We start from the raw sequence: 144,179 nt of genomic DNA on the forward strand, positions 1-144,179 counted from the left end.
GCTGGACGTGGTCAAACAAGAGATGACAAGACTGAACACCGACATCTTAGCATTCAGCGAACTAAAATGGACAGGAATGGGTGAATTTAATTCAGATGACTATCAGGTATACTACTGCGGGCAAGAATCCCTCCTTCATAGTCAATAAAAGAGTAGGAAAAGCAATACTGGGATACAATCCCCAAAATGACAGAATGATCTCAGTTCAAATCCAAGGCAAACCATTAAATATCACAGTAGTCCAAGTCTATGCCCCAACCACTTGTGCTGAAGAGGATGAAATTGACCAGTTCTATGAAGCCCTACAGCAACTTATAGAATTAACACCAAAAAATGATGTCCTTATCATCATGGGGGATTGGAATGCTAAAGTAGGAAGCCAAAAGATAACTGGAATAACAGGCAAGTTTGACCTTGGAGTATAAAATGAAGCAGAATTTTGTCAAGAGAATACGATGGTCATAGCAAACACTCTTTTCCAACAACCCAAGAGACGACTCTACACATGGACATCACCAGACAGTCAACACAGAAATCAGATTGACTATGTACTCTGCAGCCAAAGATGGAGAAGCTCTATACAGTCAGTAAAAACAAGACCAGGAGCTGACTTGGCTCAGATCATGAGCTTCTCATTACAAAATTTAGGCTTAAATTGAAGAAAGTAGGGAAAAGCACTAGGCCACTCAGGTATGAGCTAAATCATATCCCTGATGAATATACAGTAGAGGTGACAAATAGATTTAAGGAATTAGATCTGATAGACAGAGTGCCTGAAGAACTATGGATGGAGGTTCACAACATTGTACAAGAGGTAGCAACTAAAACCATCCCAAAGAAAAAGAAATGCAAGAAAGCAAAATGGCTGTCTGAGGAAGCTTTGCAAATAGCTGAGGAAAGAAGGGAAGTGAAAGGCAAGGGAGAAAGAGAAAGATACACCCAATTGAATGCAGAATCCCAGAGAATAGCTAGCTATTTAAGAATGCCTTCTTAAATAAACAGTGCAAAGAAACAGAAGAAAACAATAGAATAGGGAGGACCAGAGATCTCTTCAAGAAAATTGGAGATATGAAGGGAACATTTCATGCAAAGATGGGCATGATAAAGGACCAAAATGGCAGGGATCTAACAAAGGCAGAAGAGATTAAGAAGAGGTGGCAAAATTACAGAGAAGAACTATACAAAAATGAGCTTAATGTCCCTGTTAACCATGATGGGGTGGTCACTGACCTCGAGCCAGACATCCTAAATGTGAAGTCAGATGGGCCTTAGGAAATCTGAGCAACAACAAAACTAGTGGAGGTGACATTATTCCAGCTGAGCTATTCAAAATCTTAAAAGACGATGCAGTAAAAGTGCTACACTCAATTTGCCAGCAAATTTGGAAAACTCAACAGTGACCACAGGATTTGAAAATGTTAGTTTACATTCCAATTCCAAAGAAAGACAATGCCAAAAAATGTTCAAACTATCGCACCATTGCACTCATTTCACATGCTAGTAAGGTTATGCTTAAAATCCTACAAGCTAGGCTCCAGCAGTATGTGGATTGAGAGCTACCAGAAGTACAGGCAGGATTTTGAAGAGGCAGAGGAACTAGAGATCAAATTGCCAACATATGCTGGATCATGGAGAAAGCTAGGGAGTTCCAGAAAAACTTCTACTTCTGCTTCATTGACTATGCTAAAGCCTTTGATTGTGTGGATCACAACAAATTATGGCAAGTTCTTAAAGAAATGGGAGTACAAGACCATCTTATTTGTCTCTTGAGAAACCTATATGCAGGTCAAGAAGCAACAGTGAGAACTGGACACAGAACCACTGATTGGTTCAAAATTGGGAAAGGAGTCCGGCAAGGCTATATACTGTCACCTGACTATTTAACTATATGCAGTGCACATCATGAGAAAGGTAGGGCTAGATGTATCAAAATTTGGGATTAAGATTGCCGGGAGAAATATCAACAACCTCAGATATGCAGATGATACCACTGTAATGGCAGAAAGTGAAGAGGAACTAAAGAGCCTCTTGATGCGGCTGAAGAAGGAGAGTGCAAAAGTTGGCTTGAAACTCAATATTAAGAAAACTAAAATCATGGCATCCGGCCCTCTCAATTCCTGGCAAATAGATTGGGAAGAAATGGAGGTAGTGACAGATTTTATTTTCCTGGGCTCCAAGTTCACCTCAGATGGGGACTGCAGCCAAGAAATTAAGACGCTTACTCCTGGGGAGGAAAGCTACGGCAAATCTAGACAGCATACTAAAAAGCAGAGACATCACCCTGCCAACAAAAGTGCGTATAGTCAAGGCTATGGTTTTCCCAGTTGCAATGTATGGCTGTGAAAGTTGGACCATAAGAAAGGCTGAGCGCCAAAGAACTGAGGCCTTTGAACTATGGTGTTTGAGAAGACTCCTGCAAGTCGCTTAGACTGCAAGGTGATCAAACCGGTCAGTCCTAGAGGAGATTAACCCTGATTGCTCTTTAGAAGGCCAGATCCTTAAGATGAAACTCAAATACTTTGGCCACCTAATGAGAAGGAAGGATTCACTGGAGAAGAGCCTAATACTGGGAAAGATTGAGGGCAAAAGAAGAAGGCGACAAGAAATAATGAGGTGGCTGGATGGAGTCACTGGAGCAGTAGGCATGAGCTTAAATGGACTCCAGAGGATGGTAGAGGACAGGAAGGCCTGGAGGAACATTGTCCATGGGGTCACGATGGGTCGGACATGACTTCGCAACTAACAACAACAGATTATCACCATATATGTATTGCTATTGCCTCAAAGTGCTTTCAAGCTGGAATTGGGGAGATATCCCATTCCCATCATTATTCTTCAGCAATTAGTATTTGGAGTACTTCCAACTGGGAAGTAACTAATTGCACTTAATGGACTTGTCCTGCATGAATGTTAATGTCATTCAAGTTACTGGCCCTCACTACATCTTGAGGTAATGAAGTCTATTGGGCACTGCGTGAAGTAGTTTTATCTGAGCTTCAGTAGATGATTGCCCCCTGATCCTAGTGTTTTAAGAGAGGAAAGAAAAATTTTCCGTGTCCCTTTTTTTCACATCATGTATCATGTTGTACTCCTGATGCAGCTATGTCATAAATTTGTGTTAGGATATTACAAACTTGGCATTTTTAAAAACTTTTTTTTATCCATTTCCTAAGGTTCCCCAATAGAAAATATAACTTTTTCACAGACTCAGAACTCTGATGTGACATTTTCATTGAACTATCCAATATGTTCCATAAGATCTTTTTCTAGTTAATTTCAAAAATACTGAGATGACACCAATTTGTATGTGTTGCTAGATCTCTTTGTCCCAGTTTTGATCACTTTACTTAGTTAAATTGAATTACATTTCCATGTGGATATCCATTTACCCAGTTTAGAGTAATTCTTGTGAATCCTTTCACAATGATCACCTTCTGAAAATTATCCCCAAAACTTGGCAAGCTCATTGTTCATCATTTAGTCAAGAGTCATTTATGAACAAAAAGTATTGATCCCAAAACAAATTCCTTAAGATGCACCTTTCTTACTTCCCACCACTATGAAAGTTGCTTATTTATTTCTACTGTTGTCTTTTTGATTTTTAACCAGCTAGCAAAGCATGATGGTTAAATTTACTTTTTCCATGATGAGGAACTTCATCAAAAGCTTTTTGAAAATACATGTATGTATTGATAAGTTATGTATGTATACATTGATAAATTAAATCCATTTAACCCTCTCAGAAAATTCTACATGGCACTCTCCTAAAAATGTCCCTCCTAAGGATATTTATAACAAATCAGGTACTTTATAAGACAGGAGATGCCTTATTTTATCCAAGTTATAGTCTATTGAGAGATATTTTATTACTATAACTTTTTGCAGTTTTTATTTTAAAAACTGGAATAGTGTCTCTGGGACTACAGCTATCATAGTCCCAAATCAATATGGACATTTCTGAGTATGATGGGAATTATCATATAAAAAACCTGGAAGATGTCGGGTTGGCAACAAGCAGATCTACAGAATGGGTCCTTAGCATTTTCACACTTTTTCAATCATATAATATAGGTAACAAAGAAAAACTAACAAAGCAAATAAGAAATACATATTTATGCCATGTGATAAATTAGGTGTAGACAATATGATGCCCTCCAACGATATTGGATTAGGAGCACGGTACTCTCATCTATCTTTAACATGAAAGTTCATTAAAATGCGAAAACTTTAGGTCAGCCTCTCTTAGTCCAATCATCTTCCCAGTAGGGAAAAAATAGGATGAAGCAACATGCACACTAACTTTTACACCTGCCCCAAAAGGTGAGCTAGGCATCTAATATATAAATAATACATGAATAATGGCAGTGGTATGATGGTTTTGCAGTCCAATAAACTAGAAAGAATCTGTATTGGGGAAATTCCCATTTACCTAACAACAAACTGAAAGTGTCATCCGGCTGTGGAACACAAGGTAAAATGTTTAGCCTGATTTTGGGTGCCCAACTATATCAGCTCTCACAGTTTATCTGTCCTGCATTGGCTAAATCAGGTTCACTCCCTATGGAATTTCTGTTTGGTGCTCCTTTTGGCAGCAAAGGAGTTCAGGAGGAGCTTTTATAGGACATTTATATACTGCAGTGTGCCAGACGGTCTATTCCACATTGTCACTTTCTTTTTAGTAAATGCGCAACTGTTGTGCTGCTGTTTAATGTCCATTCGTGTTACCTAGAAAAGTAATGAACTCAATGTGTAGCATGATCAGGCAGGTTTTGTCCCTTCCATCATGTGCATATTTGCCCAGAACAGGCAAGCCATGCTCTCAAAAGCAGAGAGGGGATAAGGGAAAAAAAAAAAAAAGATTGATCTGTCCATGAGTGGAATACATTAATATAATCTGAATGTGTAGTATGGCTTTCAGAGTCCGTAGGCTTGCAATATAATATTACGTAGATATAAGTAAAGCACATCCACAGTTTTCTGTAAATGTACCAGGGCCTGCGATGATCAGGCTGAAGTTGTTGACTCAAAGTCTTATGGGCAGCGTTGAATTTTCATTAACACAATACGCTCTTTTGCGTGTCAGGCTTTCCTTTTCTTAATGTTGCCTGCATTAATCCTTTATCCAGTTCCTTAAAAAAAAAAACACCACTCCCAAGATAAATATTAGTTGCTAAGAAATTTTAGTGCAGCATGACCCTTCGTTCTTTCCCCTCTGGGAAATATCTGGCAGCTTCATTGGCAGCACACGTAAAGGGTTTCTTTTCTTGGCAAAAATGACCAAATTACCTGTAGGCAAAAAGCTGCCTGGCCCTCCCATGCCACCACAATGGCCTAGGGAAACCTTTCGAGCCCAACAGAAGCTAACAGTGGCACTAAGTTGGGACTCTGCTGGACTTTGTTGAGCTGCCTCTGACTCCTGAGAATCAGGGCTAGTTTTCCTTTGGAAGTCTTGGCTGGGCTCCCTGCGGTGCTGTGCTAGACTGCTCGAATAAGATGCTTCCAGGAACGTGGCAGTTCTTGATTTGTCTTGTTCAATAAAATTCTTAACCATGGGTGACGTGTAAGTAGTATAGGCCGGCCAGCGACACACATGGATGAGATGGGACGGGATGCCAATATTCCCTGATTTCAAAGACCGATCTGGAACCCAAAAGAAAAAAGAACATTTTTGGAGAAGCATTTCAAACCCAAATTGCACCACCTCCAGAGAACAACCTGTTTCCTACAAATCAGAAGAAAGTGATTTCTTGCTGCAAAGCTAGGCAAACTTTTTGAATCAGAGGCATATCATGAATTATAAACATGGTGGCCCTTCTCCTTAGGAGGCTACCATGAGAGAGGTTTATCTGTTCACAAATCATTTTTTTTTTGCAGTAACCTTCCCCTGGATTGGGGAGGGAATGGAGATTTTACAGTATCTTTCCCCTGGAGTGGGGTGGGAATGGAGATTTTACAGTATCTTTCCCCTGCCATGCCCACCAAGCCATGCCCACAAGCCATGCCACGCCCACCAAGTCACAGCCATAGAACCGGTAGTAAAAATTTTTGAAACCCACCACTGCTCCAGACATATATGTTTCAGAGGAAGTCCCACTGAATATCTGTCTAGACATATTTAGAACCACACAGTAAAATGCACTCTATTCATAGAAGCAGTCTCACATGAGTGTGTCAAAATGTAGAGGCAGACAGGAAAGGAAGGCCAAATATTTTTAATTAGTAACAAGGTCTTTTATTACTATGAGCTCTGCTTCAATCTGGTTGGTGGACAGAACTGGACTCTGTTGGTGTAGGGGAGGATAGTGTTGTCAGTACAACACTAGCCATGTAAGTTTCAAAACCTGTCCATAGTAATAAAATGACAAAATGACAATTTGTTGCACAGCCATTTCCATTGCCAGGAAGAAGCAAAATAATGCAGCAAAGTCGTATTTTCCACTCAAACTGGCTGAAGTGGTATAGGAGTACATTAGTCAGTCCCATTGACTACTAGGCACTCTGACAGGAACACCCCCTCCCTTCAGTCCAATGTTTCCCAACCTTAGCAACTTTAAGATATGTGGACTTCAACTCCCAGAATTCCTCAGCCAGTATGTGAGGTTCACACATCTTAAAATTGCCAAGGTGGAGGCACTGCTTCAATCACCTGTTACTACCTTTCATGGCCATTTTAATTATAAACACATAAGATATATACACCAATGGAATAATGAAAAAATGGGTTTTTATCAGGAAAGGAAAATTTTGAGTGATTGTTGTGGTCCGCCAGCAGCCGGCGGACCTGGCAGTGGAGTCGGACAGTGAGGAGGCTGAGGAGGACAATAGGCCAGTCCTGGAGTCAGGGAAAGGCCCAGATGAGGGCACTGCGTCGGAGGCAGAGATGGGGCCAGGGCCATCTGGGAGCAATGCGCGGACTATGGAGCCTCCAGAGGCGGACAGGAGAGAGGCACAGGAGGAGCCTGTTCCTAGTACACACATGCGAAGAGCTGCCAGAAGGCAAGAGCAGCTGAAGAAAAAAGGACAACTCAGGAGTAAGGCCAGAAGATGATTGGCCACTCCCATAAGGCTTAAAAGAGCAGCAATGAGGAAAGCAACACTGATTCCCATGCTTCTTGTCAACGTCTCTTGAACTTTGTGGGGGTTTTGCCAAGAAAAGCCTTTGGCAGGTTGCCAAAGACATCAAAGGTTGGTGATAAGGCCGAGGGACTGGTTATTAAGAATTTTGTTTTGGACTAAGCTGAGAATGAATTAATTCTCAGCTGTTTTAATAAAATAAGTTTGTTGAGGACTGAATTGTGTTTCTTAATCACTACAAGGGCCTTGGCCACAACAGTGATGGAATAGTAAAAGGACCAACCTGCTTTAAAAAAAAAAGATCAGATAAAATTGACAATTCTACCACTTTCCTCTTTTAGTTAAAGTGTCAGGACAAATTGTAAAAAATGTAGCATTTTGTTTTGCTTTTGTCAATCCAGGTAAATTCATCAAAGTCCAGGCATGATATCAGACTGTCACTGCACACAAAGCAAAGAGAAAGACTGAAACTTGGGAAAGCATTTCTTCAGCTGATTTCATTTCCAGCTGGTTTATACATGGGAGTCCAAGAGCTTAAGACTGCTGCATGGAAAAGCTTCAGATATTTTTCTTTGATGTTGTTTCCCACACTTATAAAATTCATTTTTCCCCAGTGAAGTGATCTATTTGTGGAATTATTCAAAGGTACTCACATCCCTTTATGTTTCTGGGGATTTTTTCCCCAATAGACACTGCAAATCTTGAACTTCATTTCTGTTCTCCAGGAGTTAATTTGCTGTGCTAGTTAGCTGTAATATGAAATTGATCTTACTTCTCCTCTCTGACCCCACTCAATAGTCTGGACGAAGCAAAGCAAGATGCAGCACAGAATCATTCATGAAAACAGATTATCCTTCAAACCCTGGCTTTTTAAGCTGCTAAAGAGAAGCCTGGAAACTGTTTGATGAGTTTCACAGGGAAAGGCTAAAAGACACAGGCAGAAACAAGATAAAAAATTGAATGTGCTAATTCTAGAATCAAGAGGTTGCCTTTCCAGAAAGGGTAAGGGGAAAGTGGCAATGTAGAAGGATACAAGACATTATCTAACTCCTATGCTGGTCATTATTATTTGGCCATGTCAGTGTGGGGGAGTTCACTGGAGAAAGAAATTATGTTTGGAAGAGTTAGCAAGACACCCTCAAAACTCATACCAGCCACAGCACAGAACAGCATAGAACAACTCAAAGAAGTAATGCAAAATTGGAAGATGTGGAGAGTGCTGTCCCATAGAATCGCCAAGAGTCAGACATGACTGAATGGGTAATATAAACATCATCATGATGGTCATTGATCACAATAAGGACTGATGTGTTATCGAGCTCCAAATTTCATTCTTGTCAAAGATGCTCAAAATGTATCAACTCTAAAGGGTTGGTTTAATAAGGAAGAGGTTGAAAGCAACCTCTAGGTCACCGTTATTCCTTCCACATTGGGTTTCTTTAGAAAATGGGATTATATTAGTATAATATATATATATTCAAAATTCAAATTATAGAGCCACTAATATAATTTTATATATATATATATATGTAGGTCTTTGGTTATTCGGGTCTTGTCCCACGTAAAATTGGAAGTGTCTTGGCGACGTTTCGACGAAGTCTCATTCGTCATCTTCAGGCTGGTGTTCTCGGCTTCGTGCTTCCAGGAGCAATGTGAGATCGCAGCTGTCTCTTCCTTTTAACTGCTAGTGGGGGTGTGAGCTGATTGGGTGGGAACTTGGCTGTGTTCTGATTGGGTGGAGGAAGAGACAGCTGCGATCTCACATTGCTCCTGGAAGCACGAAGCCGAGAACACCAGCCTGAAGATGACGAATGAGACTTCGTCGAAACGTCGCCAAGACACTTCCAATTTTACGTGGGAGAAGATTTTACGTGGGAGAAGACCCGAATAACCAAAGACCTACATACAAACACCCGCGAAAACCTGAGAATATATATATATATATATATATATATATATATATATATATATATATGTATATGTATATGTATATGTATATGTATATGTATATGTATATGTATATGTATATGTATATGTATATGTATATGTATATATATATATATATATGTATATGTATATGTATATGTATATGTATATATATATATATATGTATATATATATATATGTGTGTGTATATATATGTGTATATATATATATATATATATATATATATATATATATATATATATATATATATATATATATATATATATATATATATATATATATATATATATATATATATGTCTTTTTCTTTTTCGTAGGCTTTTATGTGCATATTCTTTCTAGCCAGGTTTTACCTACATAAACTAAGTTGTTCTACAGAACCAGGGCTGCAGAACAACTTAGTTTACATAGGTAAAACCTGGCTAGAAAGAAAGAATATGCATATATATGTGTGTGTGTGTGTGTGTGTGTGTGTGTGTGTGTGTGTGTGTTTCTTTCTTTTTCGTAGGTTTTATGTGTATTTCTCTTTAGCCAGGTTCTACCTACGTAAACGTGTAAGAGGAGGGAGAGGGAAACTGTCAGGTTTTCAAGATTATGTTATAATATTCTGTAACAATGAAGTAGATTCCAGGAGCTCTTGTGCTATCTCAAAGAGCTGGCGGGGCAACTGTGCCAACTACAGAGCTGCATGATTTAAAACATTCAAATTATAGAGCCACTAATATAATTATAAAACCAAGATATTATGCAGCCCTAGTTCAGTGAAATCACAATTCACTAGTTTCTGGGCTTTTTTTCTTCTGGCAGCCAGAGATCCTTTGCTGCCCATTGGGAGACTAAGATAGATCTATTTCGGCCTTATAAGACCTCATCAGTTAGCCACGCCTTCATCTCATGTATCCTCCCTGTAAAGGTACAATATTTGTTTTTCTTTCTTTTTTGTAGGTTTTATGTGTATTTCTCTTTAGCCAGGTTCTACCTATGTAAACCAAGATATTTGGTTTATGTAGGTAGACCAATATCAAGACAAATACACATAAAACCTACGAAAACACTGACAAGGTGTTTTATCCCAAATTTTCTACACACACACACGGCAATTCTGCCAGAAGGAACACAATGAAATAAGAAATAAGAGTTCCATCCAATAGGGAAATGGAGCCACAGCAGAAAACATTTTTTTTAAAAAAACATTTCCCTAGCTTTGCAGTAGTTGACTCATTCCTGTAAAATCAATAATATGATTACGGTACAGACACAGCTTGTGCAAAACTGTTTCTCATTGTGGAAGTCTCCTAGCTTTGTGGCAGCATTAATACATTGCAGCTGAGCCAAAAATAAATAATCTCTGCATTGAATACTATTGATGTCACAGAGACATAGAAATCCAGAGCTGTTTTCAAAGTGGTTCAGAAGCCTTGTGTAGAAGCACCCTAAGACAAATTAGTTCCAGTTTTATAGAACAAAGCTCTATCCTATCACGGCCTCTTTAACATTGCACCTATAAACTCTACCACTTGGCTAACTTTCTTGTTCTTTTTTATAGTTACTACAATCAAGAAACAATTTATTTTTGTGTTACGTCCATTAGACTGATTGAGTTTACAGCACATGGCAGGAAGCCATTTAATGGGAACAAATCCTTTGAAGCAAAACTTGGCAGAGACAACTCTTGGAAAAGGTTCCCCTTTGATTGAAAAGTTTTTGTCAAATGGCTTCTCGCTGTCGGGCCAACATGAGGATGGAGAAACAAGACTAAAACAGAATTGATGTGTTAGGAAAGGAGAACAGTGGAGGGGGGGATGGGATAACATATTAAAACTGTGGTACTATACAAAATTCCAACAAGAAGCTGGCAGAGAGGCCATTTTAACATTTGTTCTGTTTAAAGATAATTTGGGTGCAAGGCATGAGATCAGTGGTGGTATTCAGGTGAACCAGTAGTGGCTGCTGTGGGAGGCTCCACCCACATGCCCAACATCATCATGTCCCATTTTTGACCCTCTGTGCATGAACTCTCACATTTGACAACTGATAGTGTAGGTAAATGAATACCACCCCTGCATGGGATGATAGTGAGAAGGGCTGGGGAACAGAGAAATGAAATGAAAGCAGTTGTCTACAATTCAAAATGTCCAGATAGTGTGTAGAACTAATAGTAAAAGCAAAGAAGGACTAAATAAAAGTAATTCTGCAGGAAAAATCTTTTGCAGATGGACATAAAAAAAAAATCTGGAAGAGCTACCATGACTGTGTCTATTTTTTTAAATTTAAAAACAGAGTATTGCTAGCTCCTTAATCCCATAATTCAACACATACTCAAAGACTGAAAGGCCCCAACCTTGTCCCTTATTTATTTTGGCATATGGTTTTCATCCTCACTCACTCTGGGCCCCCTGATTGGAAGGCTCTCCTCTTTTGGGAGACAAGGGGATGGGGGGGTGGGGGTGGCGAATGCTTTCCTTTTGGTCTGGAAGAGAGATTTTTGTATAATGCAAAAGTCTGGTCTGTGAATAGGGCTAATGGTTTTCCCTCCCACCAATATAAGTATGCGCATTTCAGTCTTTAGACATAATTCAACTAAAAACAGTATGCTGGTCCAGTAGATGTTTTCAGCGTGGTCTTATCTTATAACATAGAAAGAGAAAACTTCCTGAATAATCAAAACTTATTACAATAACACAAAAAAAGTTCATTCTGGTTAAAAGCACAGGAATGTTATAATCATTTTTATGTCATTTAAGGACCTAAGAAGTGTTCCTAAACTTCAGAAATTTTTCTGTTATAACTTAATAGCAGAGGAATGCCATCTTTTTTACAGGATGCTCTCTATTTCACCATTTTTAAAATGTTTGATCCAGACACACTACATCAACCTGAACTTATTAGACCTGATTAAAACACCATGTTTTCAGCCTTTTTCAAATTGCACTGAATAATGGTTAATTAATTTGGTTTGGGTTAATTAATTTAGTTTGCATTTAATCACAAATCAATTTAACTTTGTACGTCTTAAAGTAGAATGTGAACCACAAAACAAATTATTTTGCATTTTCCCCATTTATTGGGTTCATCAAAATGGTTTAGGCAAAATGTCCTCTGAATTTAGTGTAGCTTTCCGATATTGAAGCATTATAGGTCACATTAATAGGCTGTTGAGTTTCAAAACACTGAAGGGGAATTCTGATCAATGGAAGCGATGTGGACATATGTTAAAGGAATTGGGTGCATGAACTGTTCTTTAATTCTCACAAGAGACCAAATACATAGCTTTGGAGTAGGCACATTAGCGTGGCAACATTCTGCTCAATTAGGTTTTGATTTAAAAGGTTTGTAAATAGTCTGCATCCATTTTTTTTTAATGGCAACTTTCTGCAAAATGAAAACTTTTTCAGAGATTGGGATTTGAAGATGGGCTGGGAAAGAAGAGATGGAAAGAAGATAATCACACCATATAGATTGAAGGTGACCACATGCATGTTGTTAAGAGAGAGAAGATAAATATGCACAGTGGGTGTGTGAGTGAATGGATGTAAGTAAGAGATCAAATATACAGTGAATGGAAAGAAGATTGCAAATGCTGTAGATGGGAATGAGAAGCTGAGCATCTGCATTTGGAAGAATGGATGTGCATGGCAGTCGAATGGATGAAACCAAGTCTGTGCAATGGATGGAAGTACTCCTTGTTCCAACTTTGTTGCATTAGATTAGATCAAGTTTTTTCAGCAGTGTATTTTAAAAGCTTGGATAAATTCATGCTAGAAATCTCTGCCCACTTAACCATTACTATAGAGCAGGGCTGTCAAGCTCGTGGTCCATGGGCCAGATGAGTCATGCGCTGGCCACATCCATGCCTGGTTTAGAGAAGGGGGGAGAAGTCGTGATACATCACATGACAACGCTGTGACGACACGAGTTTGACCACCCTGCTATAGGTTAGCTATTTAACCTAATGAGTGCTTGCATTTCTTAAAAGAAATGTCAAATCACACACTTCCACACCTGTGCTCATTGTTACCAATGCTGGAGGTGACACAAAGCTGAAGTAAATGGCAGTGAGTTTTCCTGAGCAAAATCCCAGAGCTCCAGAAGCAGCTGTTTACAAGACATGTCTGTATCATACATATTGATTTTGCAGGAAGGAGCCAAGTGTTGCTCTAGTGCTGGGACCTGAAGCTGTTCTCTTTGTACAGAAAAGGAACTATAGCAAACCCCGATACTGCCAGATGTGGAGAATATTCTGCATTAGCAGGTAGTGATTTTCCCAGTCCTGCAAGCCAGAGGAGGGACATTTCAAGTGCCAAAATCTTCAGTTGCTCTACAACCATTTCCTTCTGGGCGTCTCTATATGCATATATCTATGGAAGCCTGGTGGCTCAGCAGACTGATAGCATTGTGATTAACACCAGCTGTCTGCAATTACTGTAAGTTCAAATCTCACCAGGCTCAAGGTTGACTCAGCCTTCCATCCTTTCTAAGGTAGGTAAATTGAGGACCCAGTTTGTGGGGGCAATAAGCTGACTTTGTATAAATATACAAAAGTATGAAGGCTATTGCTTAACGCATTGTAAGCCGCCCTGAGTCTCCAGAGAAGGGCGGCATATAAATCAAATTTTTTAAAAAAAGCACATCTGCTTTGGGATTAAGGAGACTGACTCCTTAACAATAGTTTGCCAATCCAACACTTCTACTGAAAAAAGCATCCATTTATGAAAATGTCCAAGAAGTTCAGGAATGTTGGGTGACTTTGACCTTAATGTTAGCTCAGTTTTAAAGTCACTAAAGGCTTTTAAGAAGAGACTGGACAGCCATTTGTCTGGAATAGTATAGGGTCTCCTGCTTGTGCAGGGGTTGGACTAGAAGACCTCCAAGTTCCCTTCCAACTCTGTTATTCTGTTCTCTTCTGTTCTGACTTCCCTGTTTCCTGTTTCCCTGGATAGGGAATATAGCTTTGTAATTTGTGAACAGACTCTGCCTGGTACTAAGACTCCTATGCTAAAGAAAGCTTTCGGGCGGAGCAAGTCGAAGAAGAAGCTTTCAGATATTTGGGGGTGGAAGAAACTGGGGGAGGGGGAAGAGCTTATTTATGTGAAATGCCAAGGCAACAAATAGTTGACATTAGGATTGCAAGCCAACTGTGGGATTGGGCTATTCCTTTCAGGCCTCACACAAAGGACCCCTTTTTTTTTTGTCCTGCCTTGGGAGACAAAAAACAGGGCAAGCCACAACAGAACCCATATTGATGGTTGGGGAAAGGCCTGTGGAATTTCTGGGGAGGATTTTGCTGGCCTACAGACACAATGGACTGTGCTTTGAGATGGCAGACTCCGTAGGATGGAAAGGCCAAGCAGTCTGCATGTGACTGAATTTGCCTTTCTAACAGCCTTCCCTGCCTGCCCCAACACATGCCCCCTCACTTAAAAATGGGGAGGGGGGGGATGAGAGTTCTTATTCTCAACAGCCAACTTACTGCTTAAGATTTCTTTGAAAGCAGCTTTCCTTGAAATGTGCCTTCAGCACTTTCGAATGGCAATGGTCAGTGTCCCCAGCCTACACAAGCAAACACATCCAGAAGATCTAAGAACACAGGAGGCAGTATGCATGTGAATGCTTCCAAACCTCAACTGTGGCTTCTCTGGATTAGTGTACCTCTTCCATCTTTCCCTGAAGGAACTGGACAACTTTTACAACCTTAAATTCAGAGAGGTCACACATGTTCTAGGATCACAGCCAAGATACTTCTTGAACCCAGTCCTGAGGTGTTTATAAAGGGTCTTTCCTTAGTCTGACAGGCCTCCTCCAGGCACTCAGTTAATCTATCTGATCATGTTAGAAATACTCTGGAAAGTTGTAGCTTCTTTGGGACTAATGAGATTAACTTTTTTGTAACTGAATTAGAATTTCAGGAATGTAAGAAGGGTTACTGAGATACAGAAGCATGGAGAATTCGACCACTCCCCCTTGACCTTCTCCTGTGTATTAATTCACTACACAAATATAACCCCTCCTCTCCATGCAGAACTTCCGAACTCCTAATCATATTGCAATAAGGAAAAAAATATATTTTGTCTAAGCTTTCAAAGCATGAACCTGGGCTGTATAAGGCATGCTAATTTTAGCCTAGGAGTGGGTAACATAGTGCCCATTAAAGTCAGTGCCCACCAAATATTCTGCACATCTGAATTTTTAAATAGTTGTTTTTTTAAAAAAAAATGATAAATGAATAAAGGTCACCCTGCAGTGCAAAGTGGATTTCTCTGACATCACATTTATTTCCAAGAATGGTTCCTGGCTTCACATTTGGCCCATGGAAATCCTGAAATAATACAAATGGTGGGTGACTGCAGATCAGGGGTGGGTTCTACTTACCTTTACTACCGGTTTGCAATGAGGCCGCACACACTTCTGTGCATGTGCAGAAGCCTCCTGATGACGTCGGGGTTGGTGGGCGGAGCCTCCAGCCAGTTTTACTACCGGTTCTATAGAACCGGTCCAAACCGGGGGCAGCCCACCACTGCGACAGATCCTGGGCTTTGGAAATCTATCTCAAAAAATGCCAAAGAAGCAAACTTACCCCTTTTGCCTTTGGGTAAAATATGTGTCTTATCATGCCACATTTCTCATGGCTATGCAAACTGGGGAAACTATTTTGTGAGATTGTTTATTTATTTATCATTTATTTATTCTTCATATTTCTTAACTGCCCAACTCTCTTGGAGAAGGCCTTTGGGCGGTGTACAATATTATCAATAAACATTAAAATCGGAATGTTTTAAAATGATAAAAACAACATTATAAAAATTTCAAAAGGTGAAGAATTCTAAGAAGGGATATTAACTGTTAATACAGGTGGGGGGGATTTTTCATGTGGCCAGCCAACCCCATGGTTGTGTGAGCCTCTGTGTCTCTCACACGAGGCTATACAAGCAAATTCTGAACCCTTTGATGAAGGCCAAAGGATCGGGGGCTTTCCTCACTTCTGTGAGTAAGATCTTCCACAAGGCAAGGGCAGTGGCAGACAAGCCCATCTTCCTAGACCCCGCCAGTCAAAATTCTTTGATTGACGGGGTTTGTAGCATACTTTCCCTGCTTGAACGAATGGGATGGGCTGATGTGATGGGGGTGAAGCCAGTTCTGTAGGTAGCCTGGTCCTATGCCATATAGGGCTTTATAGGCAATAGCCAACACTTGAATAGGACCCAGAAGGAAACTGGCACCCAGTATCAAAGGTTATATGTGCCCTTCTTTGGTTCACGTGGCCGCATTCTGCATGAGCTGAAGTTTCTGGATACTTTTCAAGGGTAGCCCCATGTAGAGTGCATTGTAATAGTCTAACTGGGAGATGACCAGGGCATGAGTGAGTGAGGACCTCTGTGTCCAGAAAGTGGCATAACTGGCACACAACACAAAGTTGGGCAAAGGCCTCCTGGCCACAGCTGCCACCTGCTTGTCAGCTATGAGTCCAAGACAGCCCCCAAGTTATGTACCGGGTTGTGCAACCCCACCCAGGACCACAGATGATAAATTCCTGGATACAGAGGGACCCTGCCACTCATGACATACTCTCAGAACCCAAATGTTCTCACCAGTTGAAAAAAATTGCCTGCCCCTAAGCCTTTCTTGAATGCCTTCTTTTGTTAGTGTAATAGATCTGCATGCTTCATTTATTGGAGATCAGAGGGCTATCTTATTCTCAGAACATTTTCACAGCACTTGGACTTGCACTTAATGGTCTCAGGAGGTGAGGCTGAATGATAGAGCAATAATTGGTTTGTGGCACGGCATATTATATTTGCCTAGAAATAAATTTATTGAACACAGTGAGCTTCCTTCTCTATGGAAACATGAAGCAATTCTGCTTTGTTTTAAAGTCATTTCCCACAGGCCTGCGTGAAAAATCTCTGCGTTTAGAACTCAGCTAATGCCACAAGAGGAACTGCTACAGGGAAAGAATGGGCTAATGGCCATTCAAAGCATTGTCAGTGGAAAAACTCCTGATCCCAAGCTTCATTTAGCCAGAATAAAATTATGAAATTAAATCTTCTACTACATAGCAAGTATAAGTTGTGTCTATATATCAACCTTTTTCGACTGTTTTTCATTGCTTTCCATTGTCAGCTGCCCTTGGAATTGCATGTGAGGTTTCATGTTGCCATGGATGTAGCACTGTTTTGTTTGTATATGTCTTAAAGCACTGATCCACCATCCTGGGCCTAAGGTTATAGGTAGGTAGAGTAAACGTTCCTTCTCCTCTTCCTTCCTTTTAGAAGTTTTGCTGAAGTTCGTTTTGTGTTAGTCGTACTTTGGCAAGACACATATGCTAATCAAAAAGTAACAGTTCAAAATCACCCTTTCCCGCTCTTCCTTTTCTTTTCTTTCCTCTTTTCTTCCCACCTGACTTGCATTGCACCTTTCCTATAAGGTGAACCTATGGCATGTGTGCCACAGGTGGCACATGGAGCAATATCAGTAGGCACATGAAGTGAACTCCGGTGAGCCTGCGCGTGCTTGCCAGCTGATTTTCAGGCTTTCTGGGCCCACTGAAAGTCAGGAAACAGGCTGTTTCTGGCCTCTGGGTAGGGGAGGCCCATTTTTGCCCTCCCCAGGCTCCTAGAAAGGCTCTGGAGCCTGGGGAGAACAAAAAATGGGCCTACTGGGCCCACCGTGCCATCACGTGCCAAAAGCGGTGGGAACACAGGGGGTCATGCACACATGCATGGGGGGGGGGCTGAATAGAATTATGGGTGTGGGCACACATGTGCACAACCCCTCCACACTTCCCCCTGCTTTTGGCACACGATGGCAAAAAGGTTAGCCATCACTGCTATATAGAATAGAATAGAATAGAATAGAATAGAATAGAATAGAATAGAATAGAATAGAATAGAATAGAATAGAACAGAATTTTTTATTGGCCGAGTGTGATTGGACACACAAGGAATTTGTCTAGGTGCATATGCTCTCAGTGTACATAAAAGAAAAGATACGTTCATCAAGAATCATAAGGTACAACACTTAATGATAGTCATAGGGTACAAATAAGCAATCAAATCATATTAGGAAACAGTCAATATAAATCGTAAGGATACAAGCAACAAAGTATACAGTCATACAGTCATAAGTGGAAGGAGATGGGTGATGGGAACGATGAGAAGATTAATAGTAGTGCAGACTTAGTAAATAGTTTGACAGTGTTGAGGGAATCATTTGTTTAGCAGAGTGATGACATTCAGGAAAAAATGTTCTTGGGTCTAGTTGTTCTGGTGTGCAGTGATCTATAGCGTCATATTCTAACAATATGCATAGAGGTGGAAGAAAATAAAAGAGTTTTCAAATCAGGAAAGTGTTTGGCAATGGCAACAAAACCAATAGATCCTTTAGAGATATCCCTGGGTTAATAAGATTACTCTTTGATTCTGAAAAAAAAAAACCTTAAAAATGGAAAGAGATTAAAAATATGTGACTGAGGTACAGGAGGGTGATAACTGAGTTAATCTGAATGTGAACAGAGCTTTTCACATTATCTGAGACTCTGTTTTATTAGGTTCCCAGAAGAGGAAAAAAATGTGTATTCATGCTCAAATGCACACACACACACACATACACACACACATACACACATTCCCTTTCAAGTGAATCTGAAGTTGGGGTGGGCAGAGAACCTGGCCAGCCTGCTTGGCTCCATCCTCTGCTTAGCATACATCACATACCAGTGAGTTATTTGATACAAGACTAGAATCTGTTACTGTGCTCAAACAGCATGTTAAGCCAGGGTTCTAAAAAGTGTAATGGACGAAAATGCATTAATCCTTCATACATACAGCTAAAGCATGATATTTGTGTTTACACATCATGCTTAGCCAACAAAAAAATATAACTAGAAAAAAAGGAAGTACATTCTAGACAAGGCGACTCTGATGACTGTTAAGAAATAGAAACGGTGAAATTTATACTGCTGAAATTTGACATGCAGTCTGATTAAAGTCGTAGCAAAATCAGTGGCTGTTTCCCGAAAACAGCTTTGTTTCCTTGACCATAGGATCCAAGCAAAAAAAAAAAAAAACCTCCTAAGAAATATTGGAAAGACAGCAACAGTTATTTTCATTCTAGGGCACAGTATTGCGGGGAGACTATTTTGATTTAACATACACAGGAGTCAGTACAGTACAAATCAACCCAGTACGGTGTGCAGACACAAAACCAGAAACTGCTTAATATGGGCAACTGGTTGTAGACTAGGCACCAGAGAAAACCAATAAAGATTTTCTGCCAGCCTCGCACCCTTTGGAGGGAATGCAAGGACACCTCTCGAGGCTCTTGAAAAGTTGTCACCCGTTTCCATAGCAAGTACGTAAGAGGGAGATCATAACGGTAGGGTCAATTGAGGATAAGGCCAATGCGTGTGCATTGTAAGCAGCACATCCACTGGTACTCCAAACCCTGTTAAAAAGAGGCCTGCTTTTCGTTGCTCCAGTGCCAAAGTGACAGAAAGAAGTGGGGTCAGCTGGGCAGAATGCTTGAAGTTAGCTTGAGCCAACAAAATAATAATACCAAACAATGGTAGCGAACTGTAGGGACGAGCGTGGCCACTATTGACGGAAATAAAAGGAGCAGGCAAGAACAACAGCAACATATTGCAAAGGGTGCAAAAGTGGTCAGCTTGTTTCTTTTGGCCCCTATCAGACAGACAAGTAGGCATTAAAGAAGTAAAGCTGTTTCCATTACTGCTTCCATGATGGGAAAGAGTTTGGGTGTTTTAAGTTTTGCCTCTCAAGCAGCTGTTGGGAGGCAAGCAGGTTACATACAGATCTGATGGTTTTACTTCCCCCCAAAAAATACCGATAGCTAAAAAAAAAAGATGCTAAAATTGTACTTGCATAAAAATGACATGATCTTGACCATTTCTAAGTGCTACTAGATATAAAACCTAAAAACAGGATTACCCAGCTGAGGCAGAAAATCTCTAGCTATTGGGTCCATAAAGAATAGAGTGTGTCCCTCTTCATCTTACAGGGCTTATAAACTATTCCAAGGCTGCTTAGAGAGAGATGATGCGACACCAGGCAGATCTGATCTGACTCAGCACAACTAGTGTTATGCTTTCACTTGCAGTGCCGCTGTTGCTATTGAAAATGAAGTGGGCGGTTGTAGGCCACAGATGATTTCTGATCGCACAACTGGTGTTTGTGGCAATAATACCAAGGTAAATAAACACAGTTGCATAGATGCAATTTTCCTGCTGTGAAGCTAAAGAAAAGCAAAAAACAAATAGGTTGTGGGAAAGCATCCCTATCAGCTTGACACCTCAAAAAAAATAATGAAATAACAATAAAAACAATTCCTCAGCTACACCTACAGAGACAAAATCAAAAGGCTGGATATAGAGAGCTGAAAAAGTGATGAGCCAGGAGGATGTGCGTCCCCTGTTTAAACCAGGCCATAAACTCTTCTCTGATTCCTGCCTGCTGCAAGTCACTTGACTTCGTCTCTAACAAAGTCTTAGAAATTCTGTAGCTTCCCCTGCATGCTGTTGGCTCAAGGGAAAAACACGGCTTTAACATTAGAACATCTCAAGATTACTTGAGCCAATATTAGTCATAGCAGGAGATGACATCACAGAGCATCGCAGGGAAAACATGTCTCCAGGACATTTTATTCCATGGTTAGGTGCAAGTGATGAAACACTCAAATGGGTTGCAAGATGATTATTTCATCTGGAAGCGAATAAAACTGTTTCTCTTGCAGGACGTTTCGAAGATATTTTCAAAGCTGGGAGAAAAATGTGTTTTGTTTGTTTTAAAAAGCCTAACTTAGACTTGAATCAGTTCTGAACTTTATTTTTCTAACGTAAGAGAGAAAGAGTATCCTTTAGAGCAGGGATGTCAAACTCAATTTCATTGAGGGCCACATCAGGGTTGTGTTTGACCTCGGGGGGGACGGGACTGGGGGGGCGTGGCCTGGGTGGGCATGGCCAGCATGACATCATTCATGTCAGGGGGGGTTGTCTGTGGTGGCCCAAGCACTCTGCCAGCAAAAACGGGCTCTCGAGCTCCATTTTCGGCAGTGACCGCATCCTGCAAGCCTCTGCCAGCAAAAACAGAACTTGGGAGGGCCGCGCACGACCCTTGCAAGCTCCATTTTCACTAGCAGAGACACTGTGGACCGGTCCTTCACTGTTTCTAGAACAGGTCAGATCTAAGCACTCCTTGGGCTGGATCCGGCCCCCGGGCCTTGAGTTTGACACCCCTAGAGCTCTAGAGACTGAGGTATGACCCAGTGATGCAGGATGGACTCAGCTGAGGCCCAAAATTGTGTGAAAACCCAAACCTATTTGGTTCTGCCACATTTGAGTTAAAAATTGGTCAAGAAGCAGCTCTAGCTTAGAGACAGATCACCTGCTTTGCATCCAGAAGAGATTATATTCAGTCCTTGGTATCTTCAGTTAAGCTTAGCAGCTAATCAGAACAAGTTCCCACCTAATATCCAAGAAAGCTGCTGCTGTCAATCAAAACCATTAATGCTATGGATTCCCTGGACAAAAAAATTCTAACTACAAACCCTTTTCCTCTGGGTCCAACCACAGTCGTGCCTAAGATAAAAGACCTCTTTCTCAGTGCCTAACTTCCCGCTGGCATTCTTCTGGAAGCCAGGACTCTAGCATCTTTCAACAGCTGCTAGCTCATTTGTTCCTGAAGAGGTCCTGGTGCTGCCTTTGCTTGCACAGATGCTCCTCCAGGTCCAGTCGACAGCAAAATCTGGAAGAAAAGTGACTGCAGTGTTTCCAATCAGCCAGCAAGAGGAAGTGCTGCAGCAGCCTGAACAAAGGCTGCTTTGTGAGCTGGGAGAACAAGCAGGGAAAACACAACATGGCATTAAGAATTATATGCTAGGCTGGCAGGATTGTTCAGAGAAGGATCAGACTGCCTTCCTCTGGGGCTCCAGTTAGAAATTCCAGCCTGGTTGTTTCTGAACCTAGCTAAGCCTGAAGACATTTGACTGCTGCTTGTCCTAAGAAAAACCTCCTGAATTCTGGAATCCAATTCATTACCCTCATGCCCAATGCCATGTGCATTCCAGGTGTCAAAAGTCTGTAAAAATGGTTTGTCATTCGTTTTCTTTTGACGTTATCTGAAAGTCAGTGGGGAGCTTGCATAAGCATTACAAGAAATGCTGCACTGGAGAAGATGGGAAGAAGGACTGTGGGTCTGGCTGTAGAGAAATGAAAGCAGGATGGCTTGATGTGTCCTGAATTCACCCACAGGGAAATGGCAGAGCCATATTGTTAGCATCGTTTGGTGGCACTATTGCAATACTTGTCTTCTATTTGTTTTAGTCTCTCTCGCTCTTCTGTGCTCTGCATCCAGAGAACCATCTCCTGTAAGGGGCATCCCTACTTCTACAACTTGATATCCTCCACTGATTAGATACCTCTGACTGCAAAGCACTGCTAATATGGTGGAAAACATAAAATACTACATCTCCAAGGCACACTTTAGAAATGAGATCCTTTTTGACACTTTCCCTTGGAGTTAGCTATAGTGGCACAGTGGTTAGAGTGCAGTACTGCAGGCTACTTCTGCTGACTGCTGGCTGCCTGCAATTTGGCAGTTCAAATCCCACCAGGCTCAAGGTTGATTCAGCCTTCCATCCTTCCGAGGTGGGTAAAATGAAGATCCAGATTGTTGGGGGCAATGTGCTGACTCTGTAAACCGCTTAGAGAGGGTTGTAAAAGCACTGTGAAGCGGTATATAAGTCTAAGTGCTATTGCTATATTGCTATTGCTAGTTAGTGTATATTTTTCCAGGCTTTATGGGGAATTCTGAGTTATAGGATAATTTGTTCAACTTGGCAAATAAATAGGAATCCTTTAGATTAGGTTTTTGTTTGTTTATTTAAAATTACTGGTAAGACCAAAGGCAGTGTGTTTCTTTCTTTGTATGTCCTCTACTGTTGCACCCCTATATTGGTGATTTCTCTTATGTTTTTAATTGATATTTATTATTACATTTATGTTCCCACCTTTACAGGTAGTCCTCGACTTACGACCACAACTGAGCCCAAAATTTCTGTTGTTAAGTGAGATATTTGTTAAGTGAATTTTTATGTCATTTCTTCCCACAGTTGTTAAATGAATCACTGCAGTTGATAAGTTAGTCACCTAGTTGTTAAGTGAATCTGGCTTCCCCATTGATTTTGCTTGTCAAAAGGTTGCAAAAGTTGATCACATGACCTTGGGACACAGTAGCGGTCTTAGTTACTAAGCATCTGAATTCTGATCACATGATCACGGGGATGCTACAAAGGTCATAAGTGTGAAAAACGGTCAGAAGTCATTTTTTTCAGTGACCTTGTAACTCTGAACAGTCCCTAGATGAACAGTTGTAAATCAAGGACTACCTGTATTTTGTGCAACTCAAGGCACTCTATATAATGTTCCTGCCTATCTTCCTGACCACAATAACTTAGGCTGACAGAGAAAATGACCAGGTGACCCAAAGTCACCCAGTTGGCTACTGTGCCTAAGGAAGGTAATCTGGGGGAATCAAGATGAGCAATCATATACCTTTTGAATGACAGGTTGACATCCATAAACAGACAATATTGATATAACTGACCAAGTGGCTGATCTGGTGCAAATGACAATGACTTGGAATATATAAACTCACCTGCAGCCAAGCTGAGCATCCTATGCCAGGGTGATGGGCATCTAGCACTTAGAGGAGTGGTGTTGCTATAATCCATTAACATACTGGACTGTTTCCAAGCCTTCACTACTTTAAAAGGTATGTGCCTCATTCTGAGCACAAGCGAAAATGGTGATTGTGTTGATGCATTAGCCACACTACTCTTCTCTTCTGGTGTAAGTGATTTTAGATGTAGTTATGATCTTGGATTACATCAATATTATACTGAGGTTACTATATATCCTCATTGGTGTCTGTCCTGGGTATGTCCATGAAATGGTACAGTATCTCCTAAAGATCAAGCAGTTTCAACAAATTCTCATCTACAAAGATGGGGACCAGATCAGATTAATAGATCTGATGGGATACTAGGAAGTTGGGGGATATATATTCTTGAACCTGATCCAGATCCCTCATTGAGATATGGAAAAAGAACATTTCTTTGGCCATGTATAATGTCCCTTTCCCACATAAAAACACATAATGCCCTATGGTATATGGAACAGTTGAGTATGAGAAAAATAAGGATAAATAATTGTCATGCAGGTCTGTGGATTAATTTGATTGCTGTATCGATATTACATTAAAAACTATGTCATGGCAATCAGGCAGGAAAAGAAACAACAGATTTCTTTTCCCCTTCTATCTGCATAGAATTATCCAATAGAACTCTTCAGGGCTATTCAAAGTGATGACACAGCTCTTGGTGGCCTCAGCAAATGCTTTGGTACCATCTAAGCTTCATTGTGAGTAGCTAGCATGATTCTTTGTGGGCAAAATTACTTGAATTCTTATCAGGTTTGATGCATGCAAACTCCAATTGAGTTTGACAGGAGCCTTCCTAATACCTTTTTCTTCCCAGAAAATAATGCACATTTGGCCAACAGAAGAGAATCAAATGAAAGGGCAAGCCTCATCAATAGTGTGATTATTGGAAACTAAAGACATAGAAGAGTTTTTACCACTCTGGAACTCAGGAATAGCTTTCAGCCCTCACAGAAGAAAGAGAATTTGTACTATCAGACTACACTTGGAATACTGCATCTAATTCTGGTCACCATGATAAAAAAGATGTTGAGACTCAAGAAAGAGTGCAGAGAAGCACAACAAAGATTAGAATCTGGAGGCTAAATCATATGATGAACAATTGAGGGAACTAGGTATGTCCAGACTAATGAAGAGAAGGACTAGGGCTGATATGATGGCAGTCTTCCAATCCCTGAGGGGCTATCCCAGAGAAAAAGAGGTTGTCCTATTCTCCAAAGCACCTGACGGCAGAACAAAAAGTAATGGGTAGAAAATCATTAAGGAGAGATCCAACCTAAAACTAAGGAGAAATTTTCTGACAACAAGAACAATGAATCAGTGGAATGACTTTCCTCCAGAAGTTGTGGATGGTCCATCACTAGAGGCTTGCAAGAAGAGATTGGATAACTATTTGTATGGAATGGTATAAAGTCTCCTGCTTGAGCAAGGTTGGACCAGAAAACCTCCAAGGTCCTCTCCAATCCTATTATTCTGTTCTGTGATGTATCTATTAATGGCAGAGCTGATGCAGCTGCACCCTGAGAAATACAGGACATGAAATTTGCTCAAAGGAGGCCATAGAGGCAGAAAGGTTTGTCCTGGAAAATTATCTATAAAAACATATAAAAAATGACAACTTCAAAGAAAGTACACCAAGATAGCATTATCACAAAAAAGATGGATCTCAAAACAATAGACAGTTGCCATGTGAAATGGATGAAGCTTTGGCATTCAGATGGAAATATATTAAGAGTTATGAGAAAAATACATCACGTTTAAGTTTAAAAAAACAAGCAAACATTTCTCCATCCTTCAAGTCATTAAAATGCCAATCCTGTCTTCTCGGGTAACATTATCACTTTGTGAGCCTTTAAGGTCTATCTTTGAAGAAAGAATTATATCTTGTAAGTTCAAAAAGGTTGCCTACCCTATAAAAAAATATTTTCTAGGGAAAAATGCTACCTGCACATGAGTTCCTTTGAGAACACTCCAGTGCCTTCTATAAGCAGAACACAACTAGACTCAATTAGTTGGCACTTCTACAAGAAGTAAAACATCTCTTGGCATCCTAAAGATCATGTCTCAGAAAACACTTAATCCACAATTCCTGTCAGCAGAAAAATGATGTTGATGTCATCCGAGCATTCTGTTACACCTTGCCCACTTAATAAAAGGAACTGTAAGCTGGCTTACATATGCATTTATCATAAGAATTAGGCCTTTCTCATAATGGAAATAATCACTAGTTCATACTGACTCCAAAATCAAGGCATCTCAAAGGAAATGCCATGCAGGATGGCAAAAGGAGGTGGAGGAGGAGGAGGAGGAGGAGGAGGAGGAGGAGGAGGAGGAGGAGGAGGATATCTCAAGTCATCAATTACAAAAAGTTGTCGAATTTCAACCCATAAATTACAAAAAGTTATATTACTTGGAGCAGCATATATATTACAACAGTACTGTATCTTCAACTAAGAAGATCCGATAGTCAAAAGTACCAGATCCAGTCAGAACTACCAGCTAGACTGTTAATAACAACAATCATAGAATATTTTATATTCATAACGTTTGCCTACATAGACTCTGAAGCCATAGTTTATCACATGTTATTTGATTATGAAAATACTATTTACTGGAAATGCTGGAAAAGATCATTTTAAAATTGTAGTTTCAATATATGAGTTTTTTTTTTTGTAAGGAGCTAAAGGACTTGTAGGTTTTGATATAGCAGGCCTATAATATAGTTCTCTGTGTGGGGTTTCTATCTAAAGATTAAATTCTCAAACCGATTCTGTATTCTTGCTGCACAGTCACTTCCCGAAGCATTAGGGCCTTGAATAAACAGCACATTTCTCCAATCCCCAGAAAAACAAATACCAGACTTTGGTTACTGCCCAAAGAAGTCTTCAGCTTCATTCATGGCCATCATCCCTATAGGTCAGCTGAGTTTTAGAAACAGAACTTATGGCTCCATTCCTAAAGTATAAAATCATGGCAAAATTCTACGTTACAAGTAAAAGCTTAATTTAACAGATGAATAGGGAAGAAAGGGTGTTTGTTAAATCTTATCATTCAGTAAATGATAACCAGGATTTTACATATCCATAAAATGACATTCAAAATGGCATTGTATAGGCATACAATAGTGAATTTGAATTTTATGCTCATGTACAATGGCATTCTGCATATATACATACTGTATATGTAAATAGATCTTGTCCATTAGATCAGAAATCTGTTAAACCAAAATCAAGCTGTTATCAATTATCCCTCTAAGCACAAAACAAATAAACAGAGAACATAGTTTTGCCTCCTGCCTGAACTCCTTACAAGAAATAAGCTCTCCTTTATAGTTCTCATCTTTCACTTTGTCTAGCACAGGGGTGTCAAACTCAAGGCCTGAGGGCTGATCTGGCCCGCAAGATGCTTAGATCTGGCCCATGGGGCTGCTCTGGAAACAGTGAACGGCCTGTGGTGCCTCTGTCAGCGAAAATGGAGCTCGGGAGGGCCTCCGTTTTCACTAGCAGAGGGTTGTAGGAGGCTGTCCCATCTGAAAACAGAGATTGGGAGCCTGTTTTTGCTGGCAGAGTGCTCCCACAGAGTGCCATCACAGGTGCCCCCAACACAAGTGATGACAAGCTGGCCATGCCCACCCTGGCCCCCTGAGATCAAACACAACCCTGATGCGACCCTCAATGAAATCAAGTTTGACACCCCTGGTCTAACAACTTGAGATGCTGGTAATCACAGTCCCATGTCTTAGTGAGAAAGCAGTAGATGTTGTTGTTTTGTTGTTTTGAATTAACCTATCCCCGTAGCTGTAAACACTGAATGGAGCTGGTGTGAAGTTCCTACTGGCCACAGGCTACAGTCCAGCTTGACTTAGAAAAATGACTGAAACTTCCTGTTCTGGCCTGATTACCTTCCAATAGAATTTGCTGACATGAACTTTTGTTCCTAAACACAGCTTAATTTTTTCAGGGTTGGCAAGTATGAACAAAACAGCTTTCAGCAGAGAGGTATTTCCAAGGATATTCCCAATTTCTCTAATTGTTCCTATTAAAACTGATGCTCTTCAAACTTCTCCTGTGCCCACTTGATAGCTCAGTGCAGGACCCTACAAGAACAATGAGTCCAGGACTATCAACCAGTTTTAGGTGGGTTTGTTTTTTTAGGAGGAAAACATACCAAAACTTTCTTGATATCTTCTGGTTGGCAAGGCATCTCCTCCAGCTACCTTAGATTGAGCTCTAAGCCTGCATTCCCTCTTCTCCATCTTGGAAACCTTAAGGGTTCAGGCTTTTGCCTCATCTCCCATTCAACCCAGGGTAAAGATACGTAACTATGTATTATGAATATATTGATTTCTTCCAAAGGCTTTATTCATATGTTAATCCAAATTACAGATAGTCAGGCTGTGGGGTACTGGAATCCCCAATGGCTTGATGTCTCCTTTCCCACTACCTCCAACCAGAATTGCCCACATAGGAAAGAGAAGAATGATCATCAAACACTGCTGTAACCCTCATCGACCCATGAGGTTCTTTCAATAGTGATACTAATGTAAAACCTAAATTTTACACTAGTATCACTGTTGAAGAAACCCCATGATAGGCTTGTTGTTATAGAAATGGCTACTTTATACTATTATGTAAAACTAAAAAGTTGAGGTTTGCTGTTATTATTTTAGTCTACTGCACCAAAGAGAGTCAGAAGTCAACATCTTTTCTTTCTTTTTCCCCTTTCCCCCCACACTTTTTCCTTCCCTTTTCCCTCACCTGCTGGTGGCCTTCTATTGCTGCACCATAGAGAGTATTTTAACTTACTGCATATCTGTGTATGATTTGCCAATTGCACAGTGGCAGATAGGACAGCACTCCAGAGGGTCAACATCATTGCCCAGAGGATCATTGGTTGCCCTCTCCCTTCTTTGGAAGAGCTTTATAGCTCCTGCTGTCTTAAGAAAGTTCAAAACATTATTAAAGATCCATCTCATCCTGGGCACCCTTTTTTTTTGAACTATTACCATCTGGCAGACAGTACAGGATAATAAAAACAAGGACAAATAGGCTGAAAAACAGCTTCTATCTCAGGGCAATAACCATACTGAATTCTACGGTATAGTGCAATATCGGGTTTTCAATTTCAATTATGTAAAGAATGTAAAGGATGTATGTTTGTGTTTTTATTTTTATAGTTATAATGTACACTCAAGATGGCATTTAATTTCATTGTACCATGCGCAATGACAATAAAGTTGACTAAACTAAACTATCTTTCCTACTATTTTCTTTTGTGTTTCTATATCTTATAGTATTAATACATAAATAAACTAAAAAAATAAAATTGAAACTGTGATACAACTGTCACTGGGAGAGGGAGAACTCTTGAGAAATTATTGGAATTGTTTTTTTTTATTTCCCAGGAAAAATTACCCACTTGATCCACATATATGGTAAAGATTTTTAAAACAACTTTGTGGCACGCTCTATTGCCAGGCCTTTTTCTGTGAATAAGTAGGGTGCCTTCTGTGACTTGCACCATAAGTTGTACAGCAGAAGAGTAGGAATAGCAAAGCCAACTATTACACCTATTTAGGTACAAGGCCACAGATCATTTTAAAGAGCTTTGCCAAGCCACCTCACTGTGCCCTACCAGCTCTCATGTTTGGTTGAAATAACAAGACAAATTTTAACAAAGTGGGAGTTGCTCATTTATACTGCTTACCCAGCCGGCAAACTGCCAAACACATCAGATCTTCAGAGAGAGGAGGAAGCTGACATCAGAGCTGGCAGCATGCTTACAGGACTTCTCCATCAGAGTGTAGTTGTAGAAACATCTGTTTGTGATGTATTTTGGGGCACAGGGCCAAGCTTTTAAGAATATACAACTTGATAGATCCCTCTTTGCCCAGAATGTCTTGTTCATCTCCTGTGGCTCAGTTCCCATTGATTCCTTGGAGATCCAGCAAATACTGTGGCAGCCATTCTGCCCAGCTCAAAGGAGTCTCTGGTAACAAGGTTCATAAAAGGAGACTGCTCTTTATGCAAACTAATGGTTTAGCTGGCTTTGAAGCACATACTCTCCCTGAAATAAGGGCAATATTTCTGCAGCCCACAGCTGCTGAGATCAAGAACTGGATTGTAGTATTATTGTAACCTCCACTACCTAGGTGGCCAAGTGCACATTTGCTGCCAGAATGAACTAACAGGGAGTTTGAACCCTTTACTCTGCAGCAGACTATACAGATTTCATCTGTGGGAATGGAAGGAAGAGAAAGAATTGTGCTTTAGGTGACACAGATATCCGCTCTGTAGTTTTGAAGGCGCCACTTGCTCTGCCTTGCAAAAAGTTCAGTCAGTCAAAGCCTTGTTCCTTCTAAATCCAGATGCAGAATGTAGTGTGTCTTCCAGGCATTTGTGAACAACAACTCCCAATAACTACAGCAAGCATTGCTCCTGAGAGATGCTGGGAGTTGGAGTTCAGAAAAAGTTTGAAAACTCTCAGCTTTTCTACCTGTGACATTCTAATGGAAAAGGCAAAGTCCATTTTGGAAATATGAAGCTGGTTCCCTTGATTGGCTTCACTCTCTGTCAAGGCTGAAGTCATCAGTAGTTAACAAATGTGAGCTAGAAGTTGAGTCATGGACAAAGAATGAAACAAAGGAGGTATTACCAAAAAATACACTGAAGCAAAGCCAGAAAGACCTTGTTGATGAAACAAGAGCCCCGCCCAACTATGAGTGTAGACCTTCCTGTCCTCAAGACTTTTGTGAATGTGGTAGATACAGTTCCTGAGAACAGTTCACTGTCAGGAAGAAGCCCAAAGCGTTAAGCACCATATAGGGCGGCTGCATAGTAATTTCCAGTGCTCTTTTCAAAAATAACAAAGGAGAAAAATACACATCAAGTTGTAGTGTTGTAATAGTGTTTTTAAGTCAGAATGGTTAGCTCACATTTGGAGTACCAGTGATTCACTAAGGAGGGGAGGCCACCAGTGGCCCAGAGATGCAAGAAGCTCAAGTCCATTCTTTGAGGGGAATGCTCAGAGCCTCATTTGACCACTATTACTGAAGATTGATGAAGCTATTTTTCATTAGGTTGAGTCAGCAAGCATAAGAAAATGGCAGTGTGAATCTTATAGAATATAATTCTTTATTGGCCAATTATGATTGGATAAACAAAGAATCTGTCTCCAGTGCATAAGCTCTTAGTGTACATACAAACTACAATCATATAGTGTAGATACAAACATAAGCTCTCTGTGTACATACGAACAACAAAGTGATAAATCATAATCGTAAATCATAAGATACAATCATAAATCATAAGATACAAACAACAAAGTGATAAATCATAGGATATCAATAGTAGAAAGATAAAGGAAAGACAAGAAGGATAATTGCAATACAGCTCTACTACATGGATAAATATCCTTATGCATAAGACAGTGCTGTGAGAATTAGGTATTTAGCAAAGTGATGGCATAGGGAAGGGGGGAAAGCTATTTTTGTGTCTAATTGCTTTGGCATGCAGCCCTATAGCAGTATCCTGAGAGGAGGACTTCAAACAGTTTATGTCCAGGATGTGAAGGATCTGTAGATATTTTCTCAATCCTCTTTCTGGCTCGTGCAGTATACAGATCCTCAATGAAAGCTTTATAATAAAGTTTTATAATAGCTTTAACATTCTTTTTCGATGTATATTAAGAAGCAAATAACCCTACCTGATTTGTTCCATTCCCACAATGCACCTCAGATTCTTTAAAAAGTGATTTTAAATATGACCTCTGGCCATAAACATTCCCTTCCCCTGGCCTAAGAGAGGACAAGTTAAAAAGTGGATTGTGAGAAAGCAGTTGGAAGAAGTGCCATAATATTCACATACCCACAGGAATTTGATTCCTCATAAAAGCCACAAAAAAAAAAAAAAAAAAAACACCCAAAACCTAGAGGCTGATTATGACTGTATTTTCCTTATGATGTTTGCATAAACCTGACTGTGATAATTTTAAGCAGGGTTATGACTTTGCTTGGCTGCAGATCCTGAGAAGGCCAAGGTCATTGCTAAAAAGAAAAGTGCCTAAGAGCTGACAGGAACAAGCAAAAGAAACTTCATTTTTATGGTGTAACTTCATCATTCTGTTAGCATTAGATGGGTGATTCTTTTTCAGTATCAGTTTAGTGCAAATCCTTACAGCCTTGGTTATAAGTATCTCACTTACCAACTGAGGGCATTCCATGTAGAGCACTTGAAAACTCTCGTTTTCCACAGGAACCCTAATAGTCAATCAATTACCCTGTGGGCACTTTTAAAATGGATGTATTGTTATTCTGAAAGAGCATGAAACCCTGGTTTAAAAATAGTTTTACGTGCATGCCATCATCAGTAGGGTTCAGTAATAGTTCCCTCCCACTGCAGTGTGTAACCATTCTCCATCCCCATTCCAATTAGATATTAAGTGTCTCTCCCACTGCAGGATGCCATCTTGTGCCCTGCACAAGGGGGATGGTTTGAGGTTCCACAGTTCAGCTAAGATATGAAGGCTAAAATCTGGAGCATTGAATTGAAATTTAGCATTGATACAAACACTAAAAACCAATGTCTCCCACTTAAACATGGAAAGACAATCATCTTGGTTATCAAAGATAGGGTAAAGATTGCATAATCATACCATAAAGATTGCAACGATTCGTCTTGACTGACTAAAAATCATTTTGCAAGAATTTATTCATGAGGTTCATCGTGGGTTTTTTTTTTTATTATTTATTTATTTATATGCCGCCCTTCTCCGGAGACTCAGGGCGGCTTACAAGGCGTTAAGCAATAGCCTTCATACTTTGTATATTTTATACAAAGTCAGCTTATTGCCCCCACAAACCGGGTCCTCATTTTACCTACCTTAGAAAGGATGGAAGGCTGAGTCAACCTTGAGCCTGGTGAGAATTGAACTCGCAGTAATTGCAGGCAGCTGGAAGCTAAATACTACCTTTAACAGTAGCATTAGTCTGCTGCGCCACTCAGGCACTAAATCTTAATCTAAAAGCATGTTAAATAATAGTGTTAGAAATGTGTTGGATTTTGATATAATTTTTGATATAATATACAGATGAAACAACAGGAAAATATGTGGTGATGAGGATTGTTCAGAATGTATAAAGGCACTTCAAATTTAGGGTGGGAAAATGAAGAAGAATGACATGCATGATGGACATGTAAAAAAGCTAGAATATTTTGGATTCCAGTACATATACTGACTCAGAGGTTTTTAAAGATTAATTTACAATTGAGTCTTTCTTTTGGAATTGAAGGATAAACAGTTTGAAAAAAAGTTAAAGAATAAAGGCCAATATACCTGTCCAAGGATAATGTTGCAGGATTCAATCTGGATCAGTCACTAGGGCCAGAGGTTCAGTCATCTGAGCTTTCACACTCGTGCTGGAGCCCATCCTCAGGGAATTCTCTCTAGCAGTATATCATAGAATTTTGTTTTTGTAGATGATAACTGTACCCACCCCCCACCCCAGCTCTGTTTTTGCTGGTAGAGGGCTACAGGAGGCCGTCATGGCCAAAAACAGAGCTTGGGAGGGCCACTTTCCATTTTCACTGGCAGAGGCACTGCAGGCTGGATCTTTGCTGTTTCTGGGACAGCCCCAGATCTAAGCACCCAGCGAGCCTTGAGTTTGACACCTCTGACCTAGAGACTTTCTGGTTTGATCTTAAATAAGCTGTAGGATTCTAGAATGAGATCAGCTAAGATCTTGGCTAAGATCTGGCTATGAATTAGCCTCAGAGGAATTTTGGTAGGAAACGAGGAAACAAGAATCCACACCCAAGTAGTTAGAAGCTGAGTATAATAATAACAACAGTAACCACAACATTGTAGTAAATTGTCACCCTACATGTCCTTTGGAACAACGATCCCCCTGAAGTTTGCGGCCATGAAAAACGTTTGGCTAGTTTACATGCTTATAAGACTTGTGTGACCCAGGTTTGATTACACCTATTTTTGCTGAGCACTTCTGACAGTGTTTGAGAAGGGAACTACATGTGCATGGCCAAGTCAGGTGGCTATGGAGAGCCTGTATGATGTAGTGCTTAAGGTACAAGGCTAGAAACCAGGAGACTATGAGTTCTAGCCCTGTTTTAGCCACAGAGCCAGCTGGGTGACTCTCTCTCTCTCTCAACATAAGGAAGCTTGGCAAGGCAGAGGCAAGCCACTTCTGAAAAATCTTGCTAAGAAAAACTGCAGAGACTTCTCCAGGCATCACCAGGAATCAACACTCAGTTGAAGGCACAAAAACAAAAACAATGGAGTAATACCTCCTATAAAAGGGCATTTACATTGGATCAAACTTCTGGCTCCATTTCTAACTCCTGTTCAGTCTGAAACCTAATACCTGTCATCTCAAGGCCAAACCATACAAAATGCCTCATTGTCAAGTAACTTTAGCCACCAAAAGTCCCAAGTACTTTGACTGCAAACATTGCCAGTAACCATACTCAAAACACATACCTGACTTGCTTCTGGTTTTTAGCTTTTACGAAGAAAAATATTCTGTTTTTGTCTTATGAATAGAGAGGAGGAGGATTGCTTTCAGGGTTCAATTATAATAAGTTGCCATCTTTATTAAAACAACCTTAGCTCATTCCAATATATGGAAATTTTTTTTAAAAAATCCTGTTGGGTACAAGAGCAGTGGTTGTCTTAAACGTAATATCAGCAGGCTTTCCTTGGTCAAGAGCTGCACATTACATGGAAAGAAGTAGCCTTAATGGTCAGGGTAACAACAATACCCATGAGGTCCAAAAAGTCAAGATGGCAACCATCTTGCAAGATCAAAACCTTGCTCCTCTCTCCCTCTTTCCCTCCCTCCCTCCCTCCCTCTCTCTATCTATCTATATATCAACTCTGAACTAAGATAAGCTACATGGTTAGATCTAGGATTTTCTAATTTAATTTTTTTCTATTTCAGTCAGACCTTTCCTTGTAATTATTAAGTCTATCTTAGGTCTTACAATTAATTCGCTCTGGGTTTCTTGTCTCAACATAGTGGGAAAACATACCACCTAGGTTTTGACAATGATCACTTCACGGTTAGATTATTGCAATGCGCTCTACATGGGGCTACCCTTAAAAAGTGTTCGGAGACTACAGTTGGTCCAGAACGCAGCCGCGAGAGCTGTCGTGGGTGCACCTAGGTACACCCACATTACACCAATTCTCCGCAAGCTGCACTGGCTCCCTATTGGTCTCCAGTCACAATTCAAGGTGTTGGTTATTACCTTTAAAGCCCTACATGGCTCAGGGCCAGGGTATCTTTGAGACCACCTTCTATCGCATAGCTCCCAGCGACCAGTAAGATCCCACAGAGTTGGTCTCCTCCGGGTCCCGTCAGTTAAACAATGCCGGCTGGTGGGCCCGCGGGGGAGGGCCTTCTCTGTGGCTGCCCCAGCTCTCTGGAACCAGTTACCTCCTGAGGTCCGGACCATCCCCACCCTATTGGCCTTATGAAAAGCGGTGAAGACCTGGCTCTTCCGGCAGGACTGGGGCCCTTGATCTCGCTGTTGCGATCTGGAGAGATCCAGCCATGAATGGTGTGAATGGGTTTTAATTGTTTTTAATGGTTTAAATTTTAATGTTTTATAGATGGTTTTTAAATGCATTGTAAACCGCCTTGAGTCTTCAGAGAAAGGCGGCATACAAGTTGAATAAATAAATAAATAAATAAATAAATAAATAAATAAATAAATAAATAAATAATGATAGGAGAGAGTTCCACACATTCCAAAACGAAGCTGTTGTTGTGCCCTGATGGGTACAACTTCGCTGCTGACATCGCCAGGATACTGATTTGGAATCCTAGACTTTCCAAAACCTTTGATTTTGCTTTACACATTTCTATTCAAATCAAAGGCCCTCCAACATTAACCCTCTATACCACCATTCTTGCTTCTTGTAGAAGCACTGTTAGTGGCTCAGACATTCATTCATCAAACTTGTATGAGCACCCATCTATCAGAAGAAACAGAAGTGCATTCATAAGAACGTACCATAGGGCAATGCAGCTGATACATCCCCTGTCCCTGACATACTACATCATCTTCCTTTCCTAAGCCAAAGCTGACATATCTGTGCTGAGACCATTCCATTGCATGGACCTGGTTCATTTTATGCTTTGTTTCTGGCTTAGCAAGAGATATACACAAACCCATTATGGCTTAGCGTTGCGTGCAAAGCAAATAACTATGAGCTGTTTAACAAATCATGCCTGAGATCTTTTATTTATTTTATTTTATTTTATTTTATTTTATTTATATGCCGCCCTTCTCCGGAGACTCAGGGCGGCTTACAATGTGCTCAGCAATACCCTTCATCCTTTTGTATATTTATACAAAGTCAGCTTATTGTCCCCACAACTGGGTCCTCAATTTACCTACCTTAGAAAGGATGGAAGGCTGAGTCAACCTTGAGCCTTGGCGAGATTCGAACCTGCAGTAATTGCAGGCAGCTGGTCTTAATAACCAGCTTAATAACAGGGTGCCTTAGACCACTGTACTACCAAGGCTCTTTAACTTAACTTAAAATAAACTCATAGGTTAGGTGACCCCCACGCTGCGGAATTCTCTCCCAGGAGACAGGCAGCTAGTCTTATCTGGACCTCCTTTTAAGCAAATATCTAAAGTCCTGTTCCCATTGACTTCTAAATATTTCTATGGGTAATTGCCATTTGTGGGTTTTTAAATGATATTTTTTCTGGAAATGGTTTACTTAAAACGGGTCATATTTAATGTATTTTCTTGGGCCTTTTTCTTTGTTTTTGCTAAAATTAAAAAATGAATTAACTACATACATTACTTGAAACAACTCTTTTCCTCTTTAGTAAATCTTGTTTAATTGGAGAAAGGAAACTATTAAATGGGAATACCAAGAATGGTTACCAACATAAAAGCATTCTGCCTTTTCTAAAATTCCTCTGTGCATGAGTCAGGACCATTGCATGATAAACACCTACTCTGGAGCTATTCCTAATCTCCTTTAAAAGGTTATTTTTCCCCCCCACTCCTTCCAATTCCTCACAGCCTTGCCAGGCAAGGGAAGTAACTTCCCAGGCCCCTAAGGCTGAGAAGGAAGATAGAGACAAAGTGCAGTAAGGACCCTCTTCTCTAGACATCCCTGCTATATGCCAGCTAGCAGAAATGATTTTTAAAGGCTTTGGCCTGAGAAAGTCCACTCAGAATTACTGTTTCTAATCAGATTTGCTTTCCCTGGCTTTCAAGATTTTTCAAAAGTTAACTTTTTGTATTTTTTCCCTTTGCCTATTAACACTGATTTCATTCAAATAAATTCTATTACCCAATGGCCTTTCTTATTCAAAATATTCTTTTGATAACTCCTCTCTTTTGCCAGTTCCTAAAGCCTGATCTCATCGGTTTTATGGCTCTAGATTGTTACTGAGAATTAACTTTCCATGTTCCTGTTTCAAACAATCAATCAATCTATGCCTATTCATCATCATCTTTCAATAATATTTTCTCCATATGGCTTAAGTGACTGAATTCTGAAGTGTATTATCCAGTCCATTGTGGCGCTTCCACATAGGGGCCTTCCACTGTTCCCAAATCATATGTGATCCCGTGGCATCTTCTCAATAATTTATTTATACATCTATAAATCAGTTCATTTATTTCTAGCTCAGCTGCATTTCATCTCAGAATTTCAAAGGCTAAAAGCCCCTGAGAACTTGTCGACAGAAACCTTCATGTCACTCACAGCAATGGTATTCTCGGCATTTCAAGATCAGAAGATTTGTTCATCAGCTTCAAATTGCTTTTGAGTGGCTGAGAACTGAAAATGGTGGCAGCTTTGAAAGACTTTTTGTCAATCAACTCAGTTTACATAATTAGTAATATGTTCTATTTTATTCCTCAGAGTATAGACCAAACACAGGTCAAAATCAAATATATATCACACTGTATGCTTGAGGATGGTGGATGACAACTAGCAATTTTGAGATCTATAACTGTCCAAGTGTTATCAATAATACCACATGCAACAGTGATAAACAGGTCAACAATCCAAAAATAAGTTTTGTTCTATTAAAAGATGAGAAATAAATAGAAGTTAATATAGCAGGGATGGGCAGTAGGGCCACAGCATTTATTCTACCATAATGGGTTTCAATACTGGATCCTCAACCCTAGCATTCAAGATGACCTTCCAGTCCGAGTGTACAGGAACTTTGGAATGCACAAATTTGGGGGGGGGGGTGTTTACAAATGCAACTTCAGTAATTTTCCATTTGTCTTCATGCTATTTATGTCAATGTTTGATTTGTAATGTTGTGGCAGAGAAAGCAGAATATGAGTGTGTGTTATACACATACCCATTCTGAGGAATGTGTTTTTATAATGCCTTTATAATAAAAGAGAAGTTAAATAGAAATTTGAAATATTAGAACATAGAACATCACCAGAGTTGGAGGTCTTGTAGTCCAACCCCTTGCTCTAGCAGGAAGACCTATACCATTACCTACACCATTTCAGACAAATGGTTGTCCAGTCTCTTCTCAAAAGACTCCAGCGATGGAGCATCCACAACTTCTGAAGGCAGGTCATTTCAACTGGTTGATTGTTTTCACTGTCAGATCCAAATCCACTTCAAGGATCAAGAAGGTGCTCTCAAGTTTAGGGGAGAGCCCAGACATCCCTCCCAACCCATTCATTCTTCAATTTTTAAAGCTGAAATTACGCTTTTGCCCATCTGCCCCTCAGCTGTCTGCTATTTTTTGTCATTGTAGTATGAAATACATTAGAGAGGACTGTCATCACCAATCAAATTTATTTCCTTTTCCTAAACCACTAAAATATATATGTACACATAAGAATACACTGCCAACCTTTATGCAAATTCAACACGCAGCATAAAAAAACAGTTCCAAGGTCCGTAGATGTGTGAGAGAAAGTAACAGAGAAAACACCAAAATCACTGTCGAGATGCAGTGCCTATTTTCCCATAAATGCTTCCCCCTCTGAGATGTAAGGGGTGGGTTAAATGGTGGAGATTGGCTGTGTAAGGCAAATACATTTACACCAGTTCATTTAAAGATCTGCTCACCCCCTTCATATAACATGCTTGATTGTGGAAACACAACCCCATTTATTTGGTTTTGGTTCAGTGGACTGGGCTAACCCAGAAAATGGGTTAATTCACTTCCACTCCAGCTGCCCTGCGATCAAATACGGAAGTCAGGCTTACCTTTTATTGTGCTTTTAAAGGGAACATCCATATCTGACTGCATCTGTGTCAGCAGGTTGAAGGTGTCCTTCTGAGAAGGCTGCAGGATATCCTTTAAGAAAATAGCCATCAGTCAGGCTTACTAATGTACAGCCAGCAGTAGGTATGTCTTCCTGTCTTTTCTGCTTCAGAGGCAAGGACTGAGGTGTGCACTTTAGAGAAAGAGTTGCTTGTTCCTGTCAGTAAACAGGGTTGCCATAGAGCTGCTGTGATGAAGCTGTGCTCAAAGCAGCTGCTCAAGGCTCAGGCTACACAATGCAGAGTTTACAGGCCACCCAACTGAATAAGGGTATTTTTCTTCATTGCCCAGGGGACGAGAAGCTGAACTATAAAGTGAGGTATCTTATGGCCATCTAATGTAAACATCAGGCTACCTTCAGTCTTGATTATCCCTGGACTGGAGGCTCCGGTGCATCTTATAAAAATAAAATGAATGTCTAGTCTTTCCTTTTCTGGAATCAATGGCTAGAAAGGAATACTACTGGCACACTCTTAAAGTGACCTTACGTTTTTCCAAGCCTCTTGTCTTTAAGCATATCCTTTTGTTTTCCTTTTAACTTAATCCAATTATTTGTTAAGGGAGCAAATAGCCATAACAAAAAAACACAAATATTTTATAACATGCTCTTTATGGAGTACTGTTAAAGACCATTTCAGTTGTCATGGTATTTCCAGACTTAAATCCAAAACATTACTGGACCTCAATCAGCCCTTGCCAGTCTGGTCTCTTCCAGATAAATTGGATAGAGTTCTACAATTTTCCAGCCAACTCCTTTAGAGGGCAACACATTATAGAAGGTTGCCCTGAGTCATCTTCAGATAAATTTCCCTGATGAATGCTACATCAGTGTTAACACTTCAGAAAATGAGAAACTGACGCAGCAGAATTTTCAGCCCAATTATTGTTCTGGAATCCACAACATTTTTTTGAAAATAAAAATGTTTGGAGGCTACAGCCAACCTAGAAATAAAAAAGACAAAGAGAGCTGGGTAAGTAACCTCATAGCTGGTCTTCTATTCAATGGATATTTTGAAATTGGTCATATTCATGAAGGCAATTTTCTTGTAAGAGGACCTATATCATGCTTCCAAAATTTTATATCTCTGGGTCTATAAGGCCCCAAAGGTTGTTCCTCAATCAATATTTTGGCCAGCTAAAGGCAGTATTAGCAATATCACTTAGACTTATATACTGCTCCATAATGCTTTACAGCACTCTTCGAGTGGTTTACAAATGTCAGCATCTTGCCCCCAACAATCTGGGTCCTCATTTTACTGATCTCAGAAGGATAGAAGACTGAATCAACCTTGAACCAGTCAGAATTGAACTCCAGGCAATGGGCAGAATTAGCCTACCATACTGCATTCTAACCACTGCTTCACCATGGCTCCTGTGGTATATATGTATATATTATATGTGACATAATGACAAGTAGTCTTAGATACAGATGCATGGGAGGTTGGTTTTGAGACATGACCACAGTCATATTCTGACCACAGCTATTTCCAGATCATACCCCCTCCCAGATTTCAGCCTTGAAAGGTTTTGCACACCTCTGATCCTGGCCTTGATGGATTTTCGGTCCAGTCATTTGAGATCATGGTATATGTGTAACCCAGTATTAATAGCCTCTTCTTCTTCCTGGATGGTGATGTACTGCAATGGATAGGTCACCTCCTTCTTTGTGTTACTGTAGTTCTCTAATTGAATATAAGATTCCCAAACAGTATAAGCAGTTTGGTCGTCTAAAGAGAAACAGACAAAATAGTAACCCAACTGTTGTTCCATGCTCGTGCTCCTGGAAGCTTCCCTGATGTAAATCAATGTGGTATTCTCCTACAGCTAACATGGCATTGTGATTGCTTGTTGGAGCTAGTATTGTGACATCAATGATGTCAGCAATCCAGTTACTATTTCCTTCCAGGAAATTTGCATCCTGCAGCTTTGCTAGTTTGGTTGTCTTCAATGCTTGTTGGGCTATAAAGATTAAAAACTAAGAACGTGTAACTGGCATAGGTAAGAGTGGATGAAGCTTGGCTTACTTAGATAAGCATACAGAAATCCATCTTGGTGGATTTCTAAAGATGAAAAGTGGAGGCAAGAAAGAATTAAAGGCCAAGAAAAATATAGTATATCTTATAGTGGATATACTAGAACCCCATCTAATACAATCAGGACTTCCCTTGACAAGGGGCATAAAATAAGTCTTGAGGATTGTACCAAGGACTGCATGTGGGCAGTGAGATATAAAACTGGTATTTGTGGTAAAAGCAGAAAATAGGCAAAGTTTATTTATTTTATTTAGTGTTTCAATTTCAAGGCCCTACAACTACATAGCAACTCTGGCTGGCTTACAAATAAAAATTAAAGAAAACAAAATAAGACAGCTAACTGAAATCAAAACTCAAAAAGCCAAGCAGACAATAACCAATCAAAGAGGCTCCATCCTCATCCTTAGACCAAGGCTTGGGAGAAATCTGAGTTAAACACTACCTACTTCTTTTTCATTAACTGATTTCCACCAATCTAACTGAAGTATTCTTTAAACCACAAGATTTACATTTAACTAGATGATTAACCGTTTGGCAAAGAGTAGCGAAGGAAGAGGCTGGAGACCAGGATTCCTGTCTAGGGTTATGTTCCGGAGATGCCTGAACCTGAAGATGTTTTGGCATACAAATTACATGCACTACTACTGAGCTATCACATTCCCCTAGAAGGGAAGAGGACTTTTAGAAAGTAAAGAAGCACTGAACAGAAGCAGGGAGTCAGTCAGTGGAGAACTAGTCAAAAACATCACAGGAGCAAATAACCCCCTGATGATCAGGATGATTAGACAGGTTAGCAAACCATGGCCAGGTAATCTGCATTGGAATGGTACCTGCCTATGTCCAGGAATATTTTCTAACTAACATTAGAGTCACTTCTTGAACTGATTAAGAAAAGAAGTGACAGTGCAGGATTTGAAGGCCAAAGTCAGACTGAAAGCTGTGTACTTTTCAAATGCATTCACTAAAAAGACTGTTTACTGTAAAGTTTGATCCTGGAGTTAAGGAATAGTACAAAACTCCAATAAACACATTTTGTTGCTGTTAGATTTGACTTGCTGTTATCAAAGTGGGCATCTTGGCTAGACATATTGTTCTCAGCAAAAATAAAGACAGTCTGTTCTAACTTCACATTTTCACTAAGATTTCTGTTACAATTCTTTGCCTAAACTCCCAAAAGAGACTGTCTAATTTAGAGTAGATTTCCAGTATATCCTGCTTTTATTTTGTACTACACAAAATGGGGCACATGATTAATTAATTTAAAACTGTCCCTCTTATAACAAACTCTAGGCTGCTCCCAATCAAAAGAAAATGGACCCTCCTCCTATTTTACCTACAACAATAACCCTGTGACCAGCCCAAGTCATCCAGCTGGCTTCCATGCAAAAGGAAGGATCAGAACTCATCATCTCTCCGCTTCGGTTTCCAGTCCAGCACTTCAATTGCTTCACTGGTTTTCAGACTACCCAATACTATCTGATACTGTACTTTTGCGGGATACAGTTTGGCAATTGATACTGCCAGCTTGGAAGAAATCTGAGAGAATACAAATTACCCTAGTTACTAGGGCCTAGTAAAAAGATTTGTGGGGAAGATTTCCCTGAAATTAAATCAAGCTGTCAAAGCAAACAACTCTTCAGTTTTGGCACCATCAGAAAAAGACCTGAAGGCTTCTGGCATCTGGCAGATTCGAATCAAGCCATCCTCTTGATAGAGTTACTGCTTATTTAGGAACTGTGTATGTGATGCTGCAGAATATTCTATTAGTGTCAAAAATAGTTGGCATGGATTAATGAGGAGAACAAGAAACCCCAAAAGCTGAGGCTACAGAATCTCTCTCAGGCCTCTGGTTGTTATTTAAGTGTAATCTAAGGTTCTTAGTCAACAACCATCCATGTGAAGAGCTCACTGCAATTATATTCAACATAATAGAATTTGCCCTCTCTGCTTACTTTTACTTTTTGCCCAGATTTCCATGACAAACTGCATCTCATCCCAAAAAGATGAACTTGCTGATATTCTTCCTTTATTAATTTCTGGGAACCTACTACTATTGTGCTACTGCTACCGCTATTATTTATTTACTTATTTCATCCACTAATATACAATGTCCATATTTTTAACTGGTTTTTCCACACATTGAGGAGGGTTAGATTAGATTATCCTTGTGGGGTGAAATAAATGAAATGTTAAAAAGTTATGATATTTATGTAGTTACTTACCAAGCACATCTAAATTATATTAAAGTAAGCAAAATATCTTTACAATCTCCAAGGCATGTCACAATTTTTGAGCAACCCTAATGTTTGGAAATTGAAAATTGGGAAAGCTGACACTCCCTAGCACTGATGCATTCCAATTCTATTCCATGGTTCATATCAAGAAAAGGGTTTCTCAACTCTCTGTCCTCAACCCTATGACAGAGAAGGAGAGAGAAGGAGAGAGAGAGAGAGAGAGAGAGAGAGAGAGAGAGAGAGAGAGAGAGAGAGAGAGAGAGAGAGAGAGAGAGAGAGAGAGAGAGAGAATGAGCATTTGAACATAGGAAGACCATGCTGAAACATCTTAGGAAGACCATGCTGAAAGCAGTTACAGAGGTTTAGGTATTGGATAAATCCACTCTCAGACACAGAAACTGACTAGCTAGTTTGGAACCAATCTGTCTTTCTCAGCTCAACTGACTTAATAGGGTTATGGGCAGGGATGGGTTCTACTTACCTTTACTACTGGTTTGTAGCGGGGCCACGTGTGCACGTGCACTTTGCTCACGCTCTTCTGCGCAAGCACAAAAGCTTCTACGCATGCGCAGAAGCGTTTTGATGATGTCGGGGTCAGTGGGCGGAGCCTCCCACAAGTTTTACTACCGGTTCTATCGAACCCGTGTGAACTGGGGGCAACTCACCACTGGTTATGGGTGAACTTGTAGTTTCCTTAGGTATAGTGTATATTAAATATTTATTTTTAAATTGTTATACTGCCCATTTCCCTTATAAGGTGACTCTGGGAAGCTTACAGTAAAAGTGGCAGAAAAATAGTTAGAATATTAAAACCTTAAAACTGCACAGATTAAGATTACAAAAAACTATACTAAAACCAGAACTAAAAGATGGATGGAATGGGGAGGAAGTCTTCTTACCCAGTCAGCCACCTTAGAGCTCCAGACCTATCAAAGCCAACCTATCAAAGCCAACCTATCAAAGCCAACCATGGAAGCTATCCTTCCATGTTTTAATATGTTTTAAGGGCAAAAGGGTGGGAGCAATTCTCACCTCCAGTGGTAGAGGGTTCCACCGGGATGGGGCCACAGTGGAAAAGGTTCCTTTCCTTGAACCCACCTGCTGGAATTCCTTAGTAGATACGATCCATAGTGGGTCTATTCCATTGGTGCGTGTGGGATGGGCTAGTCTCTCATTGGGGAGAGAAGGCTCCTCAGATAATAAAACATTAAAAATAATAAACTATCACCAACTTCAATATGCCTCCAAAGCATACTCAGAGAGGTATCGATCCCAAATTATTGTAAATATAAACATATCTTTTGTCTCCTCTGATTAATTAGATTCTCTCTTGTTCTGATAAATCAATCTTAAGGAGGAATCAGAAGGTGGGAAAGGGGAACAGGCAGGTCCTCGTTCAGGACCGGAAATGCCCAAAAGTTGCTTTAGAATAATCAAAATTCATAGCTGAGTACTAAAAGCAATCAAAATGACACATAAAGCAGTTGTCAGCTTTATCAGGTAGACCAGTCAGGAAACCCGACCAGATGAACTAATTCTACTTTATTGTATGGCTACATTAATAGAATCCTCCAATTCTAGAAGTATAATCCTCTCACCAGCTCCTTTACCACTGAGAAATTAGTGTGGATCTTTTCTGAGGCTTCTGCCCACCGATTATCCAGCTGCAGATTATGCTGTCTCTTATCTGACCATTCCCTAGGCAGCATCTCTGAGTCCAATCTCCCAAGATCTCTCCCACATACCACTACAGCATTTAGTTCCACAGAATATTTCCTCAAGTAAGATAGAAGAAAAAGCAAGCTTGGAAAACCAGCCACCCCAAATTCCTCCGTCTTCTTTTAACCTTCCACACTTGTGCAGTAGAAAAAGAAAACTGGGAGCTGCAGAAATAGGGACACTGGAAGGAATACACCTTGTTGTGGTTATTCAGGCCCTTCATCTCTCTAAATGGAGACCAGGAGGCAGTACTGGTTCATGTTTGGATGACATATGGAGCCGCAGTCATGATAAGTGCCTATAGAAGAAGGCATCACATTATCTCAATCTTAAATTCATGCACAACATAGATTTGGACATCACACTAGACTCAATCACAGTAATCATGTTCACATGAACAAGACAGCTGAGTCCACTATATTATGAAGCTGAAAAAGTCCTGGGATGTCTGTCCTGTCACTTTAATTTTAAGCCTCTTAGAGACAATTCTCTACATCCTCTAGCACACTGTATGACTAGCATCTTCATGTTTCTGTAGCATCAATTCCCAGATTTCAGGCTTTGGAAGATATCTTCTGCCAGATATACATGTAGTTTAGCAGAGTTGCAGCTGCATGGATTTACAGTGAGAAGATTTAGAGGGTTTCATGCCGGGTATTCATTTAGTCAAAGGGTGCCAATTAATTTCAGGATCAAAATCATTTCATGAGAAATCCGCATGCTGTGAATAAACCGCCCATCCATTGCTCGGATTATGAGATGCAGAGTGTCATGAAACTGAAGCGCAGCCAAATGCTCCCTTGACTTTCAACATTCCTGGAAGTGAATCAGTTTTTCCCTGTTTTTATTGCCATGAGCTCCGGACATTTGTTCCTTCCTTTGTTTTGGGTGGAGGAAAAGACAAAGAGCAAGAAAGGCAATAGAACCTGTGGTTATAAATGGCTACTTTGGGACAGGGTGGAGATACAAAGGCGGGCCAAGGTGGGGGCAGGGGCAGGAGACACTACTGTTACAGGAAGGCAAGGGTGTTCCTAGAGCTTGGCAAAGCCTATGTGACCGAGTGGTTCTGAGATCCTCAGCTCCAAGCCAGGAACTGACAGCTCAGCTCCAGCCCTTCATCCCTCTTTCCTCCTCTTGGGCAGTGTTCCTTCTCCCCAAATGCCTGCAGAGTGTAGGTCATTGGAAAGCCTCGGTGACTGCATGAATCAGACGCCTCCACATTTAGTCTTGGTGCTTCCAGAGGAAATTCCTGAATGTGAAGCACAGCAGGGAAGTTTGACTCATGCCTTCACTCGGAGCAGTTATCCCATGGAGCGGGATGCTTTGGATTCTGGGAAGGATTCCAGATGCACCTGCCTTGTTCTCAGCAAGTCTGAAATCTGGAGGGGGAAAAAAGGAAAGTTTGAAAGCTGCTTTTGTACATGTTTCCTTCGGCAAGGTACATGTCGTTCTTTTATCAAATGGTCTCACAAAGTTACCACACTCATAGTTTTCTCTCCAAAGATATGTGTCCCTTTGATTCAGTCTTGACTCTGGGCAATTGCCTGAAGTAAACTGCCTGCAATTTTCTTGGCAAGATTTCAGAAGTGGTTTGCCATTGCTTGCATCCTAGGGCTGAGAGAGAGAGGGACTGGCCCAAGGTCACCCCATTGGCTCTGTGCCCAGGGTGGAACTAGAACTCATGCCAAAATGGCTCCCCTCTCTAATGTACCCTTTCCTTTACCAGTGCTTGAGCTTGGGGCCCCAGGTGTATGATGGAGTTTGTTTCCAGATTGCATTGATTGTATTCTTTTACATTTTTTCTTGGCTGCTATACATTTTAGGAGATATTTTGTATTTGGGTTTGCTATTTGTAATACGGTTAGTCATTCAGAATTGTGTATTTTTATGAGTTTGTGATGGCTTTGTGTCTCCTTAGCTTCCCCCAAAATCTAAAATAATAGCCCTGAGATTTAGCCATCCTAGAAACAGACATGTGCATTCAACAGCATCTCTGATGAGAACAGACCCTCTTGTGTTCAGCACTCCTATCTTAAAATAGCCTCAGTTCTAAAGGTTCCAAAACTATAACCCAATAAACAGATTCCTCATCAGCCTTCGGCTATCAACAACTTCTGCTTTTGGTTTCGACATCCATCTAAATGAAGGACATGTAAGTATAATTTGGGAAGCACACTTTATTTTGGTTGCCATTGTTTGACCCCCAACATTTCAAGGTCAAATTTTATCCTCAACTTCAAACTTCAAAGATTTCAAAATGTTGCAGAGTTCATTTCAGCCTTAATTCAAGATGATGGGGGAAAATGTGGAGCAGCTGAAAGTCCACTGAGAACATCAGTGATCCATAAATTATGTTCAGGCATAGTAGCCAAAAAATGAGTTTGTAATAAATGTGCCTCTTAATATATGCAAATTGCTGTATTTATTTTCACACAGCTTGTACATCTCACAAAATTATGGAAAGGGGCTAGTAAGAGCATATATGAAATTATTCCCTGTAAATGATATAGGGTCTCCTGCTTGAGCAGGGGGTTGGACTAGAAGACCTTCAAGGTCCCTTTCAGCTCTATTCTGATTGATAGATTGAAATATAATCTCACTGCAGATCTGCTTCTGGGAGAGGGAAAGGTCATTCCCATTTCCCTGGAAAGTCCAAGCAAAGTAAGAAAAAAAGCCTCCTGTTTTAAAAACCCAATTAAAAGGAATAAGAAATATAGTCTTTCCCTCTTCAACAACTTACATTCCAGAATTGTCTTTATTCTATTTTGCGATCCTGTCTTTGGAAGAATCTCTGTATTTCTTATTTCAGTGTTTCTCAAACTTGGCAGCTTTCAGATGTGTGCACACCAACTCCCAAAATTCTCCAGTCATGCTGGGGGATTCTGGAAGTTGGAGTCCATATGTCTGAAAGCTGCTGAGAAACACTATCTTATCTTGAGCTGACACCAGAAAACAAAACAAAATGGTTTCCCAAATGAAAGGAGAAATTATAGCAGTAAGGAGAGCTGGTGAATAGAGAAGGGCTTTCAAAAACAGAGGCAAAAACTGAACAAGGGATTCAAAAGAGATGCTTTGGAAAGCGAAAAGCACTTCTCTTTGCTGTGTTAAAGCAGCCACATCCTTTGCAACTCTCACACAGCTGTTTTGACAGCTCTTTCGGATTGTCGGGATATTTGTGGAGAGTGTGTACTAAAAGGGATGTTCTTAAAGCAGTACTGTAAGCCTTGTAAAAGAAATGGTGGTTTTCACATTTCAGTATCAGGTGCTTTTTCTTCACTTAGACACTTTTTAAATTGTATTTAAAATTTAAAATGCTTTGCACAGTCCTATAGAAGACTATGGATGAGAGCATCAAAGGGTTATAAAATGGGTTTGGAAAATCTCTTCTACCTTCTTCCACTGTTCTTCAATTACTTGGTATAAATAGGAGATACTGAAATAAATATATTCCAGTGATGAGGGACTGAATTGGGTTTCAAGGGACTTTTTAAAATTGCTGCTGTTGTTCTAGGACCGTGATGGCGAATCTATGTCACGAGTGCCACAGGTGGCACGCGTAACCGTATCAGTGGGCACGCGAGCTCAGCTCCGGCAGCTGATTTTCGGGCCTTCCATGCCCACTGGAAGTTGGCAAATGGGCCATTTCCAGGGGGATGGAGAAGGCTGTTTGTGCCCTCCCCAGGCTCCAAGAAAGCATCTGGAGCCTGTGGAGGGCAAAAAACAGGTCTACTGTGCCCACTGTGCCAAAAGCGGGGGGACCCTGGGGGGTCGCATGTGCATGTGAGAGGGGTCATGGCACATTGAATTATGGGTGTGGGCACGCATGTGCACGACCCACCCACACTCTCCCTGCTTTTGGCACAAGATGGCAAAAAGGTTAGCCATCACTGTTCTAGGACAAGGGATGCAAAGTGACTACATAATGAAATCAATTTTATACATCAGTCATTAGTTTAACAGAGATGGTATGGTTGGACATTTGACAGCCCATCAATAAAATCTTCTGGATTCGGAGAAAGGGAAGATGTTTTTCAGATGCCATTTATAATTAGAAAATTCCTTCCTTGGAAGAAAATATAACACAGCCTAATTTAGCAACCATGCATATTAACATTTCACAACAAATTACATTATTCTTTGATCTTGGCTTGAAGTAATGTGGAACCCATTTATTCTGGTTGTAAGTACAGACATGTGACTTAGAACTGTGTGAATTACATTAGGAGGCTTTCTGTGATAAACTATGATTAAATCAAACCATGTTTTAGTGTAAAATACTACATAGCCACAAGTAAGCCACCTCTCATGCCCTGAGCATTCTTTTTGATCACAGAGACTTTTTCATTCTGTCCTGTTGGTGGTAGGATTGGATGAAGGCCAGGCATATAATAATAATAATAATAATAATAATAATAATAATAATAATAATAATAATAATAATAATAATAATAATAATAACAACAACTTTATTGTCATTGTACGTGTATACACAGTATACCCATACAACAAAATTCACTTAACACCCAAAGACCAGGTCCAATACACATAACAATCCCCAAACACACTCCAACCCACCACAAACCACCTCTAACATCCACACAACAGACCAAGTAATGCTGTCCAACAGCTCACTGATGGTGGCCCTTTAGTTCATTGTTCAGTGCAATTATAGCTCTATATATACCCTCTAAATCAAGGGTGGGCAGCCTATGGTTCATAGATCTCTCCCAGATCCATTGTGTAATGCCCAGAACACCATCAAAATGTTTTGTGGTGCAAAGGTTTGCATTTGACAGCCGAAATAATGTACATAACAGATGTTGTTACTCTCTGTCAGGCTTAAGCAAACCATTTCACTCACCATAAATACCTTAATGAAATCCTGTATGGAAGAAAGTCCAGTTGGATTTAGCATACAAGGCATAGGATTTCATTGTAAATGAGTATCTTATAGGTCCCTTCAGTAGACTGATACAAGGAAAAATGTAGTATTTGAGCAAAAGAAAACCACAAGTATATTCATGATATAGATTCCATACTGTTGAATTGAACATTCAGCTATGGAATTTTCATATTTATGCCACAGATAAATGGTAACAAAGCCAGAAGGATGCTTGATGAATTGGATCCTTCTGTTAATAGCTTTTTGTGTCCAATCTAGTATGTCTAGTATTTGCTCTCTAAATACTTTCACAGCACAAAATGTGTCATGGCTGAGTGAATTAAGAGTAATTCCCACAATATAGTATGTACCACATGAGACTCACATTACATTCAGAAAAAAAATATGTAATTTCTAGCACCATTCTTGCAGGACTAGAGGTTTTCATCAGATATATGAACAACATCAGAGGTTAAGAGTTGAAAATTAGAACTACATGACACTCCAATTGAGAACAAATGCTCACCAATTTTGCTCTCCCATATGCATATTTATTTCCTTCCTACAGCAGTGAAATGGTGCAAAGCTCGAGAACTCGGGTGTCAAACTCGATTGTGTCACCTGATGTATCATGATGTATTGTGATCTTTTTTGCCTTTGGGGAGCTGGGGTGGGTGTGGCCTGCATGTGACACATCCGGCCCATGGGTTACCAGTTTGACAGGCCTGCTCTAGAACATTACAGTTGAAATAATGGATGAAATTAAGTATTCTGTAGAAAAAAACCTCTGGTTTTGCACTTTTCTGAGAGGTGATGGGTAATATTCTCTACATGTGTGTTACTCACCCCACATTTTTTATTTTAAAAGATCAGCCAAACTAGATCACTAGATCTTCCTTTTGCTAGGTTCACACAACTCACTGAAATAAGCTGAAATGGAGTTGGATAATTTGTTAATACAGAGTGTTGTAAGAACTGATTCATTAAGGATATTTTGTAAACAAGAGCATCACTTTAAGCCATAATGTTGGTTTGTTTGTGGTACGTTATAGTAGCTGTGTTAACAAAACATAGCTACTATAACATACCACAAAGCACATCCCATTGTGTGAATCCATTTTCAAGAAGATCAGAAATGGCTGAATTATTGAAACTTGCCTACATTTCAGAAAACACCTCCCTGGCAGAGAATGAAGTTCTCCATTCAGTATGGAGCTATTTTTTACAAAGATGGGCAAAGCGGATGGTAGAGCTTTCCATAGACGTAGCCTTGTCTGAGTTGCAAAGCATTTATTTATTTAAACCATTTATATCGTTCCCCCAACTTATGAACGGCAACCCTGGGTAGCTAATTTAGGATTCAAGACAGAAAACAAAGTAGCCAATAAACATTTTTTAAAATCACACAGTATAACACAAGGAAGGCCAAACCGCAATCATATCAACGTTCCCTGATCCATTTCAGGAGTCTGGCCCCCAAACTCCGGGGGAAACAGGTTTTTAAAACCTTGCGAAAAGAGCAATAGCGTCAGTGCTATCTTAATCTCAGCAGGTGTGCTGTTCCAACTGTTACCGATTTCATTGCATTCCTCCTCTTGCACCAGAGTAGTAATCCTAGCAGATCAGGACTTGCTTCCAGCAATAATGTATTTGTACGCTAGTCTGTGTCTAGTGGGACTCATAGATTCTTCTGGCATTCATTCTGCAATGCAGCTCCTTGCCAGCATTTCTCTTTCCATGAACTCATGCTAGAAACATTTCCACACACCCTTCCCTTGATGCAGGGTTCAGCAGATCCAGGCAGAAGGGGGCTGTTTTTTCATTGACTGCTGCTGCTGCTGGGGAATAGAAAAGGAAAGCTTGGGGGGGGGTGTATTGTCTCTCCACCTAGCTTGTCGATCAACCACAGAGATCAGCTGAGCCCAAACACATAGCATTTTTTCCAGAAGTGAAATCTAGCAGGTTCTAACAGGTTCTGGAGAACCGGTAGTGGAAATTTTGAGTAGTTCGGAGAACCAGCAAATACCACCTCTGGCTGGCCCCCGAGTGGGGTGGGAATGGAGATTTTGCAGTATCCTTCCCCTGCCACACCCACCAAGCCACGCCCATAACATTTTGGATTTCACCCCTGATTTTTTTCCCCTAACTGGCTGTGCTTATTGTCTGAATGTGAATGAAAGCAAAGGTTTTCTTCAGCTTTCCCTGGAAGATTCTATTTTAGTGAAACAGAATAATCCCCGCCTCCATAACTGATCCATCATTCCAGTAAATGGAGGCATTTTTCTTATCTAATTCTTGTCTCACAAAATAATCTAATCCCAGTCAGAACCATTCCTATAACTCAAGGAAACAAATACTGCATTTTCCTGAAAGGCCAGGTCTCCTCTCCCACTCTGCCTCCCCCTGACATGCTTTCAACATGGATCATCTTAGTTTCATAGCAACTATAATGCAAGCAGCTTTCTTGCTATTTAACCCGGTCTTTCATATCAAAACTTAGGGTTGATGCAATAACCATATATTAAAATTAACCCCAGTGACAGGTGCACTTACTAGTAACAAGTTGAGAAGAGTTCAAAGCTCAGTTTCCAGTATCAAACATTTGGGATAGAGTGGTCTCCTTAATTTTGGATGTATTCTCTGATACTCAAACTCTAACAGCAATTCATTTAAAAACAGAAGCAAAAGACTTGTATATATATATATATATATATATATATATAAGAAAAAACAATGAATAAATAGGTGTTTCTCTCTGGGTGTGTATGCTTGTGTATGTAATTTTTATTAAAGTTTTTTTTAAAAGTAAAGGATTTTAAAAAATAATAAAAAAATAAAAGGAAAGAAAGACGGAATTAAGTACAAAGAAAAGGAAGACAACTAAGGAAACTAAATTACTTTCAACCTTCTTTTAATAGATATTTAAAAAACTCACCATCCCCACTCCCTCTTAAACTATTCCGGATATCCTAAACCCATAAATCGTTTAACCTTTTTTTCTTTTATCAAAAAATCCATAAAAGATTTCCAGATGTTCAAAACAAGTATTTCTTGCTTTTTCCCTGACTAAACTGGTCAGTTTTGTCTTTTTTGCCAAATCTGACATTTTTCATAGCCCATTGGTCCATTGTGGGAATTTCAGTGCTGAAACTGAGTCAAGTGCTCTCCATCCTTGCATGTACAGTATTATAGTGTATTGTGTGGATACCATATCCAAATTCAAGCTAAATAGCACTTTCGATACAGCAACACCTCTAATTGCATGAGAGTAAAAATGTAGATTAACAGATCAAAGCAACATACCCTAATCTGGTAATTTCCCAATCTGATGGGATTGCAGCAGAAATTCTCTCTGGTGACATGGAATTCAGCATGTCAATTCTGGAAGCAGAATTAGAAAAGACGTTGTACATCACCCATTTCCAGGAGATCTCTCTAGTGAGAAAAACATTCACATCTACATCCCATTCAGTTCAGTAAAGTTTTAAAATTATTTCCATTAGTTTATTTCTCTTATTTCTCTACTGCCAAAATCCAGAGAGACTTTTACAACAATAAAATGTTTACCAGAATAAATGCATAAAGTATATTTCAGGTTTTAAAAAATCTGCATTTCTAAACACTTGTGGTTGAGGTATACTGTAAATTACAAAATGAAACAATCCCCATGCTTTGTTTATTCAATTCAGTTTTGTTTGAATGCCTTTCTAGTGGAACATTTTTTTAAAAAAAAATGAGGAAAAAGCTTTTTTCACACAAGAGTTTTTGTCTCAAGAGGCTGTCTATTCTTCATTCTTCTTAGAAGAGAAACATAATGTGCATTTGAGTTCAAAGAATCAGGGCTACACAATGTTTGCTATTTAGAAAATGAGCATATGGGAAATACTAATTTGAAAAAGGAAAAATAACCAGGGAATCTTTATTAATTTAAGGATACTCTAATTTACCAAAAAGGAGTAAATACTTTAAAAAAGGTAGAGAATCCCATAAAGGCAAACATTTTGAAGAACCCAATTTTTCATAAGAACCAGGCATATTGATCTTTAATGATAATGCTTGTTTTAATAGTCATAATATTTAATCTAATAAATCATTCAGCCTTGCTTCAAATTGGTCCTTGCCTGCCCTTTCCTCCTCTTCCTTACTGGATAATTTCTCTCATTATCTAACTCCACGATGTCAAACATCCCAAAATTGCCATGTACATTATCACATGATCAGTTGTGGTTGTGATGGTACCACACTACCAATATCATCTTTGATTCTCTAGGAATTTATAACAATCAGAAATATTTTTAAAAAATAATATTATAATTATCTCTGTCCACTTTTTTTTTTAAAAAAAGCCTCAAAATGAATACTACCTTTTCATATTAGCTGATGACCCAACTCAATCGAAAGCACAATTGGAGAAATAGCAATAGCATTTAGACTTATATACCGCTTCACAGTATTTTACAGCCCTCTCTAAGCGGTTTACAGAGTCAGCATATTGCCCCCAACAATCTGGGTCCTCATTTTACCCACCTCGGAAGGATGGAAGGCTGAGTCAACCTTCAGCCTGGTGAGATTTGAACTGCCAAATTGCAGGCAGTCGGCAGTCAGCAGAATTAGCCTGCAATACTGTATTCTAACCACTGCGCCACTGCGGCTCAGAAAACGGGAAAAAAGCTCACCCATGACCTTATTTAGAGCAGCCCAAAGCTATTTCTTTCCTCTGCTGCAATGAATTGGAAATTAAGTCATTTTAAGAATTTATTGTCCGGACTTCAGTTTTACAGATTTGGTAACAATACTGGCCAGATGTTATAGTCAGAGGATCATCACCATGGCTCCCAATTGGTAGATTCCCCTGCTTATTTACCCCCTTAACTTGTGTTAGGAAAGAAAGGGCCAATTGTTTTCCTTTTTGTGGGCAGATCTTTGACCAGCTTGCAGTTTCAATTGATAGACTTCTTATGCAGAAGTTTATTCTTTCTCCTTTGACTTCAGATCTGATGCCAGGCAAATATCATGGTGAGAGTTCAAAAAGGTTTAACTTTCTCTTTGCTCCTTGAGCTAAAACTCATAGGACATCCGTAATTTCACCTTGAAACAAAGATTGCTCATGAATTAAAAATAAAAAAATAAAAGTTTAACTAGTCAACTGCTGAAACTGGTAAATAAAAGGCATCCAGTAGTTCACTGATCTTCTCTGACCAGTTCTCGCTTGGCCTGATCATTATTAAACTAGTTAGGTGTGAGATATGATTTATTTATTATATTTTTATTCCGCCTTTATTACTTTAGAACTGCAGAAAAAACAATTGCTGCCAGCCTGCCTTCCACTGAGGACCTGTATATTGTACAAGCCAAAAAGAGGGCTGTGAAAATATCTGCAGACCCCTTGCATCCTGGACATACACTGTTTCAACTTCACTCAAGACGACACTATAGGACATTGCATGCCAGAACAACTAGACACAAGGACAGTTTTTTTCCCCTTGCCAACACTCTGCTGAACAACTAATTCTAATTAAAGTGTGAAGCTGGCCTGACTGAGGCCATCTTTGAGCTTCAGTGTTGCCACAATGGAGATGAAGGTTAGGGTGGGGGGGAATAGAGATAGCTGGGGGTGGGTGGGTTTGTAGCCAAAACAAAATAGTTTCCTCTGGGAACCAAGGACATTCCCCCAGATGGCTGGAGAGAGGAGGAGTGAAGTTACCAAGCAACCGGACAGCACCATGATTGGACCATGTGACTGATTGTTTGGGAAAAGGGGGAAAACATTTTCTTTTAATTAGATGAAAACTGTGGGAACCGTTTTCACCAGTCTGTGCCAATATGATATATCCAATAAAACTTTTCTTTAAGAAATCTACCTGCCTTGGAGTTCTGTTTCCTATGAGTATATTACCTGGAATCCTGACATCAAGGCATATATAATATTTCTTCCTCCTTCTGTTTTCCTCACAACAACTTTGTGAAGTGGCTGAATGTCGATGCTGTAGTTTAAGAGTCACTATAAAAAGTCAAATACCAGGATTTAGAGGAAGGATAGTATAGTTTCTACACTTTGGACTTGTGATCTTTAGGTCATCTGGGGATCTGGTTCCTATAACTGTGATACCAGCATAATAAGATTTCCTTTCTAAAACTTTTCATATTTCCTTTTTCTTTGAAGATACACTGACACCATCTTTATGACCTATTTAAAGCTGGAAACTGAATGCAATTTCCTTGATTTCCATCACAGGCAAGGAAAAAGGAAGCAGGTCATCATGCATACAGCATTTGTCAAAGGCCATATGTGAGTGCTGACTCTGAGAATTGGGAAACAGAAAAGAAACAAGTGGCATTTTGCTTAGAAGACCTGTGATTTACTTTCTGGACAGAACGCAATAAATTCATCTCCAGGAAACATGATTCATTTCATGGGTGGAAATGAATTTCAAGAATTTATCTTGATAAATGGTTTGTATAAAAATACCTTCTTTAGTCACCTCCAAGCACCAGCAGGGTCTGAAAAGGAGCAAAACTCAACAACTCTTTTCTGCTTAGAAGCTTGGAATGTCCAGTTTTTGTTTTATGAACTTTATTTATTTCCTGAAGTTTTTAATTTCATTGTGAGCTGCTTGTTCACATATTCCTATAGGGACAAACAAAGTATACAAAATTCCACTTAAATCCCCTTGGGCTGATTCAGAGCCTCTCCTTTTTTATACACAGCATAAAGTTCAGCCTCAACTTAGAAATCTGAATTTCCCCATCTATTAATAGTAGAAATGATTGGAATTTTTTTCTCTCTCTCTTATAATGTTGATGACATTATCTGTAGTCCCTTATTAAGAATAATGTGCAAAAATCTTCAGAGGAATAAATGTGGGGAAGAGTCCTTTAAATTTTGACTTAAAAACGGGGAACATTGTAAGTATATGTTATCTTTCAGGAATAGGATATAGAAAGAAACAAGATAAGATCCCCTTAATTGTTCATTTTGATTTTAGAAGCGGTGAACAAAGACATTAGACAAGATAAAAATATAATGGGATTAAAAATAAAAAAAGAGATATATAAATTGAGAGCTTTTGTTCATGGCCAGATTTTGATTTTATTGGATTCCTTAAAAGGGATTGAGTTTTTGATTGAAAAACTAAATGGCTTTGTCTTATTAGCAGGTGTTAAGATTAATAAACAAAAAATAATGATCCTGGTGAAGTTCTAAATATACAAGATCAAGAAGACTTAATAAAAAAAAATCTGGCTTTAATATTGAGAAAAGATTAAATATCTGGGTGTTACTTTGACTAATCTGACTTCTATGTTATTTCAAAACATGTTAAAATATGGAATGAAGTTGAAAACGATATGTTGAAATGGGAAAAATTGCATTTGTCATTGCTGGGGAGAATTTTTGTAAACAAGATAAATGTTTTACCTAGAATGTTATTTCTATTTCAGACAATACTTAGTTTGATGACTGACTTGGAATCGGAAAATTACACACATCATTGGTTTTCCTATGCTCAGCTAATGGAAATATTTAAATTTGATAAGAACTATGGCTTTGAAAATGGGTAAGAATGAATTTGATGTGGAATTGTGTACAAATGATGATCACATTACTGCTAAGATGTGTAAACTTTTATTGAAAATGAAAACAGAGGATGAATAAATTAAAGACTGTATATAAGATGGGCAAAAAATCTTGGAAATATACCTTGGTACCAATGGAAAAATATGTGAAAAAAGAGGTTGAAATTCACTTTGAATTATAGCCTTAAAGATAATTTTAATAAAAGATATATCACTGGTATTTGACACTGGATACATTGTCAAAAATATAGAATGGAATTTCAAATATTTGTTGGAAATGTAATTAATCTGGGAGTACATTTTTTCATCTTTGGTGGACATGCAAGAAAGCCAGAAAATTGATTCAGAAAATTTAGAATCAGAACTGAAACCAAAAGTTTTTATTTTGGGTTAATGGACGAGCAGATTGAAATATCTTATGGAAACTTGCTTTTATATCTAATAACAATGACAAGATTCTATATAAATAAAACAATGGTGGAAGGACTTACAAATACCTGCATTGAAAGAATGGATGGCTAAACAGATAGAATTGCTGGAGATGGAAAAATTGAGTTTCGAATATTTAAAATTTAATAAATCTTTTTTTAAAAAAAAATCAAGTTACATTTGTACATTGCAGGGCTGGGTTGCTTTGTTATTTCAGCACTATTATAAATAGGTTCTTCCATTAAAATTTCAATATAGTCTTCCTCTCTTCCTTCCTATTAGTCTTGATCCCTATAGTGGCAGCTATAATTTGCTTAATTTTCCCTAGGTAACCTGCCAGATCCCAGCCTAAATTTTGCCTAGATTTCATAAATAGATCTATTCAGTAGGGTTTGTAAATGAGTATGTGAGCATGAAAATACTGGTGTAACTTGCCTAAATCTCCATCTGCATGTAAACAAAAGTGTGACGTAACACCTATTTTCCAATCTGACCTTCTGACACAGTATTCATCTTGTCTTCACCCCAGTAAGATCACAGTAAGCTATCCTTAGTTGTTCTATTCTTACAGTCACATTTTCCCCTGTATTGTAACATTCTCCAAGAAGTGTCTCAAGGGTATAAAGTCAATTAAGTTTCACTACCTGTTATCTTGGTAGCAAAGTCAGGTGACCTGTGGCAGGTAGGATACCAGAGATGCTTATTGGGTGTTTGAGGTTGATACAAACATGCTGCTTCCATTCACACTCTTCTGTTGTCATTCAGCAATTCTTTCCCATAACATGTGGTCACAATTTGGGGTATGAAATATCACAAAACCCAAGAAATAATATTAGTGATAGGAAATTGTTTTATTGACAAGAAAACGAAACAGATATGACTGTGTGGATACCAGGATTTAAACTTAATTTAATCAAGACTTTTAGGTTATTATTTACATGCAAATAACAGACTGGAGTAGGGGGTGATTGGCCTGAATAGTGCAGTAGTGTCAGGGTCCTCCACTCTATAGCCTTTTCTGGTTTTGCCCAAAGCTGAAAAAAATGTAATACTGAATTGATGGAAAGATGAGGAAATTCTAAATAAAAATCCTTTCTCCCAGAAGGAATTGCTAATGACTCAGTTCCCTTCTTGATTCTTTTTCTTTTTTACCCTTAATTCAATTTATGTTACAGTGTAGGAGGAGGGACATACAAAGGAAGCTGGAGATGTACAAAGGGAACAGCACATATTTATCGCACTCCACCCTACCCTATCCCAGCTGTAATTTTATGATTGTTGCCAACTCGGAAGATACGGAGGATGGAGAGGCACTAGAGTCAACCAATCTCTTTGCTAGCACAATGCCATTATGCAGTGGTTCTGAACAGATACAACAGAGGCAAGATCGCAAGCAGGAATAGGAATAGGACAATTCATATTTTTTTTGGGTGGCCTCAAGGCTAGAGTGATATCACTTTAATTCAGCAGTGTAAAAAGGCTATTAAGCTTTGAGATGAGATGCAGGCAGCTCCGAGCACTCAGATCCTGATTTAGATAATGACAACACTATATACAAATAATCATACAGCTATTGGACTGGGAGTCTTCAGAGCTTACCATAAATATTTGACTTTAGCTATGCCTGAATTTGCACATAATATAAAACAAAGCAAACAAGCCACATGGAGACTGGCAAGTGAGGAGTGAGGAGTAAGAAGTTCAGATTGGCCAAAACAGAATTTGCAGTCCCAGGCTATGAAAATTGGGAATTCTGAGTGCACATTTCCACAAACTGCAAAGCTGCATCTGTTTCTGCTGAGTTAGATGGATTTTAAAAGCAGCTCCCTGGAAGATAACCAAGCCACTCTGGGAAATGCAGAAAAAATTAGTCCCCCTTCCCAATCTTGCTGCTTGGTCTATAATGAAAAAAATCTGGTCAAATAGGACTCCAGCCTGAATTTTTTTTTAATAAGCCCTGTTAAGTAGGGAGCAGCACTCCTCCCTGAAACTGGACTCTTGGCACCTAAATGGGATTGAAAGCAGCTTGAAAGTCAAGCCAAACTGTAGGTCTCACCCTCACTTACACCCTTCTAGTCCCAATTCACTTCTTTCCACTCAACCAGTAGCTCCAAGTTATAGTTCCACGACCATTTCCTGCTTTAGCCTCCATCTCAGCAGGAATGAGCTGTCTTGGAGATGACAGAGTATAAATAAAGGCTATTTCTTTGCTTGGTATGCATTTCCTGTAACGTTCAGCAGCAAACAAGTGGGAATGGGATAGAGAACGTTAATAGAAACCGACATATATTAAGCATACACCGTTACTCTCAAAGTATCTGCACATTTGTGAATGTCCCCTTTTTTTCTGGAGCTACGACTTCCTCTGCCTCCCAGAGAAATAAAGTTAGGACTGGCATGATTGTCTTTTGACACTTCTCATATTTCAACAGGTCTCTGGAGCCATGAGTGAAAGAAGGAAAAAGTACTTTCGAAAAGTCTTTACGGTATAAAACGTCGCCATTTTCTATCTTGCTGTGCCTGCAAGTTAGAATAGAATGGAATAGAAAGAAGGAATTTGGTTCCCCCTGCTGGTAAAGATTTTAAATGGCTCTGGATCTAATGTGATAGGGAATTTACACTTTCGAAAATAAGAAGCCAAACAATAGTTTGCTTGTTTCTTCCTCAGGAAAAATCTTGGAAGAGCTCTTGGTGGAATCCAGTCTACTCTGCTTCTGATGGTAGCCTTTTCGCATGTCTGGAGATTCTCCTTCCCTTCCTCAAAAGACTGATCAAACCAATACTGTGAAGACCTGGCTTAAGCAACATTTTTACTTGAAGATGGGCTGCAGTAGGAGTTGGAAGGTCGGAAGAGTAAATCTCTAGTCCTGGTGACAGATCCAGGTTCGATCTTGCAACATTTTTACTCCCCCTCCCTTTCTTTTTCTGCTTTCCAACTACCTTAAAATGCTTTGGGAAACATGGATGCTTGTACCTGTTTTGTCGCCTTTTGGTTTTGCTGAAGATATTGGAAGCACAACCTGCTTCCTGCCATGTAGTGATATTCTGCTTACCATTTGCTGGCGACATGCAGCAACCAATACAAGGCCACTTTGCTGAGGCAGATTGAAATTTATCTAAGAGATTCTGGCAAGATCGAAGCATTTTCCATCTTATGCCAGCAATCGACCTCTCATTCACAGACAATTCACAGGGAAGAAGAATAGTCTTCAGAGATCAGTAGTCAGATTGCTCTTTCCTGTCTAAACACCAGGCTCTGCCCCTTCATGGCCATTTGTGCTGTGGGCTTCTGAAGATACCAGACATCTCGCTTTGTGGCTGTTTTATTTCTCTCTCGTGGTGTGTGTGTGTCAGAGAGGAGATGCTAATTATATGTAAGTTCAAATACAAATTTTCCTGGCAGGTAATATTGTGACATAGAATTAAAGTCTCCAGGATCCTAGTGTTCATATTGACGTGCAAGAAAAAGAAATTCTTATATCCTCAAAAGACAATTGAAAGTCATCTTCAGAAGCTTGTTTTAAATTAATATTTGTGCATTTCTCCTGACACGTTACCTTAGATCAGGGGTATCAAACCCGCGGCCTGCGGGCCGGATGCGTCACGCCCACCCCCGGTTTAGCAAAGGGGGGAAAAGTCCCAATACATCACATGACGTGATGCCACAAGTTTGACACCCCTGCCTTAGACACAATCTAGTATGCTTCATCAATAATATATGTGATGAGATTGTCATTGGTCATTTGAGGCTGCAGTGGGCAGGCCACTCCCTTCCGATTTCTTGGCATTACTGTCCTTTTTGGCTTGAAATTTAGGACTCAGTGGACACCTGGCTTCCCCTGAGGCTCCTTGCTAGTGCTTCCTGAAGCAGTTGTCAGGGCTTCCATAGCATCTTTATATACAGAGGTTTAGCCCTTTTCTGAGAAGAGTGTTGGACTTGCTTCTCTTAATGACACATTTACTATTCTTGAGAGAATACTACTTCTGTGCTGCACAGGTAGATCGCAATTTGGAAAGAGGGCCAGGGTCTGCTATGGATGTATTGCTTGTTGTCTTTCCAATGAGTGCATTGCAGATTTTCCACTGCCTCTGTTTACATGTGGCTGTACTGTTTAATAATTTTATTACTGGATGGGAAGACTGCCATTTAGTTCACTCTCATCCCATTGCCTTCTTCCAGAATTACTTACAGGAAGGTTTCCTTACTGCTCACCTTGCTATTCCTTTGCAGTACCTGTCAAGGACAGTGTTTGGTCTCCATTGATTGTTTCACCTCACACACACCCATTCACTTTTGACTGTCTATTTTTGGATACAAGGTTAGCACTGTTTCAGAAGCACAGTAAACCGGTGTTCAGAAATAGCCTGACAGACAGGTAACAAGTGCAGGGCACTTCTATGTTTGTAAGTCAAGCCATTTATGTAGTCCTGCTAGTTCTAAGCACCTGGCTACATCCATCCATCCATCCCTACCTCATCATGATTGATGGTCACTTTTTCCACTGCCAGATATAACTTTCAATAGGAAGAGAAACAAAGCCAGGGGACCCCACCAATCACTTTCCTTAACATGTCCCACATTAAACCTGCAAGGACAGCATCAGTTGCTGGTTTTTTTCCGAGTTAGAAGAGAGATCTGCAAAGAAGGCAGTGCCACTTCTGCCAACATGCTGTTCTGCCAAATTCATGCTTTTTCTCACTAATTCAAAGATAGCATTTGAATGTGGCCACCTAGCTGTGCTCTTAATTTGTTTGATCCCAAGAGAAAATAAACAGGAGTAAAGAGATAACAGGAATAATAATAATAATAATAATAATAATAATAATAATAATAATAATAATAATAATAATAATAATAATAATAATAATAATAATAATAATAATTTTATTTCTATACCGCCTTTCCCCTGAAGGACTCAGGGCGGTGTACAGCCTATTTAAAAACACAAGAAAAAACATCGATTAAAAATTTAAAATAATTAAATAAATTTGGCTCAATTTAAAACCCCACAAATTTAAAATACCCCAATTTAAAATTATTATGTTGATAGCCCAGCCTGGCGGAACAACAAGGTCTTCAGTGCACAGCGAAACACCCGGAGGTCGGAGATCTTACGTATTTCCGGGGGCAGTTCATTCCACAGGGCTGGGGCTCCCACAGAGAAGGCCTTCCCCTGGGTGTCGCCAGCCGACATAACTTGGCTGATGGCACCCTGAGGAGACCCTCTCTGTGGGAGCGAACTGGCCGGTGGGAGGCTATTGGTGGCAGAAGTCGGTCTCGAAGGTACCCGGGTCCTGTGCCATGGAGAGCTTTAAAGGTGGTGACCAACACCTTGAATCGCACCCAGAAGACCACTGGGAGTCAGTGCAGCTCGCGCAGGAGGGGTGTCACGCAGGCACGAGTTGCGCCCATAACCACCCGCGCGGCCGCATTCTGGACCAGTTGGGGCCTCTGAGTGCTCTTCAAGGGGAGCCCCATGTAGAGAGCATTACAATAGTCCAGCGGGAGGTGACAAGGGCGTGAGTGACCATGCGCAAGGCGTCCCGGTCCAGAAAGGGCTGCAACTGGCGAATCAGGCGAACCTGATAAAAGGCCCCCCTGGCCACGGCCGTCATATGCTCTTCTAAAGACAGCCGTGCATCCAGGAGGACACCCAGATTGCAAGCCCTCTCTGTGGGGGGCAAAGATTCACCCCCAATAGTCAGCCAGCTGACTATATCGGGACACCGGTAGCCACAGCTACTCGGTCTTGGACGGGTTGAGTCTGAGCCTGTTCCTCCCCATCCAGACCCGCACGGCCTCCAGGCAGCGAGACATCACATCAAGGGCATCGTTGGGGTGGTCTGGGGTGGAGATGTACAGCTGAGTATCATCAGCGTACAGATGACACTTCACCTCAAAACCACGGATGATCTCACCCAGCGGCTTCACATAAATGTTGAACAGAAGGGGCAAGAGGACCCTTCTGGAAGTTTAGAAGAAGGAAGTTTAATTTTATGCTTTTTATATTGAACATCCAACCTTGCTTATTTTGTGTGGTTTTTTTTACTTCTTAAAACTGCCAGAAGTCATTCTATTTGGGCATGCTGATTCTTGTACTCTAGTAGATTGGACAGCATCCAATGGGATTAATTGATGTAGCTTATTCCATGCTTCATTCTTCCTCAATGTTGCTGCTTCTGATGACCACATGCCTTTGAAAGCATTGCTTCTGTTTCCATTATACCAAAAGTTCATCCAAAATCCTTTTTAATGTTTACATTCCATCAGCTATCAAATTGGGTGGCAAATAAAGGCCACTGCATTCTCACATCATAATGGGATGCGTTGCTTCCCAATTGGCAAGAAAAGCAAGATTAGAAAAAGGCTATAATTAGCTGATGTTATTATTACGTGGGTGGGTTTTGTTTTTTGTTCTGAGGGAGAAAAAAAGTACTCCTGAGGAATTAAGTAAACACCACCACAACAAAAGAAAGAGAACCAAAGCCCCTCCCAACATGCATTCACAAGATTATACTATCATACTATTTACCGTATACATTTGCAAATGAATCCACCCATGGATAAACAACCCAATTTTGAGAGAATATTCTGGCACCTAAAATTCTCAGCTAATCTACAATTATCTCCAAGGTATTAAGAGCATCCAAAATCCATAGGCATATGGGGGTTTACACGTTAGGGCTCTGCAAAACAGCTGCTGGTACTCTTTTTCACATAACATAATTTATCGTCATGTTACACATTTTTGGCACACAAATTCCCCAATATTTAATCTATTCTTAAATTTAGCAGCTTCAGCCTCATCATGGAAAACATTTGCCAATCTGATATCAATTTTACCAGAAGTGCTATCAACTTAATTTATATACACCAATTCTTAAATGGAATATAAACATATTATTTATGCAGTAGTTTACAGCTGCTTAAACGCCTCAGGGTTTCAGGGTCACCTTGCCAATTTGCAGTTCCATCTCAAGAACTAGGCTCACTTAAATGAATTTAATTTGCCAATTCATTTTCAAGCACCAACTTCTCTGCCTGAGGTCAATCCAGAATTCTACATCTTCAGCAGCCAATGATAGTAGGGATTGCTTTTTTTATTTTGTAGAGGGGGAACTGTTGGCATTTCATTGAAGGCCTCCAGGGCTGTCTATCCTTCCCCGCTACAAAGGTATAAGAAAAAGCAGAAGGTTGGAAATAAACTTTTTGTTCTTCTCAGCCACCCATTTTTCAAAATCTAGGTTACATCAAGACATAAGATACAAAAATGCTAGAATATCCCCCCTCCCCCCAATACTAGACAGAATAGAGCAGGGATATCAAACTTGAGGCCGTGGGCCAGATTCAGCCAGCAGGGTGCTTAGATCTGGCCTGCAGGGCTGCCCTGGAAACAGCAAAGGACCGGCTTGTGGTGCCTATGCCAGCGAAAACGGAGCTTGGAGCTGCCAGAGGGCTGCAGAATGTTGAGCTGGCCATGCCTACTCCAGCCACGCCCATTCGGCCCCCGAGGTCAAACACAACCCTGATGCAGCCCTCAATGAAATAGTTTGACACCCCTGGAATAGAGGGTGTAATGGCTCAGTGGTTAAATACACTGAGCTTATTAGCTGGCAAGCTGTCTCAGCCTGGGTTCAAGACCAGAGCGCCGCAAAATGGGGGTGAGCCCGTTACTTGCCTCAGCTCCTGCCCACCTAGCAGTTTGAAAGCATGCAAATGCGAGTAGATAAATAGGTACCAAAATAGGTACCACTTAGGTGGCAAGGTAACAGCATTCTGTGCGCCTTAGTATATAGTTATGCTGGCCACATAACCACAGAAGTGGTGAAGTGGCTCCCTTGTTTAAGAAACAGAGATGAGCATCGTCCCCTAGAGTTAGACAGGGGAAACCTTTACCTTTACTAGATAGTATATCACAAACTGAAGAAACCGGAAAACTATACCTTCTTTTAACAGAGAATTCTCAGCACAAACTGCATTTCTTGAGAAATTAGGGAAAAGTCAAATCAATGGCCAAATTTGACCATTGTGAATTGAACAAGTAGATATATTCTGAGAACAGACTATAATAGGAATACTCTGGCAAACAGATGCCCTCTAGAAATTTCGAAATACAGCTTCTACAACGCCTTGCCATTTGCCATAGTGGCTGGGATTAATTAGGGAAAATTCCTTTATGTTAGAGAAAAATAAGCTGGAGGTTTTTACGGATCTAGTTCAGGAACTGCAGTTGTACAGACATACAGAAAGCATTTTTAAATGTTCATTTGTAGATAGCTAGCAGTAGGCATGAGCTTAAATGGACTCCAGAGGATGGTAGAGGACAGGAAGGCCTGGAGGAACGTTGTCCATGGGGTTGCAATGGGTTGGACAAGACTTCGCAACTAACAACAATCTCACCTGTATGCATACAGGATTTTTTTCTGGAAGTGAATAAAACAGCTACAAACTTTTCCTAAATGATTTAAAATTTGAAATATTTGCACACATACTGAAAAGAACCTGAATTCTCAGAGAGGAGATCCCAGTATCGCTGCTGACATTAATTTCCTAACCCTATTTTATAAAAAGAGATGGCACGACTTGCATTTTGGACATACGTGCTTCTGTTTCAGGGCTTTCCATCTGAAAAGATTGTCCCAGAACAGAAACAAGACAGCGTGTGGGGATTTTGACAGAAGAATGAGGCTGTCTGGATGCTTCATCAAATAACTGCACTGAGGGAAACATATATTGCATATTAAGATGTCCATCTAGAAACAACCAGAATGAAAAATGCTACCCATAATTAGTGGGAAATGTAGTGAACCATCAGGGAAGGCAATAGTTTGTGTACAGGAAACACAAATGCATACTAATCTTGAAAAATTTCCAAAAGTAAGAATTATAGCAAAGCAACAATTATAGCTGAAAAGAAGCACAGCTTTGCCTTCTAATTTACAAGTAAGAAAGGCAATTTAAACAAAACTGCTCATTTTGCAATGCCTTTATATACTTTCCAGGTGCAATTATCTTTGGAATACTATGAACTTCAACTTAAAAGACTTGAACATTGGGCGCTATCTAACAAAATGAAATTCAACAGTGAAAAAAGCAAGGTTCTACATTTAGGGAAGAAAAACAAAATGCACAGGTAGAGTTTATGTGGTAATTAATAAGTGGAACAACTTCCCTGCAGAAGTTGTGAATGCTCCAATACTGGAAATTTTTAAGATGTTGGATAACCATTTCTCTGAAGTGGTGTAGGTTTCCTACCTGGGCAGGGGGTTGGACTAGAAGACCTCCAAGGTCCCTTCCAAATCTGTTGTTCTGTTCTGTTCTGTTCTGTTCTGTTCTGTTCTGTTCTATTCTATTCTATTCTATTCTATTCTATTCTATTCTATTCTATTCTATTCTATTCTATTCTATTCTATTCTATTCTATTCTATTCTATTCTATTCTATTCTATTCTATTCTAATGTGCCAAGCCCCAGACTCTCTGATAAAAGGATTATTGCAGAAATAGTGAAGGTGCAGAAAATGATTGTGGGTCTGGAACAGTTTACTTAAGAGGAAAGGAAGGTGACAATGTTCAAGGGTTTTACATAGAAAAAAAAAAGGTAAGGCAGGAGGTAATAAGAAAAAATTCAACTCAAACTTGACTTGGTGACTTCATGGATACAATACGTCCACATAGTTGTCCTTGCAACAAATGGAAGCAGAAATTCAAAATACTGTTTGTTGTTATTGTTGATATCCTAATGTAGCCCATATATCTATTATTCCCTTGTAAGTAAAAATCAGATCTCATTTGGCTTATTTTTTGGAGATCAACCAGATTAGCTGTGAAGAAGACATAATTACAGTGTAAATTTAGACATGCAGACTTTCAGGTTTTTTTCCTTTAATATAAAAATTGATTCATTCCATAAATCTAAAATGTGGAAGAATCGTAACAGAAAAAAGCATTCTACAAACATCTATGCAATATATTAGCATATAATACAGCTGGAAAGTTAATTAACTTTAAAAAGCAACTGGATAGATTTATACAGAATAAGGTTATCAATGGCTGATAAGATATGCATTTATTATGTTAAACAAAGGCAGTCTGCTCCCTAAACCCAGGTTTGGCTGAAATCTCACCATCATTTGATGGACATTTGCTTGGCATCTGATGGGCAAGTTCGGAATATAGGATGATAGTTTATTTGTTTATTAAATTTATATACACCCATCTAGCTAGTTCAGCATGGTCCTTCACGTCTTACAACTATTGGGGAATTTGCCAGTAATTTTGTGCTATGTGAAAACTGTTGCTGGGAAAGGTCCAGCAATGAAAAGTTCTTTGATTTTATTAGATGACTTTGTATAAAAGAAATTATGTTAAACTTTAGAAATGCAAAGACCAGAAAGATTGATGAGTGAAAAGATATGATAGGAAATATAAGCAGCAAAAAAAATAAAATAAAAAATGCAAAACTGGGAGATTCTCAAGAATAGCAGCTTGTGTACGTTGTTAAGGTGATATGATTCACACCCATGGAGGCACAACACCAATTTATTCTCTCAGTTAAATGGGTGAAAGGTTTTCCTAGAAAATATTACATTTGCAGTGGTATGAATATTGTTTTTATATTCAATCTGTTGTGACTCTTTTCAGGTAATAATAAAATTATTAGAATAGTTATTGAAAAATGAATTTGCAATCTTGCAATCATTTACACTAGAGTTCACTGTTTGGGTAACCGAGGCTACTGAATACATCACTGAGGAATGCCAGCAACCAAAATGCACAACTAGATGGCTGCAGTGTCCAGCTAAGGAGATAAAGCTCAAGTTGATTCACAAAATTATTAATAATGCACTTAAAAAAAACTTGTGCATCTCTGAAACTACTGCAGCCACTTTCCCAGAGAATGCAGTTGTGAAAAATGGAAATGGGCAGAGCTCAAAAAGGCAAGGGAAACAAAGACAAAGAGGAAGGACTATATGAGAGTAGATTCAAGACATAAGCTTATTAATCGACATAAAACTCACTACAGTGTATCACCCAAGACACATGATATTGGCACACTAAATCAAACCCATTCAGAATCTCTCAGCTTTAAAAAAATATATTTCTTTGGAAAACAGGTTAATTTGAAAGGTCAAACAAACATGCACAATGCAAAACAGAGATTTTAAATATATTATTTCTGTATTCCAAGAACCTTCACTTTTCATATCTGAATATGAACATTAACTATCAGCATTCATATAGAACTTGCCAATCGCTTTTCCTTTTAAAAATGAACAATAAACCACCATTAGGCTTATATTGTTTGCTTATAATCAATACTTTTTTCCTAAGCTTAACTTATAAACTTCTGAACAGTAACTGTAACACAGCTTTAACTCCTGTTTAAGCATTTTGAGAAATATACAAATTGATCATGTTTGAAATGAAGAATTGGATATCCACCCAGTAAACAGCAGGAACTCAATAAACTTTAATTCCGATTTTGAAAAGCAACCCAACTACCTGTAGCACACCGTGACAAGCTAGCCCTGTGCATAGGACTCACTCAAAGAAGTGAGTTTGCAGAAATCTACCACATTCTTAGTAGAGCCTAAATTCACTGAAGCTTTGCTTACATTTGCAAAGAAATACTTGCAGATAGGCTAAATCAGTGGTCCACAACTTTTGCAGCTTGGCAGCCTGGCTGGGGGAAGAAGGGGAGAGGGGAACTGGCCCACACAAGTTGTAGGTCAATGCACATGTGCCTGCAGCTTGACTTGTGCAAGTTGAGCTGCACACACATGTGCACGTGTGCCAGCCCACTGCTCACATGGCCTGGTTCCAAATAAGTCACGGCCCAGTAGTGGGCCACGACCTGGGGATTGGGTACTCCTGACCTAAATCATTCCAGTGGATTACCTGGGCTGATTTTTCTAGTAACATGAGCCGCCTAAATAGCTCAATCTCTTATTTCACCAGTTCTGAAGTTGCTTGTTCGAGTTCATTATGAATTGGCACTAGCAATTTCAGAACAGTTCTTCTATAATATCAGTAACTTGTTAAGTGGCACAAAGGGGCACACTCAAATCCTTCCTCTCTCTATAGGATGCTATGAATTGAGATCTACATCCTTGTAGGCTACTATAGTTGTAGCCTGAAAATTCTCTTTTACTCAGATAGTAAGCTGAAGGGAACTTGCCCTTGCTTCTCAGGAAATCTCAATATTCAAGAAGGTTCAGATCAAAACCAAACAAAACAGGAAAGTTATTTTTTGCAGATCAACAGGCATCAGTGTTTTTCTATTCTGATTGTGAAATTGGAACCCTTAGTTCTTCCTCTCAATTCCTGATCTTTAGCTGAAATTATCTAATTGTTCAAATTATCCAATTGAGATCTAAAATACTTGCTTAAAAATACCTGATCTCGCAATAATATAGACATTAAGTCATCTAGTTACATTCCATAGTTCTCACATGAGGAAAGGTTGCTCAAGCCCTTATCATGAGACTTCTTGAACAAGCTGGATTTGAAACAGCAAAAATATTTGACTGCAAAGTTCTTGGGGACAATTCTGGCTATTTCAGGAATGCAACGTTATAAATAGTCACAGATGTCATCACTATTTTTTTTAACCTACTTCTAAGTGGAGAATTAATTAATTAAAGAGTCCAGCAGTCAGTTGAGTCAAGAAGAGTTCTGTAAAATCTAAGTTGTAAGAAATGGTAACAATTAACACTTCTATGAGATATTTAATTACAAAAATCCATACACAGATTATAAATTTCCTGTACAGAGCCCAAGAAATAGGGGTGTCTTTCCCCCTCCATTCTCCATAAGGACTGAAAATGGCAGGTAATGTTTCTTCATGAACTTCAAGATACTGCTTGGTCGTCCTTGGGCGTGGCCTGTAAAAGAAAAGTAAATAGCATTAGATTAGGACTCTATTGACTATACTTAAACTCTTTGAAAAATCGTGTTGTAGGCTGCACTTGCCACAATTCTGGAAAAAAATATTCTCTGTACCACTTTCTGTGGGCAGACACAATGACTGGAGCTTTGCCTAGAAAAGGCTATCATCAAAGCACCTGTAGAGTTTTTTCAAGGAAAGAATACTGCCTAAACAGAAGATGGTTATTAAAATCACGAGGATCGTGTAAGCCAGGGGTCCCCAACCCCTTGGCCGCAATCCACTACCAGACCATGATCCGTCTAGAACTGGGCTGCAGAAGCGGCGGCAAGCACGCATGCAACTCCATTTGCGTGTGCAGCAAGCTTGCATGCTGCTTGCGCAAATGGAGCTGCGCAATCCCCTGCCGCTCACACCGAACCATCCCCTCTTCCCCCTCCGCTGCTCCACCAAGCCAGAAAAGTTAGAGACCGATGGTATAAGCTTCAGACCCTCAAAGTCAGATTTCTCAAAGATAAGTCATATGTATTCAAATTAACAGGAGACAGCATTCTGAAAGCTTATGTGACATATTTCCTCAACAGGCCAAGGCAGAGCTATAATACATACAACTGAAACAAGCACCCATCTCAGCTGTAACAGAACCTGTACAGGCCAGTGTTGGATCCTGAATTCTTACAAAAGAATTTTGCCTACAAAAAGTAGCAAAATCAGGAAATGCAAAGTTTGGGAGAGGCAATGCTGGGAGAGGAGAACAATAGTTGCATAAATAAAATTCCGACATACCTGCCGCAGGAACTGCCTTCCCAAGTAGAAAGTTGCTGCGCTGGTCAGATTCTTCCTGCTACCCACTTTGCACCGAATATAGCCGTAAAGATTAGCTCCTTGCAATGCTACACCCATAATTACTACTGCCTATAAAAGGAGAGGAAGATATGTGAGAGAAGCAAGGCCTCACTGTGCCCCAAGAATGAGCTTAGCAGGAAACAACTGAATATTTTACTCACCAGCCACTTAACTTTGAAAGAAAACAGGGCACTGAAGGCAAAAATCACCCAGAGTAAAGGACATGTGATTAATCCTAGCCAGAAGATTCTGGACTCTGCTTCCGAAATAGCTTTCCTCCCCTGAGCAGATACCTAAAAATGAACAGTAGTAGTATTTTACTTACACTGTACTTTATTTTTTTAATTAACATAAAGCAACATTACAAAAAGATTACTTTAGTTAAATACTGAACAATCTCAGTGATGATAATACAGCTTCTGAAGCAGCAGAATCTAATTACAGTATTCTTTAAAGAAATCATGCAATAGAAGGCTTTATATCTTTGGAGTTGTATATTTCTTCAGAGTGGAAAAAGAATGAAGTACCCTTTCATCAAAAAGGGGTATCAAGGGAGACAGCCCTTCCTTGACCAACCCAGCACCAGATTACAAAGCTTCAGCTATCCCTGTCACCTTGTGTTCTGCAGGCCCTGCCATGCCCAGCTGGCCTTCACTGTCTTACTCCCACTGCCAACAAGACATGTCTGGCATGGCTCTATGTGAGGCAGCCTCTGGCTTCAACAGGCCTTTCTCCCAATGCTGCTCATGATTTGAAGAATGGCCTTGGGAAAAGGCCTCTCACAATCAGCAGCTGCCTCACACAGGGCAGACCTCATCAGCAGTGGAAGATGGTGAAGGTGAATGTGGCAGAGGAATCTGGCCACAGTTTAGCGCTTGAGATGGCTCTGGACTGAAGTAGAGGCCCACACTCACCAGTGGTGCTGGCTGGCTGTCACTTCCGAAGGCCCCAAGCCACTACTTCAATCCCAGCATTGCTGCTTCTGCCAATAAGTTTCGTTGTGCAGGAGCCAAAAGGGCAGAGATTCCCCTGCAGTCATAAATGCAGGTAGGGTATTGCCAAGTAACTGAATTCTGATCATGTAACCATAACTTCAGGAACTGGGCCTAAGTACCAGTCATTCTCAAATACTTTGGCCACCTAATGAGAAGGAAGGACTCACTGGAGAAGAGCTTAATGCTGGGAAAGATTGAAGGCAAAAGAAAAAAGGGACGACAGAGAACAAGGTGGCTGGATGGAATCACTGAAGCAATAGGCGTGAGCTTAAATGGACTCCAGAGGATGGTAGAGGACAGGAAAACCTGGAGGAACATTGTCCATGGAGTCACGATGGATCGGACACAACTTTGCAACTAACAACAACAAACCAGTCGTTCATCATCACTGTAACTTCAGTTGCTGAAACAAATGGTTGTAAAGTGAGAACTACCTGTAAAGAACAGTAAATATCATTGCTTAAACAAGTCTTCACGTGATGAAGACCAAAGGGGATCAAATATTTGAAAACTAACTGTAGTCTGTGTCAGCATGTCAGGAACCAGACAATGCAAGAACTACAGTGACTCATCTTTATTGCTGTAGTATGTAGTAACAGAATCCTGGAAAGCCTGACAGTTTCTCTCTCCCTGTTATAGTCAAAATGAGTTTCTTCCTCACTCCCTTCTATATTTCCTAGCTAAGATGATGTTTTTGTAATGACTGTTGCATATTCTTCTTCAAGTTTATCTTCATATTCCTGTTCAAGCCTGTAAGATGTATAAACTGAGAACCTACCCTCAAACTCACATTAAAGGGAACATTTCATTTGTATTGGCCTGATGTATCTAAATATTTTCATGATTTAAGTTTGAAAAAAAGATTCTCAGTGTGCCTAAAAACTGCTGCTTGTGTTTTCGTTCTTTAAAGTAACTAACAGTTACTGTACAGGAACTCTAAAATATATTGCTTGTATGATTACACAATTTGATCTTAGCTCATTCAATCGTAATTCTTTAAAATAAGTTCAATAGTTTCATATCATTTATCTCACTGCAAATGAACATATTCTGTACATCTTTGTAGCCTAGCCTCCAAATCAGAGGGTAAAGCAGATTTCAAATGCACACAACTACTAACCCCAATAATTGTGCTGTGATTTGTGTGTAGTGACCTTGTATCCAATTCTGTAATTAAAAGTGCTTTAAGCTGTAGAGTACGCCATTCACAGTCATTCCCTCAGCAACAGGGGAGATATTTACCTTCCTGGCTTCAAAAACCCAGTGACTTTTGCCATCATCATCAACCTGATTCCACCATCGGAGGCCAACCATCAACCTTCCTGTGACATTCTGGAGAGAGTTAAATACAGCATGGAAGTGCTTTCTGCAACAGCAATCATACATTTTGCTAAATAAGCTTCCCCAAATGCCTCCACTGTTTTATTCACAGAACTCTAATGAAACAAGAATCTCATTCCTGTTGTGCTGTTCAACATTATGACCACGGGCACCTATTAGAGTCACAGTTCTAAGTGAGCTATCAATTGCTCAACTTGCACTAGTATGCCCCTGGGCAATATTCTCGGCAATCCTATTAAGTTTACTGCAAATAGTTGCTTGGCAAGCAAAGTTATAATTTCACTAGTGACATGGAGACATGTTGTTACAAAGTCTCTTAGACCACTATCATGAATATAGGTTATACGCCTTCTGGTTATTTCAAATGCCACAAGAATAGTTTGCCATATGTCTTCCTGCCCAAATAACTCTGGAATGTTTATAACAAGTGCCTGCTTGAAAGATATAAAGCAATTACATGATAGAAGTGCTTTTTTCAAACATTCAAACATATTTGTAATATTATCAGGCATAAAAGTGCAATAACACATATTTAACAATGTGAATACTCCTACCTCACTTTGACATGCTCTCTAAAATACATTATAACAATGACAGCATGGCCAAGGAATAGAACTGGCGTCTACTTTGTACAAGGGAAAGAGGCTGTTTTGTTCAATATCTGTAATAATGATGAGTCCTAAGCAAGCAAATGGACAAATAACACTATTTTTCAATTGGAACATATACTGTACCCCCTTAAGCCCTTGTTATCACATAATCATGCTGTGTTAATTTCACTCTGAATTTAATATATAAATGCACACAACTTCTTCCTACAATGAAAAGTTCTTTCTTTTTCTTCTTTTTATGTTTTTGGCTCCATTCTGAATTCCATGAATGCAAAAGAACCATGCATGTTTTCCACAGGATTTCCATCCTCCCAGCTCAAAAACTCTGTAGTAACGTATTATGCTTCTATAAAGGTTAGGAGAATAAATTTAAAAAATGCTGTCTCCTTTGGTGGCAGAAACATCCCATAAACAGAACTCTTGATAAAGTAATGTTCCAATGAAAACATTAATTAAAATCCACAAAAAGTAGTTATAAAGTATCATAGAGAGCAAGCCTTCTGCATGTATATAGGATGGTAAAATGTCTACAATTAGAATAAAGGATAGAAATAGTCACCTGGTTATATTGAATGCAAATGCAAACTTCCTTATATGTCAAGATGGAAATCACATTCTACACATGTTCTGATATAATTTTAGTAAAACAGCTCAAAGCACCAAAGAGCACCCTCCCCCAGCTCATTACTTTGATCTCTGTATTTGACAAGCAGAAAGAAAAGCAAACTAAATGAAATCACAATTAGTATTTGAAATTTGATTTAACAGTACTGTTCCCTACACTACCAATTTCTCTGATAACTTTTTCGAATATCAACATCTTACAAAATGACTTACCTTCACTGCCCAAAAGTCACATGACAGTAGTAAGATGATTGTCACCATACAGGCAATATAGCTGTTGCTTAACAATTCACAAAGTAAGTACACAATTACTGCACTGACCCGGAAGAACAAGTGGAAAAAAGAAGCTATAGGGTGTCTGTAAAAGACAAAGGAAGAAAATAATTTGGTTATCAAATTTCAGTGTTTAATCTGGCCAAATCAAGGTTTAGAATTTATGCTATTATTCCAATTTCATAAATGCAGCAATATTCTTATTAGCATTACTATATTATTATGATTGGTCACACAGTCAGCCAAGTGTTTAGACTGGATTTGGAATTTTTGTCCATCTATTGAGTTCTTCCCAAGGACCTGAGTTAGATAGATGTTGTTTAATAGTATTAAAAGTATTAAATATGAACAAACAAATTCTTTAACTTGAAACACCATACTCCACAACATCATTTCCTTGCAAATGTCTGATGAAGGTAAGGAGATAATATTGCAGTTCATTCTATGTAAGTCTCCTAGATACGACAACGAAAGCAGAATCTATGCCGATATTAATGAAAATATTTTCAACCTATACACCTACACAGGATTTCACCTGTGTTTACTAAACCAAACTATATTTGCAGCTTCTTAGAAGAATTAGGCCATGCCAGAACTTTTTTTCTCCAACCATCGCCCCAAAAGCCTGTTAAGACATAGCAGCCTCTTTCTTCCAGACTTACTTTATTTTTGATTTCTTGGACTTTCTGGACATTTCATCTTCTCCATCAAAAAGTGAAACATCTTCCGTCTCATCATTACTATCCTAAAGAGAAACAGATTTTAAAAATGGGATTCTTTTTTTAAAAAAATCTATACCATTGTGCAACAATTCAACAAAAAACTCCAACCTATGCTATTGTGATAAAACTATGGGTGCCTGGAGGTGAGGGTAAGGGGGAGCAGATGATAAAACAAGCATTGTGACACAAGCTCCATAGCAGAACACCACTATGATTCTCACAGGGAAATGCCAGATTCTGTGGTACTTCAAGATGGAACTTACAAAATTACTGAGACATGAGGAACCAGTATTTTGGTATAGTGATATACAATTTCACTTGGCAAAACTCTGATTAAAATAATAGCAACAGAATCTAAGTTTTTTATTTTAAAACTCTATAGCAAAACATGGATCTATTTCCTGTTTAGTTAATTAATGTCATTATAAAAAGGAATGCAATTGATTAAACAAAAATGTTTTCTTTTATTAAGAGTTGTTATTCTACATTAAACTAGAAAATATTTCATAGGCCCTTCAACAAGTAGTTTGCTACAGCAAGTTTTCAGGAATGCATACATTCTTAAAACTGATACCATGTAATGTTAAAAAGGAGATGGCTAACTAACTACGCTGGAAACCATGTTTAATTATTTGCTACTTGAAGCCAATAGCAACTTTCTACAGGACCTTTGATAAAACATGTATACTAACTAGTCATCCTCAGTGACAATATTTTTAGGGGAAAAAAAATAAAATCTGGATATTGGATTTGTTATCCATTTCTTATGGATAAATTATGTTCAATCAACATAATTATTTCAGTCAAAGAAAGTTTAAAGAAGTAGGGATCAAACAATAGCACTATAAAGAAAACATCAATTTTAATGATTTTCTATGAATGCGTGTATAGCATTTTAGCATACCATTATTAATAAGCTAAAAACACTTAAAACCTGAGCTAAGAATAACCTAAAATAAAAGGTAAATCATGGCATTGTTTAATGCTAAAACTATATCCCTGATGAAAACCAAATAATAGGAATCTGAAAACATTATCTGATACCATTGTTCATTATTGTTGAGAATTATTGTTCATAATTCAGAATCATTGAGAATTATTGTTCATAATTCTCTGATGTTAGTAAAAGTTTACATTTAGAGCCGTCAGGTAACAACAATAGGATACTTGTATCCCTTCAAGTATTTGAGAATCTCTAGCCTCAGTTAGCACCCCAATTAACTTTCTTTCATTTCAACCTACCCTGCAGGGTAGTTGCTGCAGGGAAAATTAGAAGGGAGTTCCAAGTTCATTGCTTTGAGTTTTTTGAGTGAAGGGAGGATTAAAGCTCAAATATTTCTATTTCCTCACTAATGAATTATAAACCTACAGGGCCATCCACCCAATTTTGAAGAAATATAAACCCATACTTATTACTGATCTTTCAAACTGTGGGATGACTCTAAAAGACATTATAAATCATAAGTGGGAAATATACGTAGTCACATAACTACTAAATAAAACTACTCTAAACTTAATGTCATGTATTCCAATTCACAGGCATGTAATACTACAGCCAACCTGCTGTTTGTGCAATATCTTAAGGCCACCTTACTATATTTAAGTTAAAAATGATCAGTGGGTACCAGAATCTTTAAGAGTTAGCTATATGCTGCCGCCTTGCCGACCTCGGATTTTCGCACCCTGCAAATCCTAGTCTTCATAATTTGCTAGAGTTCATCAGAGGATTTTATTTCGACAATTATACACAGTTTCATTCCAATTATACCCACATTTTGATCCCCTGGGAGCCTTAGAAACGCAACTCCCTCACCCCAAATTAAAAGCAATATACAAAAGCATTTAATAGTTGGGGACGGGGAGAAAGAAATGCTTTGCGGGCAGTAAGCCCGGACATCACAGGAGAAGGAAGGAGGATGAGGGGCAAAAGCCAAGCTGGTCTTCCCCTCTTCTAACAAAGCAGCTACAACTTGGGCAGCTTGGGATGGGCTTCATCGCGATGGACTCATTTCCCGCAGCCACGACCTTGGCTTGGAAGTCCTCTACCAGGTCCTCTTCCAGCTCACCTCCCTCTCCAATATTAAAAAGTCCCTTCAGTCCCGATGTGAGTTACCCACTCAGCGTCCCTGGCCCGCGCTAGGAAATAATAGCCCCTGAGCTCCCACCTGCCGCAACATCGCTTCCGCCTTCTGCCACGTCACAACCAACTCCCCCAAGCAAAGCCGTCTACGTCATCAACATGCGACGGACGCCAGGCTATGCGGTAACGCCTCCAAGTCCAATAGAAAGCCGTCAAGCGTTGACTGATAGGTGTAGAACGCTCGTCTCCGTTGGCGATTAGGTTATCTCTATTCCGAGTACGAGAGGCTTCTCTAAGCAATGTTTCTCAGCCTTATCGGTTTTAAGATGCTGGGACTTTTAACTGTCGCAGCACCATGCAGGTCGTTGCTAAGGTTGATAAACACTGCTCCAGATTGACTCTCTAGGCAGGGGTCCCCAAACTTGGCAGCTTTAAGACGTGTGGACTTCAACTCCCAGAATTGCTGGGTGGAGAATTCTGGGAGTTGAAGTCCACACGTCTTAAAGCCGCCAAGTTTGAAGACCTCCGCTCTAGAGAAGTCAGGGTTTTAACAGGGATAAGATGGGGAAATGTAACGTGGCCCTCAAAATGAAACATGTTGCAATTAATTATTATATTCTTTAAGCTCTTAAGCTTTAAAAATGGGGCTGTCGGCGCAGTGATTAGCTTTAATGTAGATTATGTTAGTTCAGCGCTATGCAGCTTTACCCACCTCAGGAGGATGGAAAGCTGAGTCAACCTTCAGCCTGGTGAGATTTGAACTGCCAAATTGCAGGCAGCCAGCAGAAATAGCCAGTACTGCACTCTAACCACTGCACTACCACGGCTCCTAATATCTCCTGAACAATCAGTTAATGGAGATGAATAATCTGTAAAGCAAAGGGATAGAGGTCTACGGAGATTCTCAGTCATCCAGGTCATGATTGTCTCAAAGGTGCTTTTTCAAGTTTCTTGTAACTACTGGTGGGGTCTCTTTAGAGTTTCATATATAGCATTGATCTTCAGAAGATTGTTCACCTTGGCCTTTTACTAATCTGTGTTCAGGATGAGTGTGCATCTTCCTTTATCAGCTGGCAGGATGGTGATGATTGGGTGTCTTCCTAGAGATGTCACTGCTCTCCTTTCTTGAATTGTGAGGTTGGAAGGGGGTGTTTTTGTCTTGACAAAGGGACAGATGTTCTCAAAAACAGTTTTTCTTTAAGATTTTCCAGGGGTGAATGTCTGTCTGTCTATCTCCCACCCACCCCACCACCCCATTAAGGCTAGGCCAGGAGTTTGGCTTCTATGTATCCGAAGGAACCAGCGATTGTGCAGATGGAAGAGCAGCATGAAATTTTACTTACTTATCAAGGCTTTGCATCATTCCATAATTAGGCCTGTAGCTGTATCAGTCTGGCAGCTGAGCCCATTTATTTCTGGATTCATCCTAACACTGCACTTTTTTGAGGAATGTGTGCCTTTGAGTCAGTCTTCACTCCTGACAACTGCCTGGATAAGTCCCTGCAATTTTCCTGGAAACGGGTTGCTCCTTAAATATTGCAATAAAGGTTGTTTCCATTACACTCTGAAGCTCTGTACAATCTCCGGGCTGGTCATTTCCTGATTGGCAGCAACTTTTTCTTCTTAAACTAACCTCCCTCCCTTCCCTGCGGATGCATAGGATTTGTAGTAGCATGCCAAGACTCGATTTCATCAGTATTTTAAATACAACCAAATATACAGATTTAGGAACTTTGCAGTTCTCCTCTTTTTTTTTCTTTTCTTTCTTTTTTTTTTTTGCTGCAAAGCACCAATGAAAGCACTGAACATGATTTAACAATATGGGAGGAGGGCTCTGCTGAAATCAACTTGGCTATATTTAGAGTGCTAGATGGCCCCTATAATCTTCAAGGACATTGGCAGATATAACAACCTATTTTTGTCTTTTTCTGTAATAATCTTATTCCATATTTTAGCGCCTAACCATTTATCTTCTGTGTAAAAAAGCTGAGAAATGGATGACTCTTTCTGTGAAAGATCTGAGTTATGATGCAAAATAAAAACCATTGTTTTGTCATAACAATACAATAGTGAATGCTAAGTATTTGAACTTATTTTTTTCTAACAATCTGTGTTCTAAGGAAGTATGTAGAAGAGTAGAAGACCTATCAGCTACAGCCTATTGGCAAAATAAAAGTTGTTTTTTTACAGGACATCCCACTATGATGCCTATGAATGATACTTTTGTGCATACTATCTACCGCAGGGATGTCAAACTCACATTGTCATGGCGGTGTCACATGATGTAGCGGGACTTTTTCCCCCTTCGTTAAAGCAGGCGTGGATGTGGCATGACGCACCTGGCCCATAGGCCGGGAGTTTGACAGCCCTGATCTACTGCATACACATGAAACATGAGAAAATAAATTTGCCTTTAAATATTTACTATTAATAATTATATGGTTCAAAAAATAATGTAACTCTTCCCTGCTATATATTTTTTTGTCCATGGCTGCTCTTAAATAGTTCGCTTCATTCTTCCAAAACATGATCTTAACACTCTTAAGCAAAAGGGATAAATATTGGAAAAAACAGGAAGATTAAAATATATTATGATGATTTTGATTATGTATAAGATGCATAAGATGTGACCTGGTCAACATTCTGTTCATAAAATATGTACGATGAAAAGAATTTTTTTTTAATAAAACTTGTCTTTAAAAAAAGCATTCTTAAGCATAATTTGCAAGCAAAATCCCTGAATTTGAATTGTTATTTGAAGTTTTGAGGAATGTAGCCAAATTAAACTACATGCGAGGAACAGAACCATAGGCTATAGAGATAGCTGATCTGATGCAGTTAAGATGGGATTCAATCTTTCCTGCCAAGAGCCCCACCCAATTTTTGAATGTGTACCTAATTTTTGATTGCATGCATGCCTCAAAGGGGCAAAGTTTTGACAAATGCAGCAAGAGCCTGCAGATGCTCCCGTTTTTTTCATAATAACTTCCCCCTCCCCTCAGGTATCAGGCTAACAAAAAGGTATTGCTGATTTTGTTGCTCCCACGGAACTTTTTATGTGAAGAGAAGGGTCACTTGCTGCAATTTTCTGTCTAGGAGCATGTATAATACTTCTACCCACCTGTGTCATTTGTGCAAATTATAAATAAAAGCATTTGATTTCATCTCTGTTCTATTTTGCAGCTAAGAACAAAGTCTGTAAAACAATGACTTACTCTATAAGAAAGTATGGTACAAAACAAACACTAATTTCAAATTTTGAAAAATATGTTCTAAACATAATTTTGATAACTTTTATAACTACACAGTGAAACAGTTACACTAAGATATCGGCTAAGTAAGACACCTCAGGATTGCACACATAATTTATGAAGCAAAATTTATAAAAGGTATTATTATCTTGTTAATAAACATTCATGAACAGAACAGGAACTTTAATAAAATACAAATGTTGCAAACTGGAATTATTTTAGGAAAGGGAGGAAAACTTTTCATTTTTGAAAACAAAGGTCGTCTAATTTTTTGATATGGTACAGTTTGTCACAGTCTCCCAAAAGAGGGAAATAGGACAAAGTTTCAGATCAGAGGAAATCAACAGTACCTGGGCTGGAATTTTGCATTTGTTTTCCAGGGTTTGTCAGCTGTATTCAAGAAGCTAGCCTCAAATGAAAACATTATCTCCAAGTTCAGGAGCAGCAGCTCTGCCCTCCTTAGTGAAGTCATCTATGGGAAGACCTTTAATTTTCCTCACCCAAGCATTTTTACACACCTTTTCTCTATTTGCAATAACTTTTGTTTTGCTTGCCTGATACTCTGCAATCTTAGCTTCTTCATATTCTTTCATTTGTTGTGTAGTAAGAAGTTGGAACCCAGTATTATAACGATAAGGATTTGCATTAAGGGCATAAAAATATTTTCTGCGCCGTGAAGTTACATTGGTATCAGGTTGGGCAATCTTCATTCGTGGTATTTTGATGGATTCAGCTGAAGTTGTAATGCCACCAATGATATTACTCTTAGCAACAGCTGGAGATGAGATGTTAAAATAAGCTTTTCTTCTTGACAAGCTGCTGCAAGACTTGGAACGTGTGATAGAGGGGGGAGGAATGAAGGATTTCACAGCACTCCCAAGCAAAGAATTCTTTGTGTTGAGCTGTAGCATTTTGGTTTCATAAGGTGAGGAAATCTTTTCCATACCTAAAGTGACACCAACAGCCTTTAGTTGTTTCACTTGGGCTGCTAGATCTATTGCCTTGTACTTTGAACTTTGAGAAGTTAGAGTTGATTTAGACAGTGATTTCTTGGGCTGAACAGGTTCCCAAGCATCTTTAATGTTCACGTTGTATGCCATATTGGCACTGACATCATCCTGTTGATAGGCATGGTGTACTGTACTGACAGTGAGGAGTATCTGATCATTAGATATGGGACCAATAGGATGCCTCTTCTTTAGGTGATTTAACAAAGCCTTGGTATTCTGGCCAAATAAAGAAGTGGGTGGAGCTTCTGGTACTAATTCCTCACCTGTTTTAAAAAAGAAAAAAGAGAAAGGAGTTTAAAGCCTAAAATATTACCTACTGACATCAGAACAGAAGAGGACAGAACTTGAAGACAGAAAGCAGGGGCAACTCAGTAGAAGGCGCTCAACCTGGTCTTCAAAAACTGACATTAAAAAATACGTATAGAATTAGAAAAACCAGAAGCTTTATTGAAAAACCGAGGAAACTGTTTGATTTATTAATTTAATGAACTTATGGATCATCTTAATCACAAAGGATTATAAGATTTAAAAGCATCTGATAATGATAATAAAAAAGTAAACACCGAAACCATCAACAGTAATAACCAATGGCAGGAAGAACAAAAATAAAACCCAATTACAATTATAAGACAGGGATTCAACATCAGGGAACAAGTCATAACTCACCCTGTCCCAGGCTCTATTGAGTGGCTGTATTTGGGCTGATATTTGCCAAAGCAATGCACGGCTACAGAATTATATACAGTAAGCAAAAAATTCTGATATTTAAAAAACAGGAAATGCAAGGAATATGTTGCACTGAATTCATCCAATCCAATGTTCCAATACTTCTCTAACTCTTAACAGTTTCCCCAAATATCTATTTTTTTTGGGATGGTGGTGGTGGTAATGCTTTGCAAATCATAATTGTAATCAATGACCACTTACCTACAGTAAGCTTATTGAATATGGTGAAGCTTATTTCTAACTGAGCATACATTAGATCAGTGATGGCAAACCTTTTGGGCTTGGCCTGACAAAAATCTGGAAAATGCCTGACTTGATTCTGCTGATACGTCATATCCCATACCCAAACAAAAGAGAAACAATTCTCTATCTCCCCTCCATCTAGGCTTACCTTGAACAATGACACTTGACGCAGCACAAAGACTGGGTCTGAAGTCAAGGCCTGGGCTTTGACTTCAACCCTAGCATCACCACTGCTATTGAAAAAGAAAACCTTGCCCCATGTCCCAAGCCTGTGAGTCATGGGCCAGCACTCCCACAGAGCTACCATGAGCTTCTTACCTTCAGTATTTTCTTTCTGTTGACAGCCTACTTGAGGCTGCTCTGAGTTGCCAAGGGCCTTCATTCTTGAAGTGGCTTCAGAGAAAGCTCTTCCGCATCCTCTGCAGCCATTCTTGCATGACCTCTGCAGCCTCAAAAATCGCACAAGTATGGGGCAATGCTTTCAAGAATAGTTGTTGAATAATGGTGAATACTGGCATGTCACCCAAAATATGATGTGTCATCTCTGACATGTATGTCCTAGGTTCTCCCTCACTGCATTAGATCATGGTGAAAGTCCACCATTTCATTTGTAAAGTATGAACTTGCCAATGCCTTCTTTTTTTCTAAGATTCTTCTACCTCCCTATCTGCTCAATTTAGATTAGTTGTTCATCAAATTCCCAAGGCTATCAGTAAAAGCAGTACTAATTGATATTAACATCATACTGCACTGATGCTAAGATAAACTGCCGTGCAACAAGCATTTTAAACTAATTTGGTTTGGTCTTTTATGCAGTGGTCAATAATAGTACCTAGGTGGCAGTTGATGGTTTGTCTGAAGCCTGAATTCTATTTTATGTATGACATAACATAATAATACATAATAGATTACTCTAAACGCCAGTCAGATTTTTGTCTTTGGTAATGGTAGAAAGCTTTAAGCTTTGTGGAAACCAGGCAGACATTTAACGGGGCTCTTGATTTCTTTTGTGGTTTTTTTAAAAGTGTATTTATATTCACTTTTAAATACAATACGTACTTCTTGTGCCAAATTCTGTCTTTAGCATTGTAAATAAGAATATTAGATAGAATAGAATAACAGAGTTGGAAGGCACCTTGCAGGTCTTTTAGTCCAACTTCCTGCTTAGGCAGGAAACCCTATATCATTTCAGACAAAGGGTTATCCAACCTCTTCTTAAAAACTTCCAGTGTTGGAGCATTTGCAACTTCTGGAGGCAAGTTGTTCCACTGATTAATTGTTCTAACTGTCAGGAAATTTCTCCTTAGTTCTAGGTTGCTTCTCTCTATGATTAGTTTCTACCCATTGCTTCTTGTCCTGCCCTCAGGTGCTTTGGAGAATAGCTTGACTCCCTCTTCTTTGTGGCAGCCCCTGAGATATTGGAACACTGCTATCATGTCACCCTTAGTCCTTCTTTTCATCAAACATATTGAATTTCTTATATTCACAGTTGCTACAAAGGCAATAAAAAGATCTGTTTGGTACATAGCTCAAACCCATATCATTTTATTTATAATTCTAAAAGTTTTCTTTTCATTCCTATTATGAGATCCTGGGTGCAGGGAAGGCTTGAATATCCATTTGGACTGAATGGTTTGTTTGGCATTGAATGGGGACAGCGCACATCTACATGGAGGGGAATGGAGAGAAAGCATAGGCACAGAGATAGACGAAGGTAAGGCTACAGCAGAAGGGCCTAATGAATGGAATGAAGGCAGGGCCGGATTTTCCTATAGGCTAACTAGGCTTCAGCCTAGGGCCTCAAGATCAAGAGGGGCCTACACAGTGGTGGGATTCTGGGGGTTCTAGAGGGTTCGGGCGAACCCTTTGTTAAATTGCTGGCTCGCCCACCCCTAGCCTCCCACCCGCGCGGCACCAGCCTACCGTAGCCAGGGGTAGCAATTGTGACTCTTTTACAACCTGTGGACTTCAACTTCCAGAATTCCTGAGACAGCTTGGCTGTCTCAGGAATTCTGGGAGTTGAAGGCCACAGGTTGTAAAAGAGCCACAATTGCCCACCCCTTCCCTAGCCTGAGTTCCGCTGCCTGGGATCCACGTGGGCTGCCACGTGGTTCCCCACCGGCTCTGGACGCAAAAGAGCAGGATGGAGAAAGCAGCTTCCACGCCTTCACTCACCCTCACTCTCTGCTCTGTTGGATCGCCGGCCGTTCGCTTACCCCGCCCACTCCCCATCTATTGCTGCCTCCGATGGCTAGAGGAAAAAAAACCTTCAAATTCTTGCCGCGGGGCTTCAAAGGGCCGCCCTAGAGCCAATGGTGCAGCCGAACCCTTTGTTAAATTGCTGGCTTGCCCCGCCCCTCCGCACCACTATTTATTGCCAATAAATAGTGGTGGGCGAGGGGCAGGGGAGCCAGCAATTTAACAAAGGGTTCGGTGCTTTTTTTTGTAATTTTATTGGCCCACGGAGCTTCAGCATAGGCTAATTGGCCTCCCGGCTCTCAGCTGATTTGTCTCAGCTGTTTTGCTCAGGGCTCTACTGCTTTCTTGCAAAGAGTGCTGATTTTTTTTCCCCTAGCTTTGCTGAGAAACGAAACTGAAACTGCTTTGCTGTTGCTGCAAGGTTGGAAAATTAGGCAGGCAGAATTCTTTTCTTTTTCCTCACCAAAAAAGGTAGGTGAAAACGATGGGAAATTTAGGGAAAAAGAGGAGAGTTCAGGATTTTAAAACACAAAAGAAAAAAAGCTCTATTTAACTAGGGAATTGTAATAATTGAGATACTATTAATTGTATATTTCTGAAAGCAGAAATGGTTAAGTTGTGGTTTGGAAGAATATATGGGGGATATTATTTGGTTTATTATTATTGGTAAATATAATTAATTGATTTGTAAGAAATTGGATTGCATGGAAATAATTGGAATATTCATGTTCATATTGATTAATATACAAAAAAGGTAGTTATATAACTAATTGATTTATATTAAAATGTTGAATTTATATTAAACAACTAATATTACATAATTAACCAATGTGAGGATGGATATAAAAATAGATGACAATGGGAAGGGGTATAATATAGAATAGAAGGGAAAAATTGAATTTGATTAAGATTAGAGATGAGGATGAAGGGTAATATTGGTTTTTTACAAAAATAGATGAGGAATAAATATGGCAAAAAGGAAATATAGAAATTGTAAATTTAATTGAAATGACTAAACACTGTTTAAATTTGTGAACCGGCCAAATACTCTGTTCAAAGAAAATACATTGTATGTTTGTATGTGTCTTTCTAATTATTGTTATTTATTCATATTTGTTCCCTTTTATTCTTTAAAGTTTAACAATTCATTCTTTATCTTAATATCTTTATATTTGTTTGGGGTTGGCTTTCTTCCCTTTCATCTTTTTTATTGTACAGCAATCTTTCTCCTCAAACCTACCACCTCTCTCTTTTCTTTCCTTCTTACTTTCTCTTCCTCCCCCTCTTCTTCTCCTCCCTACTTCCTCTTCCTTTCTCCTTCTCCTCCTCTCTTCCTCCCTCTCTTACCCTCACTCCTACTCTAATTTCCCTTCCCTTCCTTCATCCCTCTCTATTGCTGTATCCTTTTATGCATATGGACTACTCAGAGGGCTGAAAAAGCTATTTCTGACTGGTCCTCGCACTTTTGACCAGTCCTCGAACTTACGACTGTCCTCACATTTTACGTTTTTGCCCTATCTTGTCACCATGGTGAAGAGAAGTAGTTGTGAAATGAGTGACATGGTTGTTAAGAAAGCTGCACGGGCATAAATGTGAGGATGGTCATAAGTGTGAGGACCGGTCAAAAGTGCGAGGCCCAGTCAGAAATGACTTTTTTCAGCCCTCTGAGTAGTCCCTATGCACATAGCCACGCCCACCCAGTCACATGATTGCCAAGCCACACCCCCAACTAAGCCATGCCCACAGAACCTGTTGTTAAAAAAATTGAATCCCACCACTGGTGAAAGGGCCTCATAAGTGGAATAGCCTAGGGCCTCTTTTCATCTAAATCCGGCCCTGAATGAAGGGAGGAATAAAATTACCTTCCACATCTTTTAGCCATCATTTGCTTTCTATTTTAAGGGAGAGAATTCAAAAAGGAAACAATCTGGTTATAGGAAGATGTGGGGTGAAAAGAGTTATCCTAAAAGGTTTTGATGAATGCCTCCAATTTCCACCTGCAAGACCAAAGACGATGCTTAATACCCCCTGCTTCTTTAAGAGTATTTTCTATCATTAGCTGAATAATTAATAACTTTGGCTTTGTATACTCAGGAATCCTAGCTTATAGCAGTGTTGGCGAACCTTTTCGGCACCGAGTGCCGAAACGGGAGCACGTGCACACAGGGGAGCACTGGAAACTGGAAGAGCAGTTCCCCAGCACGCATGCATGTGCTGGGAAGCTAAGCTTCTGGTTTCTGATGCGCATGCGCATGCAAAGATTGGCTGGCCAGCAAGCATGCACGTGCCGGAAACCAGAAGCTCAGCTTCCCAGCGTACACATGTGCACTAGGGAGCTGCTCTCCTGGTTTCTGGCACTCCCGCGTATGCAAAGACCAGCTGGCCAGCGCGCATGTGTGCGCTGGAACCCAGAAGAGCAACGGGTGATGGCTGGCGTGCCAGGAGAGATGGCTCTGCGTGCCCCTTCTGGCATGCATGCCGTAGGTTCGTCATCACGGTTCTGGCATAAAAATATACGGAGCAGAACAGTCATTTTTTCTAGTTGCCTTTGATTTGAGGAAATCAGATAAGTCTCGCAGACTTCAAGCCAATTTTCCATTTTTATTTCCTCCCAATTCTTTCTTTCTTTTTTTTTAAAAATAGAATACCCTACTTTGGTAAGAAATTGGGAGATCATGATAGTTTACCTATTTTTTTGTAATTTTCTTTAGTTTTGCCTATAAATTAAAAATGCAATTTATTCTGTTAAGGTATTAATCAGTAGCCTAAAGGTGGATATCAGTAACCGTTATAACTTTTAAAAATAATACCCAAAAATTCTTTACCAGAAGTAATTTTCATTATTGTTGAAGACTGATGTCCCTCTAAGGTTTGATGGGCAAGTTCAGAGAGTCTTTGCTGTTGGTATGGATCCAGGACCGTGGCTCTCTTACCCTCCCTCTTTCGGGGTAAAGGAGTCTTCACAATTTCATAAACGAGGGCTAGAAGAGAATGGCATGGTTAGCAGTCCAAAATGTGATGCAACAGAATGCCGTGGAATGATTCTAATTAAATATGGCCTCATAAAGTTAGAGGGTTAATTCCACAATGGGATTTTGTAGAGCAATGAGACTACACTCAATGCATATTTGTGTGCATAAAGATCCTCAATATGGCAAGTTTTGAAAAAAATATCAAATACCTTGGGAGAAAAGCTTACCAGACCTTTTCAGTCTTGAAAGAAATGTGAAAAGATAATTCATGGTGTTTGCAGATGAAACTTTTATCTTACAATTATTATTTTCTATTATTCTATCTTATTGATCTGAAGAAAAGACTTCCTGTTGACCAAGCCATCCATCACCATCTGTTCACTCTGACAAAATTGTTGGCAGAAGGGATTCTTCTTGCCAATTTGATATACAGTAGATACATAGATACAGTATACAATTATACCTGCACAAATGTATATACCTGGGACACCTTTGGATAATCTTGTGGCATGCTGGGAAATATAATAGGAAAGTACTGTGTCATCAGCTTCTCTGTATAGCTTCCAATTTTTCTTTCTGGCTCTTTTCTCCCGCACCGATTTTGTATATGGAGGCAGCTTTATTTGGGCTGGTACGTCATGAAATTTGCTTATGACTGCTTGGTTAGGTATTTTATCAGAAAGCTGATTATGATCCCATTCTACGTCTTCGAACTGGAACAAGACCACACTTCCTTCTGCGTTGATCAACAATCTAGAGAAGAAATTGGATGAGTGGGAAAATATTATGAAATCTGTCCACTGATTTAAGAAAATGATTTGTAATGATGTGGTTTCAGGTTGCTGACACAACTGTTCTTCCTTGCAATTAGGGCCCCCAAATTCTATTATTTAAAATCAGAAGATCAACAATAATAACAATCATTGGAAGGGGAGGTTAGTCACTGCAAAATGAAAGGAAGGTCTTTTTTTCCTCCCCTTTTCTTCCCTGTCACAATCTGAATGAAAAATATTCCTCAAAAACTGTTTTTGCATGGTCAAGGACATTTCCAGTACTTTCTTTCCAGTACTAATAGCTTTGGATGATTTTTCAAGGAATTAAATAGGAATTAATTTATAGCTTACCTTTTCATAAATTGTCTTCTAAGGCAGCTATAAAAATGAGTATATAATACCAGATTGCTATGTGAGTCACTGCTAACACAATAACAGTAACAGAAAACATATCACCTTGGTAGACTCAGGCTTGTCTAAGTAAAAAGACTTTGATATCAAAGGCTATCAAGTAATCAGTTAATTCTCTAATCAGGGAAATCTTTTTTTTTAATTAAAATTGTTAATGAGGACATTATTACAGATTAAAAACAATACAAATTTAAAGAAAAGAATAGGAAATAAAAGAGGAAATAACAAAAAAGAAAAAAAGATATAAAGAAACAGCTTCTAATTTTCTTTATAGCTATCGTAAATATATTGATATTTACATTTCAGTTCAGCATTAATATTTAAATTCCTTGTATCATTGTGTATATTTTAATCCTATTTTTCCAACATTTTTACAAGTCCATCAGGCATAATAAAATGACAATTCACATTTACCATATTTCCAATATAAGTTTAGCACCTTTATACATTCCAGAAAGCTTTCCTGATGTATCAACACAGCATTTTACAAACATTCTTTTTTAAATTGTAACATAATGTGAAGTTCAGTCCTTTCAACCACATATTTTCCCACTGATCCATCTGTATATTATAATTGAAGTACTTAGCCTATTTTATCATACACTTGTTCTCCTCCTGTTTCAAATTTTAGTAAAACACATATATTTTAGCAACTAGCTGGATACCCGTGCTTTGCTACGAAACTATGTGATGGGGCTTGATAAATTGACACTTACAGCTTGACAATTGAGTAGTTACAATCAGCCTCTCCTCTCCCCTTCTCTCCCTCAGCCTTGCCCACAGAACCCTCCCCTATCCTATCCCCTTCCCTCCCTCAGCCTTGCCCCACAGAACCCTCCCCTATCCTATCCCCTGGTTGCTGCTGTGAAAGTAAAATTTTGTATTTGGAACAGATTTCTTTTCAGGTGGGGAGGGGGAGTAGAACTCCTTAGCATCAGAGCATGGAACAGATTTCTTTTCAGGTGGTGAGTAGAACTCCTTAGGATCAGAGGGCTGTTTGGAAAGTGAAACAGTATTTGCTTTGTGAGCAAGAAGGAGACACAAAGGAGCCTGGCTGTGGCTTAGCTTAAGTGTTCTGTATTAAAGCTGCTTCCTGCTGTGAAAGTAAAACTGAAACTCCTCTCCTCTGCTTGTGTTTTGCATTTGGAACAGATTTCTTTTCAGGTAGGGAGGGGGAGTAGAACTCCTCAGCAGCAGAGCATGTTAATAATAATATAGGAAATACAAATGCTCTGATGGTCATTTCGAAAAATCCTTTCTTAGTGAGCACCTAGAAGCCAAGAGGAACATACATGACAAATTTCAAGTATGTAGGCTTTACGGTTCTGGAGATTTTGTGATTATGGCATGAGTGGTTTTTGCGTATGTATGTATGTATGTATGTATGTATGTATGTATGTATGTATGTATGTATGTATGTATCTTGTTTTAATAACTCTCAATAGGTTAACCATTTCTGTCTGCTATTTCACAAAATGAATTTTCAGGCACAGCCTGAATTGTATCTATCCCATTTGTATGTATTCCATATCCGCAATAAGCACTTCTAATGTAATGATTTTTAAAATATACATTAACCTTAAATTTATCAGATTATCAAAAATCATGCTATCCGTATCTCAGGTTGTGCTCTTTCAGTTCTAACATTCTCTTATTTTTCAGGAACATCCATTCTTTCATTCAAACCAAACAGTAGGCTGCAAAGTGCAATTTCAGATCAGGCCATCCCAGTTCTCCTCGCTCTTTTGCATCCTGAGTAAGTCTTTGTTTATTTCTTCCCATATAAACCTAACTATATCATTTTGTCATTGCTTAAATGGAACATCAGTTGTCAAAATTGGTATTGTTTGATACAAAAAAACATCACTCTAGGCAATACATTCATTTTTATCCCAATGACAATTTTCCCCATGTTAACATATCCTTCTTGAATTCTTTCTTGAAATCTTAGTATAATTAGTTTGAAATAACATATACTGGTAATTCATTTTATTTTTTTCTCAATCTGAAAATCTCAATCTCGGTTTTTATCATTCTTTTTGCTCTCCTTTTTGTTAGCATCTTCATTTTATCATTATTAACTTTAAAATCCTGTTATCACAACAAAATAGTTTAATTTTTCATTAATAATTAAACTAGCCTATTCATAGCAAAGCAATAGCACTTAGACTTATATACCACTTCATAGTGCTTTTACAGCCCTCTCTAAGCGGTTTACATATTGCCGCCAACAATCTGGGCCCTCATTTTACCTACCTCGGAAGGATGGAAGGTTGAGTTAACCTTGAGCCTGGTGAGATTTGATCTGCCAAACTGCTGGCAGACAGTGATCATCAGAAGTAGCCTGAAGTAATGTACTCTAACCACTGCATCACCACTGCTCATATTAATAATTAGTGTAATACTGCTACACTATCATGGCAGCTGTCTAAGGAATGTACATTGTCAATTCTGTTAGAGGAAGCGTTATATTTTTAATTTATTTTGGAATACATTATGATTTTCTTCCTCTTTATCTCAAAAAAAAAAAACAGTCAAGAGAAAACAATTGAGAAAACAATACAATGAAGGCAGGATTCAAGAATTTAGAAATCTACCACTTTTTCTTTGAAAATAATAGCTATTGAAGGGAACAATGTTTAGCTATATTTGAAATTCCGTAAAAAGTATTGTGGAAGCAGAAAAACCCAAATTGTCCTTCAATTTTACATGAGAAGACTGAACTCTGGAACTTTTTATAGAAGGAAACAATAAATAAAAGATTCCTCAAAGGCCTCAGTTTAAGTTACATTGATTTGTTTTCTTTAGTTATTTTGTTTGAAAGTGTACATGGAAGGTCAATGCATCATTAATAGCCAGACTTTAAAAATATGTACCTCAGAAGTAACACTCGTCAATTTTAACTAAACTTACTTTTAAGTATCAATAATTCAAGACTATGTTGTTCGGGGCAGGTTGGATTCATAGCATTTCCATATATCTTTTCTTTCATTGCCATTATTATTATTGAATTAGGAAATAAGAACTTTTAACATACCTGTTTTCTAAAATACAGAAGGACACCACTGGGTCACCTCTGCTGTTTCCTCTCATAACCCTCAGACATATTCCAGAGAAGAAGTTAAATATACGTATCTTCCCATCAGCACAGCCACTGATGACTCTGAGATAAACAAAGGCCAGCGACAGAACCTCCCTGTAAACAAGATCAGCATTGAAAAACAAATGGTTGTTTTTTTAATAAAGTTGATACATTATATTATTTTAAAGCAAATTTTAATGCAGTAATGTTTATTTAATATGCTTAAAATTATCAACACTTGTTTAAAAAGCTTATAGTATTGACAGGAAGAAAAAATAAAGCTTCTTTCAGCATCACCATCTATCTATCACCATTTAGAACGTAAGTATTAGGTTAGGATTAATTTTTCATCCAAAGTTGAGTATAATTTTTTTTACTTAGATGTGGTACAGAGACAGAATAAACTCTATGATAAAACAGATGCAAAATTTCAGATTATGTTCTGAAATGGTTCCCTTATTTGATGAAGGAGAAAGCTATACAGCACAGACTTACAAAACTGATGTCAGCCCTATTAGATAGACTAGATCATAAAATTAACTTCACAGAATGGCTAAAGCTACTTTTATTGAGATTGGCCATAATAACAGAATCTTCCAAGTCTGACTGTTCTAATTCCCTAATTCACTGAGATAAGGGTCTATGTGAGCCACTTCCAAATGTTATTGGATGTTCTGGACTTTTAAAAAATGTTTTAATACCTTTTGCCTAGGCAACAAAACACTAATATCTCTGACAGTGTCATCTACCTTATTTTGTACAATGTGAACAGCTAAACATTCATAACCCCTTAGGTGCCATCTATAATTCTGGTCTGCCTAGAGTCTGTCGGGAGTCCAAATCTAATCTTTCAGGTTCATCCTTGTTTTTGTTTCTTCTTTATGAATTAAAAAATATTCAAAATCACCTGTCCTCACAAATCATTCTAAGAAGAAAAACTGATTGTACTACTGCACTAAGAAAGCAATTGCTAGAGAAAAATTTGGAATGTCTAGAGTGAAAAAATAACTACCAAAATAAACTGAATCTCTTAAATGAAAGCATTCGTTGTATATTATATGGGCTAAATAGGGAGCTACCTGAATTAGGAATTTATATTGGTTTCAGTCCTGTGTACCAGTGGCATCTTATTCTAAATGCTAACAACGAAAGAAGCAATAAATCAGAGTAGGGAGGAAATGTGATGCGGAGAAAAGATTATTGCACCATTTTGCTGAAGCAAAGTGATGATAGATTAAAAGAAATATTATCTCCTTCCAATTAGTTATCAATGACCTGTTCCAAGTGCGAAGTGGAAGGCAGGTAGATTCTAGTCAATGGTCTCCCAGCTTGATTGGTAAGCTTTAAAATCCAAAATGTATTTTATATTAAAAAGACTTACTTGGGATGTCTGAAAGCCATTAGGCATCGCTTGTGTTTTCCCACCATGCTCCATGCCAAAATGTATCCATCACTGCTTCCTGTCACAAGATGCCATTCATCAAATGACAAACATTTTATAGCACCTCGGTGACCTTCTAAAACCTGTAAAAGGAGGAGGAGGAAGAGAGGGGGAAGGCTTCTCTTTGTGTACTTTTTATATAGTTTCAGGCAGGGGTGAAATTCAGCAGGTTCTGACAGGTTCTGGAGAAATTTTGAATAGTTCGGAGAACCAGCAAATACCACCTCTGGCTGGCCCCAGAGTGGGGTGGAAATGGGGATTTTGCAGTATCTTTCCTCTGCCATGCCCACCAAGCCACGCTATGTCCACCAAGCCACGCCCACAGAACTGGTAGTAAAAAAAATTGAATTTCATCACTGGTTTCAGGCATTCTCTGATTGTGGCTGATTGTTTACTTTGCCAGTAAATATTGAAGCTAAAAGTGTGAAAGGCTTTCCATAGATTTCTTTTGCTAACCCCCCACCCCAAATATCACTAAGGCTAGCCTCTTTATTGGATTACAAAATAACCAATGTAGTATTGTTTTTTCATGCTCAGAAGTATACTGCATAACAAGCATTTCTAAAGCTTTGAATGATTACTATTTATTGTGTGTAAAATGTTTATCTGATATTCCCTGTACAAAATAAAAAGATGTTAGATGTAAGATCCAGTAACAAACCCTTAAACTGGAATAATAGAGTATGAATCACTGTTTCTCAACCTTGGCAATTTTAAAATATATGGACTTTAACTCCCAGAATTCCCAAGCCAGCAAGTTGCCAAGGTTGGTGTACACTAGTATAAGTGTCTCTATCCCATCATGATATATTTCAGATACAGAGTTAATAAAAAATATCCCCAGCAGATGTCTCACGAAGTGAGTTACACATGCTTATTCCCACAGTAGATGTTCCACATAAAATGGATTACATTTGAGTAGAACAAGCATTGCTAAAGAACAATGAGCCTTTTGGGTAGGCATATTGAACACTGACTTTGCTAGAAAAAAAAATAAAGAAGGTAAAGTAATACTTTTTATTTCTCTTTGAGCCGGCCTTTCAGTTGCTCTGATACAAGCATGAAATTCTGCTTTTTTTCTCCTTAAATATCTTTTTTTGTTTGTAAACCTAACATTTATGTTAAGATTCCAAGATGAAACTTAAAAATCTTTTGTTGGTGATAATCAGCTCACCAAATTTTTATTTATTTGGGGGGAAATTTGTTTGCTTGCTTGAAAACTTTTCTTGTATAAGAAGAAATCCTAGAGTATCATGGGAATCTCAAAACTCTACAAACAAGATCCCAAGATTATTTCCAAATTAGTGATTTATACCATGTTATAGGACTATCCTGCCAGCTTTGTGATAAATAACAGTAATGAAGACCACTTTAAAGGGGACTGAATATGATTTAAATTACTAGTGGAGAATTGATACAGGGCTGAGACCAATCTCTCCTGGGCATATCTAATTTATAACATGATGCCTAAGTGAACTTTGCATTGAAATATATTTTAAGAACTTTCTGTTTCTTCTGGTACTCCTGTCAGCTTGTAGGTACAATTGCACTGTTGGTTACTTACCTGAGTTTAAATGTGAAAGAAATTGGGCCAGACTCTTTTGGAAGATTCATACCTTGATTAATACATATGACTCAGCATGCCAAACTTTCACGAGGCCCTTGTCACAGGAACTCACGATATGAACCTCATTCATTTTAGCAGCCCAAACAAAAGCTTTGTGTGTGAAAGTTTTAACACATCGCCCAGTTTTCATGTCCCACACTGTAAGAAACACAAGAAGATGTAGTAATTTCTTAGCATGTTGCTCATCCTGTTTACTCAGAAGTTGAGTTTCAATGCATTTAATGCAACTCAGTCAAAGATAGAAAAGCATCAGTGAGACTTGTCTGGGAGGTTATACATCAGAAATGGGTAAACAACGCATTTAGCAGAGGGGTCTGCTTTATCTATATTCACTTAATTTTGTTTTATCTTTTTGAAAAATGCACTGCTACATTCCTTATACTGTGTTAAACCTTTGTAAGTAAGTGGTCCAGAATATGATGTCCAAGTTGGCAGGAAGCAGAAGTAGCCTGCACTAATGCATTCTAACCATTGCGCCACCACGGCTGAAAAATGAACCAAGTAGGATTTTTAAGCAAGGGAAATATGGCCCCACTGACTTTTGGAGTGTTGTTCTCAGCATGGTACGTCAAGCCTAGTGCAGCCCTTGGGCTGAGAACATGCTTCTGTTTTATGTTGGAAAAAGTCATGGTTGGCTCATTATCAGGCGAGTCTTCTTTTATCATACAATTTACTAGTGTTCTTACTTTACCAACTTTAGCATTTTAGTTGAAGTCCTTGATTTTTTTCCCCTACTTCTCTAAGAGGGATTAAATCTAATATTCACATTTTGCTGTGCAGTCTTTGGATCCAGACACAAATCTAGTCTTGCACACATCCAAGCAAGTGATATTCCCTTTATGGCCCAGAAAAATCTTCACACAGGTCCCTTTTCTGATGTTCCACATTCTAAAAAAGAATTCAAGAGAATGGTAAACGAACACCATACAAACAGGAACAGAAAAAGCTAGAATAAAACTGGAATAAAACAAGCTGGTCTTCATTGTTGCTGCATCACCATTCAATCCCCCCAAAATGGAAACTAACTCCTGAAAAAGGCAGATTAAACTGTCCTGGGATAAAGAAAGGGCATTAAAAGCACTCACCTGATACTGAGATCATAGCTGCCACTCAGGAGGAATCCTCTGTCTTCATGGAGATACAAGGATCTGATACTACCAGCATGTCCAAATAAGACAGGAGGGACACTTTTAATCTTCTCGATATCTAGAAAGCGGACTTTTCGATCTAAAGAACCAAAGGCCAATAACTTTCCAGCAGTGCTATGAATCACTCGGTTGGAATCCAGACTGAAGTAGAAAGCAAACATTAAATTAGGACCCTGATTTACTTTAACAGGCATACTGTAATTTCTACATTCCCCTTTCCTTGTTTCCACTGGTGGGGTCCAAAATAACCAAAACTTACTGTTTCCAGGCAAAGATGCTTCCACGAGCTTGGAAGGCTAGTTCTTCCATGTGCTGTGAAGTTATATGTTTCAACAATTCTTATGGGTGAATTGGTGAGATGTACTGTATCCTGATTCAGGTTTCAGCCACATACACACATGTGGTTTCTTGGGCGTTTATCAGTTTTACTTTCAGGCAGCAGAGTTAACAATGTAGCAAGGAATATCAAGCAAAGCAATTTTGTTTTCAAAGAGGAGTGTGCAAGTTAGTTCATGTTTCAAAGGACATGATGGCTCAATGGTTCAATGCTGAGCTTGTCAGCTGGAAAGCTGACAGCCTGGGTTCAAGATCCGAGGGCCAGGCAACAGGGTGAGCTCTCATTACTTGCCCCAACACCTGCAAACCTAGCAGTTCAAAAGCATGCAAATGTGAGTAGATAAATAGGTACCACTTCAGTGGGAAGGTAACAGCATTCCGTGTACCTTGGTGTATAGTGTTGCTGGTCATATGACCAGGGAAATGTCTTCAAATAATGCTGGCTCTCTTAGTTAAAAAACAGAGATAAGCACCACTCCCTAGAGTCAGACATGACTGGACAGAGAAAACCTTTACCGTCACCTTTTCAAGAGCCAGGTCAAAGTTGTCAGCTAGTCTAAGTACAGTAGTTTAAGGACTTAAGGTCCAAGAGTAGAATTCCTACATGGGAGTCATACAGGAGACAGATGTTGTTTCCAGCAAGGAGAACAGAGGCAAAGCAAGTCTCTTATAAAGGCAGCAGCCAGATATCACTAATTAGAATGTTTATTCCCTTGGCAAGTCACCTAATAGACTTTCTCTGTTCTGTTTTCCCTTCTACTCATCCAGAACCTGGGTCCATGACAAGATGAATGAGAAATGGATGAGGATAAATATATTCTATCTTAGACACATACCTATTTATTAGAATACGAACATTGTAGCCACTGCAGAAGACATTCCTTTCTTCTAATTTGACAGAGTCTGTCTCCTGGCCATGATATGCTTTCTGCATGTATTCAGTCTCTTCACTTTGACTTGTAGTTTGCTGCTGGTCATAATCCTTCAAGCAAAGCAAACAGTGACAGTGACAGATGATGAGAAAGGAAAAGCAAATAGCATACATAGAAATATGTGACTTCCTACTTAAGCTGGCAGAAGTGCTGGATTTCTTTCTCTCCCCAAATCTTCTCCTCCTTAGCATCATAATCGGAACAAAGGGTATATATACTTTGGAAAGAGAAACAGTACAGTTGAGGGCAGTGGTGGGAGTCAAATTTTTTTTACTACCGGTTCTGTGGGCGTGGCTTGGTGGGCGTGGCTTGTGGGGATGGCAGGGGAAGGATATTGTAAAATCTTCATTCCCTCTCCACTCCAGGGGAAGGTTACTGCAAAATCCCCATTCCCTCCCAATCAGTTGGAACTCAGGAGGCAGAGAATAGATGGGGACGGGGCCAGTCAGAGGTGGTATTTACCGGTTCTCCGAACTACTCAAAATTTCCACTACCGGTTCTCCAGAACTGGTCAGAACCTGCTGAAACCCACTTCTGGTTGAGGACAGCAAAGCTCCACCTTTCTATGTTTGATAGTTTCCATTTGCCACATAGCAGTGAGAAATTATCATCAAAATGCCTTGAGACTAACGTGCTGGACTCATTCATGAAGGTTTCTGGACAATAGTCCAGAAGTAATTTGCCACTAAAATCTGCCAGGATTTGGTTTTCTGATTTAATCTGCAGCCTTAGAATTCCTTGGTGGTCTCTCATGCAAGTAAAAATTAAATTTATCCATCCTTAGCTCCCAAGCCCAGGCACAATCAACTAGGCTCTGCCACCCATACATAATAACTATGTAAAATCCTGGAATTCCCCCATCAGTCAGTTCATGGAATTCCAAGAAGGAAAAGCATCCACAATCTACCTTGAATTGCTTCTTAGTTTTGGTTAGGATTATATCGCCATTTGTTGTTATGCGAGGAATAGCAACCTTTACTATTCTGGCATAGGTGGAAACTGCTCCTTTAGGACATAAGCCCTGCAACAGATAGCAAAATTGCAAATTCATAATACTGCACAGGATACAGTTCCCTAAATAAATATGTTCCTGAAAAGGTAAATCCAAAATGCTACAAAAATACAGTAAACATTTCTTTGTGGAAGATGGCTTTGCTCAATCTACTGCATTTAATGGTGCAGGGAGATTTTGGCACTGATATCGTTTTGAAACAAGCCATCTAATTCAGAGCAAGAAAACAAGCAGTTGGAGAGTAAGGTATAATTGTGGCCTCATCAAGTTTTCCACGTCACATTTACTGTAAGAGAGATAGGCAGATTCAGTTGGAATAATGGCAGATGACTGGCAATAAAATGGAGCCCTCTGCCACACTTGAAGGGAGTATAGTAAGAGAACCTTTTTTTCCTTGGCTCTTGCTTTTTGGAACATCATACCCTCCAATGTAAAATCCACACCAGGGGTGAAATCTTCCCTACCGGTTCGGAAGTGCGCACGCACCATCGTCACATCCTATTTTTGACCCTCTGTGCATGCACATAAGGCTTTGAACATGCGCAGAGGGTTAAAACCAGGAAGTAACGACGTCTGGGCTGCCGCTGTTACCGGTTCTCCAAATCACACGCCACCGGCACTCCTGGCTCATGTGGGCCGGACAGAACTGGCAGGATTTCACCACTGATCCACACCCTCCCTTTTGACCTTCCATAAGGATCTGAAGACCTGACTCTCCAGCTGGCCCAGACCTCCAATGGGGATGCACCATTCTAGAGGTGGTTATTGGATTAATTCTGACTGGCTCAAGGTTGATTTAGCCTTCCATCCTTCCACCGGTCGGTAAAATAAGGACCCAGATTGTTGGGGGCAATATGCTGATGCTGCAAACCACTTAGAGAGAGCTGTAAAACATTATGAAGCAGTATATAAGTTTAAGTACTATTGCTGTTGCTATGTTTTCTTTATTATTTTAATGTGTGGTAGTTTTAATGTTTGTAAACCACCCAGAGTCATTTTTGGACAAGATGGACACCTCATAAATTTAATAAATAAATAAATAAAATTAGATGGGGGAGACCTGATTGTTGCCTGAGCTAGTTGCTTTACTCTGCCAAATGGTAAAACCAGCCCTGCAATCACAATTTCCAGTGTTAATCGGAGGAAGAAAACACCCTGCTAGAGAATAAAATCATTGTAAATTCCTTTTTATGACCCTATAATCCCTTAATTCGGGGCAGAGTCGGGGCAACTGGGTGGAGCTGAGCGTTTATAAGACCCTACAATGCAAATCTTTCATTGGGAATGAATATAATGTTCATATGAATGGAAAGTCATTGAAGATTTGCTAGATATAAACCCATTAAGTTAGACAGATGTATTCCAGGGGAATACTCTTCCAGGTGTTAAGATGATCAGCTGTCAAGCTTAAAAGTTGCCTTCTCAGATGCATCTTGGAGGAAGAAGAAGACAATAGTGCTAAATGGAAAGGAAGCTCTCTGGACACTTAAAGCTAAAATCCTGCTCTTTTATGAGGTAATCACAAGGAAGGAATTTTCTCCATGCATGTCAATGCTTCGATAAGAGGAAATGAATCTACTACACATACCTGAAAAAATGAAATCTGACTTCGGTGGGCATAATTTGCTATTACGTCACATTTAAGTTGTTTGACCAAAAAGTTCCAGTGTGGACTTACAGAGGCACATCGTGCTAAGGTTTTCATGTCTAACATTCCTGGAAAATCCGAAAGGAAAACATATTGATTTTGACCAAAATTACTATTTCTTTTTTTTCCCCATCAGTTATGGGCCCCATCAGCTCAGTTGAAGAGCAGGGTAGCAACTGAGATTGCCAGTTTGTTCCTTGATTACAATGAATTAAAAATGGTGTGATTATAGTAAAAGCAGAATCCTCCCAGATTTATTGAGGTTGTTGAGGTTGTTAATAAAGGAATTAGCTTATTAAGGAAGCAGCAAAATGTGTTCTTGGGATCTCTGAGACTTTAGAGCAGGGGTGTCAAACCCAAGGCCCATGAGCCAGATCTGGCTCGTGGGGTACTTACATCTACCCTGCGCGGTGCCCTGGAAAGAACAAAGGAACAGTGCCTCTCCCAGCAAAAATGGAGCTTGGGAGGGCCACAAGCAGCCCTTGCGAGCTCTGTTTTCACTGGCAGAGAATTGCAGGAGGCCATTACGGCTGGAAACGGAGCTTGGGAGCCTGTTTTGGCTGGCAGAGCACTCAGGCCGCCACCGGCGCCCCTGATATGAGTGACGTCGAGCTGGCCCTGCCTTCCCCGGCCCCACCCACCCTGGCCCCCAGAGGTAAAACACAACCCTGATGCAGCCCTCAATGAAATCGAGTTTGACACCCCTGCTTTAGAGCCATAATAATGAAAACAAAACTGAGATAAACACAATAGACTTCAGATTCTAAATTGAAGACTGATTTCATCTGCTATCAACAGTTTTAAAACAACAAATGCAACCAGTAAAACTAACCATCACTCTTAAAAGCCTGAACACTTTCTCAGACTCAGTAGGCGATGGTTCTTGATGTTAGAATATTTTAGGGCTTCCATCAAGGAAGGACTTTAAAGCCATTGCTGAATAGCTGGGCACATACTGTAAATAATTCCTAAACCTCCATGTAGCTTGGATTATTTTCATTTTGGCAAACCTTGTTCCTATATCTTATCTTTGGCCTGTTAATCTCTCTTACCATTCTCCTATGTTGTCAATATAGCCCTTTTAGATCTCTGGATCTGGGAGAAATGCTGGCCAGTTCACTCCTTGCTTTTCCCTCTCCAAGTCACCTTTGATTGCTTTGTTTATCTACTTGCATACATGTTAACTTCTGAGGAACATGGGACATTTATAACTTATTCAGCACTGTTGCAGTCAGCTAGGAAGCTGGGTTGATTGAATGGGCTGCTGCAAGGAAAGCATCCCAAACTGGGGGTGGGGGGAGGATGGCTATTGAAGAGAAGCCCTAGAAAGGTTGAAGAGATATAAGATCCTTACTCAAAATGGACTTTGATAAATGGATAGGCAGATACCGGATGAAATCTCTGGATTTGTTGGGGGATTGTTGAGGAGAAGCAGGTGGAGTGGTTGGGTGCAAAGTCAGTACTGCAAAATAATTAGTCTCATTTTCCAGTTCATACAGTGCTTTTTTGAAGATATTGTCTGATTGTTTGGACCAAATCTTTTGTACACGGATATTACCTGTGGTAAGGAAGGAAAAAAAAAAAAACAAGGTACAAGTTATAATGTGTAGGGGCAATAAGGCATTAATGAACCTAAATGCAAAACCTGAGTGATTCATAGATGAACTACTGGATTCCACATTGTTTACCAGGTGCAATAGAGAAAAGTGACATAGGCCTACCACTCTTAGAAGAGAGGTTGAGGAGGCGAGCAAATTAGAACCCTGTTAACCTTCTTCCAATAAACCATTATTTTTTCAATCTTGACAATTTTAAGATGCATGGATTTCTACTCCCAGAATTCCCCAGCCAACCTTCCAGCCCTCAACCAGTCCACATATCTGAAATTACCAAGTTTGAAAAAAAAAAACTGCAATAAGTATCACAATCTACTTGTTGTGTCAGATGCACAGAGGCACTTCTGGGTTGAAAAAGGATTAGCTGGTGATATCATCATTGCTGATGCATACCAATTGGGGACTCCTTTCATGTCCCCGAAGGTGTGGAAGTGAAGGACAGGAGCTCACCCTGCTCCATGGCAGCACTCGAGTCTCAAACAAAAGCTTGTTGCTTGTCAAGACAGTGTCCTAACCATGCAAGCCACTATGCTCCTCATAAGCTATCCAAATCCATAGTATTTGTCACCTTACTTGCTAATGCTTATTATCATTATATGTCAAATCTATGTTAAGGGAATGTGAGAGGTGTTTCTGGGGAGAAATATGCTGCATAATTCATTTCCTCTGCACAGGCTTCACCTGTACATGTGCAGTAATCAGCCATTGTGGGAACAAGTTATATACAGGTCTTCAATCTAATCTAAAATAAAATTTATATTTCCTTATGGGAAACTCATGCTGACAAATAGAACATATCCAGAAGTGGGCATAGATTGACCATACTGCACTGGGCATTTTCATTTTCATTTATTCAATGAAAATAATAGTGTTGTTATCCATATAAATGTGTTGACATGAAGAAAATTGCATGTTAAAAATGACTTACATTATCTATTGTATATACCTGTGATGGCGAACCTATGGTACGCGTGCCACAGGTGGCATGTGGAGCCATATCTGTGGGCACACGAGCATTGCCCTAGTTCAGCTCCAGCGCACATGTGTGCGCCAGCCGCCTGATTTTCGGACCTTCCGGGCCCACCGGAAGTCGGAAAAAAGGCTGTTTCTGGCCTCTGGAGAGCCTCGGGGGGGAGGGAGGCCATTTTTGCCCTCCCCAGGCTCCAAGAAAGCTTCTGGAGCCTGGGGAGAGCGAAAAATAGGCCTACCGGGCCCACTGTGCCATCATGTGCCAAAAGTGGGGGAAGTGCGGGGGGGTCACACGCACAAATGCGGAAGGGGCGGGGCACATTGAATTGCCCCGCCCCCATGCGATCCCCCCACACGACCTCCGCTTTTGGCATGCGACAGCAAAAAGGTTAGCCATCACTGGTATATACTATACAGTACATAAAAATCAAACCATACCAAACACGCTGCTTGCTTTTGAAAGAAACTGGGCTTCAGCCATTTGGGAAGGTGTAGCAGATTTCACAGGGAGAAGAGGACGCATGTCAGATTTGCTTCGCCTTAAATAGTCTTCTTCTGTCATAGATTGAAAGATGAAAATAATTGAGCAAGAACAAAAGGAAAGTGAAAGCATAACAATTTCACAAAAATATGGCTCCAGATGAGAAGACAAGAGGAACCAACTTCTTGTGCTTCAGCTCTTCCATTGAGATTTGGGCATTTAGTAAAAGCAATACCACTTAGGCTTATATACCACTCCATAATGCTTTACAGCACTTTAATAGGAAAAAATAATCTGATACCATTCCACACCCAACTTTCAGTCCCAGACAGCATGTCAGGCACAAGGAATGAGAATGACATCGTAAAAAGTTGCTTCTTTATTGTTGCTTACTTATTTACAAGAATCTCCCTAGACTAGTTGCGTTCTCTTGAGAACAGCCAGATAAAGGCTTCTAGTTGTGATTGGACATGTGGCAGTAAATGGAAATAAGGTTGAGCTCATCACAGAACAGTCTGGCAGAAGTTCCACTCACAGGAGTTTGAACAAACAAGTACTTTCTTTCGTTTACTCCCCTTGATCTCACAATATTTCTGAGCTCAAAATTATATCCACAAGATTATACATGTTTGGAACAGTGCATATGCATGACAGGATGCATATTTTGAGGAAAAAAAGTTATATTTGGTGTATACCTTAAGGAATGCTGAATATTAGACAAAATATGGAAATAAAATTGTGAAAATAATATGTTTTATTTATTCATTTATTTTTTCAAATTTATATTACCGCCCATCTCACCAAACAAGTCACTCTGGGTAGCATAAACAAATGTATTTTACTGTGGGATCCTTGACACTCTCTGAATTTGGCTGTTTTCTTGTAGACATTTCATTACCCAACAGCAACCTCAGAGAGCACCAAGGACCCCATAGTTCAACCTGAGCTGCAAATATTCTCTTCAAAATGTATTGCACATTATTTATGAAACTCAGCAGTAGACAACTATGAACAGCCTCCCTCTAGGAAATCCAGGTGGCACCCTCCCTCCCAGTATTTAGGAAGGTGATAAGAATGAAGTTCTGGAGAGCTTGGAAGGATTAGAAGTTATCAATAGGAGATCCCTGTTAGTATAATTTTGATCATTCAGCACAGAATAAAAGGCTGTAATGTTAGGAAAGATGGAAGGAAAAAGATGAAGAGAACTAGCAACAAGATGGATGGACTCAGTTCCAGTGCAATGGATTCATTGTTGGGAGATTTGAAAGAACAGGTTGGGGATATATACTGATGAATAAAATATATCTATGTGGTCGCTAGGAGTAAAAAATGACTTGATGGCACACAATTTTATTTTTTGTATTGTGTTTTATGCTTTGCAGTCTATCATCAGGAATCTAGTGGGAGTGTGGTGTTATAAAAATTAAGAATATAAATTATTACAGGTAACTACAATCCACACTATAATTTATTTTCTGAATATCAATTTATGCTGCACTCACATTATATATATATGTGTGTGTATATATATATATATATATATATATATATATATATATATATATATATATATATATATATATATATATATATATATATATATATATATATATATATATATATATATAATGTGAATTATAGCAGGGGTGAAATCCAAAATTTTTCCCTACTGGGAAAAGCTATTGGACATGGCTTGGTGGGCGTGGCAGGGGAAGGATATTGCAAAAATCTCCATTCCTACCCCACCCCACCCCAGGCGAAGGATACTGCAAAATCTCCATTCCCTCCCCACTCCTGGGGGAAGGATATTGCAAAATCTTCATTCCCACCTCACCCCAGGGGAAGGATACTGCAAAATCTCCATTCCCTCCCCACTCCTGGGGGAAGGATATTGCAAAAATCTCCATTCCCACCCCACTCTAGGGCCAGCCAGAGGTGGTATTTGCCGGTTCTCCAAACTATTCAAAATTTCCGCTACCGGTTCTCCAGAACCTGTTAGAACCTGCTGGATTTCACCCCTGTATTATAGGTATGATATATAGCAATGCTGCAAGCTAACTGTTGATCATTAGATATTTTGAGTGATGAAAATGGGATAATGCTTCATTCTTTATTTCTTTATTGGATTTTAATCCCATCTTTATTATTTTTATAAATAGTTCAAGGCAGCAACCATACCTAATAGTCTTTCCTTCTCCTATTTTCCCTGCAATAACAACCCGGTGAGGTGAGCCCAGAGAGAGTGACTGACCCAAAGTCATCTTTTAGGCTTGCAGCTGCAGCCTAAAGCAGGACTAGAACTCAGTCTCCCAGTTTTCAGCCTGATGCTTTAACTACTAGACCTGATGGTGGAACATCAACAACTAAAACACTGGCCGTCCCGTCGTCCCTCCCCCCCCCACCTCGCTGGATGCCCAAAATAGCTCCTGCAGTTCTGGCAAATAGTGAAATTTACCTTTTTCCGCGTTTTCAGACATGGCATTCTCGTATTCAGTTAAGAGGATACGGATCAGAGTAGCAGCCATCAGCAACAACTGTGAGTCGCACATTTGGAGCAAGAGAAGTATGTAGTTTGCTTTGGTCCAGAAACAGGCGCCTACGAACCATCTCCAAAGATCCGCCATGGATTGCGCCAGTTTCTGGGGATCCATTGCCCGATCCAGAGCAGAAGAGGCTCTGAAAGTGGAGCTGACGCAGGAACGGGAATAGGTAAAATCCTTGGTATCGATAGCCTGTAGGAGGTTCCATGAGTATTTCAGGAGGTCGTGGCTTTCGAATCGGTTGATGATCCCCAGCACGAACGACCTCTGAGTTGCTTGGCTGGCACGCACAAACCACTCTCGGGTGGAAAAAATCTTCCAGGACAAGATGCAGGATTTGCAGCGATAGCAAACCGGAACCAAGTCTGTTTCCTTCTCACATCTTAGATCAGGGGTATACTTTAATTTATATTCTAGAATATCTGGCTCATCCAACGTAACTGAAGATGTCTTCATGACAGCAATCTCTGATTCACGAAGGAAGTCAATAGGTGGAGCAACGGGTAAAATGCAACCAGCCTCCTAAATCTCCCCTTGCCTAACTCTAATTCTACGCCAAGCAGCAGCAACAATCCAAAACTGTCAATACGAGTCCCGGCTAGTTTCTGTTGGTGGAACGCTTTTTTTAAAAAAACTCCTAGGAAACCCAGTCGCTACCGTAATTCTCCTAAAATGTGCCTGAGTGGATACTTTTGCAGTAAGCATACCATGTAAATTCCATTGGAGGAAGCGCATCAACCAATTAATAGAAAGCAGGAAATGGGATTAAACGACGACCAGCTTCAGAATTTAACACCGTCATATTATCTGTTAAATATTTACTATCTGTTAAATGTCAGATAGATGTTGAAGATCGAAAAGATGGCTGTTAGATAACTGGGATTAATGTTATCTTGGAAATCCTAAAATCCTAGGTGGAGAAGTCTTGAAAGCCAGTAGTATACATTGATTCATTTTCTATAAATGAACAAAAGGGAGTTATTTTTTCTCCCTCTGTCACATTCATTTCATGTCGTTTCTAGGGCAAATCAGAAACAAAACAGAATTGTCTCAGACTTAGGATTTGATGGTGCCAACGATTCAAGATGCAGCCATTAAAATTATATGAATTAAAAAGCAACTTTGTCCTCCCTGCCGCCGCCGCCCCCCCCCTTTAAATGGGAGAAAGACCATTTAAAAGAGTACAGTAAATAAAGAAATTTCCCTTTGGAGAATCTGACTGGCAGCAAGTAGTGGCTGAATAAGGGGAAGACTTCCTCCTTGGAATTGACATAGTTTCGATCAGGTACTGAGAAACAGGTCATACTACACCCCAACAGTTTGTAGTACTGAGCTTGCTGTAGTGTCTTTCTTTCCAAATTCTTAATCCTACATTTTTCTTACTCCCTGCTTTATTTTACACAATGAGCCTCTCAATATTTTAACCCGGTTTCTCTTTTGCTTCCCTTTCTTCCTCTTAAAGATCCCAGCAATTAATTAATTGGGGATCTGCTCTCTCCCATAAATTGACTGTCACTTTTGATCTGACATCTCATGGATTTATATCAATTTGGAATAGATTAATTTGGAACAGATGGTAAAATATGCTCTCATACAGGTGTATTCTAATTTAAAAACTCTGGCACAACGTATCTGGTACCAATTTATTAAATACACTATTAAAATGTTGTGATTGGAGGGGGAGAGCACAAATAAAGTTCAACCAGAAGTCCATCCATCACTAGAATGTCAGTTTTTCACCTCTGACATCATTCAGAAAACAATGGGTCACATTTAAGACTCTCAAATAACAGTCAAAGATTAACATGTTATGACTTCATCTTGTCTATGATGCATTTTCTGCTTTAACTTTCCCCTGCACATCTATTATGTCTCTGAATGCTTTTAAGAATAAGCATTGCTCTATATTTATATGGCACCTAATAAAATTATGATTATGGTTTATTCCAACTATTTATTAGTTTTTCATATAAATAATTCACAATTAGTCTCTCAGAGATGAGTCCTTTTTATTAATCATTTCCAGTGGGGGGGAAACTACACATTTCTGTTTAAAATGTTCATCTTAGTATGAATTCAGCTTCACCCCTTTTGAGATTTTTTTTTCTTTAGTCACCAGGTTATAAAAACCTATGAAGTCGTTTGAAAAACTGTAGGTGTAGCTTTAGACATTTCTGCTATGTCTAAGGTTGAAGAGATACCTGTAAATTTAATTTTGTTCATACATTTCAGTTAAATAAACAAGCACAATGAGCATTCAGGTCAAAAACTTTTATTTGTTTTAGATAATAGTAAGAAGCTACCTCAGATTACATTGAAATCATTTTACTGAAATCAATACAAGTTATATTACATATGATTCAAATTATGAAACTGTGATTCTGTACTATGGTGGCTATGTACTTCAACAGAGACAAGAAAGCATTGATTAGATTTTGGTTACCAGTGTCACTAAAATGCTTTCATAAAAGGCTGCCAAATGGCATTTTTAATGACATATTTTTTAAAATAATTCTTCAATGTTAACTATTTTTCATTTATTTTAATTACATTCAAATTAAATAAATCTTATTTTTTGGCATGGCTTCAGTCTAAAATTGGGGTTATGGTCCTATCATACCAATAAAAGGTTAAAAGCAATCTTTAGCTTGAAAACGTTTGTGCTTTTGTGAATCAGATTCTCTGGATGAAATCAAAATTCAAACATCAGTAGAAGTAATAGTAATGTGATATTTGATGGTGATGGTGATATTTGTAGTAGAACAGTCATTTACTGAAATATATTTCAAATGCTTTTACTTTTCAGCACTCATTCATTTCTGAAACTTTGAACACAATATTAGAAATTTAGGGCTGGGATGGAGGAAAAAAATATTTTTGAGACAATTGCTAATTTATATTTTACATCTGATAGCCCGAAGATACCGATGCTTCCCATTCTCTCTACAGCCCATAAACAAGTTTTCCAAATCTATATCTTTAGGGTCCATAGTCAATTCAAAAGTGAAGTTCTGGAGCAGACTGGTAAATGATATGAAGATTTCCATATTAGCCAGTGACTCTCCTGGACATACTCTCTTCCCTGTAAAAAGGAAAAAAAAGAAGATAAATAGACGGAGGGAGTGTTGGCTATGTTAGCCATTTTGAGATATTTCTAAAAATTACAAAGGGGGGATGAAAATAAACAAACAAATTAATTATCCACTGTCTTTATGCTACCTAGAAAGTAAGGCTTCATCTCAGATTAACAGATCTACAAGAAAGACCAAATAAAGAATATAAAAGTGACATGGCAAGGCAAAGTATTACATGGCCAGTACATTTTTTTTTAAAAAAAAGAATAGCTGGCAAAGCAAGTAACAAGACTTAACAATGACTAACAGCAGAAAAATTGAAGAAAGAGACTAATTCTGATTGCATACTATATATGGATATATAATGCCTGCTACGCAAGAATTGAGAAGATAGCACAGACAGTAAATGCCAGCTCTATAAAGAAGCTGAAGAAACAGTAGACCCCCTAGTTATCTGCTGCAAGAAGATCACATTCTGTTCATGGAGTAACAGAATAGACTGACTACAAACAGTGGCATGACAAAGTAGCAACAATGGTGCATTGGAAGATCAGCAAAAAATACCATTTATCTGCAAGCAAGAATTGGTGGGACCATAAAACAGACGAAGTAATAGAAAATGAAGACACTAAATTGCTTTGGGACTTTAGAATTCAAACAGATAGGTACCTGCCACATAACACTCAAGAGGTGGCCATTATTGATAAGAAAGACAAAAAAAAGTCTTGATAATAGATGTAGCAGTACCTTGAGACAGCGGAATAGAAGAGAAAGATCTGGAGAAAATCACAAAATATGAAGACTGCAAATAGAACTAGAAAGTCTTGTAGCAAAAGAAAGTAAAAACTGTAACAATGGTAATAGGCACCTTAGGTGCAATCCCAAAATAACTAGAGCACCATTTGAACACCGTTGGCATTGAGAAAATCATCATCAGTCAATTGCAAAAGGCAGCTTTACTTGGAACAGCTTACATCCTGCAATGATGTCTTTAACATCATCAGACAAGAACATCTGCATATCCAAGGTCCTTGGAAGGAATGAATAAGTGGACAAGAATGTCAAATTCAGTCTAAATATCTGACTGACTGTGCAACCAACCATGATAATTAAAAAAAAACACAAACATTTTTAACAGGCAAGACCTAACAATATTACCCAGATAACTACCCTATAGACCTATATGACTTACATTCACGTTGGCAGAGAAAATTGTGCCATGGAGATGACATAATCAGGTTTCCTGAATCTTCCTGGAATCATAAAATTAAGGAAGAGTGGAAGGGGTTGCTACATATCAAGAGTACAGCACTGGGAAGAGGCTCTAACTCTCTGCCTCAATTTCTCCACCCTACACTAGGTGGAGCCTCTCCTCCCTGTTCTTCTCTTCATGGAGTAACAAAAACTAAGAGTAAGAAATAAGGAACTAGAAGCAAATCATGGAAGTTTGTTTTTATATGACAACTGCAGCAAGACTATTATAAACCCACAATTGGAAACATTACCCGCAATGGAGGAATGGTTGGTGAAGATGATATGGAACTAGCAGAGATGGCTAAATTAATTTATTTGATTAGAAAAAAGACAATAGCTACATTTATGAGCCACGGTGGTGCAGTGATTAGAATGAAGTACTGCAGGCTACTTCTGCAAAAGGCTGACTGCAATTTGGCAGGTCAAATCTCACCAGGCTCAAGGTTGACTCAGCCTTCCATCCTCCTGAGGTTGGTATAATGAGGACCCAAATTGTTGGGGGCAATATGCTGACTCCGTAAACTGCTTAGAGAGGGCTGTAAAACACTGTGAAACGGTATATAAGTCTAAGTGCTATTCCTATTGCTATTTATGGTTGTATGAAAACCTCTTATAGTCTTTTTGCATGAAAGAAAGAAAAAATGATTTATGGTTTCAATTATTAGGGAAAAAATGGATAACAGAAAAAAGTGAGGTTTTTTTCCCCAATTTTTAAGGAGATAACTTTGTAATCGTTCTTGTATATGCTGCAAAAGAAATTGGAAGCTTTTTAAAAATTTGTTTTCATTCTTTTTTCTGCACTTTTGTTTTTCTTCTTTCTTCTTTCTTTTTTTTTTCTTTTTAGGCTGTATTAGTTTTTTTATGTTATCTTTAAAACTGTTAATAAATGCTTTTATTTACAAAAAAGAAAAAAGAAATGGGCAAAGGAAACAGAATCAGGAAAACTAAAAAGAAGAAAATATTAATCTCCCCCAGTGCTTTGGTCCTATCATGGTCTGTATTTATCTCCTTGCTCTACTTGTGGCTTTTCAAGAAAAAAGAAGAAGAAGAAAATTTTTTCTTCTTTTCAAGAAGAAAAAAAATCATCCTTCAATGGGGGAGTTGATTAGCGGTCACTATATATCTTCTGGTTCTAAAAAGTTCAAAAATTTTCCTTCATGATTGAATCAGATTCTCTCAGTGATTTTGCCATTTACCTATTCATGTTCTGGGCAGGCTCTTCTTGAAACTAATACAGATAGTGGCAAAGGCAGGCAGGAAGAACAGCGCCCATCAGTATAGGTGAAGTAACAGTTCAGCAGCCTTACAGGTAACTGACCAACTTTGAAGACCCAGGATCACTAAATTAGCCATTACCCCTCTATTACCTGCAGAGAAAGGAAAATAGGCATCCTTCTTTTGGAATTCACCATTCTTATCCAAGAAATGAGCTGGGTCAAACGTCCTAGGATTTTCCCAGCAGAGAGGATCAAAATGCACTGAAGTCCACAATGGAAGAACAGTTGTTCCCTTTAAGGAGACAAGAAGATATAAAGAGCAAAGGTGGGTTTTTTTCCATATAAAGAAACAGGCTGCTTTTAATTCTTTCAAAAATGTGAATTCTTGGAAGATTAAAAAAATAAAACATTGATGCAATTTACAAGGTTTCTCCATACCTGGTGTTGACCACTGCATATTCACATGTTTAAAACCTTACAGAAAATTATATTAGTTGTATTAAGAACATAACAAGACTGAATTGTCTTCTATGTTTCACAAACATAATCTACATTTATCCCAATTTGCATTATTAAACTTCACAACTTTCAGATTATTGATGGAATTCAGAGTAATTGCTAAATTCTGAAGCATCACTGTTGTGATCTAAGTTACCAAAACAAATCTAGTCAAAAGTTGGAGTGATGGTATTAAAAACTCTTGAGAAATTTAAAGTTAACTACTGAAGATTTAATTTGTTTTCTTCATCAGAAAAAAAACTTATTTTGAATTATTTTAGAAATGGCCCCAATTGTGTTAATACTGTGCTGCCTTGGTACAACAGCAACATTATAATTTAGTGTCTTGGATAAATTTCTGTATGGTGTTCTTTATCCAGAGTGAGGTTGGGGGATTAAAACATCCCAAACCAATACAGAAGGCCAGGACAGAGACAATGGATGCCTACTTAGCCCATTACAGTTGCTCACTGATAATGTGATACTCAACTTTCACCATTCTCTGGCAGACCTTTCTTTCAGTTTGGTTTTTCCTGCAGACATTTCATTATCAGAATAATAATATCATCAGCACTCCGAAGTGGAGAAATTAATTGGTTGCTGTTTATAGCATTCTGTGGATCTGGGGATATTTTTTTCCCTTGACTGTTCTTATTTATTTGAGTGGTTAAAGGGTGTGTAATGGGGAGGATGTACTCAGGGCTGCTGCCTCTTGCTTTCATCTTTATTGTTCCTTTAGAATGATTTATCAATTAAGTTTATTACTATATTATCTGATGATAGTTCATTTTTCAAGTTTTGAAAAATGGAAAAAAAATTCCAAACTTCTAAGAATTCTGTTGCATTCTGAATCCTGTTCTGATCTAAGACATCTAAAATTTCTCAGCTGAAATTGTGGTTGAACTTGCCTGTTTGTTGTGAAATTAAAGAACTTTTGTCATATCTTCTAACAGACAACTGAGATTGAGATGTCCAATTTGCATGTGTTGAAGTGAGCTATTGCTATATCCCATTAGTATGCAGCTATATTTAACTATGGCATTTTATACAGTGACAGTAAAAATGATAACCCCATTGAGAAGTTTGAAACTTTTAAAAAAATATATGGATACCAAAAGAGAGTTTTCATTAGAAATCAAACACATAGGAACTAGTGCTTCAGGAAGGTGCTTCTTTTAACAGAGGAGTTTCTGAAGCATTGTTTTATCATTTTTATCTTCCGTTGAATTGTGTCTAATTCTCTGAAATTTTGAGGACAAGTCCCTGCAGCTTTCTTGGCAACGGTTTTCAAAAGTGGCTTGCTATTGCCTCCTTCCTAGAGCTGAGAGAAAGTGGCCGGCCCAAAGTCACCCAGCTGGTTTCCCAGTTTCTAGTCTGCTGTTTTAACCACTAGATCACCCTAGTTCTCTAATATTACTTATATTCATACTATGTTCTTCTTATAATATTTATAGCTTCCAATATATGACATAAATGTTTCGTTATTATATTATTTTACAACATCAAACTATATAGAAAAATATTTTTATTGTATATAAAATTTTAACTATATTTTAAAGATGATATTTTAAATGGGGTTTTAGCAAAATTGTTGAGGGAGGGAAAGCTACTATGGTAGGACTATATTTTTCCATACTCATTTCCATTCTTTGTATGTATCTTCTCTCAAAATTAATTACCTGTTTTAAAAACTGGAAAACTTGCCTAAAATTATCATTTATATGGGAAACAAATTATTAAAAATGCCTGCAGATATGAAAATGAACAACAGACTCAGTACTCCAACAAAATATTACTTTTCTTCTATCAGGAAGACAGAATTTTAGAATCCAATAGAGGCAAGCTAAATTCATTAATTCATCATTTTTACTGATAGTTTTGCATTCTTTTTCCATTCTGGGAGAAGATTTCCATAATTATATTATGAATAAAAGTTTAACAAGAAAAGCATCCTTTCTAAACATCCTTAGCTCCTTGGTGGAAGAAGAAAAGAATTTTTCCCTTCCCTCTGACATGTGTGAGGGAAAAGTTCTTCCAGCCATTTCCCTTAGATGGAGCCAAGAAATGGAATAGGAGAAGAGTCACGAAGCCCACCCAGGAATAAAAGACTTTTATAGAACAGGCCTAAAACTAAACTAAAAAGATTTAAAAAATCAGACTGAAATCTATAAAATCATTTTCTACAGGCAGTGATCATGGGAATAAAGAGGATTTAAGACAAAAGAGAAATAGAGATCAGAAATAAACAAATATATAGGAGATACAGAATAGAAAGATATGAAGAGATAATGAAACTGGATTTTAAAGAATTTATTGTCAAAAGCCTATAGAGAATAATTTTACCTCACATGGTTGTCGCTGTGGGGAAAATAGGAGGAGGAAGGTATGTTGGATATGTTCGCTGCCTTGAGATTTTATTGACCCCTTGCTGGGGTTGCTTCTTCCTGAATTGCTTTTCTCTGCCTTGTCCCACTTCCCTAAGAAGTGCCAATCCTTTAATAAACTAAACAAGTTAACAACCTCAGATCTGGACCTTAATTAGTTTATTAGAACCCTCTGGTTACATCTACTGCTAGAAACTGACCAGACTTTAATCAGTTTCACACTGAGGGTTTTTATTGTTCTAAATGAACCATTGATCAGAAAATGAATTTTTACTACTGTTTATTACTGTCGTATTTTGAGTGGTTGCTATCAAGGCAGTTGCTAAATAAAGACTACCTCTGATAATATGATATTGATTTCTAAACAGTTGAAGGCATTTATTATCTATAATTCTTTTTTGGTATCTTTTTTGATATCTAATGATATCAGAACAAATATAGCTTAAATATTTAAGAATTAGAAGAGAAACCATTTACTGGAAAACTATTGTGACCTTTCCTTCCAGCCATTAAAGTGTTTGGAGGAAAAAGCAGATGCAACATTTGAGAAGGGAGCTGATCAGCAGATAAAAACAGATCATGTTGAAGAGCAAGTCCTGCAGCTAAGGGTTATGCATGTAAATGACCTCTGTCTTGCAGTTTTACTAAGGAAATACTTAAAATGACAGATGATGCTTAAAAAGTACAACTTTTAACCCTGAAATATTTATCTGATTATAAATCCTATCATGATTAAATCAACCTCCTCCAACCTATCTGGTATGAATTATGGCCACAGTTAAACATTGCCGTCATCATGGATTGTGAGGGTGTCAGGTTGGAGAAGTCCAAACTAAATTGAAAGCACTCACTTTTTGCTTTCTCTCTCAACATTAATAATATGTAAATTGTAAATAACATGATATGTTCAGAACAGCAAAGTATTTTTAATAATATTTGAAAATAGGTAGCAGGAATGGGTTCTACTTACCTTTACTACCTGTTCACATCATGCCCGTGCTTCTGTGCATGCGCAGATCTACTTTGATGACGTCCAGGTCAGTGGGTGGAGCCTCCCGCCGGTTTTACTACCAATTCTTGTGAACCAGTCCGAACCGGGGGCAACCCACCACTGATGGGTAGGCATTTGAGGAAAGAAAACTCAGAACCAGGAGAAGGACTTCAGAAATGATCAACAGGTTATTCTTCACGCTGCCTATTGGAATGAATAGAGAGACTACAATTCATTCATTACAAAAGATATGGAAGATTTGCTGATCCACTTGGGTAGCATATTACTTGTGGATAAGTTAGAAGTATTTCTTTGAAAACTCACGTTTTAAATTAGGTGGCTTTGTTAAAGAAACTGAACAACATAGAAGCCTAAGTAAGCAAGAAAATATAAATAGTCCTCAATATGACCATAACGGAGCCTGTCTGTTATAGTAACATGTCATAATGGCCATTAAGTGAAGCATCTCATTTAATTTAACCCCCTCATCCCTGCTCTCCCCAGTGCAGTCATCAAACAAATGTACAGATTATTAAATGGAGCATGGGGTGCTTCATTTATTTTATTTATTTATTTGATTTGATTTGATTTATATGCCGCCCTATCTCCGCAGGACTCAGGGCGGCTCACAACAATCAAATATCTGAATTTTTCATGGATGGGGGAGGCCCTTGCAGGACTAGCATAGGCCCAGGGCCACCTACCCCGGCCCTTCCAAGGCCTCAATTCTCACCAGACATCCTAAATTCTGCTTCTAACCCCTGGAGGCCCCACAGACCTTTTACAACTCCCCACCAGGTACCTCTGGGTCTTAGGCAGTGGTGGGATTCAGCCAGTTCACACCACTTCGGGAGAACCGGTTGTTAACTTTCTGAGCAGTTTGGTGAACTGGTTGTTGGAAGAAATCATTAGGGCAGAGAACCGGTTGTTAAATTATTTGAATCTCACCACTGCCTTGATTGGGAGGAGGGGGGAGGGGTTCTGCACCAGCTGTAATTTTGGGTACAAGTCTTAGGTCCCTTCTTCAGCATTGTCAGAATTTCAAACAGTTGCTAAATGGATGATTGCAAATCAAGGGCTACCTGTCATCTTTTAAAATAAAAATGAACAAAGTAACATTTTAAAGTAAGGGAAATATGGCCCCACTGACTTTTGGAGTGTGGTTCTCAACACGATACATCAAACCTACTGTAGCTCTTAGGCTATGTACTTGCCTCTGATTTATGTAGGAAAATCTGATATCAGAGAACATTATTCTTTCAGATGACATTTTCTCCTTCTTCTGACTCCCTCTGTGAGAGTGATGTGTGTGTGTGTTTGTGTGTGTCATGTTTTATGATGGTTGAAAGTATTTTACAGGCCATAAACTCTTCTTTTCAAACTCTGTCATAACTTTGAACTGTCACTAAATGACCAGTCATAAATCAAGGATTAACTTTATATTATATGGCGCCTAAAAATTATCATTATGGGTGTTTCCAATTATTTACTGTTTTTTTCATATAATTAATTCATAATTGGATTCCCAGAGTGGTGCCTTTTCATTAATTTAATCATTTTTGATTTAGCAGGTACTACCTTCTGCTTCTTTCTGTTAAAAATGATAATCTTATTATAAATTCAGCTTTATTTATTTCAGATTTTTTCCCCTTAGGCGCTGGATATAAAATCCTGTGATTTTCTTTGAAACGCTATAGGTGTAATTTTTGAAGTTGCTAATGCATCCAATTTTCAAGTGATACCTGTAAGTATCCCTTTAAGTTAACCATTCATATTTTTGGTTAAATAAACAGACAAAAATGTTTATCTGTTTTAGATAATAGTAAGAAACTACCCTCAGGTTACTTTGAAATGATACATCAATGAAAATTTTATTACATGGGAATCAAAATATGAAACTGATTCTATACAATGCTGTCTACATAATATAACAGAGACAAGGAAGCATTGATTTGAATTTCGTTATCGGAGTCACTGAAAATATTTTTGAAAAAGCTGCCAAATTGTTTTTTTAATTACATATTTTTAAAAGATTCTTAAATGTTGAGCTTTAATTAATTTTATTTTAATTTCATTAGTATGAAATAAATCTTAGGTTTCATCCTTGTTCTATCCAATCTAAAATTGAGATTGAAGGGCTGTTATACCACTGAAAGATCAAAAACAATAGTTAGCCTGAAAAAGTTTATTCATTTATGAATCAAACTCTCTAGATGAAATCAAAATTCAAAGATCTGTAAAAGCAATAGTAATGATGCTGATGCTGATATTTGTACAGGACCAGTCACTTATTGTATATTTTTTAAAAATTTTATTTATTTATTTAAAAATACAAAGAGAAAACGAGTAACAACAAAACATACAAAACATTTAAACAAAGAATTCGAATATACATTTTGTCAAAGTTATCGCAACTGTAATATATGTTCTTATTTGTGTTTTGACTCCTCCTTGTTTGGTCTTTCTCTTATATCTATCTTTATAGTTCACTGTTAGCCTGCGTTAGTGATTTATGTTTCTGTTTCTATAACTCCAATTACTCCCTAGTCTTTTTCCCTTTTCTATTTTCCAACCAAGTGTACCACTTTTCCCATACTAGATAGTAATCGTATTCCTCTTTATCTTGTAGTTCCTTTGTGAGTCTGTCCATTTCTGCACATTCCATGATTTTATTAATTACTCTATCTTCTGTTGGTGTGTCACTACTCTTCCAATTTTGTGCAAAGATTATTCATACTGCTATTGTTATATTAAGGTATACAAATACAGAGATGAAAAACTGATGCAAACTAAGAATATAAAAAGAAAAAAAGAAAAATAATACTTGCACAGAAAAAAATGAAAAGAAAAATAAAAAATTACATAAAGAATTGACTCCCTCAAGATAAGTACAAACCAGTAATTTATCACATTCTCTAGTATTTCAGTTAAAAAAATCTCTTCATTCTATATTTCATCTCTTATCAATAAACAAATTATAAAATAGTCCTATTCAGAAAACGCCATTAAAATTTTCCACAAATAATAACCTATATACTTAATCAAATCAGTTTTATATTCCTTTTGTGCTTTTAACACAATTACACATCAGTTTCTCAAAAAAACAAAAAACAACCCAGCAAAAAAATATTTCTGTAACTTATTTGTCATCTATACTCTTTAGAGCAGGGGTGTCAAACTCATGGCCTGCAGGCCGGATGTGTTACGTGCTGGCCACACCCACCTTGGTTTAGTGAAAGGAAAAAAGTTGTGATACGTCACATGATGACGTGACGCTGTGAGTTTGACACCTCTGCTTTAGAGCCTTATTATTTGGTCCCAGTAAAAATAATGTTCATTAAGAACTACGGTACCAAAAACAATATATAGCTTAACCTTGTCAAATAAGTCCTTTTTGTATTCCTTCCATTCACTTTTAAGAACCTTGATCTTTAATCCCTTCAAATAGCGTCCTAAAAATTGGTTTAGTTTCATGAGCTGTAAGCCATAATCATCAAAAGTATGACAAATCAAGGCTTGAAGTATCTCGCTTTGCATGTAATGAGTCTATCTCATATATTAGTTTCACCTTTTAAGTTGCATTACTGAAATAAATGAACTTTTGCACGATATTCTAATTTTTCGAGTTTCACCTGTATATGTTGCAGGAAACAATTAGCAAGTTTCTACTAATTCCAGTATTTCAGTATATCTATTACCTTACAATTGGACTGGACTTTCTGGGCAAGAGGAATGTTGTGTTGTCAAGGAGAATTATTCAACAATGGATCTTGCAGAGATATTTATAACAGAGATTTATAACAAAATATTTAAAATCTAAGGAAAGGTTTCATTATTAAGAACCAAATAAGGGTATTTGATCCTGGACTCAGAGATAATGATTGAGATGATTTGTGGAAAATAAGAAATCATGTAGACTTTCTATGAGTAAATTACAATAACAGACTGTTAACAGAGTGCTTTGAACTTTAACTTTGCTGTTATTTAACCTGTTAGCTATTTTTTCTTTCATTAATGTATGACATGTCAAGCTTATAAATTTTGGGCCTGTTTTGCAAGGGAGAAGCTATTGTTGGAATAGATTTGTTAGTGTTCAACTGGGGGGGGGGAATAACATGTGTTTTTGTCCTTTGTTTTAGAAATTCACATTTTTTAAGGTTTTTATCTAATTTTGTTTTGTCTGTGTTTAATTTTTTTCTTTTGTATTTTAATCTTTAAATAAAAGAAAAAACGTTAAAAAAAAAGAAATTCTTTCACAAATTTAAGATGTTTCTTTTGTTAATCCAAGATAAGAAAGCTGTCCAAATCATTCTTCTGATTTATTATTTCTATGTCCCTTTAATTATCATGACATCAGCCAGTTTCATTTGTAAATCCAATGTAACATTGTTTTCCATATCATTCTTGTTATCTGAGATTGTTTTTGTTCTATTTTTATTTTATTCAAGTTAAAATACAAAACTCCAAATTATTTTAAAAGCAAACAAAGAAAATATACAAAACAATAGTGAAACATTAAAAAGTGCATTAAAAAGAAAAAAGACCTAAGACATATACACATACAGTATTATCCCACCAGCTGAATAATGATAATGTATTATTACATTATTAGTTTTCTACTCCTTGTAAAACAGGCACCAATATTTTTAAAACTATTAAATCTATTAGTAAATTATTAACCTGCGATCTATATATTATATTAATGACAAAATAGTTAACAAGAACAATAATAATAAAAAGGCAAGATTAAAATTGTAAAACCCTTGTTAATAAACTATTGTTGTAATCAACTCATAGAAAATTTACCATGCCATTTTATCAATCCCAAATCATCCCAAGAGTTAATATCCTTAATCAAATATCCATGTTTGTTTCTTAATATCATCTCTTATCAATTGTTGTCTGGTTAAATATAATAAATTCAATCTCCAAAGTCAGTTTATCTTTCCCAAAATATCCAGATGAAATTGTTTTCCAATTAAGTGTGATAAATCCATTCCCAATCTTTTTCATCTTCCTAGGAAAAACCAATTTATCCCTTCTTCAACTTAGTCAGGTTTCTGCTGTTGTAAAAGAATGCAGGCTTCAACTTCAGGGAGGTGTGCGCAATCAACTCAGTTCTAAGTCTGTACAGACCATATTTCTTTCCAGTAAATCTGCTGCTTTCAAATCACATTCCCTTTGTGAATCTAATTTATCCAGAGCTACATGCATCTGGATTTTTCTGCAGCCATTATCTTTTCATCAAATAATAATGGCTTTAAAAGCTTTTAAAAAAGCTTTCAACTAAGGGATTCCATGTTACCACACAGTCTCTTTTTCAGATATCAGTCACGGTTGCTTGTCTGTAGTCTGACACACTGTTGCTCTGTATAATTTAGCAATGATAGATAAGAGGAAACAGAAAATGTTGAAATGAAGAAATAGATAAAGAAGCAGGGAAGATAGTTTCTGAATATTTTGATTCAAAGTTAAAAGATTTTTTTTTAAAAAAAGCTCCAAATGTTTCCAAATTAATAAAATGCAAAAACCCTGTTTGTGAGAGTCCAATATAGATGTAAGTCAAATGAAAGCACTTTCATTATCCACGTTTCCTTATGGGAAAGCAAAAGTTATTACAAACAACAGCATAAATCAAAGGGAAAAACTGTAGTACTGAGCCTTGGTACTACAGTGGTTTAAAGCACCCTGTTATTAACACAGCTGCCTGCAATTTACTGCTGGTTCGAATCTCTCCAAGGCTCAAGGTTGACTCAGCCTTCCATCCTTTCTAAGGTAGGTTAAATGAGGACCCAGTTTGTGGGGGCAATAAGCTGACTTTGTATAAAATATACAAAAGTATGAAGGCTATTGCTTAGCGCACTGTAAGCCGCCCTGAGTCTCCGGAGAAGGGTGGCATATAAATCAAATTAAAAAAAAAAAAAAAGAGAGAGAACAAAATCCATCAGGGAGTTAAATCAGCATTCAGCCAGCCAGTCAACTTTTAAAGATAAAAAGAAATTGAAACAAAAGTTTCAAAAAGTGAAGTTAAAACTCAGTGATAGTTAAGAAAACAAATTGCCAAGAGGAAGATGGATAACCGGTAATTTTCTGACCACTGCCATAGGAAACTGGAATCTTCAAGATTCCCACTTCTAGGTGGGTACTCAGCTGTCCAAAAGCCATTTTGGGTCATTGGGCCATGGTGTTGCCATGGTTAGAATGCAGTATTGTAGGCTAATTCTTCTGACTTCCAGCAGTTTGATGATCACCGGCTCAAGGTTGACTCAGCCTTCCATCCTTCCGAGGTCAGTAAAATGAGGATCCAGGTAGTTGGGGGTAATATGCTGACTCTGTAAACTGCTTAGAGAGGGCTGTAAAGCACTGTGAAGCAATATATAAGTCTAAGTGCTAGTGCTATTCCTAAGTGTTCCCATTCAAATCCAGGGAGCAACACTCCATCTTCAGCAACAAAATCAGCAGAAAAAAGAAAAAATCCTACTGTTCAGCAACCGTCTTGGGGAGAGGCCTTGTAACTTGACATTTTAAAATCCATGTTACATCTACATACAAATTAGCCACAGTCTGTTTTATTTACTAAAAGTTGTCCTTTTCCATAATTTATTTTGAATCCCATTTTTATGATAGCAGGCATTCTTATGAGTAATTTCTGAGTGCATTGTCCCCAAATATCCTTCAATTCTCCCACAACCAAATAATACTGCTCCATTCTGAAGTAATGGTTATCTTCTTCTATAGTTATAATCTCTAGTTGTCTTGTTCCCTCTAGTCAACTATCAAATTCCTCTTTTAACATGGTGGGGTTTTTCCTAATCAAGAACACCTTCCAACAGGAAGATTTCTTACAGTTAGTTTCAAAATCTCTCTCTATATATGTTTTGGTAAAATTTTAAATAACCCACAGGAAATATTCTTATCATTGATTTCAAAACCTTATATAACTTTTTCTGCTACTTAATTCAAAACTTTCTGATACTTTTAGAACCTTAAATTTAGCAATAGAAATGTGGATGTGGGTAGGAGAAAATTGGAACAGTCATTTATTTCTGTTGCTCATTTAAATTTCACGTTTGATAGCCCGTAAGTAGCGATACTTCCCTTTCTTCCTACAGCCCGAATACAAAGCCTCTAAGTCTATCTCTTCAGGGTCTATTATAAATTCAAAAGTAAAATGTTGAAGCAGAATAGTAAAGTACAGGAAGAGTTCCATATCAGCCAACGCCTCTCCTGGACATGCTCCCTTCCTTGTATAAAAAAACCAAAGAAGATAATTAGTTAATTGTCAATTAGTTGGTCAATTCTTGAGATGGGCAGCTACACATATCAAATCAATCAATAAATACCTGATGCCTTTATGCTAGATAGAAAATAAGGCATAGTCTCACATTAGCACTGGAAAGTGAAATTCAGAATACCAAAAAGAGCACATTGTAGTCTGAGCACTGAGAAAATATCATAGCCATTCCAAAATATCTGGCTCTTTTGAAATGGCTACCATTCAATGTTTAATTTGCTTTTTAAAATAAAAAATGCCTTTAGACCATTAATCAACAACATCTGCCTATCCCAGGTTCTTGGAAAGGACTCAATAGGTAAATAAAAATGCCAAATCCAATCTAAAAATGTGGCTGACTTTGCAACAAGTCATAATAATACTGAGTTCTAGAGAGAACATACTGGCCTACAACGAAGACCAAATGAAGACTAGAAAAGAGACATAGCAAGGCAAAGTACTACATGGACAGTACATTAAAAAAAATTCAGGGAGGCAGATGAGAAGATCTTGCAATGCCTATGAGCAGATAAATTAAGGAAGTGACAGAGGGGCAAATTCTGCCTGCACAAGATGAAGCCTTAAGAACAAATGCACACAAAGCCAGAATTGAGAAGACAGCAACAAACAGCAAATGGCATCTCTGCAAACAAGCTGAAGAAACAGTGGACTACCTGGGTGGCTGCTACAAGAAGATTGCACAGATTGACTACAAATAACAGTATGACAAAGTAACAAAAATTGTGCATTAGAAGATCTGCTAGAAATCTCATTTGCCTGCAAGTAAGAGCTGATGGGACCATAAAATAGAGAAAATAATAGAAAATGAAGAAGCTAAAGTGCTCTGGGACTTTAGAATTCAAACCGACAAGCACCTACTACACAACACCCCAGACTTAACAATTGTCAATAAGAAAAACAAAAATGTCCAGATAATGGATATGGCAATACAGGTAGTCATTGACTTACAATCACAACTGAGCCCAATTTTCTGTTGTTAAGTGAGATAGTTGTTAAGTGTGATTTGCCCCCTTTTACGATCTTTCTTGCCCCAGTTGTTAAGTGAATCACTGCAATTGTTAAGTTAGTGACACAGTGAATCTGGCTTCTCCATTGGCTTTGCTTGTCAGAAAGTTGCAAAAGGTGATCACATGATCCCAGAGACAGTGCAACTGTGGTAAATATAAATCAGTTGCCAAGTGTCCGAATTTGGGTCATGTGACCTCAGGAATGCTACAATGGTTGTAAGTGTGAAAAATGATCATAAGCCACTTTTTTCAGTGCTGTTGTAACTTCAATTGGTCACTAAATGAACTGTTGTAAATCAAGGACTACCTGTACCTGGAGACAGTAAAATAGAAGAGAAAGCACTGGAGAACATAAGAAAATACAAAGACTGGCAAAAAGATATATGACTGTGGCAAAAGAAAGCAAAGATGGTACCAAAAGTAATAGGTACCTTGGGTGCAAACCCAAAATAAGTGCAGCGCAACCTGAATTACCATCAGCCCTGAGCATTTATTGGGAACAGCTTGCATATGGCGACAATACCTTTAACATCATGAAAAAACTATATCTGCCTATCCCAGTTTTTTGAGAATGACTCAGTAGTTGGATCTATTCTCTCAATGAATTGATGCACATCTTGAAACTAATGCAGATATTGGCAAGGGCAGCAGGATTCATCCAGCATCCATGAGCAGAGGTGAGGTAACAGTTCAGCAGCCTTACAGGTAACTGACCAACCTTGAAAACCCCCAATCATTAAATCAGCTATAGCCCCTCTGTTACCTGCAGAGAAAGGCAAGTAGGCATCCTTCTTTTGGAATTCACCATTCTTATCCAAGAAATGAGCTGGATGAAAATTTTCAGGATCCTCCCAGCAGAGGGGATCAAAATGCATTGAAACCAACAATGGAAGAACAGCTGTGCCCTTTAAGGAGACAAAACAATGCAGAGAGGAAAGGTGGATTTCCACACACACCCACACTCATAAAGAAATAGACTGTTCTTAATTCCTTCAAAAATGGGACTCCTTGAAAGGTGTATGCAATTTACAAGCTTTCTCCATACCTGATGTTTGCATATTACTCCTTTTCTCCAACAAAATAAAAACCTTATTTTGAATTATTTAAAAAATGCCCTCTAGTAGTGTTAATACTGTACTACCTTGGCACATTAGCACCATTTTTATTTAGAGGCTTTGATATATTTGTATATGGTGCTCTTTATCCAGAATAAGGTTGGGGGATTAAAACACCCTAAAGGATTACAGAAGACTTGAACAATGGATGCCTACTTAGCTCATTACAGTTGATCACCGATAATGTCGAATGGTGGCCTTCACCATTCTCTAGTAGACCTTCCTTTCAGCTTGGTTTTTTTCTTGCAGATATTTTATTACCAGATTAATAATGTCATCAGTGCTCCTATGGATTTGGGAAGATTTTTTTTTTTTTGCTTGATTGTTTTGCTTATTTGAGTATTATTTAAAGGGTGTGTATTTGGGAGAATGTGCTCAGAGCTGATGCCTCTTGCTTTCCCCTTTGATTGTTCCTTTTGAATGGTTTATCAATTAGGTTTATCACTCTATATCTACCGATGGCTAATTTTTCAGAACGACACATTTTGGAATTGTGTTGCATTCTGCAACCTGTCTTGATGTAAGAAGTTTATACCTTCCAAGCTGAGATTCTGGTTCAATTTATCTGTATATTGTAACCTTTAAAAAAAATTCATCATGTCTTCTGAAAGACAATTGAGAGGTCCTCTTTGCATCTGCTGAAATGAACTGTTACTATGTCCTGATATAGCTAGGAGACAATTATATCTATTCAATTATATAGCATTTTATACAATGACAGTAAAAATGATAGCACACAAGCACTGCAAATCATTGTGAGCATTGAAACGTTTTTGCAATATGTACGGATACCAAAACACATTTAATTAAAAACCAAAAAGATAGCAACTGGGGCTTCATGGAAGCCTCTTTAGGGAGGAGATTCCAAAGTATTGTTTTATTAAGCTTCTGTTCAATGATGTCCAATTCTCAGAAACTGCCTGGACAGCGTTGCAACTTTCTTTGTGAGGTTTTTTTAGAAGTGGCTTGCTATGGCCTCCTTGTTGAGAGAAAGTGACTGGCCTAAAGTTACCCATCTAGCTTTGTGTCTAAGGTAGGACTAGAATTCAGTCTCTCTGGTTTCTAACCTGATGCCTTAACCACTACACCAAACTGGCTCTATGGCTTTATGATGGATGAAACCAAATGTAAATAAAAAGCATATTCAGTACTCATACAAAATATTACTTTTACGCTATCAGGAATGGAGAATTCTAGATTCCAAAAGAGGCAAGCTAAATTAATTAACCCATCCATCATTTTTACTGATGACATTTGTGCTCCCATTTTGCATTCTGGAAGAATTATTTCCATAAATATGAATAAAAGATAAACACATAGTGCTAATTTTCTTATTAAACATCCTCAGTTGCTTGGTACAAAGAAAAAGGAATTAACTTTTGTAGTTAAGAACTTTAATTGAAATCAGTGAAGCTCAGCAGGATGGGAAATGTCTAGGACGGTTGATGACATTTGCAAATAAATAGAACATTCTGTAAAATCCAGGGGCCTAAAATAACATTCACAAAATATAAGCAGCAATTACTGCAGAAGCTTAATTGTACTGCAATTGCAGATATATATTTGTATGCAGAGAGAACCCCAGATATTGTCTGATTTTTCACACCTGAGGGATGAAATGTCCCCTGAAATTCACATCCTGAGTTGTCATACGTGGGAAGTTCTCATTAGTAATGTGTAGAACATGCAGGATCTCATGAACAAATGCATTGGTGTAGCGCAGCTTCATCCTATCCTCCATGGAGGGAGCACGGTTTGCTCCTACAATCTCATCAATTTCCTGCTGGATTTTTGCTGCAATGAATCATACTTTTTAATAACAAACAATATTTTTTTAAACCATTCCAGACCTAGATCGCACTCATCTTTATGTAGTGGATCATCAAAGATGAACTCTAGTTTCTTACTTCTCAATTTCACATCTCTTTGGGCTCATTCACCTAGCTATTTGCCCTACTTTCCTCCCACGTAGAGTTGGGAAGAAAGCATATCAACATAAAGCACATTGGGCAGGACCTTGACAGCCTCCTTTGCCCAGTCCAGGGTTGAAAGATGCAATTATGTATGATCAATATACTGATGATATTGAATCTCATCAGTACAGAATGAGAATGATTTAATCTAATGTTTTTAGTAGATGCTGAAAGGGAGGGCATCCCATAAATGAAGGGACCAGGGAATGATCTCTCCATTCATTCACCCAACCATTACTGGAAGCACTGTTGGAGAAAGGAAGTGAACTACAGTAAAATGATGCCCTGAGCCCACCTGATCAAGCTGGCTCAGAAGGATACTCAGGTTGACAATATCAAAAGCCACTGAGAGATCAAGTAACAATAATGAATGCACCACTTCCATCCCAGCTCCACCACATCTACAAGTGCAATCAAACCATAATAATCTATGAGAATAACTTTGGGAGACAGAAAGAGGAGCTGCAGCCTAGACAATGGTCAGTGGAAAGATATGTCAAAAGGGACTATCCCTAGTTCTCTGGAAAGAGAAGATGAGGAAGGGAGAAGGGCTTTCAAATTTGAAAGATTCTGTTACTGTTTGCCTTGCAATGAAGGTAGCATTAATGAACATGGCTTTTTGCTTTTTCTGTGGGCTATCTCAAAGGGATAACAAAACCTGTCTCAGAAAATACTGTATAAATAAGGAGCCATACTGTGTATAAACGGGGAGCAAAGTCCACAGATAATGATGCCTAGAGGGATAATGAAACGTCTGCATGCAAACAACCAAGATTAGAGAGTGCCAAAGGCTCCACAATTCAACTCTGAGCTACACACATTCTCCTCTATTGAGTTTCAGAGAACTGTTAGAAGAGACAAGAAGAGTATTACAGCAACAGCTGTAAAGACATCAAGGAAGGAAATAGGCATGGAAAAACAAGGAAAGTCTTGCAAAAGATCTCTGAAGAAGATTCCAACTTCAAATTAGTATCTTAAGGAAGCCTATGGACAGATAGTAACTGAATCAAAAGAAAAAAAAAGATGTAAAGAATATTCTGAAAGACTACACAGATGTCAATATCCAAGATACCTTAGAAAAGATATTCCCTACTTACAAGAATCTCAAGTAGTAGAAGATGAAGTTAGATCTACACTTATGATCATTCCAACTCAGATGGCTACAAAAGTGTCATACCTACTTAAATATGGCAAGACTCAGAAGAAAAATCGTCAACGTCTAAGAAAGCAAACCTGGAAAACAACCCAGCAGCCAACCAAGTGGAAAAGATCAAATCAAATAAAAAAGCTCTATTTCTAAATGTCAAAATATACAGTGAAAAAGGAGACTAAAATGAAATATTAAAATGACCAAATTAATAACAACAGGTAGATTGACTAGTCTCTGCATTGACAATGAAGTTATCAAGGTGGTGTATACCTTTTGACTTTTAGGATCACCTTTCAAAGAACAAGTACTCAAGAAATATGTCTGAAACAATTAGAGAAGAACAGTCTTTTCAACGGTTTTCTTATAATCAGATGAAAGAGATTTAATGTGGACAAAAGTAGAATTGTAATTGGAAAGAGGAAAACTGAATTTGAAGTAGAATTATGTACAAACGATCATACAATAGCTAAAATATATACACTGTGATTAAGATTCAGAATAGAGGATGAACAGGTTAAAGAGGGTTAGGACAACTCACAGTGGACAGGTAGGCTTGGTTGGATAATCGCAGCTGGCTCGGCATGACTAGGTCGGTGTGGCTGGGTGGACATGCTGGATGGGAGCAGAATAAGTTGCACTAGCTAACTCAACGTGGGGACAACTTGGTGTCCCACCAGCTCCTCACCTCCCCAAATTGCTGCCAGCCAAGTACACACATGTGTATGCATACACACACATACCATTCCAAGTTGGGGAACTTTTATCCACAGAGAAAGGAGAGGTCCTTCTCTTCAAAATCAGGTATGATTGGCAGGCACCACCCATGCCCACTCAGCCATGCCCACACTCACTTGGCCGCTCTGAGTTGTCCCATTCTATTTAAAGACTATATGGTGAAATAGACTGCAAATGTTGGTTATAGTATAAACATGTATATTTTGGAGAATATGTGGGAGAGTAATGTTAAATTCATATTATGTCATAATTTAAGAGACAACTTGGTATATATGACATTAATTAAGCTATTCAAAATATACAAAGAAATATCAAACCAGTGTTGGAAATGTGAGAAGAGGGAACTTTTTATCATGCATGGTGGACTTGTGAAAAAGAAAAGAAATTTTGATTGCAAATTATACAAATTTTGATTGCAAATTATGGTGCAAAAGATATTGTGGGTTAATATTATATTGAACCCAAAACTGGAAAATAATATGGAAAATGAATATGGTAAAATTATTGTATTCACAAAGATAAGAGAATAATGAAATACAGTAGAATATGGAATTCTAAAATTGATGGAGCTTGTGGAAATGGCATAGTTGACCAGTTTGCTAAGGAATAAAAACAATATAAATACTTTTAAAAGACTGGAAGCCTTAATCAATAGAGAGCCTTAGTCTTGGGGATTAAAAAGGATTAAAGAGACAAATTAAGATGATCATTATTCAATGGAAAGGTCAGAAATCATAATTCTGCTCTTCCTTTTTTCATTTCATTTTTTCCTCTTTTTTATACTTACAGTGTACTGAAAAACTGAAATTAAAAGTATTTAAAAAGAAATATGCCACAGAGTAGCACTTGATAGATCAAATACCAAGGTAAGATATTCAAATGCTATGATGTGTCTATATCTTCAAAAATCATAATTGCATAAGCCATGGCTTCCATTCTATGGAAATGAAAGTTTGAAGCAGGATAAGAAGAATGTTGACAAATTTGATGTTGCAGAAAACTCTTGAGACTATTGCGGACAGGCAAGAAAACAAATCTATGGATCACCAAACCAATTAATCCAAGGCACAAATGACCAGGCTTAAATTGTCCTACTTCAGCCACATTGTGAAGACATAGCTCTCTGGAAATGGCTTTAATGTTGGGAAAGGTAGAAGAGAAGATGATCAGGAGCAAAGTTGATTGGACTTAGAGTAATGATGAGTGCACCATTATGACACTTGAAAGAACAGATTAGGGCTAGATCATCATGGGCAAAATCTATGTGGATACCACCAGGAGTAAAAACAATTTGATAGCATATAATGAATCTATCAGTAAACCTGTGTCTGGAGAGACTTGTGTGAAGTCTTCCTCTAATGGTATTCTACTACATAAAACTATTAATTGATATTGTTACACTTTAAATGAGCTTTTGTATTATATTATCTTCTGAACATAAACAGTTTGCAGGTTTATATATTGTGGATGTTTACAAATTTTTATTATATGATTTGCTATTTTTCTAAGCTGTGAAAGTCTATAAGAATTTTTTCAGCATATGCATTTAATAAACCAGTACTTCCAGAACTGGGCATTCAAAGAAAGGGGAAAGAGCACGTCATACAATTCACACTTTTATTCATCATAGTTCTTTAATAAGATACAACTGTCTAAGTTCAAGCATTGTATGAAGCCGGAGATTTAAATCTATGTTATATTGGTTCACATAAAAGCCACATAAAAGCCATCTATAGGCAAAGCATGTGACCCTTTATAGTACAATGTGAATTTAACTTTTATGTGTTTTATCTCTCTAAAATAAAAATCAATGAAAATTAGCTATCCTGTTTTAATGGCTTCTGAAAATACTTCCCAGATTATCAACTGATTTTCAGAATGAAACAAAAGACTAAAATATAGCCTAATCTGAATAATGCTAACAGGAAAAAACAGTATTATTTTTATTAGATATTACTTATTTTAACCTGTGCAACATTCTATACCACTTAGTCTTCGATAAAATATGTTCATGGTTAAACCTATAAACAAACAAACAAACAAACAAGCAAGCAAAAGACAGACAGAAGTAGAGCTGCGAGCATCTTTAATAGTGCTGAAAAGAACCCCAACTTTAAAATATTGGCTTTAGCTTTCCCAAAATAAGGGAAATTGATATCATCCGAAACAATTCTTGAGTTTCTCACCACTAAGAAAGGAAAACCTATTTAAGACTCTTACCTTTGTGTAGGTGTTAAATAGAGGCAGAACATCTCTTTGCAGTAGATTTCCTAAAAAGAGCCAGGGCCTAGGGCCAGGAGGGAGTCTGACTCTTTTTTGGTGAAACTGGAAGGCCCAGAGCATGAACAGAAAGACAATCAACAGTACCACGGTCCCAGGGATCAGATCCACTTGCATTTTTATTAGTGCCCTGGTAGAATGGAAGAACCTTGGTACTACAGTGGTTTAAAGCACCCTGTTATTAACACAGCTGCCTGCAATTTACTGCTGGTTCGAATCTCTCCAAGGCTCAAGGTTGACTCAGCCTTCCATCCTTTCTAAGGTAGGTTAAATGAGGACCCAGTTTGTGGGGGCAATAAGCTGACTTTGTATAAATATACAAAAGTATGAAGGCTATTGCTTAGCGCACTGTAAGCCGCCCTGAGTCTCCGGAGAAGGGCGGCATATAAATCAAAATTAAAAAAAAAAAAAAAAGAAGTGAGACTGTGGGCTTGCAAGAAATGGCAAAGTGTGAGACACACAGAGAATTACAGAGGAAAAGTCAGTGTGATTTTTTTCTCTCTAGCTTTCTCCAGTTCACTCCCCACATTATCTTTTCTCTTTTGTTGGTGTGCTTGCAGGCTACCAGTTATTCCAGAACATAAAATGCTGTGTTTAAGTATTCATTTTGATCCTATAAACAAATCTGAAGCAGGGTGAAGTAATACCCTCTCGACATGCTTCTAATGAAACAAATTTCTAGAGTGAAATAGGTATCTTCTGACTGTGGGTAGATTTAGGATGTAAAATTCAGCTAGATGGTATTAGTACAAGTGTAAAGGAGATAGTATTGGAAAGTCATGTTCTGGGCAAGCAACTGGATTTGGTAGATTTCCATAATAAGGAAATTGTGGTGACAAGACCAACTGTTGACTGGTCAGCCAACAAAAGGAAATAGATGAACAGATGAGTCTGTTTTAATATACCCCCAGATGAGGTCATTTTCTGCTCTCATCATCTCTGCATCAGCTGGGCAGACAGCAGAGAGATAGGAGCAGAAACCGCAACTTGTCAGTTTCCAAATATTTGGACTTCAATTCAAAGACTGCATAGCTAGCATGGTCAGCAATAAGAGATAGTGAGAATTGCAATTCCACAATGGATTGCACATTAGGTTTGTAACCAACCCTTAGTTTCAATACTGAATTTGAAATGCAAAGACCATGGTCAATATTTCTATTTCATACAGAACTCAATAAAGTTTTCTGTCCTTCAGTCTGAGCTACATCTCCAGGCTGTTTATAAAGGTAATGCAGGGAAGAAGATTGGTAGTTTTAAATTTTTGAAATACCCCCGGAGCAATCAAGTTAACAGGGATGGACAAAGTTCTGAAGGGACTTTCACTTTCATGAAGGTGTATGGAAAGCATTCTCATGAAACTGCTTCTCAAAACAATGACCCCCCACCTTCTGAAAGTAAAGCAAAATCAGCATTCAGTTGTGTCTGGAGAGGTTCTGACTCATAAAGACAGTGATGGGAACTGCTTCTGCACAAGTCTCTTCTGGCTACTGAAATTACAGGATAAAGCTCCAGAAACTACATGGAGCATCTGACTGAGGCAAATCATATCCCATCTATTCTGTGGCAATGAAATTGTGTTGGTTCTCATTTGTTGAAACAAAATCTGTCATGTCACATAGGCCTTGAGTGTTTGTTTTTGCAAGTTGTCTATGCAATAGCCATAGAGACCAATGTTCAATGCCTTTATTGTACATCATCTATACCACGAAACTGGTTGGCAATCAATCAAGGGCAATTCACCATAGACTCACTTTACAATAACCCATGAACAATATAACAATAGAAAAAAAATATTTCTTTGGTTTAGGTTTGCCTGTTCCTAATTCACAAGCACTGGGCATATTTCTGTATTTAGCAAAACTGCAGCAAACTAATCAAGCAATCAAAGCAATGCAATATTTGCATTTAAAGCCTGAAGTTCAACAAAGGTTGTCATGCATTTTTTGTGAATAACAGAGAAATACAATTTTGTATATATGCAATCAGAAAACTCAGTAACAATAATGATACTATTTAAGGAATGAACACATTACACATACCTTTCAACAATCTACTTGAGACTTGTCCTCTACAGCAGTAGCCCCAAATGGTTCCTCTTTGCATGAACATCTGGTTTTATACCTGCTGCGCTTCTTAATTCCCTCCTCTTCCTTTTTGTTCCAGGCAATAGCAGAAGGAATGGAATTGGATTCTTGTTACAAATATCAGAAATAATGTAGCTGAAAACAGCCTTTCTTTTAAGTTGTGCTTTTTTCCCCTACTACACAAACTTAGATCCTTCTGCTACTGTTAAAAAGATGTATCAGTTATCAAAACAGGTATTGTTACAATGTTATAAGATGTAAAGAAAAGAGATCAGGTTTACCTGATTTAAAATTGTACTTTGCAGCTTTCTGTTTGATTTGGATAAAAGAGGGGGTGTTGCTGAGAAATAGAAAGGTTTTGGAGTTGGAAAGACATGCCCTGAGATTTAAATGGTATAGACATTTGTGGTCAAAGTTAAAATAGATTTTAAAAGCCATTATGTTAGACATGCCATATTGAGAATATGGAATAGATACTGATAGATACTGCCCTCTAGGGGCAGCTCATTCCAGAGGGCAGGTGCCCCCACAAAGAAGGCTCTCCCCCTGGGTGTCGCTAGTCGACATTGTTTGGCCGATGGCACCCTGAGGAGTCCCTCTCTGTGGGAGCGTATTGGCCAGTGGGAGGCTATCGTTGGCAGAAGGCGATCTCGTATATACCCAGGTCCTAAGCCATGGAGCACTTTAAAAGTGGTGACCAACACCTTGAATCGCACCCAGAAGATTGGATCCAAAATAGTTACTTAATCTCTGTTCTATTGCCCTCAGAAAATTCTCAAGATGACCAGTTATGTAATGTTTACAAATGCAGAAAGAAGGTATCTGCCCAAAGGGAATATTTCTTTGTTCCCCAGCCTAGGCACTAATTAACAGTCCTATTAAATATCCAAAAGCTATTGGGTTTTTTTCCAGTGGTCCTCAAATCTTAAACTTCTGCATATTTTCTAGTATTTTGATGTAGATATCTTTCGCTCATAATTGTGAATGGTCATTGAATGAATGGTCATTAAATGAGGGCCACCTCTATAATCATTCTTGTATTATCTAATCTACTTCTGGATTTACAGTTTAACATTTGTAAGACTTTATAGATGTTTCTAGACTCCAAACTATTTTAAAAAAATACCTCTTATGTTTTTCCATACAGTTCTTGGTACTTAATAGTTTCCTCTAAATCAGGGGTGTCAAACTCAAGGCCCGGGGGCCAGATCTGGCCCACGAGGTGCTTAGGTCTAACTCGCGGGCCCGCCCTGGAAACAGCGAAGGATCAGCCCGCAGTGACTCTGCCAGTGAAAATGGAGCTCCATTTTTGCTGGCATGGGGTTGCAGGAGGCTGTCACTTCTGAAAACGGAGCTCAGGAGCTTGTTTTCACTGGCAGAATGCTTGGGCCACCAGAGCCGCCCTGACACAAGTGACATTGATCTGACCATGCCCCCCCTGACCACACACACCCTCCCCCCCGAGATCAAACACAACCGTGGCCCTCAATAAAATCAAGTTTGGCACTCCTGCTCTAAATCAACTGAACTACTCATTAGATATAAGATTTCCTTATTTAGATGCAGAAAGTATATGAATGTTGTGAAACTAATTATGATTCTCTTTGGAAACAGTTATACCAAATATGATTATATATTAATTTAGGGCAGGACTGCAGCAATTAAAATATCTCCTTTGTTAAAACTGCTATTTTTATTTCAAGCTATTTAATTTACTTTGTAAAGATCAAAAAGTTCAGTGACAGAAAACCGAGTTTCTCTGTTTTCATTCAAAATGGCCTGGAATAAATACATTTAATATATTTATATTTTAATCAGGGAAGTTATTTTTATTCCAAATCAGAAATTTTATCTGAAAGCATTTCAGCATAAATGCACGATGATACCTTTAATAATTTGATAGCAAAATAAATGTTAATTTTAAGACTGTTTTGCAGTTTTTAAATCAGACATATATCAGAACAATCAAAATTCGTATAGAAATATCTGCTCCTAGTAGCTTTTCCTCCCTCAACAGTTATGCAGAGACCATTTTTAAAATATCATCTTTAAAATATAGGTAACATTACTTTATGCCAGATTATGGAAGCTATAAATATAACAAAACATAATATGAAGGCTATCAGATGTGAAATTGAAATCCCCACGAACTGACAGCCTCAGGTCTCTATTGTCAACCCAACATATTCAGCAGCTCAAACAGATATGATGCTGTTCAACCGGTAATATACAAGCAGCAAACACAATTGTTCCCTAAAGCCCATATTCAACCAAGAGCCTCACATGCAGTTTGCACCCCAGGCCTCCAAGCCCTCAACAATTTGCAGATGATAATGCCCAGCCTTTTTCCTCTTTCTAAAGTTTGAGCTACTGTATATACCCAAGAAGCACATTTCCAAGAGAATAACTTCCCACTCTGGGGCCATTCAGGACTTGGTAATGCAAGACAGGGTTGTTGCCACATCCATAATCGAATTTGGATGAGGAAAGATATATTGCAGACTGAAATGGAAATCAAGGGGAGGGGAGGGGTGGAAGGAAGGAAGGAAGGAAGGAAGGAAGGAAGGAAGGAAGGAAGGAAGGAAGGAAGGAAGGAAGGAAGGTGTCATTCATCATGACCTCAGCTTTTTGCTTTGTCTTAATTATTTAACATGTCTCCACTAAATGTTTAACGGCTCGTATAAGGGGGTATTGATTCGTATTTTTGAAATCCATAAACAAAGACTTTATATCTGTGTCTTTGGTGTCCCCATCCTGATAGAATGTGAACCTTTGGAGCAGAGTGGTGAAGAACAGGAAGAACTCCATCCTAGCCAGGGCCTCTCCTGGACAGGCCCTCTTCCCTGCAATAGCAAACAAAACAATACATTTTTATTTTGTAAAAGAAAGTTAGAAATATGAAGGCCAGAAAGACTTGCTAACTAGAAACAGAAACAGAATAACAGAGTTGGAAGGGCCTTGGAGATCTTCTACTCCAACCAGGGGACTCAAGCAGGAGACTCTATTCCAGTGATGATGAACCTTTTAGAGACCAAGTGCCCAAACTGCAACCCAAAGCCCACTTACTTATTGCAAAGTGCCAACACGGCAATTTAACCCAAATACTGAGGTTTTACTACCTAAAATAATGATAAACGAGGCAGAGTTCAGCTAATTGTTCTAAGAAAAACATGATAAATACACTTTTATGCCCCTTCAGCACGCTGAAGCTCAGCTGGCCACTGGGGAGGCAGAGCATCCCCAAACAGGTAGCTCTGCAGGAAAAGCAACTAATTGGATGTCAGTTGCTTTTTTTTGCTGAGCCAACGGAGGGTCGCATTGTAGCTCCGCATTGTAATGGGCTTCAGGAGGAGGGGACCCCATCTCCTCCCATTGTAAAGTGTGCGAGTGAAAAAGTTCAATGAATTCCAACTTCGTGAGATCTTTTTCTTTTGTGAGAAGTTGTAATTGATTGAATGAATTTTTTTTTAGTCTCACAAACTTTTGTTTCCCTGCAAATCATGGCGGGAAACGCAAGAGAAATGCAATGGAGCTGGGCTGGGGCATCAGCGCACATACCCACAGAGAGGGCTCTGTCTGCCACCTCTGGCATGCATGCCATACGTTCACCACAACGGCTCTATACCATTCCAGACAAGTGGCTGTCCAGTCTCTTTTTAAAAGCCTCCACCCACAACCTCTGAAGACAAGCCTTTCCACTGGTTAATTATTTTCACTGTCAAGAAATTTCTCCTTAGTTTTGTATCCTGATCAGTGATAAAAGGAAGATGTCTTAAATTGGTTAAACAAATAGCATGACTATTATTGGTATTAATATATATTGATATAATATTGTTGAAAACATTTTGAATATTACTTCCTAAAACAATTTGTACCCAGACAACACACTATTCAATCGAAGTTGGAATTTTATATACTATACTATAAAATAAAAACTTATTACAAAAAAAAAATCTCCTTAATTCTAGGTTGCTTCTTTCCTTGGTTAGTTTCCATCCATTGTTTCTTGTTTTGCCTTCTAGTGCTTTCTAAAATAAGTTGGCCTCCTCTTTTTTTCTGGCACCCCTCAAAGATTGGAATGCTGCTATCATGTCATCCTTAGTCCCTCCCTTCCTTCCTCCCTCCCTCCCTCCCTCCCAATTTGTTGCAAAGGCTACTTGGAAACTAAATCCAGCCATCCACTTTTTGGTGAGTGAGAACTTCAACTTGTATGTTACTATGGGTCTGGAGCTGCAGCGCTTCATTGCTTGACAGTAGGTCCTAGAGAATAATTCAAGATGCTTGTTTTAACCTAGAAAGAGCTTATGTAGTGTGGTTTGAAATGTCCACGTGGGGATGCTAAAGGTTAACGTTTGCAAGAAACGTTCGCCTGGAACAGGCAAAATGTCAATTTTTCTCTGTGGCAGTTCCTACCTTCTGGATCCAGGAGCTTCAGGTGACACCCTCCTTCCAATATTTAGGAAAGTGATAAAAATAGAGTTCCAGAGAGCTTGTAAATATTAGAAGATTCCTGTATTAGTGTAATTTTGATCATTTATCATAGTCCTACATAAAAAGCTAGAATGTTAGGAAATGCAGATCTGCAAGCAAAATTATAACCAGAAGCCAACATGGGTTTGTCAAAAACAGATCAGGCCAAAAATATTTTATTTCATTCTTTGACAAAGTGAGTAAATTAGTGGACCAAATGCAGTGGACATAATATACTTGGATTTCAGTAAGACATTTAACAAAGTAGATCACAACCTACTTCTTAGTAAGTTAGAAAAATGTGGGACAGACAGCAGCACCACCAGATGGATTTGTAATTGGCTGATGAACCGCACTCAACCTGCAGTCTTTAATGGAACTACATTTACATGGAGGGAAGTAAGCAGTGGGGATCCCAAGGGGGGATCCCAAGGTTCCATACTCTTCAATATCTTCATAAACAATTTAGATGAGGGAATAGAAGGGGAATACATCAAATTTGCAGACAATACCAAGCTGGCATAGCCAACATCCCAGAAGATAGGCTCATGATCCAGAAGGATCTCGAAAGACTTGAAACCTGGGCCCTAACTAACAAAATGAAATTCAATGGTGAGAAAAGTAAGGTTTTGCACTTTGATAAGAAAAAATAAATGTACAGCATAGAACAGGTGGAACTCGCTCAATAGCAGTTAACTGCAAGAGGGATCTTGGAGTCCTAGTGGATAATCACTTAGATATGAGCCAGCAATGGGTTGCGACCACCAAAAAAACCAATGCAATCCTAGGCTGCATTAATAGAGGGATAGAATCAAGATCACGTGAAATGTTAGTACTGCTTTATAATGCCTTGGTAAGATCACATATGGAATACTGCATCCACTTTTGGGTCACCACCGTATAAAAAAGATGTGGAGACTCTGTAAAGAGTGAAGAGAAGAACAACAAAGATGATTAGGGGGCTGGAAGCTAAAACATATGAAGGATGGTTTTAAGAATTGGGTATGTCTAGTCTAGTAAAAAGAAGGCCTAGGGGTGACATCATAAGAGTGTTCCAATATTTGAGGGGCTGCCACAAAGAAGAGGGGGCAAACCTATTCTCCAAAGCACCAAAAGGCAGGATAAGAAGAAATGGTTGGAAACTGAACAAGGAAAGAAGCAACCTAGAACTAAGGAGAAATTTCATAACAGTGAGAACAATTAAACTGTGGTTCCTGCCTTCATAAGTTGTGGGTGCTCATTCACTGGATGTTTTTAAGAAGAGATTGGACAGCCATTTATCCAGAATGGTATAGGTCTCCTGCTTGAGCAGTGGATTGGATTAGAAGACCTCCAAGGTCCCTTCCAACTCTGTTCTGTTATTCTGAAACACGGAAGGAAAGAGAACTTCGCAAGGTGGATAGATTTAATTACAGGGGCGACGGATGCAATTGTTGGGAGCCTTAAAAGAACAGGTTGGAGATAGATCATAATGGAGAAAATCTATCTCTGTGGTCACTAAGAGTAAAGAAGGACTTGATGGCACATAATCATGTCTGAAATTAATTTTTAATCATAATCAATTTTATTTTAATTTTTGTTTTATATTTTATACTTTACAGTCCATCACCAGGAGTCTGACAGTAGTCTGACATTATAAAATTTAAGAACATAAATGATTCTTAGAGATAACTATAAATCACACTGTATTTATTTATTTATTTATATCATACTTTATCATACACTGTAAGTTACTTTCTCAATAAGTCTATCATCTTATGCTGCAGTCATATTATATTTATACCCAATTTACCTTGGAATAACTCCTTTTGCATTCACCGTATGTTTTCCTTCAATAGCAAGCACAGGATTGTAATGGAATGCCTGCAAGAAAACAACAAAGCTCAGACAGCATCAAGGAACCTTCATTTCAATCCTACAGCTACAAATATTCTCCTCTATCGATTGTACCATTAAGCATCATACTTTACAATGCTGCAAATCAACTATAAACACCCCCAGATCATCAGATAATTTGGGTGATAAAAACGGGTACAGTCCCCTTGGTCTGTAATTAAATTTCGATGGTTGAATATCAACATGCAATGCATTCTCCCCTCACCCCCAAAAACATTTCAGCGCTGGCTGGATGCTAGTAACAGCACGTGCACTTCTGCCGACACATTGCAAAATTTACCTTTTACCTTGTTTTTTCAAACATGATCCTAAGTAAGAGGATACGGATCAGAGTAAGCAGCCATCAGCAACAACTGTGAGTCGCACATTTGCAGCAAATGAAGTACGTAGTTTGCTTTGGTCCAGAAACAGGCGCCTATGAACCATCTCCAAAGATCCGCCATGAATTGCACTAGTTTCTGTGGATCCATTGCCCGATCCAGAGCAGAAGAGGCTCTGAAAGTGGAGCTGACGCAGGAAAGGGAATCCTTGGTATTGATAGCCAGTAGGAGGTTCCATGAGTATTTCAGGAGGTCATGACTTTCGAATTGGATGATGATCCCCATCACGAACGACCTCTGATTTGCATGACTAGCCTGCACAAACCATTACAGGGTGTGAAAGAGCCAAGTTTGCCTACCACTGAACTAGGACAATCTAGAATAAAAGCCTCCGTTTGCCTAACTCTAATGCTCCACCTAGCAGCGGCAGGCCAAAGCTGTTAATAAAAGCTGCAGCTCTTGTGGAAAGCTATTTTTTTAGCTCCTAGGAGAACTCAGTTGCTACCGTAATTCTCCTAAACTATGCCTGAGTGGAAACTTTTGCAGTAAGCATAGCATGTAAATCCCGTTGGACAAAGCACAGCAAGGAATTAATAGAAAGCAGGAAAGAGAATTGAACAACGGTCAACTTCCGAATTTAACAATGAGTGTAAATATCAGACAGTTGAGGAAGATTAAAAAGATGACTGTTAGATAAGTGGGATCAATGTTATCTTGGAAGGAATCCTAAAATCCTAGATGCAGAAGTTTTGGAAAATCAATAATACCCATTGACTCATTTTCTGTAAACACGGAGAAGCTATTTCTAGAACAAAGGGAGAAACACATTTAACCCCTTCTCTCTATCACATTCAATTCATGCCTTTTCTAAAGCAAACCAGAAACAAACAACATAGAATATTTATTTATTTATTTACTTACTTACTTATTTATTAGTTTGTCAAACAAGTACAAGATAGCAGGTATGAATATGAACATGGACATGAATGAAGGAAATGAATACAAATAAATGAGGACAGTAGGAAAGGGGCGGTAGGCACACTGGTGCGCTTATGCATGCCCCCTTTACGGACCTCTTAGGAATGGGATGAGGTCCACAGTTTAAGGTTGAAGCTGTGAGAGTTTGAGGATGTAACAACAGAGTCTGGTAGAGCATCTGGTAAAGCTGATGTCCTCTCATTTGGTGTAAGATTGTAATTTAATTTATTGTAATTAAAATCCTGACACATTAAACTATGAGGAAGAAGAAGATAAATGTCAGAAGAAAATAATGTCATTTAATACATGCTTGACAAATAAAATAAATAAAATAAAATAAAATAAATAAAATAAAATATAAAATAAAATAAAATAAAATAAAATAATAAAATAAAATAAAATAAAATAAAATAAAATAAAATAAAATAAAATAAAATAAAATAAAATAAAATAAAATAAAATAAAATAAAATAAAATTCTGGTCCAGTTCTGAACCAGGCTGAGGAAGAAATACATTGGATGGGCAGCTTGAAAAGAAGGTAAGTTTATTTGATATCATGGAAGACAACAATCGAAGTTAGCTACAAATTTGAGCCAACGAGGCTGTTAATATTTATAGGAAAATTGGTCCTTGGTGAAGTGAGTGAATGTGTGTGTCATTTGAAATGTTTATTCTTGTGGATGATCAGTTCTGGTGGTGGGAAAGATGTTATATTCTCACCTGGCTGGGTATGTGGATTCTTGCCCTATTGTGTGTGCCTATGTGTGGAATCTGCAGAGCCACATTTGTGTGTTCAGAAAATCTCTGTGTTCTGAAGGCATTTAAACTTAATTAGGTTGTCAGTGTTCACTATTTTTGAGGCAAGGTGTGTTTTTTATCAGTTTCAGCTTAAACAAATGAAAGGAACATAAAGTTATCTCCTGCAACATTGTTTCTTCTAACTTGCAACCTTGTAACTTCTGGCTATGCATAGTTTATATTTTAGGACTGAAAAATGTGTCAAGAGTGGTAAACGAATATAACTTTCCATAAATATGCAGTATGTCTGTGGAGATTCTCAGTTATCCAGGTCATAGTTTTCTCAAAGGTGCTTTTTCAAAAGGCAACCGGACTGGTTTTTTTTGTTGAGGAAGAAGAAGACATCTTGCTTCTCATCCAAGAAGCTTCATTGTCCTTACCCAACACTCTTGGCCCTTTTCTCCATAGGCCTTTCTTCTTCTCCTCTTAAGTTAGAAACATAGAAGATTGCTGACAAAAAAAGATCTAGTGGCCCATCAAGTTTGCCCTTTGAATTTTTCTTGTGGTGCTTTCTTTTCCTTTTTAATTTATTTACTTATTATCTTTCACTTATTTTTTTTCCATTTGTATTTAATTTTTAACTTTGGTCGGAGGATGGACATGTGTTTATCCCAAGCGTGATTAAACATAGTTACTGATGATTAACCTCCTAACTCCACTGCTCTTTCTGTGAAGTAATACTTTCTAACTTTACTTTTGAACTTCCCTCCTCATTTACTAATTTGTTCTTGTTAAAATCTATATTCCTTGGTTCCGGAGACTGAAATCTCAATTCATTAATCAGCATCTATACATTCTAATTTTGTGTGAACTAAAAAAAATCCCAAAACCTGAGAGAAATGGTTGGAAAGCCCACCCTAAAAAAATTTCTGGTTGCCCCCTGTGGTACTTCTTCCTTCATTATGAATTGATTTTCTATGGACTATTTCTTCTGCCAAAATAAACTTGGTTAATAATGAACATTCATATACAGTACCTGACCCTGTATAAAGATTTATGGAAAGTTTAAACTCTCTGTAAGCATTTGAACTACTAATGGCCAAAGGAAATTGGCAGTAGATAAGAATGGAAGGAATTCAAGATGGGCTGGACTGTGAGCACAAAGGGACTCATGACACATGTGGACCCTTCTTCGGGCTCTGCGTGGTTTCATCTCCTACAAAAACTCAACACACACTAACTAAACCTTTTTTTTTTTTTTTTGGAAGAGAAGCAGTCCTTTGTAAGCAGAAAGATCTGGGGTGGTAACTGGTGTATCTCTCGTTACACTTACTTGGCTGTAACTGCAATGCTGGCAAAGAACCACCTGCCTCCTGTCATTGGCAGAAGGCCCTACTCAGGACTTTCTGCTAAGTTTTATGGAGTTTTATGCAACTAAGGACTCAGCCAGATGGCCCACCAGATACTAAAATCCAAGTTCCTTCTGATACACAACAAGTTCCATCCACCTTGTATGGGCTGATTGAACAGGATCCCCATGAAATGAATGACACCAGCAAACCAGAAAGCATCCAGAGAATGATTTCACCAAGACAGTAGACTGATAATGGTGTTCTCCAAAACTAGATCTACCGTACCTGTCATAAGAAACAAGCTAGTTTGTGGTCCCTAGTAAAAGGGGACTAGAGCTTCTGTGCATGTGCAGAAGAGTGTGCGCGTGGGTGCGATATGAACCAGTAGTAAAGGTAAGTAGAATCCACCCCTGCACCAAACCATCAATAACTTCCAGATGACAACTGACAATAGGAGGCTCTTTTTCCTGTTCATCAAGTTTGTTCCTAATGCCCATTACAGGAACCTACAACCTGGCCTTATGGGAAGATCATGAAACTAGACAATTGGATCATTCTCAACCAGTGAATGTAACATCAGCAAGTGAGGATCAACTCCAAGATCCCACCATATCTTCCCTTGCCCACTACGTCCCAGTGTTCTTGCTCAGCCTC

At 38.6% G+C, this 144,179-nt stretch overlaps 3 protein-coding genes and 3 long non-coding RNA genes across 9 annotated transcripts; 3 read left to right on the top strand and 3 right to left on the bottom strand.

Moving 5' to 3' along the window:
• Positions 1–4,098: 4,098 nt before the first annotated feature.
• On the bottom strand, positions 4,099–40,866 carry CDRT4 (CMT1A duplicated region transcript 4). The gene is made up of 3 exons (XM_087887260.1): positions 40,581–40,866; positions 38,988–39,078; positions 4,099–5,640 (listed from the first exon to the last, which is right to left on the bottom strand). The coding sequence occupies exons 1-3, from the start codon at positions 40,626–40,628 to the stop codon at positions 5,171–5,173; spliced, it is 609 nt and encodes a 202-aa protein (XP_087743386.1). The 5' UTR covers positions 40,629–40,866; the 3' UTR covers positions 4,099–5,170.
• Positions 40,867–40,965: 99 nt separating this feature from the next.
• On the top strand, positions 40,966–43,029 carry LOC117660604 (uncharacterized). Its single transcript, XR_004589729.3, has 2 exons — positions 40,966–41,043; positions 42,369–43,029. It is a non-coding gene; the product is annotated as an uncharacterized LOC117660604 (long non-coding RNA).
• A 24,755-nt stretch (positions 43,030–67,784) lies between these two features.
• On the bottom strand, positions 67,785–78,516 carry TVP23C (trans-golgi network vesicle protein 23 homolog C). Of its 4 annotated transcripts, none has more exons than XM_034408285.3 (7): positions 78,383–78,516; positions 76,158–76,240; positions 75,436–75,580; positions 73,889–73,978; positions 71,813–71,944; positions 71,592–71,720; positions 67,785–70,803 (listed from the first exon to the last, which is right to left on the bottom strand). In XM_034408285.3, the coding sequence occupies exons 1-7, from the start codon at positions 78,392–78,394 to the stop codon at positions 70,771–70,773; spliced, it is 624 nt and encodes a 207-aa protein (XP_034264176.2). In that variant the 5' UTR covers positions 78,395–78,516; the 3' UTR covers positions 67,785–70,770. The 4 variants fall into 4 exon arrangements, with proteins under 4 accessions (XP_034264176.2, XP_034264183.2, XP_087743388.1 ...); XM_034408292.3 differs by having other exon boundaries at positions 78,284–78,431; XM_087887262.1 differs by having other exon boundaries at positions 78,335–78,422.
• Positions 78,517–78,765: 249 nt separating this feature from the next.
• LOC132710966 (uncharacterized) lies at positions 78,766–93,931 on the top strand. The gene is made up of 3 exons (XR_009621707.2): positions 78,766–79,231; positions 91,545–91,638; positions 92,938–93,931. It is a non-coding gene; the product is annotated as an uncharacterized LOC132710966 (long non-coding RNA).
• Positions 81,660–107,390, bottom strand: FBXW10B (F-box and WD repeat domain containing 10B). The gene is made up of 14 exons (XM_034408272.3): positions 106,630–107,390; positions 104,132–104,248; positions 102,463–102,666; positions 101,049–101,176; positions 99,356–99,469; positions 98,353–98,498; positions 97,118–97,321; positions 96,799–96,920; positions 96,022–96,170; positions 94,346–94,488; positions 92,920–93,078; positions 89,180–89,451; positions 88,552–88,707; positions 81,660–82,821 (listed from the first exon to the last, which is right to left on the bottom strand). The coding sequence occupies exons 1-14, from the start codon at positions 107,168–107,170 to the stop codon at positions 81,959–81,961; spliced, it is 3,318 nt and encodes a 1,105-aa protein (XP_034264163.2). The 5' UTR covers positions 107,171–107,390; the 3' UTR covers positions 81,660–81,958.
• A 10,408-nt stretch (positions 107,391–117,798) lies between these two features.
• Positions 117,799–133,901, top strand: LOC148115419 (uncharacterized). The gene is made up of 3 exons (XR_015732505.1): positions 117,799–117,876; positions 130,196–130,272; positions 133,850–133,901. It is a non-coding gene; the product is annotated as an uncharacterized LOC148115419 (long non-coding RNA).
• Positions 133,902–144,179: the final 10,278 nt, after the last annotated feature.

The sequence above is a fragment of the Pantherophis guttatus genome, chromosome 2 (assembly GCF_059756535.1).
Source record: "Pantherophis guttatus breed Tessera chromosome 2, ASM5975653v1, whole genome shotgun sequence".
NCBI classification, from domain to species: Eukaryota; Metazoa; Chordata; class Lepidosauria; order Squamata; family Colubridae; genus Pantherophis; species Pantherophis guttatus.

Excerpts from the sequence above, each read along its gene's own strand:
- TVP23C (XM_034408285.3), bottom strand. Across the intron at positions 75,581-76,157 it reads TCCAAGAAATCAAAAATAAA|ACACCCTATAGCTTCTTTTT; the intron begins GTAAGTCTGGAA and ends TGTCTTTTACAG. Across the intron at positions 73,979-75,435 it reads GTGACTTTTGGGCAGTGAAG|AATGTCACAGGAAGGTTGAT; the intron begins GTAAGTCATTTT and ends AACTCTCTCCAG.
- CDRT4 (XM_087887260.1), bottom strand. The coding sequence starts at position 40,628 with ATGATCTCAAATGACTGGACCGAAAATCCATCAAGGCCAGGATCAGAG. Across the intron at positions 39,079-40,580 it reads CATCAAGGCCAGGATCAGAG|GATATCCTGCAGCCTTCTCA; the intron begins GTGTGCAAAACC and ends ATTTTCTTAAAG. Across the intron at positions 5,641-38,987 it reads CTTTAAAAGCACAATAAAAG|ATCGGTCTTTGAAATCAGGG; the intron begins GTAAGCCTGACT and ends TTTGGGTTCCAG.
- FBXW10B (XM_034408272.3), bottom strand. The coding sequence starts at position 107,170 with ATGAAGACATCTTCAGTTACGTTGGATGAGCCAGATATTCTAGAATAT. Across the intron at positions 96,921-97,117 it reads AGCTATGATCTCAGTATCAG|AATGTGGAACATCAGAAAAG; the intron begins GTGAGTGCTTTT and ends ATTCTTTTTTAG. Across the intron at positions 94,489-96,021 it reads AGTCATATGTATTAATCAAG|GTTTTAGAAGGTCACCGAGG; the intron begins GTATGAATCTTC and ends CTCCTTTTACAG.